This window comes from Patella vulgata, chromosome 6 (assembly GCF_932274485.2).
Source record: "Patella vulgata chromosome 6, xgPatVulg1.2, whole genome shotgun sequence".
Classification (NCBI taxonomy): Eukaryota; Metazoa; Mollusca; class Gastropoda; family Patellidae; genus Patella; species Patella vulgata.
The window spans coordinates 4,870,545-5,014,723 of record NC_065884.2 but is presented as its reverse complement, the minus strand read 5'-3'; the positions used below and the strand labels follow the sequence as shown (position 1 = coordinate 5,014,723).

At 36.4% G+C, this 144,179-nt stretch overlaps 3 protein-coding genes and 1 long non-coding RNA gene across 4 annotated transcripts; 3 read left to right on the top strand and 1 right to left on the bottom strand.

Annotated features, from left to right (window-relative positions):
* Positions 1-37,517: 37,517 nt before the first annotated feature.
* LOC126824189 (protein fem-1 homolog CG6966) lies at positions 37,518-48,904 on the bottom strand. Its single transcript, XM_056102019.1, has 6 exons — positions 48,791-48,904; positions 45,810-45,901; positions 41,774-42,085; positions 40,145-40,435; positions 38,864-38,932; positions 37,518-38,751 (listed from the first exon to the last, which is right to left on the bottom strand). The coding sequence occupies exons 2-6, from the start codon at positions 45,823-45,825 to the stop codon at positions 38,147-38,149; spliced, it is 1,293 nt and encodes a 430-aa protein (XP_055957994.1). The 5' UTR covers positions 45,826-45,901; positions 48,791-48,904; the 3' UTR covers positions 37,518-38,146.
* Positions 48,905-63,333: 14,429 nt separating this feature from the next.
* Positions 63,334-68,266, top strand: LOC130013230 (uncharacterized). The gene is made up of 5 exons (XR_008788603.1): positions 63,334-63,446; positions 66,340-66,490; positions 66,929-67,098; positions 67,552-67,693; positions 68,135-68,266. It is a non-coding gene; the product is annotated as an uncharacterized LOC130013230 (long non-coding RNA).
* Positions 68,267-68,740: 474 nt separating this feature from the next.
* Positions 68,741-99,834, top strand: LOC130013124 (von Willebrand factor D and EGF domain-containing protein-like). The gene is made up of 24 exons (XM_056101675.1): positions 68,741-68,760; positions 72,521-72,711; positions 74,518-74,659; positions 74,884-75,059; positions 75,200-75,344; positions 75,802-76,010; positions 76,891-77,032; positions 78,964-79,130; positions 79,747-80,006; positions 83,836-83,919; positions 84,371-84,727; positions 85,098-85,183; positions 86,209-86,272; positions 86,603-86,782; positions 87,711-87,952; positions 88,602-88,878; positions 93,128-93,286; positions 93,673-93,853; positions 94,066-94,256; positions 94,960-95,226; positions 96,158-96,275; positions 96,626-96,829; positions 97,510-97,677; positions 98,441-99,834. Exons 1-24 carry the CDS (start codon positions 68,741-68,743, stop codon positions 98,443-98,445), a joined length of 4,035 nt encoding a protein of 1,344 aa, XP_055957650.1. The 3' UTR covers positions 98,446-99,834.
* A 22,088-nt stretch (positions 99,835-121,922) lies between these two features.
* LOC126824681 (sodium-coupled neutral amino acid transporter 7) lies at positions 121,923-124,850 on the top strand. The gene is made up of 4 exons (XM_050554004.2): positions 121,923-121,974; positions 122,757-123,016; positions 123,357-123,556; positions 124,443-124,850. The coding sequence occupies exons 1-4, from the start codon at positions 121,930-121,932 to the stop codon at positions 124,649-124,651; spliced, it is 714 nt and encodes a 237-aa protein (XP_050409961.2). The 5' UTR covers positions 121,923-121,929; the 3' UTR covers positions 124,652-124,850.
* Positions 124,851-144,179: the final 19,329 nt, after the last annotated feature.

Genomic DNA, 144,179 nt, shown 5'->3' with positions numbered 1-144,179 from the left:
TAATATTTAAGAGTTTGATTTGGGCAAGGCCTGGAGCCAAATCTTTTGTATGTTCTATACCTAGAATCAATTTAAAGGCTTTGTTTTGTTGACGAATTAGTGTATTCAAAGCAGTAGAGTCACCCTGATCCCAAACTGGTGAACAATAATCTAGATAGGTTTGTATATATGCTTTGTAGAATAGAGACCGATATTGAAGTGGTAGTAGCTGCTTGATTTTGCGAAGTTGGAAAATCTTTTGATTCACAATTTTGATTACATATGTACATGGTCAGTGCACTGTAAATGGTGGTCTAAATAAAATCCCAAAAGTTTGAACCTGGGAACAATTTCGATGACTGAGTTATTGATTTTAATACTAAATTCAGACAATAAATGTTTACGCTTCTGTCTAGTTGTAATTAACATAGACCTGCCAATCGTGACTAAAATAGAATTACCTCCCCTCGTGCAATTTCCAGTATTAAGTTTAACGGCAAAAAACCAGAAATCAATTCATAAGATTTTTTATGAATCTTGCTACTCTTTTTTTTCAACCCATACATAGATAAACTACTTATGATTGGGGTGTAAATGTATCAAAACAACGTTTCGGTTTACATCTGACTTCGGACATGACAATGTGGACCCGAAAAAAATACGTCGAGTTTCGTTAAAAAGTGATGAGATTGTATAAGAAAGGGGAGTTGAAGAATAATGACATAATAGAATTGAGCACGAAAAAAATTTAGATTATGTAACTGAGCTTTTAATCTTTTGGGACTGGGCCTGAGGGGACTTTATCTCACGGGGGCGGGGTCTGGGGTAAGGTTTTGCAGAATTCTGATGGTCAGAAAATACTTACAACATGAGTAAAATACGTTTTAATTTCTACTGGGATTAAATATGAAACAAGTAAAAATTCTTAAGTTCAATATATCGCCTTAACATTTCATAATTTTTGCATATTTCTGAAACAAACTATGCTTCCGATAACTTCTTACCAACTGTTCGACTAATGTTATTCGTATGACAATCAATAATATAATTTAAGTTATCAAAATCTTCGTAACAAGCTCTCTCAATTTCTTAGACCAACCTATTCATAACAGGGAAATTTGTTTTTCAAACATGACAAGTTGACTGAGTTATTTTATACTTATCCGTTGCAATTTAGGTGCACGGATTCACACAAAAATTTTCACTTCTATTTTGGTATTGTTTACCTCATTAATTCATTTAGTCTATTCTGGCGATGCATAATTTTGAGACCGACTGCAGTGACTGCACTTATTTTGAGACCGACTACTTCTCCTCTCTGGAGGGAATTTTTTTCTTAGACCAATACACAACAGAATAAGGGTAAAAAACATTTTTTATTTTATACTAAAGTTTTTGGTGAGTAGCGTGACGTATGCAATTTGGATGCACGGATTCACGCAAACACATAAAATTTGGTATTTTTCCTTCTATTTTCGCATTGTTTGTTTAGCTCATTATTTTGAGATCGACTGCACTTACTTTGCGACCGACTGCATGTATTTTGCGACCGACTATTTTTTTTGCTGGGGGCACACACATTTACGCCCCTGACGACGATTGGTATATGATATAATAACTTTAAATTGTGATGATTGGTATATGGCATAATAACTTGTGACGATAGGTATATGACATAATATATTTGAAATAAATATCAACCTACCTTCCTCATTTACGGTAAGAGTTTTAATACATGTCTCCAACTCATCAATTCTCTTCCTTGCCAGAGCTTCTTTATCGTTAGTTTCTCTTTTGTATGTTTCTAGTTCATGTTCTCTCTTTTCGATTTCCCCCAACATCTGTATGGAATCTTTATCGTGCCTTGTTTTCAGCATTTCAATCTGTTTCTTCAGGTTCTCTGATTCCTGTTTAGTAGAGTAGAGTTTTATGTGTAAGTCTTCTAGCTGATATCTTGTCTTTTCTTGTTCTGTCATCAGATTGGTTTTATTTTTACCTGTATGATAAAATTACTTACAATTCAATACTATTACCTGTATGATATAATATAATACACAATTACACAAGACAAACCCACGGCCAGGAGGAAATATACATAGTCAAATGAAATGGGGTTTAACGTCTTACTGTTCTGCTCCGATTAGGCTAACGTCATACAGTGGGTTATGATGGAAATTTTGCTCGGGCAGCGGCTATACGGCCTACTCTTATATCGAATTCCAACTGCCAAGGGATCTTTTACGTGCATGCAAAATTAAACACGGCACCTGGGACCCTGCCAGGCTCTCCATCCTGCACCACTGACAAGGGACACATATGCAACAAATCTTTACGGCGATCGTCAGTTATGCAAGTTTACAGACTGTTGTGCGATGCATTACGAAAAGATTGTCCCTATTGAGTCCACGATCTGGTACGTATTCGGATATGTTTCGATACGATCAACACGATTGCTGCGACTGGTCACACTATATCATAAGACCTGATCATTCGGCAAACTTCGACAGATTCTACGCATCTAATCTCGGCTGTGTGACCATTTCCGCCATATTTGAACTATTTTAAAGGTTCCGAATGAAAAATGGCTGCCCCCATGGAGATTTCTGTGGAGAGTGTATTATATCAACAAACGTCACGTTTGGCATTGGTTTTGGGGAATTACCAGGGAATTTTATCAAACCAGCAGCCTTGAGACAATATCTCTGCTCATTTAGGTATATATACTCTACAAAAGACGCAATTTGGGACTTTTTTGTAAAAGCGACACGTTTTCCTGTTTAAAGTAAACCGGTAGCCGCATCGCAAATGTATGGGCGTAGGCACATATCACTTACTGTCATACAGCCGAGATTAGATGTAGGGTACCGGAATCTGTCGAGATTTGCCGAGTGAAGACCTGATAGGATCACACGATTACTCTACGATTAAAACCACGATATCAATCGTAGCGTGAATCGTGATAGTGGAACCCTAGCATTAAATAACGTTGCACGAAGGCGGGTAAGCGGGATAAGGTCTAAATATTAAGGTCACCAGCAGATTTCGTCAAGGTCACGAGATGTAACCCTAACCCTAACAACAATTTCGTCAACAATCATGTCCCCAAACTCTATTGGCGAAATTTGCAGGTGGCCTTAAAATAATAATTCGACCGGACCCACAAAGCGGTCATCTGCTTGGCGTCAACAGAGCTAACAATTATAAGGGAGATAATCCAGTTATAGTAAGATAAATAGTAGGCATATCGTTCATAGTATCAATCTTTCTTATTTTGCTATAATCACATACTGTATATTGTCTTGTTTTAAAGGCATCTGTTGTACATAGGCCTAATTAAGTAAAGATAAGAAAACCTATTGGGGATTAATGAGGTTAACACATAAAAAGGGAAGTATTTAACAAAGAAATAGAATTCATTTCTCGCAGTACAATAGTACATTTGTATTTCTATTTTTATAAGTTGTCAATGTTTATATATATATATATATATATATATATATATATATATATATTGTTCTTGTTTAAAATAGAAATAAACTTACCATTCGTGGTGTTTTCTAATATATTTACGATTTCTCTGTAACCTAGTTCTCGTAAACATTGGATGAATTTACCATAGGCATCACCACAGTTTAAGACATACATCAGTAGTTTGTCGACAGCTTCCGATCGACCCCTTTCAGTGTTCATGAACCTTCTCTGTATTTTGTGTATGTTGTCCTTTTGATCTGCGTTGAATACGTTTTTTTCAAATAATTTATTACAAAGTTTTATTGGTTCTTCGATGTGATCCACCAGATAGCAGAAATTGGCTCGTAATCTAGCGTAATCAGCACCCGGCATCCGCCCTAATTGAAATAATTTACTACACAGCTTTATAGCATTCTTGGTATTCTCATAGCTCATTAAAATAAAATGCCAATAACATTCCATGTTTTAATGTTGTATTTAAAAAATAAAATGTCGATTTTTTGTGCTGTTCTAAATTAACATCTGACATAACGGTGTTCAGATCACGTGAGCTTATTGACCAATCCAATTGGTAATCGGGCCTCCAATGATGCGAACGTCAGTCAACATTTGGACAGTTAACGAGAGAGAGAGAGAAATGGGGTTTAACGTCCACACGACACAAACTAGGTCATTTCGGGACTAACATAGGTTTAATTTTATTTCAATAATTCGCTTGCGCGTAGGTGTCTTTATCAGTGGAAGGAAACCGGAGGACCCGGAGAAAACCCACGAGGTTGGACAGGCGACCTACTCCTTGTCACGTACAACCGGGGTTTCGAAACCACGCCAGTTGACTCAATGACAGGCCGTATGATACACCGCGCACGTGCTGACCATTCGGCCATCCAGTCCCACCTAGACAGTTAAAGAACAAGGGTTACGACCTAAGCCATTTGGCCCGCCGAGAGAAAAATATTGTGTGGCATCATTTATATGTAGTAAAGATAAGAAAACTAATTGGGGAATAATCATTTATATATTTTTTTTAATGTAATTTTGATGAGGTTAAAACATATAAAAAGTGTAGTAATTAACGAAATAATAAAATTTGATTTCTCGCAAAAATAGGATTCTTATAATAAATCAGAACAGAATCGGTACGTTTGTATTTTTATAAGTTATCAATGACATTGAGTCGACTGGCGTGGTTTCGATTCCCCAGTTGTACGTGACAAAGAGTAGGGTAGCCTGTCCTACCTCGTGTAGCACCATGGGTCGTCTTTCAGACGTGGAAAGCGGCCCACAATATATATATAGTGTGTTGTTCTTGTTTAAAATCTTATTTAAAATAGAAATAAACTTACAATTCGTGGTGTTTAATGCATCTACTACTGCTATGTAACCCAGCTGTCGTAAACATGTGATAAATCTACCATAGACATCACCACAGTTTAAGACATACCTCACTAGCCTGTCAGCAGCTGCATAGCGACCCCTCTCAGCGTTCCCGCGAATTATCCTTATTTCCTCCATTTGATCGAGGTCGAATACGTTTCTTTCAAATAATGTATTAGCAAGTCGTACTGGGTCTGTGATATTATCCACCAGGTAGGTGTAATTAGCTTGCACTTTAATGTAATCAGCGTCCGGCATCCGTCCTATCTGTCTTACTGAAATAATTTATTACACAGCTTTATTGTATTCTTGATTGTCTCAAAGCTCATACAATTATAATGTCAAGAATACTAAAATAAGATGCCGATTGGGAATATAATGTTGTTATAAATTAGGTGGGACTGGATGACCGAATGGTTAGCACGTGCGCGGTGTATCATAAGGTCTGAAATTGAGTCGACTGGTGTGGTTTCGATAAACAATAGGGTCGCCTGTCCCACCTCGTGTAGCACCATGGGTCGTCTTTCAGACGTGGAAAGCGGCCCACTAATAATACCGGACACTACATCCTACTTATAACCCATATGAGCTTATTGACCAATCGAATTGTATTCGTATTGGTAATCGGGCCTGCATGGTGATGCAGACGTTAGTCAAAATTATGACAGTGAAAGAACAAGGGTTTTTCAAGAAGCCTTTTGGCGAGACAAATATTGAGGGGCATTACTAGAAATCGGAGAGTAAAGTAGGTATAGTATAAATATTATATCATTCCACTTACATGTACTTTGATTCCTTGCCATCTTGATACTGGACCTAGATAGGTATCTTACTTCACTTGGTATTTTATCTTTAAAACAAGAAATAAGACACATTAATAAAATGCAATTAAAATCAGATTTCAATTTCCTTCCGATTTTCTTTTTTTTTCTATAGACTGACCTGTGTGTTCCGGGATTAAGGAGGTGGAGACCTGGGTCCGTATATTCAAAGGTTGTCTTAAGGTTAAGTGAAAATACTTAATTTTTCCACTTAAATTTAAATGAAAATACTTAATTTTTCCACTTAAAGTTAAGTGAAAATACTTCTTTTTTCCACTTAAAGTTAAGGGAAATACTGAATATTTTGTGTAATAGAACATAAGTTTCAAACTTCAATCTTGGTACGAATCCCAGCTAGTTGTTTTTAAAGACCAACAGTCACTATATATAAAAGGCTATATATGAGTAATCATTAGCTGAAAGGCAATTAAGATACATTAGCTGATGCATTACCGGGGAAGAGTCTCTAAGAATAGGGGCCAGAACCCCAACAGCTCCAAATCGAATTTATTTTTCAAAATTGTCTTGATTCTACTTGTTTTTGTGTTTGTAATTTACCCCATAGCACACTTCGTAGCGTATTCATGAGCCAGATTGATAAAGAAAAGTAGTTTGCTTGATAAACAATGACGTAGTTTAATAAACCGTGGTGTGGGACGCACATTCTAAATATATCATAGGTAATGTGGTCATTCAACGGGTATAATTACAAACAGCGAGATTGTGTGGGTTGTAATAGCGAATATATTCAATTATTTCGGAAAACATTTCTACGGATTAGGGAGCCACGGTGGCTAGATGGTTAAGACGCTGGCTCGCTAGCCTGGAGGTCGGGTGTTCGATCCCTGCAGATTTTCCGACGTGGTTTCCCCTTGTAAGTGGTGCAGAACGGAGGGCCTGACAAGGACAGCTGTCTAGCCCCGTGTATATATTGGAATACACGAAAAAGATCCCCTGGCAGTTGGAATTCGATATAAGAGTAGGCGATAGTGCCGCTGCCCGGGCAAAGTTTCCCTCATAGCACACTGTATGGCGTATGCCCGTCTTCATTAGCCCAGTATAGGAGCAGAATTTCATTTCATTCCATTTCTACGGATTACAAAACATTTAATTAAGAAAACAAATTCAAAATATCAAGGGTAGATAAATTCCAGACTAGGAGGATTCAATCGGTTCACTCCACTCTAATCCTATACATGTATTTAGCTGAATGAGCAGAAATATTGTCTCAGACCTTATGATTTTATCAAATTCTCGGGTAATCCCCAAAACCTCACGACAAACTTGACGTTGTCTCCACCCGGACCCCTCTGTTAAAATTTCTGGACTATTAAACATATTATACAATATTATGAAGGCGGTCCTACTCAAGAAGCTTCTTGGTCCTTCTATTTAAACATATTCAATATTATGAAAGATTTCCTGCTTCATACAGATATAATATATTAAAGGAGTTATTATAAAATAGTTAATATTAATTAAAGATATTTATAGAGTTACTAGTTATTAATGGAGTTATCATAAAGATATATTATATTTATAGAGTTACTACCATATAAAGATATCAATTAACAATGGAGTTATTATGAAAGAGTTCCTAATATATAAAGATATAAAATATTAATAGAGTTATTATTAAATATTTCCCACTGTATAAAAATTTAAAATTTTAATAGAGTTATTACGAAAGAGTTCCTACTATAAAAACATACATTATGTAAAGATATGAAATAAATATATCAAATAATATCATATCTACCTGACTTGTTTAATTGTTCTTGTACTGGATGCAATCCTCAACTCTAGATGGGTAGTTGTTTAAGGTCTGCTATCTGGATAGTTTGTCGCTCGCCTCTTGGTCTTGCTCTAGATATATATATGCGTGTGTGTTTACTGTCACCCGTAGTAACATCTCAAACATTCATTTGAATAATAAAAAATAAGGCGTGATTTAAACGCTGTCCTGTATGATTGGTAGATAATTACTGGTACTTTTATAAATATCTTCACCATTTCGATCGTGTAAATGAAGTATAAATTGAGACATGGAACATGTTATTGGTTATTTGGTGCATTTATGTATAGTCCCTATCTACAGCCTACAGACCCACTGTCCTACAGCCTACAGGTCCATTTCCTACAGACTAGATGTCCTACGGTCCTAGAGTCTACATGTCCACGCTCATACAGCCTACAGAGCTTTACACATTTAGCGATGATATTTTTGTATAATTAATACGTGGAGAACATATTCTCCTGCACCTGGCCATGGATCTCTTCGTTAAACATTTGTCGGTGTTTCGTTTAAACTGTACATGTTCTCTAGTAATGTGTATCTAAATACCATATATACTATTCAAAAAAAGTAGGGGATATTTGATTTTTAAGTGTTATTAAAGTCACCTAATGAAACTGACGAAGAAACAAATGACAAAATGAAATGAAGTTCACATTCATCGATTTATTCCAAATGATCGTTAGACTAAGTAAGGCACAGACTGACCATTATAAGGGTAAAATGATACCCGGGGTCAAACAGCAAAGTTACCACAGCATCACAACCAAGTCAGTAACGGGTAAATCCTCCTCTGTTTGCCAAACAAGCATTGATCCGACGTGGCATACTCCTAATGAGACGTCTAAGGTCATTTTGGTCCAGATTGTCCCATTCCTGTTGCAACGCAGCAGCAAGTTCTTGGACATTGGCAGGACGTTGTTGACGTTGACGTAACCTCTGTCCAAGCATGTCCCAGACATGCTCGATGGGGGAGAGGTCGGGACTCAGTGCTGGCCAAGGTAATGTGGTGATGTTCTGTTGTTGGAGGTAACCTGTAACGATCCTGGCCCTGTGACATCTTGCGTTGTCATCCTGGAAGATGAAACGGCGGCCATGACGTCGTGCGAACAGCACAACATGGACTGCCAAGATGTTGTCCCGGTAGTACTGGCCTGTAACACGCCCTGCAACAACATGTAAAGCCGTTCTTCCAGCAACAGTGATGCCTCCCCACACCATAACAGAACCACCCCCAAATCGATCATGTCTGATGACGTTAACGTCTTGGAAGCGCTCGTTTCGACGACGCCACACCCTCCTACGTCTGTCCAATAAATCAACAGTGAACCTTGACTCATCTGAAAACATCACATTGCTCCAGCGTCGATTATCCCAGTGTTGACGATCCCTAAACCAACGACGTCTTGCCTGAATGTGATGATCTCTCAAACAAGGGATCACGCGAGGACGTCGGGCGCGAAGGTGACCCCTATGCAGTCGATTCCGAATCGTCTGGCCACTCACTCTCACACCAGTGTCTGTTTGAAGACGAGCGCTGATCTGATTTGCTGTGATGACACGATTTCTCAAGGCCAAGGTACGGATAAATCGATCCTGGGCTTGAGTTGTCGCCCTTGGTCGACCTGAGCGTGGTCTGTCCTGTACAGATTGTGTATCACGGTATCTGGACCATAGCCTGCTTATGACAGACTGAGAAACATTCATCGTCCGCGCCACAACCGCCTGTGTTGTGCCGATCTGTAGCATGCCAAGGGCACGTAACCTTTCATTTTGGGTAAGCCGACGCATATCAAAATTTGTTTTCTGGTCACTAAAACAATTAAACGGATGTTTCCACCCTGGAATTCAATGCCAACATGACTGTAACATTCAAAGTCAGAGTCGTGCAAATCTTGGGTTGGACCCCCATGATGATTCCAAGCATCACCTGCATTCCATGCGGTAGCTATTGGTGCGTTTGGGCGTCACATGTAACTGGAAATGTTTCTTCTGTTAGGTTCTATAGTGACTTTTTTCGTAGTCATTTGCATATTTTAGTATTATGCCCCCAAAATCAAATATCCCCTACTTTTTTTGAATAGTATATTATATCATCTGTTTAACTATACATGGTCTTTAGTAATGTGTATCTAATAATATATCATATGTACATGTCCTCTAGTAATGTGTATCTAAATACCATGTATCATCTGTTCTCTAGAAATGTATAACTAAATGTCATATATTCTTGTACCATCTCTTTAAATTCTACACTAATACTAGTATTCCTGGCAACGCTATCATATATTTCATAGGCTATTACTATTAAAGATTTAAACCCCTGTCACACACATACTCGATCGCTTCGGTGTTCCCAACTGCAACCTGACAAGCTTGAAACAAATCGCGTCTAGGTCTCTGAGAATGATTTGGTGAATCATTTGGTGAGTTGAAAGGTCAATATTATGTATATTATTTTATTGAGGTTTGACAAGATGTAGTACACTGATCCGCAGTGAATATTCGCTTGGCCGCTACAATCACTGATAAGGATGACATCGATGCGACTTAATGACTACAATTGCAAAATATTAACTTTTTTCTTTCGACAAATTAAATTCTGAAACATTTTTTTTTAGTATTAGAAAAATAAATAAAGGTGTTTGAAGTATATCTTGATAAAAAATATTCCATATTTAGTGTAAATAGGTACAGAAAATAGTACGCGGAGGCGTAAAATGGGTAAAACGATATAGGCCTAATTCTGCCCGTACCAGTTCATATTACTACGTTCGATGTAAACAACGCACGTGTGACCATCAATTTGACGTTTTTTTTCTGTTTGTTTAATCTGAATTCGTTCAGAAGTACATTTTTTACCGTCTAATCTGATTGACCTGCTCGTGTTTGTTTTAAAACAACAAAAACAAGCCACAGAAGTAAACATTTTTGGCGTTATCGACGCCATCTTGCTTTGTTGTAAACATTGTGATGTGACGTCACCCTTAGAACTATAGCGGTCTGACCTTTTAAAGGTCAGTCATCTTGGATAGAGATAAAAGACGGATGTCGCATTAGGTCTGTAAAAAAGACGGATGTCGCATTAGATCTGTAAAACAGATTGAAGATGTAGCTTAGTTAGTCTCGATTGGCAAGTCCCATACCTACGTTGATAATAAACAGCGTTTCGATTATTCATTTTCACGTTAAATTATGAAATGTCGATCATCCCACGGTGCATGGGGATGGTTATGGACTTGACATGTATAAATGTCTAAAATCATTTATATTTCAAGCCAGATTTAGCTCTTGTATTATGACTTGTCACGGACTTTAGTACGTCACCACGGTTAAGTAATACTGTTCCCCTGTACTTATTATTATAATAAACAAACATGTAATATTTACATTTAGGAAAACTAGTCCGGTTAATGTACCTGTATGATGTAATAATACCTGAATAAATAAACTACATATCTAGTTAAACAGAAAGGAACTGTAGAACAGTATGCGTGGTTCAGTCTACTAAGTGATTTATTATAATGAAATAAAGCCAGGAGTTACACAATCATTTACTAAAAACATTAGTAACATATAAATAAGATAGAATTAAACCGCATACCAAATATATATCATACCAAGACTAAAGAGTATCAACGTATGGGAGTGTCACCAGTGGCATGTTTGCATATAGCCCAGAGTGTACTTAAAGGGCGCATGGCTCTATTTTTTGGAACCTTGAATTAGACACAAATGGTAAAATACGTGAACAGTTCAAACTAAACGGTAGTTGTTTACGCCTGCTGCGTGCATTCTACACGTTTTTTTTTTAATTATTATTTTGTCGTTTGTGAATCAGCCTTTACTAATTACTTCCACATTGTGTTGTAGGATATGTTTTTTATTTGTTCATTACAAAATAGCACCTGAAACCATAGGGTACACGTCTTGTGTACTGATTATAAAATGTTAATTTTGTCTTTAATATGGGGGGGGGATGACCGAATGGTTAGCACGTGCGAGCTGTATCATAATGCCTGTCATTGAGTCAACTGGCGTTGTTTCGAATCCCCGGTGGTACGTGACAAGGATTAGGGTCGCCTGACTAACCTCGTGGGTTTTCTCCAGACCCCTACGCGCAAGCAAATTATTGAAATAAAATTAAACCATATGTTAGTCCCGAAATGACCTAGTTTGTGTCGAGTGGACGTTAAACCCATTTCTCTCTCTCTCTTGTCTTAAATATTGTGTATTACTATCCTATAGTTTCACGGCAAGATAACAACATCAATATTGATTGAAATTGACCAATATTAAATTGCAGTTCATGTTTTTAATTTCGAATATTATGGAAATTATTGAGTTATTCGTTTTCATCTCGTTATTCGGGATTCAAATTTAAAGTTGTTTCAGGTATCTTTAAATGGTGATATTTAAGGATTTACTAGACAAGAATAGAATGACGAATGGACACATATAATCAACTTTCAAGCTGTAATGGACCATGGACAGACAGATATATATCAACACTGATTCATGCTCTAATATCGTATTTTAATATGCCTATTATGTTATTTTCCGATGATTTCATTTATAAATATTATGATATATTATGATTTCAATTATAAATCTACCTTGTATAAGTTTCAGAGTTTCTTTCATACTAAGTTTTATCATAACATAATATGTGTACTATTAGTAATTACATAATTTGCCAATATTTTCCAATATTTTGTATTCCATTCTAAATGGGTTCACTGTTATTCCAAAGACTTTGAAATTAGTATAAAAATGTAAGATTAAGGAACTCAAAATGGAGTATAAATGTGTGGTTCCTTGGGAGATTTTGTAGCTATAAACTAGAGTTGTCAATGGGAAATATAACTGATGGAGCAAATTGTTTCATAAACTGTAAAGGGGGGTTGGATGGCCGAATGGTTAGCACGTGCATGCTGTATCATACGGCCTGTCATTGAGTCAACTGGCGTGGTTTCGAATCCCCGGTTGTACGTGACACGGAGTAGGGTCGCCTGTCCAATCTCGTGGGTTTTCTCCGGGTCTTCCGGTTTCCTCCCACTGATAAAGACCCCTACGCGCAAGCGAATTATTGAAATAAAATTAAACCATATGTAGTCCCGAAATGACCTAGTTTGTGTCGAGTGGACGTTAAACCCCGTTTCTCTCTCTCTCTCTCATAAACTCTTAAATGTTCTCGGGGTGGGGAGGTTCACCTTGGTTTAGCGAGTAAAGCGTCCTCATATAAATCTGGTTCGGATCCCTGACCGCCCGTGTAATCACCCCTCATATAAATCTGGTTCGGATCCCTGAACCCCCGTGTAATCGCCCCTCATACAGATCTGGTTCGGATCCCTGAACCCCCGTGTAATCGCCCCTCATATCAATCTGGTTCGGATCCCTGACCCCCCCCACCCCTATATAGTAATCGCCCCTAACATCAATCTTGATCCTTGACCCCTCGTGTAATCGCCCGTCATATCAATCTGGTTCGGATCCCTGACCGCCCGTGTAATCGCCCCTCATATGAATCTGGTTCGGATCCCTGACCCCCTAGTAATCGCCCCTCATATAAATCTGGATCCTTGACCCCTCGTGTAATCGCCCGTCATATCAATCTGGTTAGGATCCCTGACCCCCCGTGTAATCACCCCTCATATAAATCTGGTTCGGATCCCTGAACCCCCGTGTAATCGCCCCTCATACAGATCTGGTTCGGATCCCTGAACCCCCGTGTAATCGCCCCTCGTATCAATCTGGTCCGGATCCCTGACCCCCCGTGTAATCACCCCTCATATCAATCTGGTTCGGATCCCTGAACCCCCGTGTAATCGCCCCTCATAAAGATCTGGTTCGTATCCTTGACCCCTCGTGTAATCACCCCTCATATCAATCTGGTTCGGATCCCTGACCCCCCCCCCGTGTTATCGCCCCTGTGTGGTCCTCTCACGGGCGCATTCCTTAAACATTAGAAATGTTTCTTTAATATTGACCAAACGTTCATAACAGCACAATAAGCTAAACCCCAGACAAACTTGGGAATAGTAAAAATAGGTTTAAATTGTTGCTTATTGTCGTCATATTATGCATAGGATATACTAGGTCAATATTAAAGATGTTTGATCATGTACATGTCGTGATTAAACAGATTATCTGTATGTCCCTGTACCTTGCAGATCAATATCAGTTTGTTTTTAGTTTGTTTGTTCATAACATGAGCATGTACGGATTAAGAAACATATTTTTATTTTCCTATACCAAGCAGGTACTATATATTTACTTACAGATTAATATCAGTTTTTATAACACATTATCTGCATGCAGGGATTAAAAAGCATATTATTATTTTCATATACCACACAGATACTATCCATATACTTACAGATTAATATCACTATTGTCCTATACCAAGCAGGTATTATCTATTTACTTACATAAGTTTGTTTCTTCAAGCCGTTAATCTGGGTTACTCTTGAATTAGAGGAGGGGGATATCATTGACAAATCCTTGAATTCATAAACTCGGTAACTATTTGACTTTGCTGCTCGAGGCTGACGGCAAATATAAACTTGAATTGGTTACGACTTAGTGTCCACCATTTTACATACGTGATAGACTTTAAAAAGGGTTTGAAAATACAAAATGGGATGGGATTTAACGTCCTACTGTTCTGCTCCAGCTGGGCAAAAGAAGACTGCATACGCCATACAATGAGCTTAGAGAAAGTTTGGCCAGAGAGAGGCGCGACGGCCTACTCTTATATCGAAGTTCAAATGTCAAGGGATCTGTTACGTGCACGCCAATGTGTAAACAGGACCTCGGTGTTTCTTACCATCCGAACAACTATGCGTTGTCCCTGGAAGGAATTACCGAAAATTGTTGAAATAAACAAGGCTTCTTCGTCTCACTAATGTAAACAATATATACTGAGCGCCATTGAAAACGCATCACTTAGTTTTTTGTATAACAAAATGATTCTGTAAACATATCTTATTTATTTTGCTTCTTATTGTGAACAATAATCAAATGGGAACACATCAATAACAACACATTTGTACACTTATGGATGTTTAATCTGTAATCAAGGGTACAAAGTCAGAGGGGTCAAAACCAAAAGTACGACACAGATGTCAGTAGCGCGTGTGTCCTCCACGGGCCATCATCACGGTAGGCTACAGCATTAACGCGACCCTTGCAAATGTGTAGGGCGGTCCGGTGATACAATGTGAAGCCTCCCCACACCTTTACACTTCCCCCACCCCATCGATCCGTTTCGAAGACGCAGCAGTCTGCAAGACGTTCCCCAAGACGTCTCCACACACGTTGACGGCCATCAGCGTGATAAAGATGAAAGCGACTCTCATCACTGTAGAGCACACTTTGCCAGTCTACTCTTCTCCATGTCTGGTGTCCTTGGGCCCATATCAAACGCCGCTGACGGTGATGATCCCTGAGGATAGCTCCAACATAAGGTCGTCGTGCACTGAGTCCTACTTCTCTTAGACGACGTCTTACGGTGTTGGCACTTATTGGGCCTTGTTTTCCGACGACTGCTGCACCTGGGCGGAATCTGTCACGCAGATGAGTGAACCGGATGTAGCGGTCTTGAGTCTGGGTTGTAACGCGTTGTGGACCAGGACGTTGACGGTCACGTGTTGATCCAGTAACTCGAACACGTTCCACCAACCTTACAATAGTGGACTGATGACAATTGAAGTGTCTGGCAATAGCACATGTAGACATGCCAGCCCTGGAGATTCCCATGGCTTCATTCCGTTGATTTACAGTAAGTCGCGGCATCTCTAGCTCGATTCCTTCACACGTCCAACAACAAATTACGACAGATTGACGTTTCACAGTTGATGTACTGCACATTAAGTTTAAAACATGCTTTTAAAGGGCACAGACACAATGCTGCACGTGAATATTGGGGTTTTCATGTGCATCTCGTGCAATTTTTTTTTTTTGCACACGGCCGATATTTTATGTGTTTGGGAGCATTGTGTGAAACAATAGTTTATAGTATTGCATAATATTATACATACAAAACCACCTAGTAATAAAATATTTGGGAACAAAAAAAGTGATGCGTTTTCTATGGCGCTCAGTATATATATACATTTCTAGCTGATCAGATAATAAATGTGTTCATAAGAAATTGTGGGCGCATAAAAACAGACATTTGTTTGCCGCATTTTACATTTTATTTTTTTGTCAGGTTCTCCGCCCTGCAACACTGACAAGGGCAATCACGAGGAACTTTCTAGGCCAACACCAGGCGCGAACCCGAGACCTACTGATCAGCGAGTCAGCCCCATTCTAACTGAGTCATCGCGGCTCCTTGGCGAGTCGTAGACCTACATATTCACTCTTAGCAGACCAGTGGGTCTATTAGATCTATATCGTGAATGCAATATTATCAAAAAACGTGTATTTATAGGCCTGAACTATTACATCAGCAATGCAAAGAAAGGAACAAATAAAGTTGAAAGTCGTTGTTAAATTACAACACGTACAATGTAGTAGTATTTTAAGGAATTGGATAAATGAAGAATCTCAAACTAGAGATGATTGAATACAATATATCTGAATTAAACAAGAGATAATAAATATATGACGATTATTATTTTCATACACAAACTAAGCTAATATTTAATGAATTAAGTGAATAGAGGGCATGTCTTTAAATGGATTTAAAATAGATGTTTTCATTAAGGATTGATCAATCAAGTCCCACAAATCTTGATAACTGTACGGTGAAAATTCATACAAACCGTAGTACATATATATCAACACCTACATGTAGTTACCACCAAATTTCGTTTACATCTCTTATCAAATGTCAAAACACATATAAAGCCGCTGCCTTGGCAACCGATTTTGGTGGGTGAATAAGACTAATAACATGGTAGGAAATCTCAGGATTTGCTGAGAGAGCTGGGTATAAATGGACATCACGTAGTTCTCAATATAACAAGAGACTAAGAAGGCTTGTTTTGCCAAATATACAGAGATTAAATATTAGCAAATGATCCATTCTGGGCAATCAGATGATCCATTCAGAATTGCGACCTGTAGACGATAAGCACAAAATTGGGCGTGGCTCTGCCTTGGTGTGTGTGTGTGTGGGGGGGGGGGAGACATGGACATATATAAATGGGTACAACGATGTTATTGAAATGATTTATCATTCCGAATTTGAACAAAATCTGTCAATAATTGCAACCTGTCAGAATACTTACAGACAAAATAATTGTGCGTGGCTCTGCCCCTGGGGGTCGGTCATGCACCAGAATCAATAGTTGCCGTCCTTAGGGTATAATGAATAAATATGCCAAGTAGCAAGCGGGTCCATTTAGAATGTAGACGATAAATACAAAAACTGTGTGTGGCTCTGCCCCAGGAGGTTGGACATGGACAAATGGGTACAACGCTGTTATTGTAATTATTGGTCACGCCGAATTTAAACAAAATCTGTTAATAAGTGCGACAAGTAGATAATTTAAAGATGAAATATTTACAAAAAAAGTGGGCGTGGCATCGCCCCTTTGGTGGGGGAGGGGGCACGGTGGCTTAGTGAGTAAGACGGTGGATTGCTAGCTTGGAGGTCGTGGGTTGGCTCCCGGTGTTGCCCGAGAATGTTCGCCTAGTCGTTCGGATTTGACGAAAAACCGAGGTCCCTTATACACGTTAGCGTGCACGTAAAAGATCCCCTGGCAGTTGGAATTCGCAATGAGAGTTGGCGGTAGTGCCGCTGTTCGGGCAAAATATCATTCATAGCACACTATATGGTGAATGTCCGTCTTCATTAGACCAGTCGGATCAGACCTATAGGCCGTTAAACCCCATTTTATTCCATTCCACGACCCCTGGGTCTTGGGCATGCACCAAAATAAATCAAAAGTTGCTGTCCTTAGGCTATAAGGAATAAATTTACCAAGTTCCAAGACGACCTATTACAAATTGCGGCCTGTAGGTGACACAAAGGAAATTGAGCATGGCTCTGTCCCTGGGGTTTGGGCATGCACCAATGAATTGAAGTCTGTGGGCAAAACACAGACAAGGTTACGTGGACGTATAAAAATAAAGATGAGTTTTTGTAAACAGTATTATTCATTAAAAATAAATATATACAAATAAAATATTGAAGACATTTTAAATAAATTAAATAATAAAATAAACAATAAATATATACACAGTATTAGTCCTGTAGATAAAGTACAAATACGTCATCAGTAGTTTTAACTGTTGACTACAGACAGTGTAATACGTCATCAGTAGTTTTAACTGTTGACTAGAGACAGTGTAATGCGTCATCAGTAGTTTTAACTGTTGACTAGAGACAGTGTAATACGTCATCAGTAGTTTTAACTGTTGACTAGAGACAGTGTAATACGTCATCAGTAGTTTTAACTGTTGACTAGAGACAGTGTAATGCGTCATCAGTGGTTTCAACTGTTGACTAGACAGTGTACTACGTCATCAGCAGTTTTAAATGTTGACTAGAGACAGTATAATACGTCATCAGTAGTTCTATGTTGACTAGTTATTATAACTTGTTTATTTTATTTTAATTTCATTTGATATGTGATATATTTTATCTTTTCAATTGATTCAGAGAATGACCACCTACAATAATATAGAACTGTTTTACCATCTTTATCCTTAACATGTACATCTAGATGAAAACAATCAACTAGATATTGTACTGTTGATAAAGTACCATATAAAACATGCCATGTTTAAGATGGTTTCATTATTACTGTTTCTAGCGTTAATATCAGCCTGATGACTTACTAGATATTGTATTTTATCTACAGGACTTACACTTGATTGACAACAGTAAAATAACGGTGTCTGGTTGTAATAACCTGTTGTATTAACATTCATGTGTAAATCATCAACAAGATATTGTACTGTAGATAAAGTACCCCACCTACATGCCCAGTGTAAGATGGTATTATTATCACTGTCTCTAGCGTTAATATCAGCCTGATGACTGACCAGATATTTTATTTTATCTACAGGACTTACACTTGATTCACAACATTTAAATAACGGTGTACGGTCTATACTGTCTCTAGCGTTAACATCTATGTCCACCATCTTTTTTATGTCATACAAAGTAGGCCTACCATCTAGACAGGCATCAAATAATTGTTGTTGTTGTTGACGTGTATATCGTAATATATAACATGTTATACTATATTTACAGTTTATCGAGTGATATTTAATATTGTTTCATCTAAAGTAGGTAAGTCAGTCCTTGTTGGATATTATATTATATATTAGAATAACTGAAATAAATATCAACTTATATTACCAGATAAAGGACCATGTAATAATTGTGGCTGAATGGTATCTGTAATATATAAGTCATATTTAATATTTTTCATCTATTTAGAATAACTATAAAGTTTATTATACGTCTTTTGACTTCAATGACGATAGGTAAATGACGTAATAACTTGTGACGATGTGTGTATGACGTAATATATTGAAATAAATATCAACCTACCTTCCTTATTTAAAGTAAGAGTTTTAATACACATCTTCAAATCATCAAATCTCTTCTTTGTCAGAGCTTCTTTCTCTTCAGTTTGTTTTTTGTATGTTTCTAGTTTTTCGATTTTCTTCAACATCTGTTTGGAATCTTCATCTTGCCTTGTTTTCAGTGTTTCCATCTGTTTCTTCAGGTTCTCTAATTCATGTTTAGTAAGTTCGTGATCTTTATGTAAGTCTTCTAGCTGGAGACGGACATACGCCATAGATTGTGCTATGCGGGAAATTTTACCAGGACAGTGGCGTTTCTACTCTTATATCGAATTCCAACTGCAAGGGGATCTTTTACGTCCAGGGCAATGTGTACACGGGGCCCCGGTTTTATGTCGCATCCAAACGACTATACATTTCTCCTGCCAGGGGCCAGGGCCCATACCCTCAGCCCTACATCACTGACAAGGCAGTGATAAAACATTCGACCGCCAGGTTAACGAAACAGTGTCTTACTCACTGAGCCACCGTGGCTCCAGTATACATAGATATTTCAAAAAAAACAACAACCGGGAATTAGCGTCCAGTACGCTGTAGGCCTAGCCCGCGGCTTGTTTGTAGTGATATAGGGGTCTTCACTCAAAATGAAAACAAACTAAGAGTAAGAATAGTGGAAACAATCCAAGAAAAAGGGGGAATGTAGTCATGTATCGGAAATGTGTTACATGAAATCTCAATGTCAGCACATTAATCAAGAAACAGTACTGAATTAAAATACATGGAAGCCATCGAACATAAGCAACCAGTCTTGACGGCGGCCATCTGCTAAATGACATTACACAAAGGTGGTCGTCTGCCAATTGACGTCATAAGTTAGAATGTAAAAAGCTCCAACAATATTAAGGGAGATAATCCACTTTTAGTAAGATAATTATAGTATCGTTCATAGTATCAATCTTTCTTATTGTGCTATAATCACATACAGTATATTGCCATGTTAATTAAAGGCATCTGTTGTAGGCCTAATTTAGTAAATATAAGTACATATTAGGGATTTATCATTTACATTTTCTAAGATTTAATTTTCATGATGTTAAAACATCTAAAATGGGTAGGCGAGTAATTAACGATCTTTAATCATGGAAGTAATCAAATTCATTCTCACAAAAATCGGATTCATTTAGACAAATAAGAACGGAACCGATACGTTTATAGTTTTATAAGTTGTCAATGTTTATATAGTATATATATTGTTCTTGTTTAAAACCTATTTCCGCTCATGTCGTCATAATATTCCGATTCGAAGGATTTCATGAAATGTTTTTGATGAAATGTTATTGAAGAAATATTTTTGGAGAAATGTTTTGTAAGATTTATATTTGGAGATTTGTATTTAGAAATTTGTTGTTCCAGATTTGTTTTGCGTTGTATTTCTCTAATGAAATGTAAATGTAGGCTAATTTTTAATTTTCTAAAATAAAGTTCATCTTTATATTAAAATAAAATTAAAATACATTTTACAAATCTGATATGACAAATGTCTGAATTGTAAAACAAATGTTAATTTTAGTGTACAAATGTCGAAATACGACAACAAATGAAGAAATAAGATTTAAGGACTATGAATTAAGAAATAAGGTCTAAGAACACCGAATAAAGAGCTGTTTGGTCTTCCATACAAGATATTCTGTGCATTTACAAGAAATCTCAATGTTAGTACACCGAATAAACAGGGGAAGTAATCAATAGCGTTGCAGAAGGAGACAGACCACCATTAATTTCCGCATTGACTTCAATGTTAATTCTGACCTTTTTGCCCACTTCCAACTTTTCCCCAAATTGGCGTTGGACTGAATGCTTTTCACTACAGACAGAGGAACCAATGGTGATGTCTTTGTACTAAAATTTATATGAGGTTGACCACCAAAACTTTGAGATACACAAACTTGAAGAAGCATACTAAAAACATGTAACTAGTTGCCGTACATATCACAGTTGCCAACCCGATAACCCCGTCATCCTTCCGCCTCAAAATCATGAATATTTACCAAAAACTGACAAGAAATGTTAATTAAGACCCTCTTCGTCCATTCCAGACCAAAAAATCAACAAAAATGGGCATGCAAAGTGGGAGAAAAGAGACACAGAGAGAATTGCTATAAATAGACGAACTACAATTTGTGGGTACCGAGATGGTGAAATTTAATGGTGGTCTGCCTCCAGAACAAGAGTTATGACAATAGCGTGTTGGGATGGTGAGATGGCATCATTGTGAATCTGAGAGTAAAGTAGGTAGAGTATTAATATCATATCATTCCACTTACCTTGATTCCTTGCCATCTTAATAACAGAATTTTATTATTTTTATTCTGGACCTAGATAGGTATCTTACTTCACCTGATCTTTTATCTTAAAAACAAGAAACATTGAATAAAATGTTATTAAAATTAGATTCTGGTATTAACCAGATGTAGACCTAGGCCCGTATTCAAATTTAGCGAGCTTACATTGTTATTGAAATAAAGATTAGTTCCGATCATTTTCAGCATGTATTCATTTGACCGTTGACCCTGAATGTCTCGACAACGTCGCAACGGCAGATTGATTTCCACTCGGCATCGTATTGTACGCAAATTTTACTATAGAAAAGATGGATCTGGTTTTGTGCCCCTTTGGTGGACATGCCCTTTCCCCGCACCGAGCCCCGTATAAAAACAACAAAACGTCTACTTGACAAAAACTTGGTAATGTCGGGACTAACAATGTTTTAATTTTTTTTCAATAACTAGCTGGTGTCTAGGGTTTTTTAGTATTGGGGGGGGGGGGGGGGCAGAGGACCCAGCGAAAAATGTTAGTTGGAGTTACCATGGAAACCAGATATAGCAAAACGGAGTCTTGATACTCATTTCATAAATCCAGTCGGTACAGAAAAGTCTGGACGTAATTCGTACGTACGGACAACTAAAGTTATAATAACATTATTTTACCTGTACTTAGCTTCAGATGTTCATATAAAGGTATCGGCCTGGTGTCTTGTTCCAGGTTGAGTAGGTGTCGTCTTTTTTCAGGAAGAGTTGATGTCGTGTTTCAGGTATAGTAGATGTCTTGTTCCAGGTATAGCAGGAGTTGTGTACCGCCAGGTATAATAGATGTCTTGTTCAAGGTATCACACCTTATATATAAATATTTCAACCAATACCTGTTAATATCCATATATGGACAAATATTGAATGTGTTTTGATTGGTTGATATAGAGATATGTATATACGTCTGGATTATTATCAATAGATTATGTATCTTCAACCTTGAGACTTCCATGATATAATATATAAATACAACAATACTTTGATTACTTTGTCAACTGTTTTTTTAATGTTTTTATCATCAATAATGTTATAAGGTACGATATATGGACTGATGACTCTTCTAATTATCTTCTTTCCAGTAGCTTTCACTTTCAAAAGCGATGTCAAAAACACCGAATCAATGATGGGTACCGTGAACGATGCAGCGCGTGATACCCTTGCCACAATTTCTGATTTGAGGGGTTCACATCCATATATTCATACATAGCTCCCCTTCATTCATTCAGCACATTCGTGTCTTAGTCCTTGCGACTGTAGCCTCGAACGGCAACTCTCCAGATTTAGCCATAAGGGACCAAGGAATCCTATTAGGCAGTATTTTGTAACTACATTAACAAATTTCAAAGTCAGGCGTAGAACTGGTCGAAACCAATAAAAAACTGAAACAAGGCAGTGATTCCGTAACATGGATAGGGTAATAAATCCATCCACGATGAGTGAGCTGAATAGGGCTGGGTATCGATAGTGATTTTTACTATCGATAATCGGCAATGAAATGTCGGTCGATAATCGATAGTATCGAAAACAAACTTATTTTCACGGTCGCCATCAAGACTGGATACAGTGTAAGTTCAAAGTTCAAAACCATACGATGTTGCGAAAGATCGTTTGCTCCTGTCAAAGGAGATTTATTTGGAAAACATTAATAAAACTTGTTATATCACGTATATATACGTAAATTGATGTTGTTTATTATTAAAATAATGCAGCCGTGGTTCCGAATGAAGAAATATCGTAAATAATTATGTTAAGGGACCAAAATGAACTTGTTCCGATTCAAAACATTGCGTACGTGCGCGCGAAAATATCAATATGGCAGACGTATTTTGAAGCTTGCAAAGGGAAATAACTCTAACTTTATTTACACATCCGGGTATCTCCGATTTAGCGATATTCAACAATAATTTCTTCAAAACTAAAGTAACGTTTCAATGAGAGTGAATTTATGAAAACGGCTGTTCAATAAGCAGTCACAATTTTGTTATGTGTTACATTGATACTTGATAGTAATTAAAGTGAGCGGTGTATTATGATTAACTGAAAGAAAACATTGACATTTCAGACGCAAGAAAAATAGACGAAGAGCGATAATCGATAGTAACCCACCGCTATCGATAGTGCTTTTCTGGGCCGTCCAATCGATACTATCGATTTATATCGATATTTTACCCAGCCCTAGAGCTGAAGAACGTCAGTAAGTTGACCACTTGATGAGTAGATTGAAGAACAGTGACGGGTTGGTGAGCGAACTAAAGAACCATAGTAAGTTGAAGGGTTAATGAGGGAGCTGAAGAAGTCAGTAAGGTGACGGGTTGATGAGCGAGCTAATGAATGTCAGTACGATGACAGGTTGATGAAAGAGCTGACTAAGTTGACGGGTTGATAGGTAGATTGAAGAACGGTGACGGAAAATTAGATGAAGAGCTGACAGTTCTCACTATAATAGTTAAAAAGCCGAGAAAACCTTATTTTAAAGTCACTGTAGCCTCGATTGCCATTATTACTGCTTTCGCGACAATTAAGTATCGATTATCGGTTATTGCGGTTAATCATCAATGGGCGTTGAACAGCAGATCGGATTCAAATACAAAATACAATGAAAATCGGACATATAAGATGGCATGGAGATTATGGTCTGGACATTAAAATATCTTATTAATAATTTAGATAACATTCCAGGCCTAAAGAAAGACCTGCAATGGGTAGATTTAGCTATTGCATAATGTATAAAACTGTATCTCATATTTTATGTATATTTTCAACATTTTATATACGAATATATTTCATTCATTATGATCTTTATTAAGTTTAGAAACTTTGTCTGAGAATATCATGAGCGAAGCAATCGGGAAGAACATGTGTCCCATCTACCACTTCTCCGCTGGCACAATTTACGCTAGCTTATGTTGCCGTTGTACCTACAATTCACTAATTTATCCTTGGCATATTTGTCTCATTCTTGTATAATAAATACAATTGAAATTGTCGCTTTACCTTTGACGTAAAAGTGTGACACTACGCTGTTGTTTTTTTTTATCAGAAGATTGTGACATGTTGGGATATATGTGTTTATAACGGTTAAGAACAGGAACATATTGTTATAGGGCAAGAAATCTCATGGATTTAACATTGAAGTCAATGAGGAAAGGCTTATTAGTTTGAAAGCATATTGTCATAGTGTGTTGAAAGTAATCTGTGGAGGCAGACCACCATTAAATTTCACCATCTCGGTGAAATTGTAGTTCGTCTATTTATAGCAATTCTCTCTCTCTCTCTCTCTTTTCTCCTCTTTTGCATGCCCATTTTTGTTGATTTTTTGGACGAAGAGGGTTTGAATTAACATTTTCTGCCAGGTTTTGGTAAATATTCATGATTTTGAGGCGGAAGGATAACGGGGTTATCAGGTTGGCTACGGCGATATGTACGGCAACTAGTTACATGTTTTTAGTATGCTTCTTCACGCTTGTGTGTCTGAAAATTTTGGTGGTCAACCTCATACAAATTTTAGTGCAAAGACATGACCATTTGTTCCTCTGTCTGTAGTGAAAAGCATTCAGCCCAACGAAAATTTTGGGAAAAGTTGGAGGTAGGCAAAGAGGCCAGAATTAACATTTTGTTTTCTAACACTATTTATCAATAAATATTTACATAATATAAATATAATATATATAAATCTGGGATCTGAAAACAAGCCGGGGCTTATATAAATTCATCTCCCTATTTACAACAATATAAATACAGTGTTTGAAATTATAATCATAAATTATATAACGGTTTACATTTACAAAGAAAAATGTATATTCTCAATGTTACAATATTATATCGGACATATCGTAGTTTAAGTACAAAGGGGGGTAATATACAGAATGTAATGTAATGTAATGTAATGTAATGTAGTGTAATGTGGTGTAATGTGGTTAGCGAAGCAATTATTTGATGATGCTGATAGTAGTGGGGAGGTGTGCGAACCCAAAATTGTGGATGGGGGAGAGAGAGAGAAATTCTGAAGTCTAATATCTAAAACGAGAAATGAAAAGCATCCGAGGGTAACACCGCAATTTAAAAAAAAAACGAAAAAAAAAACCGAACATTAGTCAGTGGACGGTAGATAAAACCAAATGAAAACGATAAGTATTACCATTGAAAAGGCGGTAAGTAGAAGAACCAGCAGGGCATATTAATTGTCACCAATTAACAGTAATTGGATTTTGTGCTTGATTTGTAACCGAGCATTTTATTTGACACAAACAAATAGTTACATATAAGATTTCAAGGATTTCTAAGACTTTTTGTTTATGGCCTAACATGTAATCCTATGACATTTCTTCCAAATGAGTCCACAACCCAAAATGGATATGTTGTAGATGTGTTTTTTTTGCAGCTTAATGTTTTACATTTTGGATGTAATTCTATTATTTGTGGTGATCTTTTAAAATGTGGTACTTACAGGGCAATAAAATATTAATTAATAGCCTTTTCATACACCTTTTATGCTATGAATTATGTCAGAACTCCCTTTTTCCATCTCATTTTGTCAGGACATTGATGTAAAGATTAAAACAACTTGCTTCCACAAAATATTTACACTATGTAATTTCAAGGATACCTCTGGTTGTTAAAGTATTTTAAAAACTGAAATATTCCCATTTTTAAAAAAAAAATGCTTTGCGACTCTTTTATTAGAGTGACTGGTTGTCACCTAAATACAGCATTTATTTTACATTTATCAATCCATATTTTAATAAATAATTCATACTTCTTATAACTAACTGTGTTTATATGTATGTATATAAGCCAGGGATAGAAGAACATGGCTTTTAGCCATATTCCATCAAGAGTATTACTTATGTGGACACAAGTGGGATTTGTTACCACACCAACATTTTTAGAGGGTGGGCTTACAGGTTTCACTATAGTTCCTTACAGTTACCTTCATTGCAGCAAATTTGCAGCGTGTCTTCCTGTATACCGGCCAGGGTTTCTAGAAATAAATGCCTTTCATCTCAGACTTTCCCAGAAATAGGGAAATATTAGCATTTGAGGTATACAAAGTGTCAAAAATGGACCATTTTGTAGAAAAAGGTAAAAAGAAAGACAGTTTTTGAAAGATATTCCAATATTTTGAATATTTTTGATGTGACTTGTTTGAAACTCTTTAAATCTTTTCGCAGAACTCACATTTCGACAAAATTAAGAACGAATCTCCAATTCTAGAACAAAAGGCCCATGGACCTGAGCTGCAATCCGGTATACAAAACAGTACATAACTTTAAAGGGTCACCATTTCTGCAGTAATTATGTTTTTTTGATTCTGTATTATAATAATGTTGCAAAAATAAATGTGAAGCTATAAAGAAAATAATTTTGATGATATATGAACTTATAAAACCATATAGGATGCAGACCACCATTAAATTTCACCATCTCGGTACCCACGAATTGTAGTTCGTTAATTTATAGCAATTATCTCTCTCTCTTTTCTCCCCTTTTGAATGCCCATTTTTGTTGATTTTTTGGTCTAGAGGCCAGAATTAACATTGAAGTCAATGGGGAAATTAATGGTGGTCTGCATCCCTATATTTCTTGGTAAGAGTTACCTCCCATTATAACCGAACAACTCCTCACCTCTCCGCTTATACCTGGCATTTAATGAACAAATTATAAAATACTAGAAATAAGATACAGATAAGATACAATTGGTTTATTATTAAATCAAATATATTCCAATTGTATAAATTGACAAACAAACACACAAACAATATTTATTATTACAATCACATGAATATATTTTTATGATATAATATACATTTGATATTTATTGTTTGTGTGTGTTTGGGGGGGGGGGGGGCGTCTAACGCTTGTGTTTTAGAGCATAAAGTCTGTCACTGGGTCAAGTGTCGTAGTTTCGATTCCCAGCTTGTACGTGACTCACTGCTGTATATGTGAGCTTGTACGTGACATGGAGTAGGGGTTTCAGGTCAAAGTTTCAAATGACAGAAAAATTTTTTTAAAAAATATTTTTTTATTTCATCAAAATATTCTAATTAGATCCAAAGTTATGGAATTTTAAAATCCGAGATCGACGTCAATAGTGTAATCAAAATGCTCTATACCAGTCAATGCGTGGCGTGGCACCAAAATAAGTGCTTTTCAGTCATAAGCGGTATTTTTCCTTCAGAAATCCGCACGTTATTGTCAGCTAAAATTTATTAAAATCGTAATAATTTGAATGATAATATGTCAAATATTTATAATCTGGAAAGAAATTTTTTTATAATCCTTTAGTGGCATTTAGCAATTGGAAACATAACAAAACTATACAGTTATATGGGACAACAATCACTGGTTTATTATACACAAGCACGACGTTTCGATAAGTATTCTCTTATCGTTGTCAAGCACAATGACATTTAGTAAACTTGAGGGTCTATATATATGTACAGTGCGAAACCATTCTTATTACTAATCATTAGAAGAGTTCAACCAATTAACAGACATATTTAACATCAAAGACCTGAAAAGCACCGTGTGATGACAAGGATATAGTTGTACATGAACCTTAAAACCACCCTGATATTGAAAAAGAAAAATGATTAGGGGGAAACCATACATTAAACAAACAGTATATAACAGATAGAGCTTATAAACACACGGTCTTGTAAATAAAACCACATTCACAAAATGTTATGAAAACAAAGCATAATAGCGCTAAGATAACACAATAAACTGATCCAAGGGTTTGAAGGATCTAATATAGGCTAATAATAATATACTAAGTTAACATAGTAATCACGATTCAAGGTGTTAAAGTTCAGAGAATATATGTTATTAAAAGTTAATAACTGGGGGGGGGGAATCAAAAATATACATAATTAAAAGTGATAACTGGGGGGGGGGGGGGAGAAAAACCCATTAGACCACTTGTATGTAACTGATAAGGGCTTATAACACCGGATCTTGACTGAAAAGTAATTCAGCATAATATCACAATAACTTAAAAGGTTATTAAAACACAGCATAATAGCACTAGGATAACACAGAAATCGCGAGCTAAGGCGTTGTAGGTTGATAACGGGCTAAAACTGATTGGACTAGGTTAACATAGTGATGTGCGATTAACGTGTTGTAAGTTCAAAAATAATTGTTGAGAGTTAATGGTTACCCATTGTAGGCTAATTGACTGATTTGATAACTTCATCATATGCCCTCGGAATAAATAGTCCCAAATCTTTGTTTAATTCTGGAGAAAATCTTTTGATGTTAATGGCTTCTTTTAACTTCCTAATTTTCTTATTGTTTTGGTTAGCAGCCAGTATTTTGACCTTATCCCAGTCTATTTTGTGTCTTGGATGGTCTTTCAAGTGTTCGGCTATGGCTGATATGTTGGTTGGGGCTTTGGACTTGTTTTCTGAAATTCTTTTATCCACTGGTCTTTTGGTTTCCCCGATATAGGTCTTATCACATGAGCAGCTAATTTTGTAGATGGCCCCTTTTGGTTGCACAGGAGTGGTAGGTTGCAGTTTTCCACTGGCGTTTAAGATCTGTTTGAGGGATGTGGGGATCGAGAAGGACGTATCAATGTTGGATTTCTTTAGTAATCGGCTGATCTGGTAAGTGAGATTTCCATGGAATTGTAGGGTGATTCTGATAGGGGAATTTTCTTGTTTCTGTTGGTTGCTTATGCTGTTTTTTAGGGTGGCCTCAATCTGTCTATTAACTATGGTTGGGGGGTAATTATTTAGGTTGCAGAAAACGTTGCGTAAGTATTCTAATTCATGATCAAGATACTCTGGTTCACATATGTTGATAGATCTGCGCACTAAGGTGGATATCAGGGCTGTTTTAATATAGTGGGGATGGCTGGAATTATAATTAATGTACTGGTCTGTGTGATAACGATAAGAGAATACTTATCGAAACGTCGTGCTTGTGTATAATAATCCAGTGATTGTTGTCCCATATAACTGTATAGTAAAGTTTTTTATATTTAGTCGAAATTTGGCAATTTTCAGTCATCAAAACAGATAAATCCCATTTTCTACGGGTCTACTTGTCCGATCACGTGGTATCAACAACCATAATAACCACAAAAATGTTATCTATCGTTTGATTGGCTCTATATCAAAATCCCCCGGTAACTTAGGTGCGGATTCACCAATGAAGTGAGTCGTAGCAATGGAAAATCTCAGGCCGCGTGACGTCAGAGCGGTATTTTCCCGCGAGCGTCTCATGTAAACAAACGGTAATTTCGCTTACATTTCGTTAATTTTTTAGCCTGAATCTTTGCAGATATTGAGATTGATATTAAACTATTGCAATACAATTGCTAGTAATGCATTTACATAAAATAGTAATTCAGAATCGTAGATTGAAGTGGGCTATATTTCAGCCGCTGGCTATCCGATTTCACGCTAAAGTCACGTGACCTGAAACCCCTACATGGAGTAGAGTGACCTGTGTGTGAATTGGAAGTTTACTTGTTTCCTGCACCAACCGGTGAACATACGCTATGAGAGAATTTTTACCTTGACAGACAACTCTATTCCTATTTACAACTGTCTGGGGGATCTTGAACATTCGGCCATTAGTATACATCTATGGGGGGGGGGGAATGGTATACACGGGATCTTGCATCTCTGACAAGGGGAAGCCACGCTGAAAAATACTTGAGAACAATCTGCGTTTACACCGGGATCGAAACCTGGACTTCCTGGTTAGCGAGCCAGTGTCTTACTCACTGAGCCACCGCAGTTCCCCAAACTTTTAGAGACTTGTATTATGCTTACATTTCACAAAGATTCAAGTTTCCGAATATATTGTTTGGAAATGAGGAAGGAACAACAATTCATTCAGGATTGATCAATCAAGTCCCGCAAATCTTGATAACTGTACGGTGATAATGAAACTTGTTGTAGTGGTGGGCAATAACCATCTATTATCAAAGAATATAAATTAAACAAGATCAACTCTAACGCTGATACGTCAACATTCCTGTTTGATTGATAAGATAAGATGTTTATTGCATCAAGACGTCCATTAAGGACAGCATGCATACATATACACGTACATTTATACATAATCATATGCATTTGATAATACATTAAATAAAAAAACACATATATGTACACACAAGTAAATATATTCATACAAACAGTAGTACATGTATATCAACAGAGTTTCACTTACATGTAGTTACCACCCAAAATTTCATTTACATCTATTATCAGATGCCAAAATCACATGTAAAGCCGCTGCCTTGGCAACCGATTTTAGTGGGTCTAAGAGATTAATAAAATGGTTGGAAATCTCAGGATTTGCTGAGAAGGCTGCATGTAAATGGATTCGCGTAGCTCTCAATATGACAAAGACAAAAAAGGCTTGTTTTGTCAAATTTACAAAGATAAAATATTAGCAGAAATAAAACAAAGTGGGCGTGGCTCCGCTCCTGGGGATCTGGGCATTCAGATGATTCATTCCGAATTGCGGCCTGTAGACGATATCACCAAAATTGGGCCTGGACATAAATAAATATAAAGAGGGACAACGCTGCTATTGAAATGATTTGTGATTCCGAATTTCAACAAGATCTGTTAATAAAATATTACAGACAAAATATTAACACAAAATTGGGTGTGGTAACATTCTTGGGGATGGTCCATTCAGAATGGCGGTCTGTGGGTGAGAAACCCAAACATTGGGCGTGGCTGTACCCCTGGGGTCGGGCATGCTCCAGAATCTATAGTTGGAATTGGGCCTGTAGTCAATTTAGAATTAGGGTCTGTAGGCGATAAACAAAATAATTGGGCGTGGCTCAGCCAATGGGGTTCGGGGCATGCACAAAAAACAATAGTTGTCGTCATTAGGGTATAAGGAACAAGTATGCCAAGTACCAAGCTGATTCAGTTAGTATTGCGGTCTGTAGACGTAACTACAAAAATTGGGCGTGGCTCTGCGGCTGGGTGTTGGAAAGGGACTCATATAAATAGGTACAACGCTAGTGATTGGTCATGCCGAATATAAACAAAATCTGTTAATACTTGAGACCCGTAGAGAATTTACAGACAAAATATTTACAAAAAAGTGGGCGTGGCCCGGTGGCTTAGTGAGGTCGCGGGTTCGCTCCTTGTGTTGTCCGGGAAAGTTCGCCTAGTCGTTCGGATTTGACGAAAAACCTAGGCGTGCACGTAAAAGATCCCTTGGCAGTTGGAATTTGCTGTAAGAGTAGACCATAGCGCCGCTGTTCGGGCAAAATGTCACCCATAGCACACTGTATGGTGAATGGCCGTCTTCTTACCAGTCGTAGCAGACCTATAGGACGTTAAACCCAATCTCATTTCATTTCACCACACCTGGGGCTTGTGCATGCACCACAATAAATCACAAATTGCCGTCCCTAGGGTATAAGGAATAAATTTACCAAGTTCCAAGTCGACTTATTAAAAATTGCGGCCTGTAGAGGACACCAAGGAAATTGGGCATGGCTCTGTCCCTGGGGCTTGGGCTTGCACCAAAGAATTGAAGTCTGTGGGCAAAACATAGACACACGCGCACAGACAGGATTGGACGTATAAAAATAAACATGAGTTTTTGTAAACAGCATTATTCATTAAAAATAAAATATTGAAGACATTTTGAATAAATTAAACAATAAAATAAACAATAAATATATACACAGTATTAATCCTGTAGATAAAGTACAAATACGTCATCAGTAGTTTTAACTGTTGACTAGAGACAGTGTAATACGTCATCAGCAGTTTTAACTGTTGGCTAGAGACAGCGTAATACGTCATCAGTAGTTTTAACTGTTGACTACAGACAGTGTAATACGTCATCAGTAGTATTAACTGTTGACTACAGACAGTAGGGTAATACGTCATCTGTAGTTTTAACTGTTGACTACAGACAGTGTAATACGTCATCAGTAGTTGTAACTGTTGACTAGAGACTGTGTAATACGTCATCAGTAGATTTAATTGTTAACTAGAGACAGTGTAATACGTCATCAGTAGATTTAACTGTTGACTACAGACTGTGTAATACGTCATCAGTAGCTTTAACAGTTGACTAAAGACAATGTAATACGTCATCAGTAGTTTTAACTGTTGACTAGAGACACTAAAACTGTATGACTAGAGACAATAACATTATGTTGACTAGTTTATAAGAATTATTATAACTTGTTTATTTTATTTTAATTTCATTTGATCTGTGATATATTTGGTCTTTTCTTTTGATTCAATGTCTGATGACCTACAATAATTCAAAACTGTTTCATCATATTTATTCTTGACATGTACATCTAGATGTAAACAATCAACTAGATATTGTACTGTAGATATTGTACTGTAGATAAAGTACTATACCGACATGCCCAGTGTAATAGGATATTATTATCACTGTCTCTAGCGTTAATATCAGCCTGATGACTGACTAGATATTTTATTTTATCTACAGGACTTACACTTAATGAACAACATTTAAATAACGGTGTCTGGTCCCAACTGTCTCTGACGTTAATATCTATGTTCACCATGTTTTTTATATCATCCAAAGTACCATGTTCACAGGCCACAAATAATAGTTGTTGTTGTTGTTGAGGTGTATCTGTAATACACTTGATATAGAACAGGTAAATAACGGTGTACTGTTACCTACACCATTTGTATTAACATTCATGTGTAAATCATCAACAAGATGTTGTACTGTAGATAAAGTACCATACCAACATGCAACGTGTAAGATGGTATTATTATTACTCTCTCTAGCGTTTATATCAGCCTGCTGACTGACTAGATATTTTTACAGCAAACGCCCTTTGTCCAAGTTTCCACTTTGGTACCACTAGCTGATTGAGATTTTCTGAACGCAGCTGTCTTTTTAGGATAAACCGTTGAATTACTTTGCAGAGGTAATCAGGATCCTCTCCACTGACACACTGATATGTTAGGCAGATTACTTTAAAGTCTATCCGGGAACCGACTGGTAACCAAGGAAGGGTTTGGAGAACTAGGGTTATGTGACAATGATATGGAGATCTTGTGACCATTCTTGCTGTGAGATTTTGGATTCGCCGAAGACGATTTATTTGATTTTGGGGTAGGTCGGTGAGAAGACTATTACAATAGTCTAGTCGCGATAGAATTAATGATCGCGCTAGAGCTGAAGCCGAATCTTGTGTGAGAACATGGCGGATCGAACTGATGTTCTTCAGATGGCAGTAGCACTTTCTACACAGATCATCAACTTGTTTTATAAAGGTCAGACCACTATCCAATAATATTATATATTAGAATAACTTACCTTTCTCATCTGAGGTATCACTTGTATTACCAGACAAAGTACCATCTAAGGTACCACTTGTATTACCAGACAAAGTACCATGTAATAATTGTGGCTCAATGGTATCTGTAATATATAAGTCATATTTAATATATCTAACTAGAATAACTATAAGGTTTATTATACGTCTTCTAACTTCAATGACGACATGAATATGACGTAATAACTTGTAACGATAGGTGTATGACGTAATAACTTGTGGCGATGAGTGTATGACGTAATATATTTAAAATAAATATCAACCTACCTTCCTCATTTAAGGTAAGAGTTTTAATACATGTCTCCAACTCATCAATTCTCTTCTTTGTCAGAGCTTCTTTCTCTTCAGTTTGTTTTTTGTATGTTTCTAGTTCAAGTTCTCTCTTTTTCTTGTCCTTCAACATCTGTTTGGAATCTTCATCTTGCCTTGTTTTCAGTGTTTCCACCTGTTTCTTCAGGTTCTCTAATTCCTGCTTAGTAAGGTCGTGATCTTTATGCAAGTCTTCTAGCTGATGTCTTGTCTTGTCTTGTTCTGTCATCAAATTGGTTTTATTTTTACCTGTATGATAAAATTATATACAATTCAATACCATTACCTGTATGATATAATATAATACACAGTTACAAGTCCATGGACAGGACACAATATATATACATAGACAAATGAAATGAAATGGGGTTTAAAGTCCAACTGCTATGCTACGACTGGTAAGAAGACGGCCATTCACCATACAGTGTGCTATGGGTGACATTTTGCCCGAACCGCGGCGCTATGGTCTATCTACAGCAAATTCCAACTGCCAAGGGATCTTTTACGTGCACGCCTAGGTTTTTCGTCAAATCCGAACGACTAGGCGAACTTTCCCGGACAACACAATGAGCGAACCCGCGACAACTATTGTTTTTTGTGCATGCCCCGAACCCCATTGGCTGAGCCACGCCCAATTATTTTGTTTATCGCCTACAGACCCTAATTCTAAATTGACTACAGGCCCTAATTCCAACTATAGATTCTGGAGCATGCCCGACCCCCAGGGGTACAGCCACGCCCAATGTTTGGGTTTCTCACCCACAGGCCGCCATTCTGAATGACCCATCCCCAAGAATGTTACCACACCCAATTTTGTGTTAATATTTTGTCTGTAATATTTTATTAACAGATCTTGTTGAAATTCGGAATCACAAATCATTTCAATAGCAGCGTTGTCCCTCTTTATATTTATTTATGTCCAGGCCCAATTTTGGTGATATCGTCTACAGGCCGCAATTCGGAATGAATCATCTGAATGCCCAGATCCCCAGGAGCGGAGCCACGCCCACTTTGTTTTATTTCTGCTAATATTTTATCTTTGTAAATTTGACAAAACAAGCCTTTTTTGTCTTTGTCATATTGAGAGCTACGCGAATCCATTTACATGCAGCCTTCTCAGCAAATCCTGAGATTTCCAACCATTTTATTAATCTCTTTGACCCACCAAAATCGGTTGCCAAGGCAGCGGCTTTACATGTGATTTTGGCATCTGATAATAGATGTAAATGAAATTTTGGGTGGTAACTACATGTAAGTGAAACTCTGTTGATATAAATGTACTACTGTTTGTATGAATATATTTACTTGTGTGTACATATATGTGTTTTTTTATTTAATGTATTATCAAATGCATATGATTATGTATAAATGTACGTGTATATGTATGCATGCTGTCCTTAATGGACGTCTTGATGCAATAAACATCTTATCTTATCAATCAAACAGGAATGTTGGGGTTTAATGTCTTGTCCACATTATACGTAGGGTATTTTACCTGCAAACTATCACAGATACAAAGAATTGATTCTATTCGTAAGGTTATATGACAGATATTGCTGCACCCAAGATGTTATTGAAGACGGACATAGGCGATAGAATGCGGTATGAGGGGATGTATCCAAAATGTGGCGCTGCGGCACTAACAAGGGGGAAACAAAGTTTGAAAATTTGCCATTCTAATTGTCAAGGGGTCTTTTACGTGCACGTCAACGTGTACATTGTACCTCGGTTGTTAATACTATCCGGTAGATTAGACGCTACCCTTGTTATGCTACCCTTACCATGCCTTTTGTCCTGCACCAATAACAAAGTCAAACCACACTGGAAAATCTCTGAGAACTTTCTCGACCAAATTTGGCGATCGGCTCTTCCTCCGAATTCCAACTGTCAAGGGTTCTTTTACGTACACGTCTACGTATACAAGGACCTCAGTTATTCGTCTCACCCGATCCGAAACACTAGACCCTGTCCTTACCATACCCTCCGTCTTGCACCTCTGAGATGGGGAATCCACGCTGGAATATACATGCGAACTTTCTTGGTTAACACCGGGATCGAATCATGTACTCCCTGATTAGCGAGCCAGTGCCTTACTCACTGAGCCACCGCAGTTCCCCAATCTTTTAGAGACATGTATTATGCTTGAATTTCACAAAGATTCAAGTTTCCGAATATATTGGAGAGAGAGAGAGCGAGAGAGAGAGGGTGGGGTCTAACGTCCACTCGACACAAACTCGGTCATTTCGGGACTGGCACATGGTTCAATTTTATTTCAATAATTATCTTGCACGTAGGGGTATTTAGCAGTGGGAGGGAGGAAACCAGAGGACCCGGAGAAAACCCACGAGGTTGGACAGGCGACCCTACTCCTTGTCACGTACAACCGGGGAATCGAAACCACGCCAGTTGACTCAATGGCAGACCTTATGATAGAACGCACACGCGCTAAATATTGTTTTGAAATGAGGAAGGAACAATAATTTGTTAAGGATTGATATATTCATACAAACAGTAGTACATGTATATCAACAGAGTTTCACCTACATGTAGTTACCACCAAATTACATCTCTTATGAAATGTCAAAAACACATATAAAGCCGCTGCCTTGGCAACCGATTTTGGTGGGTCAAAAAGATTAATAAAATGGTAGGAAATCTCAGGATCTGCTGTGAAGGCTGGGTATAAATGGACTTCACCTAGTTCTCAATATGACAAGAGACAAAGAAGGTTTGTTTAGTAAAATTTACAGAGAAAATATTAGCAGAAATAAAAAAAGTTGGCGTGACCCCGCTTCTTGGGATCGGGGCAATCAGATGATCCATTCAGAATTGCCGCCTATAGACGATAAACACCAAAATGGGGCGTGGCTCTGCCTTGGTGGGGTGGGGGCGGGGTCGGGCATGCACCAAAATTAATATGACATGGACAAATATAAATAAGTACAACGCAACCTGTTATTGAAATGATTTAAACAAAATCTGTTAATAAGTGCGACCAGTAGAGAATTTACAGATAAAACATTTACAAAAAAGTGGGTGTGGCACCGACCCTTCTTTTCGGGGGTGGGGGGACACGGTGGCTTAGTTAGTAAGACGCTGGCTCGCTAGCCTAGAGGTCGAGGTTGGCTCCCGGTGTTGCTCGAGAAAGTTCGCCTATTCGTTCGGATTTGACGAAAAACCGAGGTACCTTATACACATTGGCGTGCACGTAAAAGATCCCTTGGCAGTTGGAATTCGATATAAGAGTAGGTAGTAGCACCGCTGTTCTGTCAAAATGTCTTTCATAACACACTATATCGTGAATGTCCATCTTCGTTAGACCAGTCGGAGCAGACCTATAGGACGTTAAACCCTATTTCATTTCATTTCACCACCCCTGGGGGTTGGACATGCATCAAAATAAATCAACAGTTGCCGTCCTTGGTGTATAAGGAATCAATTTACCAAGGCGACCTATTAAAAATTGCGGCCTGTAGACGACACAAAGAAAATTATGGCTCTGTCCGTTGGGCTTAGGCATGCAGCAAAGTAGACAAACGTGCAAAGACAAGATTGGGCGTATAAAAATAAAGATGAGTTTTTGGAAAAAGTTTTATAAAAATAAATATATATAATAAAATATTGAAGACAATAAAATAAACAATAAATATAAACACAGTATTAGTCCTGTAGATAAAGTACAAATACGTCATCAGTAGTTTTAACTGTTGACTACATACAGTGTAATACGTCATCAGTAGTTTTAACTGTTGACTAGAGACAGGGTAATACGTCATCAGTAGTTTTAAGTGTTTACTACAGACAGTGTGATACGTCATCAGTAGTTTTAACTGTTGGCTAGAGACAGTGTAATACGTCATCAGTAGTTTTAACAGTTGAATAGAGACAGTATAATACGTCATCAGTAATTTTAACTGTTGACTAGAGACAGTGTAATACGTCATCAGTAGTTTTAAGTGTTGACACAGACGGTATAATACGTCATCAGTAGTTTTAAGTGTTGACTACAGACAGTGTGATACGTCATCAGTAGTTTTAAGTGTGACTACAGCCAGTGTGATACGTCATCAGTAGTTTTAACTGTTGACTAGGGCCAGTATAATACGTCATCACTCGTTTTAACTGTTGACTAGAGACAATAAAACTGTAAATTGTATGACTAGAGACAATAACATTATGTTGACTAGTTTACATGAATTATTAAAATTTGTTTATTTTATTTTAATTTCATTTGATCTGTGATATATTTTATCTTTTTATCTTGTTCAATGTCTGATTCTCTACTATGATCTAGAACTGTTTCACCATATTTATTCTTGACATGTACATCTAGATGTAAACAATCAACTAGATATTGTACTGTAGATAAAGTACCGACTACACATGCCCAGTTTAAAATGGTATCATTATTCCAGTCTCTAACGTTAATATCAGCCTGATGACTGACTAGATATTGTATTTTATCTACAGGACTTACACTTGATATACAACAATAATATAACGGTGTAATTTTGTTATAACCTGTTGTATTAACATTCATGTGTAAATCATCAACAAGATATTGTACTGTAGATAAAGGTCCACTGTAACATGCCGCGTGTAAGATGGTATTATCAAACCAGTCTCTAGCGTTAATATCAGCCTGATGACTGACTAGATATTGTATTTTATCTACAGGACTTACAAATAATGAACAACATTTAAATAACGGTGTCTGGTCCCAACTGTCTCTGACGTTAATATCTATGTTCACCATGTTTTTTATATCATCCAAAGTACCATGTAGACAGGCTTTAAATAATTGTTGTTGTTGACGTGTATCTGTAATATATAACATGTTATACTATATTTACAGTTTATCAAGTCATATTTAATATTGTTTCAGGTAAGTCAGTCCTTGTTGGATATTATATTATATATTAGAATAACTTACCTTCTTCATCTGAGGTATCACTTGTATTACCAGACAAAGTACCACGTAATAATTGTGGTTGAATGGTATCTGTAATATATAAGTCATATTTAATATTTTTCATCTAACTAGAATAACTATAAAGTTTGTTATACGTGTTCTGACTTCAATGACGATAGGTGTATGACGTAATAATTTTAGAAAATAAAAATAAAATATATTTGTGATACGTTTCGGTAATCAATACCTTCTACAGTGATTAAATCCCACATCCCCACTCAGTCATAGATTTGCATGTTGTAGAGCCCGCTGAGTGATTTCTTACCAAGCCCATCCTGCTGTAAACCTACTATAAACCTACTATAAACAATAACACATAAATCACTTGGGAATTGCTTTTTACGATCTTCAAAGTTTTTGGGTATAGGTCAACGCTGCGAGAATATGCATTCACTTGATACGCTCACTCCGTTCGTTTGACACCACCCTCTCTATTCGGATAAGCTGGTGATTTGGCGACGAACAGTATCTGGTCAGCTCTATTTATCTCGACAACCAGTGTCTGAAATGCTGCCAGACTGCATTTCCGACAGTCAATTTTTCAAAATTTTCGGGGGCTTCGTTGAGGTTCGCAAGTCCGTTCATTTGACACTTTCCTCTCTGGGGTCGGATAGACTAGTGATCAGGCGACAAACTGTATCTGATTAGCTCTATTTATCTCTACAATCGGTGCCTGAATACTGTCAGACAGCATTTCCGACAGTCTATTTTTAAAATTTTCTTGGGGAGGTCCCTAATACCCCCACAAGGACTCGCTACTTTGGCGCTCACAGGGGGACTTCGTTGAGGTTCGCAAGTGATCAGGCGACGGACGGTATCAGGTCAGATCTACTTATCACGACGATCGGTGTCTGACTGAATACTGTCAGACAGCATTTCCCGCAGTCTATTTTTCAAAATTTTCTGTGGAAGTTCTCCCATTTGGCGCTCGTGATTGGGCGTTGTCGCGGTTCGCAAGTTCGTTAGTTTGACACTTTACCAGACAACCAGTGCATGAAATACTGCCAGGCTGCATTTCCGGCAGCCTGTTTTTCAAAATTGTCTGGAGGAGACCTCCCTACCCCTAGTTGAAGCTCGTGCCTTTGCCCCCTTAACCTTGGACTTTGCCCCAGCTTTGCCCCTCCAACCACCGACGGCTGGCGCCGCCACTGGACGTAATAACTTGTGACGATGAGTGTATGACGTAATAACTTGTGACGATAAGTGTGTCACGGAATATATTTGAAATAAATATCAACCTACCTTCCTCATTTAGGGTAAGTGTTTTAATACATGTCTCCAACTCATCAAATCTCTTCTTTGTCAGCGCTTCTTTCTCTTCAGTTTGTTTTTTATATGTTTCTAATTCATGTTCTTTCTTTTTCTTGTCCTTCAACATCTGTTTGGAATCTTCATCTTGCCTTGTTTTCAGTGTTTCCATCTGTTTCTTCAGGTTCTCTATTTCCTGATTAGTAAGGTCGCGATCTTTATGTATGTCTTCTAGCTGATGTCTTGTCTTGTCTTGTTCTGCCATCAGATTGGTTTTATTTTTACCTGTATGATAAAATTATATACAATTCAATACTATTACCTGTATGATATAATATAATAAACAATTACACAAGACAACCCACGGACAGGACACAATATACATAGACAAATGAAATGAAATGTGGTTTAACGTCCTACGTTTTTGCTCCGACTGGGCTAATGAAGACGGGCATACGCCATACAGTGTGCTATGGGGAAATTTTGCCCGGACAGCGGCATTATGTCCTTCACTTATATATCAAATTCCAACTACCAGGGGATCTTTCAAGTTTAGGCTAATGTGTACACGGGGCTTCGGTTTTTTCGTCCCATCCGAACGACTATACATTTTCCCTTGCCCACCGTCCTACATCACTGACACGCCTTAATATACCGACGAACTTTCCCGGCCAAGCCAGGGATAAAACCAGGCCCGTAGCTAGCGGGGGGCAAGGGGGGGGAGGGGTCCTGAAAGAAAATTTCCCGACCATAACTGTAAAATACCTACTGTAGACTGTGCCCCCTCCCCCCTAAAAACTTCACTGCCCCTCCGCAGCCAGCAAGCCGTGGCTCCAATATATACATAGACATTTCAAATTAACAAAAAAACGTGAATGGACCTGGGTGCGTGCTATAAGTGTCTATTACGCTGTAGGCCTACAGTCCTTGGCCTATAGTGACATAGGCTTCACCCAAATACAATCAAACTAAGAATAATGGAAACAATCCAAGTAAAACGGGGAATATTACAGAAACGTTGCACCACACTGGTGTCAGTCATGATCGGCCATGTGTTACATGAAATCTCAATGTCAGCATATTGAGCGAGAAACAGTACTGAATTAAAATACATTGAAGCCATCGAACATGCAACCAGTCTTGATGGCGGTCGTCTGCTAAATGACGTTACACAAAGGTGATCGTCTGCCAGTTTACCTCATAAGTTAGAATGTAGAAAGCACCAACAATAATAAGGGAGATAATCCAGTTATAGTAAGATAATTATAGTATCGCTCATGGTTTCAATCTTTCTTATTTTGCTATAATCACATACAGTATATTCTCATGTTATTAAAAGGCATCTGCTGTAGGCCTAATTTAGTAAAGATAAGAAAACGTATTAGGGATTCATCATTTATATTTTCTAGGATGTAATTTTCTATGATGTTAAAACACCTAAAATGGGTAGGTGAATAACTAACGAGCTTTAATCATGGAAGTAATAAAATTCAGTTCTCGCAAAAATCAGATTCATTTAAACAAATAAGAACAGAATCGGTTCGTTTGTATTTTTATATTTTTATAAGTTGTCAATGTTTATATATAGTGTGTTGTTCTGGTTTAAAATAGAAATAAATTTACCATTCGTGGTGTTTTCTAATAGCTTTACTACTTCTCGATAACCTAGTTCTCGTAAACATTGGATAAATTTACTATAGGCATCACCACAGTTTGATAAGACATACATCAGTAACTTGTCAGCAGCTACCCAGCGACCATTTTCAGACTTCTGGAAAATTTTCTGTATTTCTTCCTTTTGATCTTGGCCGAATACGTTTTTTTCAAATAATTTAGTGCTAAGTTTTACTGGTTCTTGGATATGATCACACAGGTAAGTGTAATTAACTTGTACCTTCGTATAATCGTCTTCAGGCATCTGACCTTTTTGTCTTCCTGAAATAAATACTTTATTATACAGCTTTATTGTATTTTTAATATTCGCAAATCTCATTAAAATAAAATGTCAATAACCTTTCATTCCTTAATGCTGTATTAAAATAAAATGTCTTGTTCTAAATCAACATCTAGGTCCGTATTCAAAGGTTATCTTAAGTCTAAGATAGTCACTTAACTACTAGATTGCACTGAATATATACGTAACTTCCTGTTAAGGGTAGGTATTTAACATTATACTTAAACATACATTATGTAAGAGCTAAATCTGCCTATTGCAGTTCTTTCTTTGGGCTTCAAATGTCACCTCAATTATTAATTGTTATTATCAATTATTTAATAACAAAACAAGACCATGATCAACTCTCAGTGGCATCGGATACTCGAGATTTAAACTAGATTAGAACGGTTCGCCATTTGAAAATTTGATTTAAAAAAAGGAAAGCGAGGCTAAGTCACGAATATACGTGCCCTTGTTACCTCAAAGCACACATCTTGTCAAAACTACAAACAGTGATAATTTGACTCAGAATGAAGAAATTTGAATGAAATTTTCAATATTCTCTTTTTTTATCATCTATTTTTAAATTATTTTTGAATGCCCAACTCTTTTTTTTAAATTCTTAACTAATGTATCTTTTAAAAGTATCAAAAAATTCCCTTAAAGTTAAGCTGCCTTAACCTTTAAGTGTTAGTGGTATTCAAAGGCCAGTTTAAGTGAGAAGAATCCACTTAACTGTAAGAGACATATGGGAGGTACCTTAAAGGCTAATCCCGATAATTTTTGGGAGAATAAAACTGCTTAATTTTGTGTTAAAATCGCTTAAAATCCTCTACCTAACGGCCGGGCAACTAACTCAATATTTGTGATGCGTTTTCAAACGACGTAAACCCGTCAGACTTCATCTGGAAATGGAGACCGGTGTCCCAAGCTGCATTATGCGGTGTCTTTATAAAATCCCCTTTTTTCAATAAAAATAATGTGTATTTGAAATTTACATTTCGTTATCAAGTACAGCACATGGGTCGCACTGTATAGAGCTCTCAAGGAACGGGAATCGATTATCAGGTCACTCAACGAAAAAATTGACCCGAAATCTTAAAATAGTTACGTCGTCCAAACGACTCCATATTTGGAGCTGAAACTTTGAGACAAGGTAAATACACCATTCCTCTATATTTTGGACCTGAAATTTCATACGTACACGGACTTTTATTTTGGAGACTCTGTTCAAATCGGGATAGTCCCTTTAAAGTTAAGTGAGGTTATAATGACTTCTTTTAACCAGAGTACACAATGTCGTAGAAGGCCCTTAATGGCTTGAGTTTGAGATTGAAACAAAGACAATATCGCCGACCTTTGATGTTGTATGGTTACTACGACCGAGATGGCGAAGGAGATTGTTTTGTCCGATCAATTATCATGTTCGTATTGCTTAATCATGATTTCCACGACTGTCATATAATAAAGTTTGATGCGTTAAAATTTGACATTGTGATGACATTTCATTGTAGATTTCAGAAAATATTTATACTACCGCGATCAGCAAGGCATGATTTATTTTTAAAAACTCATTTCTATATATACGTATTTGAAGTTTTCTAAGTCCAATGTCTTGTGGAACTCTTCTGGTGAAAAACACCACAGATCCAAAACACTGCATCAGAATTATTCTAAGTCCAAAATCTTGCGGATTGTGGTACCACACAGGCATATAAGGGGTCTAAGAAGAAATTTTGAAAAAAAGTCCAATATCCTGTGGAACTCTTGTGGGGAAAAACACCATAGAATAAAATTTTCTAGAATATATTTTCCCCACATCTTTCAGGATGATAGAATAATCTATTACTGTTCCAGCAAAATAAAAATAAAATGTTTCATAAATTTTTCATGGTCCACTTTTCCAAACGCCCTCAAACCTTGCCATATTTAAGAAACGAAACCCAGTCGAGCTCTCTGAAGCTCGAAATATGTATGTCAATTTTTTACGTTTTAATATAATAAATGACATTTTATATGATTGCCACTCAATTCAAGTCACATTTTTGGCTTTTCGCATAAGACGCTAAACAAACTTTGAAACCTGATGGACAAGAATGCTTGACACGAACAGAACAACGAGTTGGTTTAATTATAACTTCAAAATGATGTTTAATACGAATCATAATTACCAGTACAACTGAATTCAACTTTTTAGTCAAACTGAGGTCAAATAAAGGGTACGATTTAGATCGATCTCGATCGGGAGGCCATTTCTGAAAGGCCCTGGTTCGATGTGACTCCAATCGTTTTGACCTGAAATTCATTGTTCCACATAAAGTTTATACAATTTGCTACCAGGTGGCGCCATTAACTGAGTTTCATGGAAAAAGTGACTTAGATCGTCCTTCCCCTGGGCTATTCAGTTTAAAAAGGTCGAGACAATTTCTTAGAAATAATAATTACATTATTATCTTCCAAAATCGCCCATACCCGAAGACAACCAAGATAATACCACGGTTTGGGAAAGTGTTCTATTTATAGAGATGATGCAAAATGCAAAATCCAAAACAAGGAGTAGTAATCGATAGGGTTTAAAGGAACTATCCCGATTTGAACAGAGTCTCAAAAATAAAAGTCCGAGTACGCATGAAATTTAAGCGCCAAAATATAGAGGAATGATGTATTTACCCTTTCTTAAAATTTCAGCTCAAAATATTGAGTCAAAACTGCTTATGCGGACACGTAACCCTTTTAAGATTTCGGGTCAATTGTTTCGTTGGGTGACCTGATAATCGATTCCCGTTCCGTTAGAGGTCTATACAATGAACGACGCATGTGCTGTACTTGATAACAAAAGGTAAATTTCACCTACACCTTATTTTTATAAAATAAAAGTCTGGTTTTATCAAGACACAGCATAATACAGCTTGGGACACCGGTCTCCATTTCCATATGAGGAATGCCGGGTTTAAGTTGTTTGAAAACTTATCACATAATATATTGAGTTAGTTGCTATGCCCTACGGTAGAGGATTTTAAGGGATTTTAACACAAAAATAAGAAGTTTTATTCTCCAAAATATTATCGGGATTGGCCCTTTAATACTCCATAAGTGTATGAACAATATGACAGTAGCTATGGATGAATTAAATATAATGTTAGGGCGTGAGTCATTTTTCACAAAACAAAAACTATGAGTAAGAATAGGAAAGAATTATAATGCAAAAGAAGTAACCGGTCATGTTGAACCGACCAATTCCATTTAAAATTATCACTCAATCAACATGACTACCACATTTGGTTTATATCCAAAAAGATATTCAGGAGACCCTCTTGAAATTTGGGCAGGTAAAAATAGAGAGAGAAATGGGGTTTAACGTCCACTCGACACAAACCAGGTCATTTCGGGACTAACACATGGTTCAATTTTATTTCAATAATTCGCTTGCGCGTAGGGGTCTTTAGCTGTGGGAGGAAACCGGAGGACCCGGAGAAAACCCACGAGGTTGGACAGGCGACCCTACTCCACGTACAACCAGGGAATCGAAACCCCGCCAGTTGACTCAATGACAGACCGTATGATACAGCGCACGCGTGCTAACCATTCGGCCATCCAACCCCCCTTGGGCAGGTAAAGAACAAGTTTTATGATATAAGCCCTTTGTATCGACTAAAGACAATATTATGTGGCATCATTGTGAACCTGAGAGCAAAGAAGGTATATTATTAATCTTCCACTTACCCTGGTATCTCGACATCTTGATAATGGATTTTGTATAATTTCTATACTCGACCTAGATACATGTAGGTATCTCACTTCACCTAGTCTTTTATCTGAGAAAACAAGAATAAGTTAAAATTAGATTTTATTTCTTTCCGATTGTCTTTCTATAAAACTGACCTGTGTATTCCAGCTGGATTAAGGATGTGGAGAGCTGGCTGTATTATACATATGTTTGGTTATGTGAAACACCTAACTGCTCAATTATTTTATGGAATCCCAGCAATCGCCAAAAAGCATGAATTTAAAGTACTGTCACCCTAAAGGAAATGCAATGGGGTTTAAAGTCCTACTGCTCTGTTTCGACTGGGCTAATAAAGATGGCATACGCCATACACTATGGCGGGGTATCGGGTTCAAAATGCAATCTAGAGTAAAAAGCAGAAAGTCAGCAGTAAAAAGTAGAAAATCTAAAGTAAACGGGAAAATTCTTATCTAAAAGGGTATTTTTATGGTGAAGACCTATAAATTTATGTAGTTATTCTGGAGAAACATCAAGCTTTTCAACTTTCATGGACATATTTTCTACTTTCTACTATCAACTTTTGACTTTCGACTTTCCGCTTTCTACTTTCTACTGTCAACTTTTAATTCTCGACTTTCCACTTCAGATTTTCTACTCACGATTTTCTAACGCAGATTTTCTCCAATACTATGGTGGCTGATAGTGGCCATGTAATTTTTCGCCATTTTCATAACCCGTCAACAAGACATAACAACAGTATTAGTGAGAGCATACGTCAAAGTAGACTTGAATATTATAGACTTTTGGCAAGCGGAATCTTTCACATCCGTATCGCGTACGTATGAGTAGTTGAGCTTAGCTTAGTTCTCTTACAACATGACGACGGTTATCTACCAAAATCACCATCAGTGCTAGTCAAGTGCCTAGCCACCATAAAAATACCCTTTTAGATAAGAATTTTCCCGTTTACTTTAGATTTTCTACTTTTTACTGTTAACTTTCTGCTTTTTACTCTAGAATGCATTTTGAAACCGGTACCCCGCCATAATACACTGTGCTATGAGGGAGATTTGGCCTGGGCAGGGGCACTATGTCCTGCTCTTATATCGAATTCCAACTGCCAAGGGATCTTTTACGTGCACGCCAATGTGTACAAGGGACCCCGGTTTTTCGTCCCATCCGAACGACTACAAGCTGTTCTTGTTAGGCCCTCCCCCCTGCACCACTGACAAGGAGAAACCACGCCGAAAAATCCTGATGAACTTTCTTGACTAATGCGGGATCGAACACGCGACCTTTAGGCTAGCGAGTTCACGTATTTCACTGAACATATATACACTCATATTATACATAAATATGTGCATTTAGACCCATTTATGGTTCCAAAACATAGAGCCATGCACCCTTTAAAAGGGTGCATTACTCACAGGGGATACCTGATTTATGCTCAATCCCAAAAGTAGGCCGAGTGAAAATGGGGATTTCGGGCTACAACGCATACACCAACTACATATGAAAATACCCCAACCAACCATGATATCTGAAACACATTCGTTGTGTTTAATTACGTCACAATTCTACTAGCACCATCTGGGTTGTCCGGACTGACAGAAATGTGATTGCAATTCATTCGATTGCGATACTCGATTGCAATGCTCGGAATGTGGATCGTTCCCAATAGAACATCCCCTATTACAATCTTAGTTGTAACATCTGAAAGTATTGTGACTATAAATCATAGTACGCATCCTTGGGTACATATATTAAATATACAAATAAAGTAAATAAACTAAAATACAAATAAGACATACTTGAAACGTTGAAATAAACTTAAAATACTGGCGTAATGCATTTTTTCTACTTAAAATTAAGAATACCCTATGAGGTTTACTATTGTACAAAAATATGTAATATATAAAATACGGATGTCCCAGATTTTTTTCTTAGAATCGTTTAATGTTGTTCTTGATATCTTTTGTGCCCCTCCCCCAATCCCTCGCATTTTTGGATAGACCGAGAGATTCGATATTTAGGTTTAGAAAATATGAAGGTTACCCTCAAGTCGTGACGTTCCTATCATTACCAAAATTGAAGCTTGAAACTTATGCTCTAATTCACAAAATGTTTAATATTTCTATTTTATTCAACGTATGTAACTGGGCCGGAATATAACTCAGAATGCATCAAATCAAATCGAATCTATTTTTCAGAATTTTCCTAATCCTACGCTTTCCGTCACAACACACATCAAGGTGTATTCATGAGCCAGATTGAGATAGAAAAGTTGTTTGATAAACAATGCCGTAGTTAAAATACCGGTCATCTGGGACGCAAATTCTAAATATATTATAGGTAATGAAGTCATTCAACAGGAATAATTAAAAACAGCGTGATTTTGTCTGTGGTAATTGTAGGTATTCAATTAAACATATTCAAAGGTTTTGGATTTGTCATCTACATTTTGTTGAAATATATTTATACGTATTAATCCCAGATAGTTTTTTTTAAAAAAAATAATTTGAAAACAAAATCAAATATCAAGGGTAGATAATTTCCTGGCTAGGATTCAATCGAAGTACTCCAGTCTAATCCTACAGGCCAGGATTCAATCGGATTACTTCAATCTAATCCTATACAGAACAGGATTCAATCGGTTCACACCACTCTAATCCTATACCGGCCAGGAACCTAAATGAGCAGAAATATTGTCTCAGACCTTCTGATTTTATCAAAATCTCAGATAATCCCCAAAACCTCACGACAAACTTGACGTCTGCACCATCTGCTTAAATCCATGTACACGCCGATAAGAAGCTGAATATTAATAGAGTTATTACGAAAGAGTTCCGAATATATAAAAATATGAAGTATTTCCTACTACATAAAGATATGAAATATTAATAGATTTTTATTATGAAGGATTTTCTACTATATAATAAAAATATGAAATAAATATATTAAAAAATATCATATCTACCTGAATGTGTTTAATTTTTCTTGTATTTGAAGCAATCACCAACTCTAGATGGGTAGCTGTTTAACGTCTGCTGTCTGGATAGTTTCTGACGCTCGCCTTGGGGTATGCTGTTAGATATATGCGCGTTTGTTTAGTGACACCTCTAGTAAACTTTCAGACATTCATTGCGTGATTTAAACGTTGTCCTGTATGATTGGTAGATTATGACTAATGCTACTATATATATCTCCATCTTATATATTGTGTAACTATACAAACTTTTTGAAATTGAAACCTGTTATGTAAGGTATGTCTTTGTAGCTAAGGAAGGATTTATGGATGATTTTTTTTTTGCAAACTAAATAAGTTGCCTCATTAAAAAAGTTTTTATTATTATTATTATTTTTATTATTATTATTACTTCACCTTGAAAAAATGTCCATAACGACAACGACGTTGTATTAGACTTGTAGGTGGAAAAACAGTAGTACGTTAAACTACGTGTTATGTATTTTGTGTTATTTAATATTACTTGAATTATCTCACAAGATTTGTTTCTAGTGCTAGATGAAATATATTTTCCGGGGAAAGGACACACGCACGCAGTCAGCCAAAAAACTATAAATGACATAATTGAAAAAAACAGAGCAAAATTGTATCAGTTATTCTTGACAGAACATGTATACCCTGCATCGTGCACGATAAACCGGATTTGTGTTTATGTTATTGGGAATTTTCTAGAAATTCTTTAGTTGTTTTGTGGCTCATTTGACTTTGCTATCCATGAATATTTTATTTTCTTATTGTGTTCTTGTGTAAAAGAATCATGCGGTAATCACGTGTTACGCGTATTAAAGGGCGGGACTTTATTGAAATGTAAAAAAATTAGTCATGTATTCGGTGAAGTGTCATGTACAAATTACCATAAATGGAAGTTGTCAATTTTGTAGCTGTATAGATATCAGTTTAGCTTTAATATGTCATTAAAAGCAGAATTCATATCTATTTAAATGGTCGTTAGCCATAAATGGGGCAGGATTTTTTTCCCATTGACTGTTGACAAGCCCATGGTTTGCGTTGAATCATATGAATAATGAGACACAAAGAAAGCCTTTGGAAAAAATTATCTTTAACTTGGCTTTTTGGGGAATGACGTGTAAACAGCAGAAATTGAGAATCTTCATGCGCCTTCATTTAATATGTGACTATATTGTATTCACCCCTACCCTTCCGTAGATCCTTCCGCCCGACCACAATTCTTGTAAACATTTGACAGATAAAACTTTTTGAAAACTAATTTTTCAAACTAGCTGTGGTTGTTTAGCTAGTTCCAAGGGGCACCTGTTGAATTTCATACCTGTCCCAGGCTATCTCCTCTGTACAGGTTAGGTTTTTTTTGATGATACGCCATTAATATTAATCATCAAACAAACAGTTGGTAAATTACAGTAACGTTTTTTTATAACATATAAGTCGTCTACTCCAAAATACAGAAACCTTTCTTCATATCATATAACTCAATAAACCCCAAAATAGAAAATGTTTCTTTATATCATAACTCCTAATGTAACTTGAAGCTCTGCTAGATTAGGATATTTTCATTAATTAATAAATGAATTGAAATTGGGTTTAACGTCCTAATTTACTGCTTCACCCGGGCTATGAAGGAACCAATTCCAATTCCAACTATCAGGGGATTTGTGTACATGCACGAAAATAATTTGTAACCGGGACTGGGCTCTTACGTTTGAGTCGAACGACTAAACCCTTCTCCTTGTCACGAGCTCCTTTATCATACATTGTAAGAACAGGGGATTAGGCTTTCATAACTATCTGTACTTTTGTCCTTCAGATGTTAAATACAATACACTGTGAATTCTAAGAAAACAGTTTGTCGAGATTATGACTCACACGGGTGGAAAGAAATGGTTTATTGGGGATAAATTTGTATCTTATGTAAAGGGTAAAATTGACCCCAAAATTTCCTGCCAACAAAGCGCTAGCAATATATGACACTGCAGATATTAAATACACTACATTATGAATTCTAAAAATATATATATATCTAAAGTATGTACAGATTGTTTGTCAAGATTGTGGCTCATTGGGCCGGAAAGAAATTGTTTATTTGGGGTAAACTACATGTATCTTATATAATGTACATATACAGGGTTATCATGACCCTTACTTATTTCACATGCACGTATAACCTTATCGTATAACACAATCAATTTATTCAGTCCAAAAATTTAATTTCGTTCTCGTGATTCTTTTATGGCGTTGTTTACAGAGGTTTCAACTGTTCCCGGAAAATGAAATGAAATGAAATGGGGTTTAACGTCCTACTGTTCTGCTCCGAACTGGGCTTATGAAGACGGACATGTAGTGTGCTATGAGGGAAATTTTACCCGGACAGCGGCACTACGGCCTACTCTTATATCGAATTCCAACTGTCAATGGATCTTTCACGTGCACGCCGATGTGTACACGGGACCTCGGTTTTTCGTCCCATCCGAACGACTAGACAGCTATGCTTGTCAGGCCCTCCGTTCTGCATCAATGACAAGGGGGAACCACGCCGGAAAATCTGGATGAACTTTCGCGGCCAATGCAGGGATTGAACACCTGACCTCCAGGCTAGCGAGCCAGCGTCTTACTGACTTAGCCACGTGATCCCCGGAACAATATAATTAATTAGTATACAAAAGGTTCTTCAGGTCGATGAAAAAGATTGAACTGAATCTGAAGATTATTTGATATCATTTTAATTCAGGTTGAGTTCAGGGATATGGATGACCTCTAATTTTGCAGGAGAATCAAGGATCCATGAGGACACACACATTAATATTTATATTTCTGTGGACGTGGGGTTAGATTGTGTGAAAGATGGTAGATTTGATCACAGTCATATCTGAGTCACGCTGTATGTTTGGTTGTGTGAAAGGTTACTAGCTTATTTGAGTAACAGTATATTTTGGTCGTGAGAAAGATTATTAGAATAAGTTTGAAAATTATGAAGACGTGAAGATGTCGTTATCGTTGGTTTAGGATTTTACGCCCCATTGCCAATGGAAAACATCATGTACTGGGTGATTCTGAAAGATTAAGCATATCCTGCTTTGTACATGACACCATATATAACTTCTAGTTATGAGACCAATTTAGACCTTTATGAAAGTTCCTCTTGATTTTCCATTGCGGTTTCCCCCCTTTCAAAGGGGGGTGGGGCGAACCTGGCAAGGAACAACGTCTAATCGTTCGGTTTAGACGAAAAATGTTAGTTCCTTATATACACTAGCATTCACATTAACTTTACAGATGGAATTAAGAATTACAAGTAGGGCGTAGCACGGCTGTTCAGGCAAAATTAACCGCTTAGTACGCTGCGTGGCGCATGCTCGGTTTCATTAGCGTTGATGGAGCAGAAAAGTAGGACTTTAAACGCCATTTCATTTTATTTCATGTGAGAGATCCGGTTCCCACCAGACAAATATGTAAGACGATATGCAGCATCAGTGCATAAAATATATAACGTGATTCAACTGAAATGTGATAAGAGAAATCCTATTCAAGTTAAACCAACTGTATCTATTTATTTTAAGGTCTTACTTCGAGCTGAATAAACTATATGATTTATTGTAATTAAGGTGTCATAAGGTTGCACATACCTCTCAGGTAGCACAATGAGCTCTAAGAGGTAAGAGGATAACATAATGACGTTATACCTGCCAGGTTAAAATATTATTATGTATTCTGTAATTACAATATGCGGTAGAGGGGGTTATTGTATTCTGTAACATTGGGATTATAATCAAGACGATGAAGCCATAGCAAGAAATCTCTCCTATTGCGAACATTTTAATGTATCTAGAATTTTCTACACCACGTCTATTGCATCCAGATATTTAAAGCGCATTAACAATATATCCCTTTAAGAAAAACTATGTCATGTCGGGATCAACATATCATACAGTTCATATTCATTGGACGATCGACCTCCTATTTACAAAACTATGTTTTAAACCCTGAACAGTATAGAACCCGAACTACAGGGTAAACCCATATTCCTGAAAAAATGGTCCGAGAAATCCCTCTCTAGGATTAGGTCTAATCAAGGAAAACACTGGAAGGAGTATGGTTTAGAAACTACATCTGAACTACAGTGTAAACATGGTTTAGAGACTCTATTCGAACTATAGGGTACATCATGTTTTTGAGACTCCCCGGAACTAAGGGGTCCGTTATGGTTTAGAGACCCAATCCGAACTAAAGAGTACATCATGTTTTAGAGACTCCGCCTGAACTACAGGGTACATCATGGTTTAGCGACTCTACCAGAACTCCAGGTTACACCATGGTTTAGAGACTGAAGGATAAACCAAGATAACAGGGTACGCAAAGTGTGGAATACGCCCACGCAGCAGCTTTATCTAATACCTAGGTCCCACTGGGCATTTTTTGCCTCGGTGATGTACTACCAATGGAAATTGATGAGCCTGTTTTTCCGACAATGCAAGCTTTTTCGTAGTTCTCTTGAGGTCCGCCGATGGTTCCAAGTTGCTCGCGATGCCCCCAGACTTTCCCTTAGATGCTGTGGAAACCGTGCCCGACGCTCATCAATTTACATCGGTATTACGTACATCCTCGTGGTGAAAAATGTCCTGTGGGACCTTGGCATCACTTGCTGCTTATCCAAAAGGATGTTGAGCAAATTTGAAGAAATTTGAAGAAATCTATTCTATGGGATTCAACCTCTTATGACTCCATTGCTTCCAACCTAATTTGAAATATAAAACAATCGTTTAAAACCTCTAGCCTCTGGTCTATCACATAATTTTCAAGAAAGGGAAGGAAAGCTGCGGAATATGAATATGGATGTAGATCGATGATCTCAATGCGTCAAACCAAATATATGAAACATACATTAATACCTTTAACCTTTATCACGTTCATGTTTTTCTTCACACCAAATTTTACAAAATCTCTTAAAAACTATAACCTTTATCGTGTTTACAAGGGAGATGACTCCGAAACGGAAAGTCACAAAATGCTTAATATCGATATATCGGCTCTCGTGAACCCAATGCTTCCCAGCAACCCCTGTCTAAAACTATACCCTCTATTGTGTTCACAATGTTTTCAGTAAAGGCGGACAACGCCGTACTGATAATCAATAGGGTTCATACTCTCATAACCCCAATGCATCCCACCAAATTTGAAAAAAAAGTATGTTAAATACCACAGCCTCTATCCCGTTCACAATGTATTGTGGATAACTCTTCAATGTAAATTCACAAACTGCTGAATATCGATAGAGTTCGTCGTCTCATGGCCACAATGCTTTACGCCAAATTTGAAAAGAATAAAGAATCATCTTTGATTGGCATTTGGTAATTGAACATATTAACACAAGGTACAAGTTATGGATACACAATTAATGAGTTTAATACTAAGCGAAGTTTCGACAAGGATACTCTCGTCTTTATCAAGTAAATGATACAAGTATGTGAATAGTAGACAAATATATACCGCATATACATTATACATGTACAACAAAACTAGCAATCAAATACAATTAACTACACCATCACTACATCGTATCAAGAATGTAAAATAATATACTCTAATATACTTACCCCCTGATTTTACAACTGGATGTAATGCAATAGCCCAGGCTTTAGTGTACAGTCCGATTCTAATGTTAGAATCACCAAAAAATAAACATTATTATTATGTGTTGTCTTCATTTTTTAAGACAATTGTTTTTACATTTAAAGTGTAATTGAGTTTTTCAATTTGGACATCCTTGTAAAAAATCAGTTCTAAATTCAATGGTTTACATAGAATAAATATTTTTATGCTTGGATATTGAAATTGAAAGATTATCTCGGTTTTCTCCTGGTTCGTAGACATTATCTACTAGTCGTAAATTAATATCGTATAGCTAGACACTCACTATTATTGAAAGACATTATGTAAATTGTTTCGGAAGCCAACTGATGTCAAGCTTGACCTTGATACGATTATAATACGATACGGCCTAACAGGAACAGTGTCTAGTCCTTCAGATGGAACGGAAAGCCGTTGGCAGGGTTTCTAACAACATGGCACCAAGGTTAAGACCAAGATATAAATTGCTTGAAAATTATCACAGCTTGAATTAGGTCTTAATTTATATTGCAATTTGTTAATTTAACTATTAAAGGCCACATCAAGCTAAATTATAGTTCTTCGGGGCCAATTCTAAAATCTACCGTGAGTAGAGTCAGATAGATCCTAAATAATGAACAATTGATTTAGTCAGCGTTTTTTAGATTTTATGCAATCTTCACTGTCCTGCCCCTCACTGTTTTCTTGTGATCATGGAAGTCAATAATTGTCATTTTAAAATTTATAAGAATTCGAATTGGTTGTTAGTCAGAAAGGATTTAGGCGTACTACACTTTTTCCCTGACACCTTTTCATCCCTTTGAAATAAAATATTGTTTACACACAAAAAAAAAAAGGATTGATCAGAACTTATCCAAAGGACCTATCAAAAATGGTCTTGGAAAGACCCGAGGGATCACTCAGATTTGTTGGCTAAGAATCCTACATTTGTTTGGGTAATAAGCTGCATAATTTATATTTGAAATAATTAAAAATAAACAAATCGCATCCAATATTGGTATAATAACTATTATGCTTATTATTATAGTATTATTATTTGAAATATTGGTGTTTCCATGTCGTTATTTATTCCTATGGACACTTTATTTAATATCAGGTGAGGTCAGGTGCCAGTTTATGTAACTGTAATTAAGGTATGTATGTATATTACTTACTGATAAAACTAATCACATTTATTTATCTCCCTTTATTTTTGATTACTACAAAGGGACATAACTCTGCATCAAATATATGGATGCAGACCACCAATAATTTCTCCATTGACTTCAATGTTAATTCTGGTATCTTTGCCCACCTCCAACTTTGCACTAAAATTTTGTATGAGGTTGACCACCAAAATTTTGAGATACACAAACTTGAAGAAACATACTAAAAACATGTAACTAGTTGCCGTACATCTCGCCGTAGCCAACCTGATAACCCCGTTATCCTTCCGCCTCAAAATAATGAATATTTACCAAAACCTGGCAGAAAATGTTAATTCAATTCCTCTTCGTCCATTCTAGACCCCCAAAAAAATCAACAAAAATGCGAATGAAAAAGGGGAGAAAAGAGGGAGAGAGAGAGAATTGCTATAAATAGACGAACTACAATTCGTGGTACCGGGATGGTGAAATTTAATGGCGGTCTGCCTCCTATATGGTTTTATAATTTCATTCTTTATAGCTTCACATTTATTTTTGCAATATTATTATAATACAGAATCAAAAAAAAAAAAATATTTTGCAGAAATGGTGATCCTTTAAAGTTATGTACTGTTTTGTATACCGGATTGCAGCTCAGGTCCATGGGCCTTTTGTTTTAGAATTGAAGATTCTTTCTCAATTTTGTCGAAATGTGAGTTCTGCGAAAAGATTTAAAGTGTTTTAAACACGTCACATCAAAAATATTCAAAATATTGGAATGTTTTTCAAAAAAGGACTTTCTTTTACCCTTTTCTACAAAATGGTTCATTTTTGACACCTTGTATGCCTCCAAATGCTAATATTTCCTTATTTCTGGGAAAGTCTGAGATGAAAGGCATATATTTCTAGAAACCTTGGCCGGTATCCAAGAAGACAAGCTGCAAATTTGTTGCATTGAAGGTGACTGTAAGGAACTATATTGAAACCTGTAAGCCCACCCCCTAAAAATGTTGGTGTGGTAACAAATCCCACTTGTGTCTACATAAGTAATACTGTTGATGGAATATGGCTAAAAGCCATGTTTTTCTATCCCTGGCTTACATACATACATATAAACAAAGTTAGTTATAAGAAGTACGAATTATTTATTAAAATATGGATTGATAAATGTAAAGTAAATGCTGTATTTAGGTGACAACCAGCCACTCTAATAAAAGGGTCGCAAAGCACTATTTTTTTTAAAAATGGGAATATTTCAGTATTTAAAATACTTTAACAATCAGAGGTATCCTTGAAATTACATAGTGTAAATATTTTGTGGAAGCAAGTTGTTTTAATCTTTACATCAATTTCCTGACAAAATGAGATGGAAAAAAGAGTTATGACATAATTCATAGCATAAAAGGGGTATGAAAAGGCTATTAATTAATATTTTATTGCTCTGTAAGTGCCACATTTAAAAAGATCACCACAAATAATAGATTTACATCCAAAATGTAAAACATTAAGCTGCAAAAAACACATCTACAACATATCCATTTTTGGGTGTGGACTCATTTGGAAGAAATGTCATAGGATTACATGTTTGGCCATACACAAAAAATCTTAGAAATCCTTGAAATCTTATATGTAACTATTTGTTTGTGTCAAATAAAATGCTCGGTTACAATTCAAGCACAAAATCCAATTACTGCTAATTTGGAGTCAACAAATGTTCAATTGAATATCCAAATATCATGCTCAAGAAAAGGGGTGGTGTGGGGAGGATGAGCCAGTCTAAATGAAATGAAGACTGAGAAATTTCCCTGAAAACACATAGATTTTACTTTCTCGAGAAGGGAAATGCAACAATTTCAGGTTTTGAAAGATTAAAATTGTGTTAAGCCAGAGGAACACAGCAGCAAAATGCAGTTCACTCATGTTTTAATAATTCTAACATACCTAAGCAATACATAATTAGACTAAATTTCTTAATTTTTAAATTTTTGACAAACACATGAATACTTTTTCAATATCTGACAAACACATAGATCCTATCCAAGTTATTTAACAATGAAAATAAAGACATGCAAGACATTTTGGTTCATTTTACAACAGCTGAATAATTAAAATTTTGACAGCAAAATTGGGGTTAATCTGAAGAATTTCAGACAGTTTATCATGATTTCTAGGCAAAATTGAGTGAAATTATGATACTTTCTTCCCGTCTAACCTTTATGATGCAGAAAAAGTAAAAGTCATACATTAAAATATTTTCCACTAATTTTGAAAAGTAAATAAACACTGAAAATCACAAAATTTTGATTAAAATCAAAATTCCCCTCACAAATTTGTCAAATATTTTTTTAATTTTACTATTTCTATTTTTTTACTATCAAAATGTCATGTATCACATTTTCTGACTACTTCGAGATCATATCATCAAATTTAGGCCTTTCATCCACTGTCAGGTTGTTACCATACAGGAGGCAGACCACCATTAATTTCCCCAATGACTTCAATGTTAATTCTGGCCTCTTTGCCCACCTCCAACTTTCCTCCAAATTTTCGTTGGGCGGAATTCTTTTCACTACAGACAGAGGAACAAATGTTCATGTCTTTACACTAAAATTTGTATGAGGTTGACCACCAAAATTTTGAGATACACAAACTTGACGAAGCATACTAAAAACATGTAACTAGTACATATCGCCGTAGCCAACCTGATAACCCCGTTATCCTTCCGCCTCAAAGTCCTGAATATTTACCAAAACCTGGCAGAAAATGTCAATTCAAACTCTCTTCATCCATTCTAGACCAAAAATCAACAAAAATGGGAATGCAAAAGAGGAGAAAAGAGAGAGAGAGAGAGAGAGAGAGAATTGCTATGAATAGACGAACTACAATTCGTGGTACCGGGATAGTGAAATTTAATGGTGGTCTGCCTCCATATATTAAACAAGTGTTCAGTGCTGACTGCAGGGGTTTTAAAAGCTGAACTTATGTATATTTGTTCCAATGTATTATATAGACCAGGAGAGAAGATTATATAAACAGTAAATTTCTATAACATCACTGTAGACTAGCTATTTAACTTGGGAGATTATGTATTTTCAAACTTGTAAAATAAAATGTCACTTTGTATTTTCTCCATCTTCTTTATTTATCCGTCTCAAGTTGGCGTGCACGTAAAAGAGCCCTTGACACTTGGAATTTGAAATAAGAGGAGGCCGTAGCGCTGCTGTCCGAGCCAGATTTCCCTCATAAAATACTGCATGGCCATGTTCATTAGCATTTATGGAGCAGAAAAGTAGGATGTTAAGCCGCTTTCATTTTATTTAAATATCCTTCGGCGGGGGGGGGGGGCACGTGCGCGCTGCATTATAAAACACTGCATGGTCATCTTCATTGTCATATATGGAGCAGAAAAGTAGGATGTTGAGCCGCTTTCATTTTATTTAAATATCCTTGGGGGGGGGGGGGTAGCAAGTGCGCGCTTATCATAAGGTCTGTCATTGAGTCAACTGGCGTAGTCTCGATTCCTCGGTTGTACGTGACAAGGAGTGGGTTTTCTCCGGGACCCCGGCTTCTTCTCACTCTACGCGTAACCGAATTATTGAAATAAAATTGAACCATATGTTAGTCCCGAAATGAGATAAGTTTCCATCCCAGTACACATCATTAGTCTGGTTTGTTGAGAAAAGTAGGACGTTAAACCCCATTTTGTTGCTTTGTCCTTTAATATCCATTAACTGACTATCTTGTTCTGCTACAAGGACTGACGAATGGTCTGTTATAAATTAGTATGCAAGAAATGATTGCTTGGTAGTTTAAATTTTGTTGCAATTTAACCACAACTTTCGATATTGCCCGTTCGCTTCTTTCGGTTGCTGATGTAATGATTCAATAGTTTGTGGACTGTAGGGAGGCACTTGTTGTGCTTATCTTAGGTACTCTTTTTACATGGATTTTGGGTGAAGGCGGATCTCCCCCTTACCAAAGTAACCAATGCTCGAACACATATCAATTGTTAAAATAGGTGAAGGGTTGAAACGAAAACCATGGTAAGACAATCCAATTGCTGGATAAATGAATAAATTTGATGCAGTATTTACTAATTTCTATATAGACCCTTCATATTTAAATCTACCTGTAGTTCTTTCGTTAGTCCTTATTATCTAAACTAGACATTAATAAACGTATCAAGACCATAATCAACTCTCGATGTTAGTCCTTATTATCTAAACTAGACATTAATAAACGTATCAAGACCATAATCAACTCTCGATGTTAGTCCTTATTATCTAAACTAGACATTAATAAACGTATCAAGACCATAATCAACTCTCGATGTTAGTCCTTATTATCTAAACTAGACATTAATAAACGTATCAAGACCATAATCAACTCTCGATGTTAGTCCTTATTATCTAAACTAGACATTAATAAACGTATCAAGACCATAATCAACTCTCGATGTTAGTCCTTATTATCTAAACTAGACATTAATAAACGTATCAAGACCATAATCAACTCTCGATGTTAGTCCTTATTATCTAAACTAGACATTAATAAACGTATCAAGACCATAATCAACTCTCGATGTTAGTCCTTATTATCTAAACTAGACATTAATAAACGTATCAAGACCATAATCAACTCTCGATGCGATTATTTAAATCTACCTGTAGGTCTTTCGTTAGTCCTAAAATGGTTATCTAAATTAGACATTAATAAACTTATTAAGACCATAATCAACTCTCGATGCGATATTTAGTAGATTTGAATACATTTTGTGATGGATGATTTAACGTAAAATGGTAGTAATTGCGACCTAGGCTAGCCTTAAATTGAATCTTTAATATCTCGGTTGAAATTGATGTAATTTCACTGAAATATTCAGCATATTTTGTTTTCATCACCTTTTAAAAACTGTTATTGCGAGAACTGTCAGCTCTTCATCTAATCTTACCTGCCCCTTTAATCCAGATGATGTTTGGGATGGTACTCCATACAAAATGTCTAAAAGTAGTCCCTTGTATAAAGTTGAACATGATAACTCTAGATTCTAACTGATGGAGAGTGACGAAACTTAGGGTATAGTGCCACACCCAGTTACCTCAAAACCTTGATGAGTTCAATTTTCTGCTTAGACTAAGATTAGATAATCAGTTTGATTGCTCAATACTTTTCAAAAAGATAACTGTGCAGTTAATTCGTAAGTGTAATGAAGCATTCCCAATAAATAAATTTAACAATATCGATTGGACTAATGTGGATTTTAAAGATACGTTTCCAGGCAGCTAAGTCGCCCGGGAAGTCAACAAGGGTTGTGGCATTTTTTTTTTGTTAGTAATGAAAACATTAAAACAACACACTAAAATCTGATTACGAGTAAAAACCCATAGTTCTGCCTTATGCTCACGTTTAGTATACACAACATTTAATATGAAGGGCTAGTAATTATCGGAAATCATTGAAAATCAATAGGATTTATCGTTTCATGACCTTAAACACTCTAGAGCGCCACATTATTTTAAAAAATGATCTTGGGCAATAACCCTGGCAATTATAATCGGATATCGTTGAAAATCAATCAGCTACTTCAACTCAAGACTAATGTATAGAACTTTAAGTCAGTCGGATATTAACTGCGGCCTCCAGCGCGTGGACACGGACCGACGGGGGCGACGACAATTATACGACCACATTTCTATCTAAGTGTAGAAGACTTGAAATCAGCAAATAGGCTTAAAATATATTTAACCGTATACCAATGTTGTAGGGGGCCAGGTTGCGAATAAATTAACCACATAGGGGTTCAGTTTAACAGCGGTTTATTTATTACTAGACCGTAAAAACCTCAAGAAAGGTTTTTTTTTTAAATGACAGTAGTCAGTGACTGGAATGGGGTGAAGTACCTTATACGCTCTCTTTAAACTGTAAGGAACAAATCTGTAGACAATAATGCAACTATAAGTACTAATACACACGATTGAAGAAAATAACAATCGAATCGACAAGCTGAAACTCTAAATATAAAAATGATATCAAGGTTGGATGAAACATACAACCTTTCTCTACAAAATTATATTTAATAGTGACTAAGGAAATGAGAAATACAAATCCAAGAAACCTTCGGGTCAAAGGTGAAAATGAACCCCTGTGAGCAGAAGATGGCCTAAAACTCATTGGATAACTTAAACAAGAGAGTACAGAACAGGACAGTTTAAAGATGCAGTGATGTGTGCCATATTACTTAAGATTACATTAGCATTATGATCATATCAAAATACCAATAAAATAAATAAATTCACTCTACCACGCCAATTCATATTTCTTTAAACTGTTTTTAAAAAATAAAAAAAAAACCCTGACATTAGACATGATCTGATTTGAAGTAAACAATACGAAGTGGTATAGCGATTTGGGGGTGATTTAGACTCTGTGATAAAATTGCGTCTGAACCTATCCGCCCTTTTTCTTCCACTCATTCAACTTCTTTCGCTAACAAATATCGACCTCGGCGTCAAGATGGATAAACACCCGTGTTCGTGCTTTGCGGTCGCTGTGCACAACTTTGCACTAGCTCGAGTGTTCATCTAACTAAAATCCTTGTCGCATTCGATAACCCTTAACAACCCCTCTAGGACACAATACAATGCACTACGGGCCATACGTGATTATACATTCATTCAATCGCTACACTACGGTTAGACGACAATTGTTACATTCACGTCTATTAGGCAGTTAAGCAGTTGGGCACGTTTTAATTGAGTGCAAGCATCTCAATAAAATATGATTAAACGGTGTCAGTCGTTACAACATTTATTTGCAGAACCGGGTATTTTTTGTAAGACTTTTTTGTATGATCATTTCACTTTTTCATTTTAAAAAAAAAATATTTTTATGCATAGTTATATTTCTTTCTGAAGATGCCTTCCCCTGTACAAACTGGGTGATTTGATGATATAAAAACATATTCAAACTCATTGATTAAAATCTATCAAAAATTTGCTTCAAATTCCTCTCAAAACCTTGTATTTGCGAGGAAATACCCAAAGATATAAAAAAAACTAAGTAACTTGATTGAGGGAGGGCCCATTTCCAGAATTTATTTATGGTTACTTACTGTCCATTATACATATTGAGGCCTAAGTAAATTTTGGGATTATCTTCTGCCAACTTCCTTTAATTTCAGAGTCTGTTGTACTTTAAACCTCTCAATGTTCCCCAAACCGCTTAACCATTCGATCAAGAAATAAAAACCGCTCCCCAAGTCAAGCTGGCAGACTTAAGCCGTCGGGCTGACAGTTAGTGATACCCTGATATTTTTACCCAGTGCTTGTCGCATGGGTGTTTTTCAGGAAATCCAGTATTTTTCTAGTAAGATTGGTCGTCTCTACTTTCCATATATATCAAATTTGCCAACAATTAATTGGAAATAACTACCCTATAAAGACTTTAGTGAGCGTGTATCGTTAAATGAATAGGGTGAGTTAGTGCGCTCAACTTAGTGCACCCTTGCTTTATGAGCTTAACAATGGCGCATGTAAAAATGACGTAAAAAAGAGTGATGCAGATAAAAGCGTCAGTGTTATAAGCTATCAAACTATTTTTCAATATCATATCTTTTTCGCAAAAAAGCAAACTCAATTTTAATTCGTCAAAAGTTTTATTCATCAGAATTGATCGTGTGTTTTCCGGCCAATCAAATGCCTTCTCTCTATAGCTTAAGGCCACCCATTCTCTTATAAAAGTTTTGACAGAATACAAAGTTAGAAAGAATCAGGGTGTTTCTGTTCGCGGATTGTAGTGGATTGATTAGAGAAAAGAAGCAATAGTTATGGTTTGCTCACTCGTATTGATGATCTTTACTAGCTGTGTGGTAATACCAACAAAGGGTAAATATATATTCAGTATTTATCAATCCGACCCCGAGGGAAGCGAAATATTTTTTATATTTTCGCAAAGCTCGCCTATTTTCGAAAGAAAATCTTTTATGACAGAAATATCTAATAATATGTCATGAATACGAAATATTTAAACAAACTGTGCTCAAGTTGTATGCTAACGATAACGATGTGAGAGACTTGCTACTGCCATATTAAATTTAAAACAATTATTTTGAACAACACAAATATCTATACTATATCATATATATATATATATACATATATATTTATTAACGTTCTGTAAAGTGAAATAGGCTTATTTAATAATATGCATTTTGACCAATCATCAAATAGTTCCCGATATATGCTAAAATTCTACACTGTGTTTTCGTGTTCTGTTTCTTTTGCGATTGCGATTATTATTTAGTATACAATGCTAATATTCCGTAACCGTTAAATATATTGCAGTTACCGTCCGCGGAAATTCGATCTTCTAATACGACCAGGTGACAGTAAAGGAATGGGAGGGGAAGGGGGCTCGAAAAACTCATTATCACAGATACAGAGTGTCTATGGTCACGAGATGAAGATTTTTGATAATTACTTCTAGAGTTATGGGCCTTGGTCACTTTGATATATTTTTTGTTGACGCTTTAGGAGCTAAAGTTATCATCTGATTCGGAGAAACCGCCAAAAGCAGGAAAATATCAACTGAAATTACATACACGATTCGTCCAGGGAACCACGTTTAATAGTTACGGAACCGGGTAAGGAATCGGAAATGTTTTAGAACCACCGACTTATTAATGGTAGGTTTCTTGAGCATTTACCAAACCTAATGTAGAAAAAAAAAACAATGTTGAAAGGTTGCATAAATTGTTCACTTGTCGTGAGAGATTTTTTGATGGTCTTTCTCGAGTTAGGAACTGCTTTATGATGTCCAGCAACCACTCAGGTGACATTCTCGTAGTTCTCCTCCAGCATCGCCGATGTCAGGAAATCAGAACCCAGTTTTACTCGATGTTCCGCGCAATCATTTGTAAACAGTGAAGCGTGTCTCCATGATACTTGATACTCGGCCACTGGGCGTGTCTGTATATTCCTTGCATTAATCATAACGTTGTCCCAGGTTTAGTAGTTTAATTAAGTTCATATTTTCTGATTGTTGGTGGTTTTCCCCAGATTTCAAGTTCACGGTGGACCCCCGAGGTATTGTCCGATTAAGTTCAAACTTCGTATTTATTATTTACTCAACTAATGGAACAAGCCAACATTGTGCGAAGGCGGATATCCACCTCCGCAATCTCAAAATAAATAGATGACGCATATTAATTAATTGCACATTTCGTTTTGAGAAGTATCAAGCAATCGGACTGATTATCTATACTTAGTCTAAGCAGAAAATGTTCTCGATCGAACTCAGTCAAGGTTTTAATGTACTATACTACACTAAGTTTCATCACTATCTATCAGTTATCTTGTCCCAAAGCATCGACCAACTTAGCAATAGGGGAAATGGTAATCATTCATCTAATGAACATCTACATCAATTAAAAGCAAAGCTGTTCTGTTCCAAAGTCTTGACCAATCAGGTTTCTTATCGCTACATAGCATATGCAGAAAATTCTCATCAACGAACTTAGTCAAGTCATTAGATATAATGAATCTATGCTCACCTAACTAGAACCAAAGCCTTCGTGCTCCAAAGTTTCATTCGATCAAGTTGCTTATGCCAATACATTAACCAAATAAACCCCTACACCAAGTATGAACATTATATAATTGTGTTCCAAATTCTCGATTAATCAGATTGAAGTTTCTACTAAGCCTAAGCAGAAAATGCCCATCACCGAACTTAGCCACTAGTCTCACTCAATTAGAATCAAAGTTATCGAACTTGAATTGTCTCGACCAAGGTACTGATAATGAAACTATACACCAAACAAATTGACCTCCCTCTCTCTGTGTTTAGCCCAAGCAAATAATGCACATCTTTGAATTTCATCGAGTTATAGTCTTCCAAAGTACCAAACAATCAATTTGCTATCTCGCTGTTTAGCCTAAGCAGATAATGGTCATCTTTGAACTCTATCCAGGCATTCGCCTAATAAACAAGTTTGCACATTCTACCTCAATATTATTAGAAGGAGTGTTATTGTGTCCCAAAAAGTGTGACGGACATACAGACAGAAGGAAGGACGGACGGGGAGACCTATTTGAATAGTCTCCTGCTCACTTTAAACTTTAAAGTAGGGGCACAGAAGGGATCAGAATTCTATTAGGTTTTTTATTCACTCGATTAATCGAAGGCACGAAATATGAGGTGATCAATGGAAAAAGAATTTAAGGTAGTCATGTCTTTAACTCAGTATCATTCACAGTCTTCGACATTGCAAACACGACTTATTGGTCAATTTAAATCAACATTGATGTTGTTACCTTACCGTAAAAAGATGGGCTTCTGGCATCAAATATTTAGGACACGATGAAAATTATATACTTGGCACACGACTCGCGTGCCAGAATGCTTGCGAGCGCCGTTTGTAATGAGCGACTTGATGAACGAGGCTAAACATATCCCACATTGGAAGACTACCAGACACATAAGACTGCCATTCAATTTGCACTTTTTGCGTATTTCGCCGAACATGATTGATTAGAAATTAGAGTAAAAACAGAAACGATTGAGTGTAAATCCGATTATATACATTCATATTGCATTATTATTTGTCTCTTTTTCTAGATGCCAACGAATAGTGATTTAGCTCCTTTAAGCAATATTTAGAGAGCAAACTCATGGGCCCAAAACTGCAAATTTTGTCGGGGGTTCATCGCCACTGATTATCCAAAATTGGTTAAAATTGATGTGATAAGTTGATAATAACGTAAATTCTTTTATTAGTTTATAGCCAAAAACTACGTCTTGTTGGTGGCGAAGCACCATATCAAGGGAGAGTTGAAGTGCTCTACAATAATGCCTGGGGAACAGTTTGCGATTATGGCTGGGGTAGCCAGGAAGCTTCTGTAGTTTGCCGACGTCTACGATTCAGAGCGTAAGTATCACTATTTTTGTTGATTCAATGTATATTCATTATTTCATGTGTATTTGAAAAAAGGAACAAACACACATCCTTGGCTAACGTTTGCAATTCGTATAATCTTTCTTTGACATTTATTTAGGAACGGTGCAATTGATCATGGTGGGGCCTACTTTGGCCAAGGAATGGGATCAGTTTTGTTCAGCCCTATTTTTAGATGCAATGTATATTCTTAACTATATTAATGAGTTCTCCACATCCGTTCAAAGACGCCAATACAGCAGCATCTCACGGTTTCCAGGACCATCGGCACGAGCATCGTTATCAGTACCGGTTATCTAGCATATCTGCTGAGCTGCCTAGTTATTTTTTTTTAGCATAACATGCAAATTCGTAAACCTGTATGTAAACAATGTCTTAATTTGATTGTTGTATCAATTTCTATCTATTTAGGGACGGTGCGATTGTTAAAAATGGGGCCTATTTTGGGCAAGGAACAGGACCAGTTTTGTTCAGCGATGTTAAGTGTTCGGGAACAGAAAATTACCTACATGAGTGCGCTTACTCCTGTTCCCCTTCAGTTAACTGTGATCACAGTAGGGATGTTTCCCTTCTCTGCAAACGTAAGTTTATAACTTTATACATACCAATAACTTTATACATGTCAATAACTATGCGGAGTCCATTCACATCTAGACGAAAATAAACCAAGAAGGAACGTACGTGCAACGACAACTATGAGAACCAAACGAGGGAAACAAAACAAAATAGATTATATCCCAAATAGTATTTATTCAATTTATGGTCGAAACGGTTCGTGCATTCTTAATAGGCGTAAAATAACCCTGACCGTTGGAATTCGATTTAGAATGGACAGAAATTTGACTAGCACAATGCTTGTTATATGCCCGTCAATATACGGTTTTAACTATAAAATCATTAGAAACGTGATCATACAGATTAAATTTGCTGCGGGTTAACAATCAAACACATCTTAGTTAATCTACAATAAATACGTACATTATTTAACTACTGCAATATTGCATATTACACCCTTAATCAATATTTGTTTCCAGCGTATTATCGACTTGTTGGAGGATCAGCGCCATACGAAGGCAGGGTTGAAGTTCGCTTTGGCTATAACTGGGGAACTATCTGTGATACTGGATGGGGGAATGAGGAAGCAATGGTTGTTTGTAGAGATCTTGGTTTTGATACGTAAGTATAATCGGAGATTTTATATTTTAAAACATCTTTTGGTAATTCTATCTAACAAAACAAGAATGGAATAGTTATCCTAAAATGAATGGTACTATTTGCCTTATTCAACTAGCCTAACAAATACTTAACACTATTTTCTATATTTCGCTGTTTAAGACGTGTTATCCCTATGTATTTTCTATGGTCCATATTTTAAATATACTGATTGTGTGTAAACATGTTTGTTTTTTTTTTAATTTTCGTCATTGATTCTGTTTTACTGACCACCTACGATAAATACATGGTATTGTAGACGACTCCTCGGTATACGGTTTTGTAAGTGTTGTCCAACCCGTGTCCCGTTTACTTTAAAATTAAAAACAAAACATGTTTAAGTCAACTAGCATACAAACCGCCGTCATTCTGTTTTTGTAATACTTGGCATTTTCATCCCCTAAGAGATGGAGCTGTTTCCCTACCCAACTCACATTTCGGTAAAGGGACAGGAAGTATATTCTTAGATAATGTAGAATGTACTGGTACAGAAACATCTATAGAAAGATGTCGTCATAGTAACCATACAACTTGTACCCACAACAATGACGTTTCTGTTTCTTGTAAACGTAAGTATAACATTTCCAAACCAACTCTTTCTTACCGATGACTTGTCAATGTCTTTGCCGTGGTCTTATATATTAATGTTGCTTATAGGTATTATTAGTTTAAGTTGACACTATGTTGCCAAATCACTGATCGATTTATTAATGCGCTTCTCCACTAAGTTATACAGAAATGAATAAAGAATGTTATTAGAGTAGTTAGCTCTATTCTTGGTTTGCACAATATTTAGAAACTTAAAATATATCGCAATCATACGCCTAACTTTGAACATCGATGGAATTGAATAAAATTAATTCTTAACGAAGGTCTGTCTGGTATTGTTGATAACACTACATATACCGTAATACAGTGATTTCCAAAATGGGTGTGGGGGCAATTTGAAATAATAAGGGGGCAATTTGAATATTTAGGGGATGGCGGTGCAAAATAACGTGCGATGTTGAGATGGGGCATGGTACACAAAGGTTGGGAACATCTGCCTTAATATGTATTACCGAATTCTGGCATCTATACCATCAGCGCATGTACAGTAGAGAATCTGAATGTCCATTGAAATTCAAATAGGATCAAAGAGAGTATGACTAAGTGTGTGTGTGAGAGAGAGAGAGAGAGAGAGATAGACAGACAGACAGACAGAGAGGGGGGGGGGCAGGACAAGTCATTATTAGTTATTAGTCAAACTCCAACGGACGGAACGATCTTTTCACTTTGCAGCACATTTTCTGTGGAATTCTCCACCCCTAGAGATCAAAGAATCGAACAAAATTCTGTGTTGTACCTGCGTATATAATATGTATCTGTTTCTTCAGCGGTTATTCGACTTGTGGGTGGAGTTGGACCACAGGAAGGGAGAGTTGAAGTTCGTATTGGTAATACTTGGGGAACAGTTTGTGATAATCAATGGGGTACAACAGACTCAGGAGTTGTCTGTAAGGAACTTGGCTTTAAAGGGTAAAGTACTCAATAAATATAACTTAACAAACGGATAACTAATGATTCACAAACAGTCTGGAAAGATACGATTGATCGTCCGTCTTAGCTTAAAATATATTTTTAAACGCCTAATTGTTAACATGTCCGTCTTTCGGTATACGTAACCCATTGTGATCACTATACTGGCATGTTCTCGTCGCCCCCATCTGTCCGTCCACCATGCGTTCACAATATAGGCTACAATTATTAACCGATTGACTTAAAACTTCTATTGTTTATTGTAATTAATGAGACGGAGGCGACTTTTGATTTTCATCGCTTTCCGAAAATTCCAGATATCAATGTCTGCCAACTCGTGCTCATCCTACAGGCTACACTTATTTATGGATTCTTCAGATGGTTATGGTGAGAAGTATTGGATTTGGATAACTGTCAAGTTTCATCATTGTCCGTCTCCGTCCGTCAATAAGTTCGTCCTAATGCCGAAAAGCCTTGAGTTCTTTATGGAATTTCTTTTTCAAATTGTGTTTGAAACATTAAATTTGGACAAGGAGAATGTGACCTACAGATATCGATGCTCATCACTGTCCGTCACCGTTAATGTTGAGGAGGCTGGATTATTCTTAAAATTTGATTTGAAGCATTGGAACTATTGACAGGATGAACCCTATTAATTTTCATACTTGTCTGTGATCCGTCAGTTGGACTGTCTGCCCATCAAATATTTATATCATGGTCTGATGATTTCAAATTGTAGCTGCCATGTGGGCGTTTTTCAGCACATTACTGGATAATTGATATATCTATGGTTTCACTTTCTAAAGAACACCACGTTAATTATACTTAGATTAAAAGTTAAATGTCTAGAGTAGACAACGGATAGTAGTTACAGTAATAGGCGTCTGTTTACCAACTAATTACAATGTTCGTTGATTGTTGTTTGATAAATATAAGCTAATTAACACACTTCATATCACTTTTACTCTAATTTATACACGTCTTTTACAAAAACAGGATTTATGGATGTTTAACAAATATTTTGATACTCTAATAGTAAAAGCTTGGGGGAGGTGGGGGGGGGGGCGCACTACACACAAACAAACCCAATGAGACAAACTACAGATCAATTGGAAGCAATAAACAAAAATTATTATTTCAGTAACCTAAATCGAAGGCAACATACATTTATTTATATATAGTGTGTGACCATTCATTCTCAATTTTTGATTTAATACACTCTAAATATGTCACGATGAAAGACAGCCACCAAATGTGAATTACCACCTGTTAACAACATCAGCCTATTCAGAAATTTGGGATAATTCCGGAACGGAAAGTCGTGGAACGCTGGAAATCGATAGCCCTAATGCTCCCAACGAAACGGGAAAAACATCCCTTAAAAACTGCAGCCTGTATCGCGTTCACAAGGTTTTCGACAAAGGTTGCAGAATGCTGAATATTAATAGGGTTCGCCCTCCTATTACCACAATGCTTCACACTAAATTTGAAAACAATCCTTTTAAAATGTAGCCTATTTCGGGTTAACAAGGTTTTCGTTAATGGGGGGGGGGGGAGAGATACCCGTTAATCGAGAGTCAGGGAACGCTGAATATTGACAGGGATTCGTCCATCCATGAACCCAATTCATAAACCCAAATTTGAAACAAATCGATTAAAAACCTGTAGCCGCTATCGCGTTCACTATCGTTTCGGCAAAACGGGAATACCCCAAGAACGGAAAGTCACGGGATGCTGAAATTAAAAAAGGCTCATCCTTTTATGTTCTCATTGTTTCCCACTAAATTTAAAAAAAAAAGAAATTTAAGAACTGAAGGCCCTATCACGTTCACAAGATTTTTGGGTAGCCGGTTATAGCTCTTCTACTTAAGGTAGCTGAACGCTAAAAATCGATAGGGTTCATTCTCTCATGGCCCAAATGATTCCCCCCAAATTTGAGAAACATTAGCTAAAATCTACAGACTCGATGGCGTTTATAAGATTTCGGCAAAGGGGAGATAACACGGGAAAATAAAGTCGCAGAACGCTAACTAAAAATCGACGAAGGGTTCATCCTCTGATAACGCCAATGCTCAGCACTCAATTTGAACACTGATAATAGATAGTGGTCGTCCTCTTCGGGCAAAATTTCCCTCATAGCACACTGTATGGCGTATGCCCGTCTTCATTAGCCCAGGTTAGGAGCAGAACAGTAGGACGTTAAACCCCATTTCATTTCATTTCATTTCTTATGGCCCCAATGCTTTTTATCAACTTTGAAAAACACCTGTAAAAAACTGCAGCCGCTATCGCGTTCACAAAGTTTTCGGGATTAGCTTCGGAAAGCAAAGCCGTAACCAGGTGAAAATCGATAGGGTTCTTCCTCTCATGAATCCACCAAATTTAGAAAAACTCCCGGTAACAAGTGGTTCCCATGCAAGATACGCCTACATTTGGCAAACGATGAACGGGCAGCAGGGAAAGCTGATAAGACTGGTCCTCTCATTGCTCCAATGCCTCACATTGAAATTGAAAAAAAGATCTTTAAAATCAGGAGCCATAATCCAGGAAGTTATGGTCCGATATTTCCAATATCGAAAGGAACCGAGATCTTTCGAATATAAACACATGTTTTAAGTTTCATCAAAATAAGATAAAAATTGTGACCCGTAGAGGGTCCACAAAGAAAATGTGAACGGGCAAATGAACATATGGGCGTATAAAAACTACAGCTTCTATAGCGTTCACAAGATTTTCGAAAAAAAGTGTACATAACTGTGGTACGACAGTCGCGATACGCTGATACTCGATATTTGTTGCCATATCACGACCACAAAGCATCACAACAGCTTTGAAAAGAATTGATCGAAAATTGTAGCCTCTATCGCATTCACAAGCTAATTGTTTCCCACCAAATTTCAAAAACATCTATTGAACACTACAGACTCTATAGAGCTCACAAAACTTTCCTGAATAAGAGGCATAACTATGGTACGAAGGGTCGCGTAACGCTGACAATGTTTGTCCTCTTGTGACCACAAAACATCACACCAAATTTGAAACGAATCCTTCGAAAACTGTAGTTTAACAAGCCAATTCTTAGCGGACGGACGGTCGGACTGGGTGACGACATAATACACCCACACTTATATGTTGGTGTATCACCATCAAATCATGTCCTTCGTGTTAATATGCCATTTGCCATTCCTAACACCAAGATAAACTGAAAAACTTAACACCTAACCAAGACCAGACTTGTCCACACGCAATATATTAGTAATATATATTTTATAGGTATCGTGATACTTATGGTTCCCAATACTCCGAAGCCAGAAAAGCCGCAGCCTTTGGACCAGGAGCTGGGTCTATTTTGTTAAGTGATGTATACTGTAAAAGAGTAGACGTGCATCTGCGAGATTGTAAGCATTCGTGCTGGGGTCTGGGTGGTTGTAGTCATCAAAACGATGCTTCGGTGAAATGTAAAGGTATGTTAAATACTATACGAGTAAGCTACTTGATCGGCTAGGTCGCAGTGTTCTGATTTTGGTGAGCCTAATAGAGTTTTGCATAGTTTTCCTCGTGAAAAACCGGTAAGGAAAGACATGTTAATAGCATGGTATTATAGTAATCTCAAATTAATTTGATTACAACAATGAAATACGTATTGGTTACAAAACACATATTCCTATATTGACATTTTACAACTCGATTCAGCCTGGAGATATATATATATTGTAGTCGAAATCTCCAGGCTGAATCGAGTTGTAAAATGTCAATATAGGAATATGTGTTTTGTAACCAATACGTATTTGATTGTTGTAATCAAATTAATTTGAGATTACTATAATACCATGCTATTAACATGTCTTTCCTTACCAGTCTTTCATGAGGAAAACTATGCAAAACTAGCTCCCATTAAGTGTGTTCATACGAAGGCGTTGCCTTCAAAACCGATGTTAAGAAGAGCTATTAACTCACTTAAAAATAAATTTTGGAAAAAGAAACGTGTGTTATGTAAATTGCCATGAACATTTGAAGAAGCATACACACGTTTCTTTTTTGGGTCTGTATAGACTGAGGGCTGGCTGAAAAGTTCTGGGTCTATCTGTAAAAGACCTGTACAAAGTCAATAGTTTTCATTTATTTTTCTACATAGTCCCTATCGAGGTGTACACATTTTTGCCAACGATGTGCCAACCCTCTTATACGAGATACCCACAACACTGGCAATATGTCGAGTGGTAAATCGTCGACCAGCCATCACCATGTTATGCACCCGGGTAATGGTTTCTTGAATGGTTGCTGTTGATGGCCGCCTGGGGCGGGGATCATGGTGACCAAGTGGGTAAGGCGCTGGCTCGCTAGCCTGGAGGTCGGGTGTTCGATCCCTGCATTGGCCGAGAAAGTTCATCCAGATTTCCGGCGTGGTATCCCCTTGTCAGTGGTGCAGGACAGATGGCCCGACAAGGACAGCTGTCTAGTCGTTCGGATGGGACGAAAAACCGAGGTCCCGTGTACACATTGGCGTGCACGTAAAAGATCCCTTGGCAGTTGTAATTCGATATATGAGTAGGCCATAGTGCCGCTGCCAGGGCAAAATTTCCCTCGTAGCACACTGTATGGCGTATGCCCGTCTTCATTAGCCCAGTTTAGGAGCAGAACAGTAGGACGTTAAACCCCGTTTCAATTCATTTCCGTCGTTGGCGCAGGTCATCGTCAAGGCTATCTCCGGTACGTTTATATTCCGCAGCCTACTTCTTTACTGTGGAAAAGTAAGGGGCACCATTCCCTAAAGTGGAGACCATGTCGGCAAGTATTTGTGTTGGGGCTAGTTGAAGGTACTTGATGACTGCCCTATAGCCAGTTTTGTCTATTTCTGGTGATTTCAAAGCGTAGGTTTGCAAAAAATTATTGTATAAAGACACTAAATACACTACAGTTGCAGTTTTATGTCTATGATTGGTGGCAAAAGTTTTTTTTTCAACCCACTTGTTCTATCCTTTTCAGACTTAGTTCAGTCTGTTCTCGTACTTCATATGATAAATCATTGTACATTCTTTTTATATTATGTGATATTTACCAGATAGAGGTTTGGTGGTAGCAGGAAATGAAACACGAGGGGATGTATCGGTTATTGCTCGCTTAACATTGCTTCAATAATACGAATCATTTAGAGGGAAGATGACATTTTCACCATCCTTAAAGAAAAGTCCTTTACGAATCGTACTACATGACACAGTTAACGTGATTGTATTTTTAGTAAAGTATTGCTATCTGGCTTATTTTAACAGTTGATATTAGATTGGTTGATGGATCAGGACCACATGAAGGAAGGGTTGAAGTGTATTATAATGGTGTGTGGGGAACAGTTTGTGATAATGGCTGGGGACCAGAAGAAGCAGCAGCTGTTTGTCGAGGCCTTGGATTTGTTCCGTAAATATAATACATACATGTATTTGTCATAACTTTTCACAGCACACGGTAGCATTTCTGTCTACTTTGCCCAAAATGAGTTAAGTAGATTACGTTGTTAAAAAAGTAATCAACCCATTTTAAAAAGGCATTTTATGTAAATTCACGTGACATGCTGAAGACTAATAAACACGTTTCTTTCTATGACAAGTGATATGATGAAATGATTATTTAATATTTTACAGTGATTTAGCTACGGTTAGAAAAGGCGCTCATTTTGGACAAGGGTCGTCTAGTATGCCTGTATGGTTAGATGATGTTGATTGTAGTGGATCAGAGGATTCAATAACTGACTGCCGTATTGGGGGATTCGGCTTGTCTTCTTGTAGTCATAGCAACGACGTCTCTGTTGTTTGCCAAGGTAAGTTATTATAGCACGAATATTGCTTACTTACTTTCTACATTTTTCATTTGATTATCCCTAATGGTCTTCCGTAGATAATAAACACCACCCTGGGCGTAACCAATTTTAAGGCTATGAAATTAAAGACTATATTTCAGCTATTGGTTATCGACTGGTTGGTAGATCCGATCCACGTGAAGGAAGAGTTGAACTATTGGTAAATAATCAATGGGGAACGGTCTGTGATAATGGATGGGATAAATATGAAGCAACCATTGTTTGTAACAAGATTGGATATCCCACGTAAAGTAGATTTATACTTTTATTAAGCCTAACCCCACACCAAAAAGGCCATTGCAATTAGGGAGAAATTCATAAATTAAGTAATAATAATAATCGTCTCGTCTAATTATCGCACCGGAATTCCAATTAACAGTCTGCTCATATGGGCGCATATTAAAGTCAGCAACCATATAACATACGTTTAAAGGCCTGTGAATTTAACCTATGTTTTTACACTTTGTGGTAATGAGTGGCACAAGCGGAGGAAAACGTGTAATTTGAGGTTGTTAAGGCTATGGTTAGGAGGAGATATCATTATTAGTAGGCGATTATTAGATGATCTTGATTGACATAAAATACTGTGATTTATTAAAAGTAAGCAAAATCAAAACAGTTGTAATTTAATACAGATAATTTAAACACGCGTGTGTTAGTTAAATACATTCGGTAGTAATATTTGTTGTTTTTTCACTTTAAGAACTCGAGCTGAAGCATATGGTGGAGCATTTTTTGGAGAAGGGTCTGGTCCTATCTGGCTTGATAATCTCAACTGTCAGTATCGTTACACTCCAATTCATGCAAGTTCCCTTTACACGGTTTCACATACTACGTTATCGACATGTCAACATACTGGATGGGGTCAAACTACATGTAAACACAATGGTGATGTCTCTGTTAGTTGTCATCGTAAGTAACGTAAATAAAGTATAGACCTTTGTCTCTCTATGAAATTACCACCATAAACGCAACTATTAAAATTACCAAAAGCAGTAATTGATTTAACACAAGATAACATTAATTTGTGGACAAAAAGTAGACAATATGTATGTATATACAGAATACGTAACATCACTAACAATGAATCTAATTGTTACAGTATTGGGTCTTTAGATCTGGTTCTTGACGACAACACTGGTTTAAACTTCAAATAATACTTGTATTCTGCTTCTAACTATAATGTACAAACATCTTAATGTTAAAGATCTCATAATCAACTGTGTTGGGGGAGCCATGTCCTAGCTTGGCTTAGCACGAGTGTGCCAACTCCCGGGCGCTCTCCTGCGTCCCGTCTCGCCTGCTAATCTCGTGTGTGTGAAATAGCTTTATTTAACGTCCGCATCCACCGAGGTGATATCGCAGACAACCTCTGCAGATCTCGTTCCAATGGGTTTATAAACCCTTCTAGACAAAGGATCTCACAAGATTACACATCTGGTTATCGCCAGATTAAATCTTCAGTATTAATAGGAAACCATTAACAATAAACAATAACGAAAGGGGAATGTATGTGATTGGAGTCGGGATGTGTGGATAAGAAACAAGAGTAAACAATATAATGAATTAAGTTGAAGTTGTATTATGACATCCAATGAAAGGTAATATACCATTAAAAAGTAATGGTATATACACATCGTCTGTATATTATAAAAATACGTATACTTACCTTTATTTTGGTTTGGCATATTTTGCACGACTGGTCGAGTGAGTGGCTAACTAAAGATATAATGAGAACACATAGTGTCTATTTGAATTACTATAAAAACCGTTCTTCAATATTCATCCACAGCTTCAGTCCGTCTAGCTAGAGGTTCTAAACCTAATGAAGGCAGAGTTGAATTTTACCAAAGTAATCGATGGGGGACAATTTGTGACGATGGATGGGGACCAGAGGAAGCATCGGTCGTATGCTGGGAACTGGGATTTAAGAGGCAAGTTATATCTTTCTTTTTTAAATAAAATATGATCCTATAAGGTTTGTTCTATGTACCTAATAATTTTTAAGCACACACACTAAGAATACGGATGTTTTTAACACGGTGCTATATAACTATGTCCTGTCATTTCAATTAGGAACAGTGGTGACTCAGTGACTCGCGAATTTTCTGGCGCACTTTACCCTTGTCGATGATGCAAGACGGGGAGGGGGGGCTGACAAGACAGATTCTAGTCGTTCTGATGGAATGAAAACCGAAGTCCCGGGTACACATAGGTGTGCACGTAAAGTTTAAAGTTACAACTGTAGATACCATATCCATCGTGAATGTGGTTATAATATGCAAATCAAAAGGAAAAATGTTCAGAAGTGAATGCAGCTTACAGTATTGGTTTGTACAATTATCATAGATCCTCATTTGACAAAGAGTATTTGACACTGAATTAACCACTTACATGAACTAAAATATTTTTGGTCTGGAAATCTTAACTTTTTACCTTATGTCGTGCTTTCGAAAATCACTAGACCCCATTCTTGTAACATTTACAGGTGAAAAGGCATATATTATTGCTTCCTAAAGCAACTCGAATGTTAAAATCTTCTTCGAGTTCACTTTTTATTTTACATCGGCACCTGTATGTATTTCACGAAACAGTACTGTTTCTGTCACCACATAGCCATCAAATTAATACAGAGGAATATTAAACTTTTGAAAGGCCTACGAGCCGCCTGCCAATGTTCAGGGCAAACTATTGAACCGTACGGAAATTATCGCGACAAATTCCTTTATGGGGTTACGTAACCAGCATATAATGTAATCCAGAGACTATTTCCAGTTAAGAAAATTTTAGCTGTTCAAAATATAAACCTTTCTTTGAAAATGAATCATACATTTTCAGAAAGAATAAAACAGTTTTATTATTTCATGAACGGCTCCTCAAAGATGAATTATGCAAAAGCCAAATCTGCCCATTGCAAGTTTCTTTATTATTGGTTTCAAATAGAATATACATTATTATTTAGACATATATTCAATTAGCAACTCTTTGGTGAATGGATTAGACCAACTATGGCATATAACAGGTTAACGTTAAACTGGATGCCATGCAATAATAGGATTGACAATCGAGACTTCGTTTATTATACGTCCACATTATGCCGTCGCCCCTGTCTGTGTATGTGTGGGCGTGTATGTGTCGCCTACAGGCCATAATACTGAACAGATCCTTTTGAAACTTTGCATACCTACTCCTTATACCCCAAGGATGACAACTGCATGTCCTGACCCCCAGGGGCAGAGCCACGCCCATTTTTTGTGTTTATCGTTTACAGGCCTCAATTCTGAATGGATCAACTTGGTACTTGGTATATGTATGTATTCCTTATAGCCTAAGGGCGTCAACTATTGATTTTGGTGAATTCCCTGACCCCAAAGGGCGAATGCCAGAATACTGAATGGATTATCTTGGCGCTTGGTATACTTATTCCTTATACCCTAAGGACGGCAACCATTGATGTTGTCATTTCAATAACAGGATGGTGCCTATTTATATTGTTCCATATTCAACACCCAGGGGCAGAACCACACCCGATTTTTGTATTTATCATCTACAGGCTGCAATTCTGAATGAATCATCTTGGAACTTTGCATATTTATTCCTATTCAAACGCTCATATTTGGTCCCAGGATAAAGTAATTTGACTGAAGTGTTCAATATATTCATTTTCCATTATCTATTATGAAATTGTATAGCAAGAACTACCAGCCCTTGATCGAAATCCTACATAATGCAGCTTTAAACTTTATCATATATGCACAGTGTTTGGTAGTTTATTTTCATAAATAAATTACATAAAATAACTACAATACGAAGAAAATGGAATATAAATGGTAAATGTTTACATGACATATTTTTCTTAATTAAGGAGTGGAGCCATAGCTAAGAAAGGTGCTTATTTTGGTGAAGGAACAGGGTCGATACATCTTTCAAATGTTGTTTGCACGGGCCAAGAATCGTCTATTTATGGGAAGTGTACATATAGTCGTGCCTATGGGTGTACTCACAAACAAGATGCATCTGTTATATGTTTAAGTTAGTAAAATGATTTTTATTTAATTTTTTCACATAGTCAACGTTAGATAATAGGTACCCACCCCCCATCTCAATTTGACCTAGTTATCCGTGTTTTAGGTCGCACAAAAAAAAAACGGATTCTATTTCTGACACTTCCCACGTTAAAGGGTTATAAAGTTGTTCATATTTTTTAACTAGCAGCCTTTTATCAGTAAAATGATTCTTTTTACCTATATCAATTGGAACTTTTAGCCTAATTAAAATATTATTTCTTTAGTTTGAAGATATATATAATTATATATATTTTAATTTATTTGTAAAGATTTACTCTGTATTTAGGACTAAATATACACATATACTTCAAGATATCCTAATACATGACGTATGCTTCACCTTATATATGGATGCCTATATATTGTGTATCTTACTCTATACACCCAAAGACTACAGCTTCACTGTTATTCATTTATAGATCATTCTAATAGACCATAGAAAGTAAGTCCAACCCTACCACTCACGGAACTAGAGCTCGTGCTTAATACAAAAGAACAATATTTGTTGAAAGTTTAGTATTTTTGAAACATTGAAAAATGGAATCGTGATCAATAACAGACATCCTTTGTTTCTTTAATAGCCGAGTCTAATTTAGATGTCCTCCCTATTGTTAATATTACCACTGAATTAATGACTGGGGACGAAGAACCAAGAAAGATGTACCGGTTCTTCTGTGATTTTGATGGAGTAGATGAGACTGTTTTTTACTCTTCCGCGTGGTACGTGGATGATACTCTGGTATATACTAGTGCGGTAATCAGAGGTTCGTTAGATCTAGAAAGCTTTAAAAACAGACTCAGTTTAACAGAAGACAAGTTGAACAGAACAGTTGGTTATGATGTAAGTTCCATCGTAGATATACGTTATAGATATAATTATAATATAACAGTCATTTCCCCTTGACGTTTGTTTAAAATTCCCACTTTAAATAAATATATATATTCATTCCCACTAACCGAATTTTACATGTTTAGCAAATATCGATGCAGCTGAAAATTAAATGTAATTAAATTGGACATTCTACAACGTTATTAATTACAAAACAAACCTGAAGCGGTATCACTTGGCATTAACAGCTTCATCGGACAGGAAGTAACACGAAATGAGGTCAAGGGAATTCCATTTTGTTAGTAACAGTCTTTATCACCCAGTCCCTTCATTAATCTATCCGTTAGGAGAAATTTACCTAGGGACAGGGTGATCCAGACCTCACCAAAACACGTCCACGCGTGTTTAAGTAAAAAGGAAAAATGCCCCTGGTATTAACTCCAGAGCAAAGTCAGGCTTTTGAAGTTATAAAAACAGGCCAAAAATATTGCTGTAATGGGACGTCATCGTGTTGTTGCTGTCTGTCTATTTGTGCATACAAACAAAAAAATACGGACAAAACGCAGGGTGACGACTCTAGAGTGGCACTAAACACCGTTTTGTACAATGATTTGAAATATTTTAAATTCATTAGTCAATATTCAAAAAAAATAAGGGTTTCTGAAAAAATGATGAAACAAATAATGATCGAAGCCCGAAGAATCTGTTATAGCAGAACTCGGCCGAAACCTGTGACGTCTGATTTCTGACATAGGCATCGCAAGCAAACGAATGGGCTTGGAGTCTATGCCTTAGTCTGGAATCAGTATTCAGCAGAGGTGTAGGGGCTGAAGGGGACTCTATTCCGGGCACTTCATTTTGCTGACTAAAACGCAAAATATTTTTTCCCAATTATGTATTATGTTAATTTTTTGGTATGTTACATACCAATGAAAGTATTAAGCTGTCATTCTAAGATTCTTAATTCGTGGTCAGCTATGAAATTCATTTTTAGTTTTGGTAACACGCCTCGACCAATCAAAAATAAGGGGTTTCCCATTGACCTCATTTCGTGTTACTTCCGGTCCGACGAAGTTGATAATCGCCAAGTGATAGCGTTTCAAGTTTGATTTATAATTAATAACGCTGTAAATGACCAATTTATTTACATTACAAGCTGTATATTAACACTTTGTTGTTATTGTAGTAAGCAGGGGTAAGAAGTTTTATTTGAATCCCTTCAAGTGCCTATGGTGAAGGGTGTTTGTATAGAAAGTGTGTATAAATTATAATCAGGTTGAATTAAAAATTAGAACTGTGTAAAAGCTTTGTTTTGGTACGTGAAGTCACGGATTGTCACGTTAACAATCACGTTACACCATGATCTATTGAGTATAGTAGCATCCATTACCTAATTAAGTGGAAAAAAACTGTCATTTTGAAGTCTTAATAAAACCGGAAGTTCTACTTCAAGACCGAACCTTTTTATATTAGATGGCAATAGACATCAGGACCATCATATATGCAAATGTTAAGGGCCATTGAACAGTCAGGTTACCAGATAGTAGGTCAAAAGTTGAAAAAAATAAAAGTGAAACATGAAGTAAACGAAATCGAAATTAAAAAATCGGCTCTCTAAGAATTGTTGCGATTTGGAGAAAGTTAAAAAAAAAATGTTTCCAAAATCGGAATCAAAATGGCAGCTGAATATCATTTGAAGGTTTTTTTTGTAAAATCCAATATGGCGGCCAACGGTTGAATATTTTATTGAACAAGGTCTCGAAAATGAAATACAATATCTGGGGTTAACACCACCATATGTCATTTGTAGTCTATTTTTAAAATGGAAAGAGCTATTCATGTTCGGGACAAATCGGAAGACCTCGGTAATTACCAGAAGCCGTCACAAAAATTTTCAATATGCCATTTTGAAGGCATCAAAGTGTTCCCTATTCCTAACAGATACGCCATCTTGAATGTAGAAGAAATGCTGTAGAAATCTTTCGCAAATCTTTGATGTTAAAACTATGACAAGTTCTGAATTTCGAAATCCCCTATGGGATTTGTCCAAAGAATCCAAAAATGAAAACCCAACGAAGATCCGCTGAGAAATAACCATTGTGAACCTGATACCTGCTTTTGAGCAACAGGTTGCCAAATGTTGCAATGTTTTAGAGCCGGTCAAAGAGACGAGAAGTAACATTAAAGTCAGTGGGGGAAATTAATGGTTACCTGTGTCCATATAAGTGAATATGAAGTGATTTACTTACAATGAAAAATTGTATTGTTATTTTTATTCGTGAACAGTCCAAATATAACAACGAAAATCCTTGCCCTCTCTTGGTCAATTATACACCCTTTTAAAATTATTTTGTCGTTTGTGAATTAGTAATATTTAATTGGTTATGCATTGTTGTTTTGGTGTGTCTTGTTTGTTCATGATCAATGGCGCTCGAAAGCCGTGTGTCCATAGAGTATCCGACATCGTGTGCGGGTTTTGATATATTCATCGTGTCTTACATATTAGATATTATGATCCCATTTTTTTAGGTAAGGTAACAACATCACTATTGACTGAAATGTACTAATTTCGAATATTATTGATAATACTGGGTCAGAGGTTCGGCTCCTTTAATTCTAAAGCGTATATATCTACAAATACTTTATCTACGTTAATTAATCTGCTTCTTGGATTCTTCAGCAGGTCACGTCTTGTCACGCCTTGTCACGTCAACAAACAAGTTACGCCATGCATTATTGAGTATGGAAAGATCCAACACCTATTAAAGTGGAAAAACCTGTCATTTGGAACTGTTAATAAAACCGGACGTTGTACTTCAAGACCAAACATTTTGATATTAATTGTTAGTAGACATGCAGGTCATTATATATGAAAAGGGCAAGGGTCATAAAAAGGTTAGGTCATCAGGTAGAAGTTGAAAGGTCGAAGAAAATTTAAAGTGGAACCGGAAGTAAATGAAATTAAATTTAAAAAATCGACTCCCTAAGGATTGTTGTCATTTGGAGTAGGGTCAAAAGAAAAAAAAGTATTCGAAAATCGGAATTAAATTGGCGGCTGAATATCAATTTGAAGATTTTTATAAAATCCAATATGGCGGCCAAAAGGTTGAAAATATTATTGAACAAGGGCGCTGAAAATGAAAAATAATATCTGAGGCTAACTCCACCATATGCCATTTTTGGTCTATTTTTAAAATGGAGAGAACTATTCGTGTTCGGGAAAAATTGGAAGGCCTCGGTAATTTCCGGAAGTTTTCGGAAGCGGTTAAAAAAGTTTTGAATATGTCATTCGGACGGTATCGATGCGTTCCTTATTCCTACCAAGTTTCAACTTGATACCTCAAACAGTGACGGAGATACGCCATCTTGAATGTCGAAAAAATGAAGAAGAAGACTTTCGCAAATCTTTGATGCTAAATCTAATCCAGCGAACTTCCGAATTTCGAAACACCGTCAGCCACAGCCCATATGGGATTCGTCTTCAGAATCCAAAAATGAAAACTCGAAGAGAAATAACCGAGATATGGGCAATCTGAGATTATTTTTGGTCGCATCCGTAAAACAGTTGATCCACGGAGGCAAACCACATTTACGTTGGCAGAATGTTTGTACCATGTACAGTTTTGGCTTCACAATCTGACTAAATTAAACACAAAAAAAAATAAATAATAGCACTTACAGAAATAATACGTCGTAAAAACACTTACGAAAACAATCAGCGCCGACCTGTTGAATGATTGAACTGAAAAAAAAATACATATATAATCCTGATGTTGATAAATGACTGGTGGTTCAAGTTTGCTAGTTTGTATGAAACATTACATTGTCATCATTCTTGTAGATACGATGTGAAATATTTGCTAGTAGAAATGAAACATCACACCAGACTGTCTCTAAGAGTGAATCGAATTTCATTGGAATAAAGGTAGGTTTATCATTTTTTTATAATTTCCTAATGATGGTCAAAGTCCCTGTAAATAATCCCCAAATAGTTTTGTGTACAGAGGATTTTGATGTTTGAACAGGTGGAAAGTTCACTCCTAGAGGCCACCATTGTTCATATACCACACATAAAACCCATTTTAATGTCTTTTTTTGACTTTCGATTATAAATTGATTTTTGTTATTTTTGAATAACATGAAATGCTTTGCTACTATGGTTTCAAATATCACACGAATTAACTCACAGATTTATAAGACATTTATGCTTTAGACCCATAGACTTGTTCGTTAATACTAAATCCCCTGTTAGCATAGATACTAAAATAAAATCGAAATATAGCACTTCCTAACGTGATAAGATTCCGGATTATGTTGCAATTAATATAAACTATTAAGTACCCTTTATTCTCATTTTTCACTTTTTGTAACTGTAGGTATTAAATCCTATACTTAAAATACGGGAAGGCGAAACTGGTCAAATACGAATACGAGCAACTGCAGAGATAGGATGTGCGATACTGATACCAGGTGTCCTTTGTGAATATGCTGTAACAGTCTTGATACCAAATTCTGTTTCTAAATGTGGTGCCAGTCTAGGAGTAAATGATAAGTGTGGTGTAGACATCCTGAAACAGGGATGGGATAATGAATACATTATCAATGTAGCTACCGATACAATAAAGGAATATGGCCAATCTTTAACACAGTTTGAAGTAATATTAAGGTCATCTGTGACAGAGTACGGACACCATAAAACGTGGGGTGGCTACACAATACATCCCCGTGTACAAGTATGTATATATTTAACATCATAAGTTTCTTATTACATAATTCCACTATCAATTCTAACATTTACATGGAACTGTTGTACCAAATGTAATCGTTTGTTTATTGTTTGACTGAACTCGTTTATCCATGACTATGCAAGACGTTGTTCGTTCACACGACATGGGAATGGAAATTCTGTTTAAACTATCATGGGGTAAAATTTGAAATCGACGTATACTACTTCCTTAACTATGGCATATTCAGTTTAAAATTGAATATAATTATTTTTTAATATCAAATATGTAACATAGTCATTAATTTTTATTCAGTATTTCGTTGAGTTGGTAGTTGTAGTTACAGATTAATAATCATTTGTTATTTATATTTACACAGGTTATTGTAGTAAAAGACACTTTGCCGACACAGTCCTTACTATGCAAAGCCTACAGTGATCCCAGACTCCAAACATTTAAAGGACTGTACGTATAGAAAAAACCAAACAATGATATAAATCTAAAATTTGATTCACCCTTAGTTCATCATCATATTTACGACTAGAATATGTAATAAACACAATTTAGTCTACTTGAGATAATTGATTTGGCATTTCTGATTCGGTTTAATTAGGCATAGCGTTATTTAAAATTAATTTCGCCCTAATCAAATTTTAGAGGCAAACAAAATCATGTCAGATGGCCGGTCGCCGCCCAACTGTCTGTTCGTCTGTCCGTCATAGCTTTGGGGGACAATTCCAAACAGAAATTGACTGTCACTGGAAAAGAGAAAACGAAAGAATATAGAAAAAGTCCGTGCATTACCATGTTTTGATTAAGTATAGAATGAATAAAAACAAGTGAATACATGGACTATTTCTATTTGTCTCGTGTTCTCTTATCTAGTGACATTCAATTACTTTTTTGAATTGTCACCTATTCTCTCGCAGTCTCACATAACAACTTCTGGCCTTCGAATGAATTGTTAGAGAGCAGAAATTCGTCCGTTTAACTGTTATCACTCGTCACTTCAGTCAGCTATATAGAAGGACAACTCATGTTTTCCTTTTGTGTTCGTCGCTTCCTTATGTAGAAACCTTCAATACTCTTCTATCGTAGCAATGATCTCTGTGTTAAAATTATATTTGGAACGTGTTTAGCGAGTTACATCACATATGTGATAATTACTGACACCAACATTGTCCTTTAAATCATATCATAAGCAGTTTCTGCTTAGGCTAAGTACAGATAAACATTTTGATCGCTCGAGGCTTTACAAAAAATTCAATGTACAATTAATTTATATGTGCCATCTATCTATTTGCGATTGAAGCGGTGGGCATTAACCTCACTGTGTGTTTGTGAAATGTATTTATTTTTATCCAGAAAAGGCATTACTGTAATAACAAGATACATTAATGAGATAAACTTTTTGTTTTTAAATTATACATTTGAAATACATTTAAAAATTATCAAAGAGTAGCTGTGTGCATGTTCTCTTCATTTTACAGTTTGCTCAACTTACAATATCTAGGAACATATACATTGTATAAAGATGACGGAAACGACATAGAGGTTAGTTATATTATGTATACTTTGGGGGTCGGTGTAAAATGGCTTTCTGTTCCCCCATATCATATTACCCCAGAACTGCCTCCCTCCCACCCTCCCGTACAGGCACCCCCCCTACCACCACATATACCCCCCCCCCCCAACACCCACACACAGCGTTATCCAAGCTGTAGGTGGACCAATGAAATTCTAGAATTTCGACGGATGCATGAATTTGTGGGTCATTTAACTGTGTGAATTCAGCTGGTTTAGTAAATGATGGATTTGATGAAACCATTTCGACACAATCTAAAATATATTAAATACTAGCTTAAACGAATGTAATAACCACAGGTACAAATACAGACTGTTAGCTGTGGAGGTGCCGCTTTCTGTAATTGTGGTGTGATAGCTAGAGTTGGTGGAACAGCTTATATGATCAGTAAATGTAACTCACAAAACTGGATCATAGAATACGTAATGTGTGATGGTGGCGTTGATGTTCTAAAAGTAGAGAGAAATGGAGACTACAAGGTAACACAAACTAAAATCTGAAATGTCCAGCATATTTCATCCCACAGTAGATACTGTTTTGATATCCGAATATAATCTAATGACGATATAAGATGTAGTTTGTCGACAGCAGAGGGACTAAATACATAACGATTCATTGGCCAATATATTCAAACTACCCTGAAGAATGTGTCACTAAAATATTACATCTTGGGGGCCACTATGCAAATTTAATTATAACATATCGCAAATACAAGTACATTCATTATTAAGAAAAGATGTGTTCGTAGATCGTAGTTAAACGCTACATAATTTATTTTCCAACATACAGGTTGATATTAATTTTAATAATTTATTTCTTGATTTTTTTTGCATTGTAAGCTTACTTATAACTTCCTAATCTCTTAAGATTTGAATATTGTTTTTCTAAGCCGTACGAAATGTTATTCTTTTAGTTCGAATTGATAAACCAATTAATTTCGAGGGGACATAATCTGTAAAGGGTTGATTTTTTACTTTGCATCATTGAATATTGTATACATTGTTAATAAATATCCATCACAAATTATATTATACAGGTCACAATTCTATGGAATACAATTACTGCTTATAATTACTGAGCGACGTTTCGACTAGGATTCTCTAGTCATTATCAAGTACGTCGCTCAGTAATAAGCAGTAATTGTATTACATAGAATTGTGACCTGTGTACTCCAGTTCAATTACTAAATGCCGTTGAAACAATTTAACAAACTATTTTGTATTGAATCCCATCCTAATTAATTAGAAACACGTTTACTATAACACTTTATATTCATTATTTACTTTTACACTTTATATTCTTTATTTACTACAACACTTTATATTCTTTATTTACTACAACACTTTATATTCATTATTTACTTACTTGTCATATATGATTGTTCTAACTGGCCAATACCTTTTATAGATAACATTTCCCACTGGTGCCACAATGACAGCTCATTTACATAGAGGTAATCCTCCCCGGTATGTAGATGTGTATGTTAACCCATCATTCTTGGATCCAAACAAAGTGCTAGGTTTATGCGGTAAAATATCTAATGACAAAACACAACAACTTGTTCTAAGAAATGGTACGGTTACTGCAGACACCATAAACTACAACAACCGATCTTACCAGGAGGCCGAACTGTTCACCAGTTCGTGGAGGTATGTGTATTTTTATACTACTATCAACTTAATATACCATGGCCTTAATAATACATACATGATATTGAAAGTTACATTTATACCTACTTTCATTAAAGGAATCGACTTTACAGACAAAAAATGCTTTTCTTTAAATATATACACCAGTTATAAAAATATCAAAACATCAAAATGTATACGAATGCTAATATTAAAATGATCAAAATGAATAGTATAATCAAAATGATTACTATTATCAAAATGAACATCATTATCAAAATAATAATAATGAATTTATATAGCACCATTCATCTAGAACTGTTCTATATAGCGATGAGCTGCGCTGTCACGTTTGGGTTTGGTACTCTAATGTTCTGGCTTCCTTTAATTTTGCTGGGAGTTTATTCCATTGATCAAAATGCATATTAATGATAATATCAAATTGAATACTAGTATCAAAATGTATTATTTCTCGGAAGTCATCTGATGATATGAGTATATTTAAGAAACATTTGACAAAACATTTGTACAAAATCTTTTGGAAAATAACCTTTGGATAAGGTTAAAGGAGAAAAAGAATGGTCGTTGCAGTTTAGGTTCAGACAAACAGATTTCAATGAGAAAAAAAACCCCACACATTTTTTAATGAATTGTTTTACTATATCAACAGGGTTACACCAGATGAGAGTTTATTTAACCCCACTGTTCGTGATAATTTTAGACCTAACATCAAAACTCCAGTCATATGTGAGTGTAATCCTACTGACACACGTTCTCCGCACCAAACGATCGAATGTAATACGAAAAGTAACATTAAATCTTGTGCTAAAGATAATAGATATAAGGAAGTCAGTAAAAGATCATGCGCCACCCATACATTTTCCCGTAAAAGACGATCAGTGCCATTATTTTTACCAGAAACTGGTCCAATCAAAAGACTCAAACGGGTATGTATAAGTTTAGTCTATTATATATCTGTATTGTTATCCCGCGCTGCACGGAGTCCAGAGTCGGGATATTAAAATGAGCCCCTTCCGTCCTGATTTTGTTTCCGGAGTAATCTCAGGAACTATTCTATTCACACAAGTATCTCTCCGATACTCTGTGCACAAATACATCAGTATATAGTTGTACTCAATTTTGACTTCCTTTTCTACGATATACCGGAATTTCTAATTTCCCAAACTTGCAGTATTCATATATACAGGAATCGTCAAAGAGTGAGGTATTGTTCTCGTTGGACTTGGTTTGGTGATTAACTTTTATTCTTCTGAGCAAGGTAAAATTGATAATCACTATAACCTCGTCCTCGAGGACAACTAGTTCTAAAGTTAATGAAGTACACCAATCCTTAGGATGTCAATTCCTCCAGCTTCCAGAGTTATTAAGTATTGTGGAGCAATAATGCGATAGATCTGAATGCAAGGGGGGCAACAACTGAAGACCGTGGGTGGGATAGGGTGGGGAAATCGACTAAAAAGAGGTATATGCCTGTACATATCCCATGTTAACCCACACAACTGACTACCGCTCTGCCTGTCTAGTGAATAATGAATTGAATACTTCACACTACGTCATCATCGGAAATGTCACGTGGCGGTCGTACTGCTACAGCCGGAGTAAGTCCTGGTCTTTTATATTCCTGATATCTAGTGGACAAAGAATTGTCAAAATATGGACTACGTAAACGAGAAACGAAAACTGAGTCTATGGTTCCATGAACGGCCTTGGATCTAGATGGCATTTTAGTTACGGTATCAGTTGGTGACAGATACATCAAAGAACAAACTAATTGTGCAGATAGGTACTGGGATGTAGGCAATGTTTTTGAAGTTCGAAAATCGTCTTATGATTTAGATTTATTTAATTATAATAATTGTATGCAATATATGACTTACTCCGCAAATATAATTATTATGCCATTGATAATAATAGTCTGATTATTGACGATAATACAATTAACGATTCAACAATTTATTAAGAAAACATCGGTAGTCAATTTCTTGACTCTAATATAGTCCAAATGTTAATTTCTTCATTAGTTTTTTTCGGTAAAATTAATGAGCTACGAGGTTTCATATGGCAAAATTCTGAAGGTTTTAATGTTATGGACTTATAACATTTTTACAATCAGCAATTGACGATAAATTTATTGATATATTCGGCTATGATTTGATCAGGGAAGATAGATCGAACAAAAATAGCCTTATCCTATAAGTAAATACAAATTTAATAGATTATAAACATCAAAATGTCGAATCCATTATGATTGTACTTCATCCAGCAAATGGAACCCATTCTTTATTTTTTCTTGTATATAAACCCCCATCTTTCGAGATGGCAAGATTTGGGGGTCGTTTGGAAAAGGTGGACCATGAAATATTTCTTATTTTTTTTGCTGAAACATTACAAGGTTTTATTCCGCGCTCTTTTTCGCCACAAGAGTCAACAAGGTAGTGGACTTTCCTCTCAGATACCTTGTGTGTTAACACATTCTACAAGATTTTTGACTTTGGATAATTTTGATCGTTGTTTTGGTCTGTGGTATTTTTTACCACAAGAGATCCACAAGATATTGGGCGTGATAACAACCTTTCAATTGAATGCATTAATACCACAGAGGCATTAAATCATTTATTGATTTCAAATACATGTAGTAACAAAACCATTTGTGACCGGGTATGTCAAAATTAGTCGGAATGCGCATTGTCTGATTTTGAAATAGAGACAAAATAAGTGAAAATATTGATTTTGGTCGAAATTGAGATTTTCACAAAAATAAGTCTATCGACACAAACATGAAATTCGCAATAAAAGATTTTAGAACATCTTTATTTGGACGTTTTCTTAAATCTGTCCTATTTCTTAAAATTATCAGCAATATTAGTTATTTTTCTTCGCTCGCAGCGGGACGACTAAAAATGGTTCCGTCATTTTAGACGGTCCTACGGCCTTCGTTTGAGCAAGTTTTGTAGTCATTTGACTACAAAAAAGTTACCGGCCTATAACTCCCTTAATTTTCGATAACTCTATCCCCAAACTGTACTGTACATATCTTAACATATAATAAACTAATAAACGGTGAAAATTACCGAATAATTATTTGATTTGATTAAACCCAACTGCTATGCGAAATTTCTGTTCATTTTAAAATGGTGGCCGAACCAGAATCGAGTGGTGTCATGTGACTCGAAAATACAGTAAGACTGTTCGGTAAGATAAGATTATGATTTCAGTGTTCCAGTTCCACTCTCCACTAGTTGTAACATAATTACTGATTTCCATGCAAACGGTGATGATATGTGTTGAACATTTTGCAATTGAACCCAATTTTACTTGCTAAAAGCCACGAATAGTGTATCAATTTGTAGCCGTAGATACGAATTTTCACGGCTACAAATTGCAGCTACGATACAACTGTCAATTCCCTTTTCATAATAATTGGCGTCGTTGTAAGCGGAGAATCTTTAGTTTACAAATATGACCAAAATATCGCCGTTGAATTCATTTTGAACGGATACAATTGAGTTTTAAAACCACTAAAAATGTAAACAAACTCCGCTTGTTGCTATGCTGTCGACACAACTCGTTTGCTGATATATATTTGGTTTTAGCGATAATGTTTTTGGGAACCTACATGCGATTCACTCTGATAAGTGGCAGAAAAAAAAAATTATAGCAATTGCTTAAAGCAAATGGTAATGGTGCGATAGATGGTATAGTGTATCATTAATCCAGTAAGTCATTTGATGTCAATGATCACCCGCTTATTATCGAGAAACTACATCTTTATCGATTTTATAAAAAAATCACAAATTTTGTTTATATTTATTTAGTGTTTATCATCATGTGTTCATGATATTGTTGTAATTATAATTATTAATTACCCAAACTTCGCACTATAAACTACTATTGCATTTTATCGTATTTTGTTTATAAAAGTTTTTATTCTTCATTTATATTACATGTGTATATGTTTTGTACGATATTTTATTGTTTGTGATATGGTATCCGTGGACCAAAAATACAAGGATAATCAAACACCACGTTATTTCATAGATATTTAAGTTTAGCAGGCCAATTAGGTCAACAATTTAGCAAATCATTATTTATAACTGTAAATACATTTGTTATTAAAGTGTTTTGCATTTTATCGCAAAAAAGATTATATAACATTTAATTAGGAAAACACAACAAAATACCAACGGTAGATAACATCCGGCATAATTTCTCTCGGTTTAAAAACAGGGCCTTCAGTTAGATTCGAGATTTGCGAACAAGTTAAAGGGCTAATCCCGATAATATTTTGGAGAATAAAACTGCTTAATTTTGTGTTAAAACCCCTTACAATCCTCTATCTTAGGGCCTAGCAACTAACTCAATATATATAATACGTTTTCAAACAACTTAAATCTGTCTGTCTTCATCTGGGAATGGAGACCGGTGTCACAAGCAGTATTATTATACGGTGTCAGGATAAAACCAGACTTTTATTTTATAAAAATAACGTGTAGGTGAAATTTACCTTTCGTTATCAAGTACAGCACATAGGTCATTCACGGTTTAGACCTCTAAAGGAACGGGAATCGAATATCAGGTCACTAAAAGAAAAAAATGACCCGAAATCTTAAAAGGGTTACTTGTCCGGATAAGCAGTTTTGGCGTTCACGACCAAACGACTCAATATTTTGAGCTGAAATTTTGAGACACGGTAAATACACCACTCCTCTATATTATGGCGCTTAAATTTCATACATACTCGGACTTTTATTTTCGAGACTCGGTTCAAATCGGTATAATCCCTTTAAGATAGCGGTGGACGTGTTATAATACCATGACGTTATCAAGCAACTCAAAGAAGATTAGCTTATATACTATAATTTGCAAAATGGTGGAAAGTTTAACTTTGTAGAGATTTTGTCTACAGATTCTACCAAGAAAAAAAAACAGAAGTGAGAAGAGAGAACACAGAAAGAGTAAATTGTTTCAGCATAGATCTTTGGAATTTCGCTCTATCATATCTTTGTAAATATGGAACGGAATTGATTCAGTTTTTGGATATTGTTATTAGAAATTAACTTTTACATTGTATATCGCCCAAATCACGTCCATGAACTTTAATTAACACGTATTGTTGATTGTTTGTACTTTATATTATCAAACTTATATACAGGTTAATCATAATTTATATTTTAGCAAGCAACGTGGAACAATAACTGGTCGGAAGAGAACGCAACGCTATACTGTAACAGTTTGTTTGACAGTGATAGCCTGTTTAAACTATGCAGTAAAGAAATAGAATCTCTTCAACAGGAAATTCCAATAGCGCTTGAAACCTGCAAGGACGATATAAAAGTAAGTTATATAATCAAAATATCCGAAATGTGATTTTTGTTAGATGTTTTATTTGTTTATTTATAGCTTTGGTTTGGGGAGCTTTTCAGTGGTGGTGGTAGTTTTTGGCAGGGGGTGGGTGTGTTTGTTGGATGTTGCTCTCTAAACACCCTTTTAGTACATGGCTTTTAAATATAAATATACTTTTTATATTCGATATCTTCTAATTATATTGGCGATTCAACCAAATGTCGATACAGGGGGTGGGTGTGTTTGTTGGATGTTGCTCTCTAAACACCCTTTTAGTACATGGCTTTTAAATATAAATATACTTTTTATATTCGATATCTTCTAATTATATTGGCGATTCAACCAAATGTCGATACATATATATTGTTTTTCTACAGCTTACTAGTGCTACTGAATTTGCTATGTCAGCTGTTGGTAGTGTCAGGAGTCAGTGTCGACACGAAGTGGACCTAGATCCTAAATTACAAGAAGAAGAACCCGGCAAACCATCAATTTACAAACGAGTTGTTGAAATAGACTGCCTAAATAACTGTTCACAACATGGTGCATGTGATAATGGTGAGTCGTCGTAACGGTCACATATATTAAAGTGTTCAAAAAATATAACGTTTTATTACCATTAATATCCACAACGGCAGTGTACAGATATTGAAAGAATATAATATATTATAGACCCCCGTTAAGCTCTCAATCTCAGTAGAATATGGGTATGCAAGACGTTAGACTAACTACCTGAGGAATTTTAAACTATATCTATATCTATATTGTAGGAACATGTATCTGTGAGACTGGATATATTGCTGTTGATTGTTCTACTAGGGCAGCTGATCCTCCAGTTCTAACTGAATTAGAATATGAAGGACTGTGTGATGTGAAAAACCAAACATGTGATGATATGGCTGTCTTTGGTACAACATTTGTAGAAAACCCTGGTTCGAAATGTCGGCGTTATAGCATCAAGGTATATTATTGTAAACCAATGTAGATCCTTCGATAGACATTGACCCATAAAATTCGCTATGAAATTAAGTCGAAATGAAATGAAATGAAATGAAATGGGTTTTAACGTCCTACTGTTCGGCCCCTAACCTGGGCTAATGAAGACGGGCATACGCCTTACAGTGTGCTATGAAGGAGATTTTGCCCGAACAGCGGCGCTACGGCCTACTCTTATATCGAATTCCAACTGCCTAGGGATCTTTTACGTGCGCGCCAATGTGTACACGGGACCTCGGTTATTCGTCCCATCCGAACGACTAGACAGCTGTCCTTGTCAGGCCCTCCGTCCTGCATCACTGACAAGGGGAAACCACGCCGGAAAATCGGGATGAACTTTCAACGCCTATGCAGGAATCGATCACCCGACCCACTTAGAAACGTGATCCCCCTTAAGTGGAAATAAAACAACCACAATTGCACAGACGGCTTAACGCGAGTCTTCTTTCTTACATTATGTACGTATGTTTGGATAACAAAACTTGATCTTATATACGTTTAGTGTTTGCTGCTTTCAATGTTTGTGTGCTCCGTTTTGTCTGATGGACTTTTGCTTATATGGGCATCTCTGGGTAAATTTACTAAACTAGCAAAATAACAGTCATGATAAAAGTGTGCCCTGCAAATACTAGACAGTAAAAATTTATATACAATTATTATCTGTTAAGATGTCAGAAGCTGGTGCTGTGACGAATCTGGATTCCACCCCAACCATATTGGATGCAACAATAGACAGTATAAGTGAAGCAGTCTGTCCACTGGATGTGTATGATACACCAGATCCTATACCAGTCCAACAACAAACCTTCTCTGGTTATAAGCTATCTGTAGCTAATGATGGACAACATTACAGTAATCAACTAATAATGATCTACTACAACTCAGATTGTGTGACTTGTACCAATACTAATAATACAATCACTTGTCAAATATCCGTAAGTTTATTTTTGTACAAATAACTGATAAAATATTAATAAGAATGGCAGGATATGCTTACCGTCTATAGAACTCGTGACACCATTTCTCATTTAAGGGCTTTCTGTGGCTTACACATTGTTGTCCCTTTTTTTCCTTTAAAGAGGTCCTATCAGATTCATACGATCCAGGTGGTCCTAATCGTCAAAATATCCATAAAGAAATGGTAATAGGCATGAGATACTGATTAATCAAAATAATCCATCCACCCAGTAGTGGTTTTACTTATGTTTAACAAATATGTTTTATACGCAATTGAAACGCACATCCATTAAACATACATTATGCAAGAGCTAAATCTGCCTATTGCAGGTCTTTCTTTAGGCCTGAAATGTTATCTAAATTATTAATTAGACATTAATTAACTTATCCAGATCATAATCAACTTAATAATTAACTTATCCAGACTATAACCAACTCTCGATGCCATCGGATCGGCCTAATTGTAGGTAGATTATAACGGTTCGGCCATTTAATCATTTAATTTAGAAATGATGAAGCGAGACTAAGCCTCGAACTACATGTACGGTGGATACAATCAGAGCACACATCTTGTCAAACCTTCAAAGGCTAATATCTTCATTCAGAATAAAGTAATTTGAATGAAGTTTTTAATATATTAATTTTGTATTATCTATTTTTGAACTATCATATCAAGAATGGCTAGCTCTTTAAATGAATCTTACATAATAGTTCATTTGAATCCCACTCTCCTTTGTAGAATATCATTGAGTTTGATTTCGGGATATATCAGGGAGGTCGTACATCTTTGTACAAATAGACACTGAAGTTACGGGAACTAACAAGAAAGTGTAGCAATGGTTTATTGCCAGGAAATGCTCGTAACGTCTTCGGTAATATGGGTTCTAATGACATGTTTTGTGTTTTCAGAAAAATCACTGTTTGGTCAATGATCGATGTTACAGTCATGATGAAAGTTATGTTAGTAATGATAAATATATCTGTCAAGTTGATGAAAATGGCGGAAGATGGGAACTGAATGATACCTGTAATTATTTTAGAATAAATTATTAATGTTGAATTACAATAGAGATCATTATAATAATACTGATCACATGGGACCTCATTTTAATGATAATAATATAGTGCACCACAAGGGGGTTCTAACTTTAAGGCAAATACTTACAATTTAAATCGAACCACTTTGTTGTGAATTCCAATGTGTAAGCTTTGGTGGATGGAGAAGGGGGTTTCATGATTTTATATGAATTCGTTTATTCATATATCTGCCCTCGCCCTCTTACATGTCTGGTCGCTACTATAGGTGGATTCTCTCACACATCCGTTAAAGAATGTGCGAATGGAATTTGTGCGATTTTGTTTTACAATATTTTCCAGCTCTTGAAGGTCCATGTGGTAACTATACTTCGTTTACGTACCCTGCATCAAGATTAACTACCAACATGTTATCTGCTGGATCTGTGAGGATTAATGACAGGTATCTATCAGATGGATGGTATGGTAAACCAGGCAGAGCAATACCAAGTGTTACAGCTCCATTACAATATTACTGTGGTACAGTATTTCCAATTTATCTACAGAGTAAGTATGGCTGTTTAATTATACTTACATAAATTTATTACTAAATCAATGGGCATATGCTATGGTTCCGTGTACTTGTGTTGTAGTTCTGATTTCCGAAGGATCTTTCATGAATATTCATGTCAGTTAAAGGCTCGATGCGTCATTTAGCGCTATAATACAAAAGTGTGGAAGTTTACTCTCTAATACGAATATCAGTCTAAAAATGGTTCAGTTCTGTTCAGTAATCAAAACGTAGCGGAGAATCATGATGAGCCTAGTTTAAATCCGATCGAATCCCAGTCGGGAATTGGTATTTTGATTTTATTTTCTTAGTTAAATGTTAAATAATCAATCCGGGTACATATGTCGTGTGGATTAAGCCCTGAGAAATTTGATATTTATCAAAAATGCAAATAACGCATATAATTATGTTTTTTCGTGCTACGTGACAGCATAGTACTCACAACAATATATCTCCTGCTCTGCCCGATTTTTGGAATCGATGTTTTCTACTACATAGTTTATTCAACTTCTGAAACTCGGGTACACATTATAGCCCCGTTTAAGTATAAATGGTCTGTAATGTAGTAAAGACTTCATATTTGGGGAGTTCAGTCATAGCATTCATTGTATCTTGTTTATATGTCAAGATATATATGCATACTTAAACACTAAAATCCTAAAATGTTATGTTTTAGCTGCTCCTGTCACAACTGTAGATGGAATACAGAACATAAAAGCTTGTGTTCGACGATATAGTGTATTATGTAAATATACTATTGATGTAAAAGTTCAATATTGTGGAAACAATTTCTTTGTTTATTATCTGGTTAATTCACCATTAGAATCGTCTGGTTATTGCCTAGGTAAGGCTATTTACATATTTTTTCTTAAATATATATTTAAATACTAACTCGGAGCACTAAGTGAAATAGAGATGCGAAATACAAATTGGCAAAACAGTCGAACACGTCGTCTCTGGTACAAATTTATAACATACCCATCTATAGCCAATGTATAGATACTGACCAGGCCATCCTGGCGGTCTGTCCATTGGTTACCCTGAATCAATTTATTTTAGGTCACAATTTATGTACTGCGGCATACTATTGTGAACGAAACGGAGGCTTATCAAGTTAGTTATATTGTCTTTGTCCCACAGGGTGTAAGTTTATTATTAAAATACGTTAGTATGTTACGTCCTGGTGATCTAGACTAGAACCGTCGACTAAAGATACACGTTAAATGTCTAGCTGACCTGAAACTCCTTGCCGGGCTTAACTATATTACAAGACACCCCAAACAGAAACAAAAATGACAAATATACAATTGTGTGTATGATATTTACCGCCAGAAAATGACGCGATAGATGTCAAATAATCACAAAAATCGTCATCGGTGACCATGTTTGCTTCAGAAACGACCAGTCCCCAAATTTCGTTGTGCTTGTGACACCTCTAGTTAAATCCCATGTTATTGATATTCAAATGACAAACAGATATAAACAATCCAGGAAACAACATGGTATTAATATTGTCTATCAATTGGATATGTATAATAATGGATAATTATAAAAACATTTCCAGTTGACAATATATTATTCATTATACGGTTTATCCTTTTTTTCAGAGTAATACATAATGAATTTTGATGAGATCCGGTTTTTGGAGGAAAAAAATGTTTTAATATCTTACTGTTCTTTCTTTGCTTAATTATGTTATATTTTGCTTAAACATACATTATGTAAGAGCGAAAGCTGCCTATTGCAGGTCTTTCTTTAGGCCTGGAATGTTATCTAAATTATTTTAGTTAATTAATATCCAATTAAAATTAGACATTGATTAACTTATCCAGACTATAATCAACTCTAGATGTCATCGCTAGCCTGCGATATTTACTGGAATATTATCCGATTTGCTGCATAACTTTCATTCGTGATTAAATCATGAAATGGATAATCGAGACTATGTTTTTATGGTACCGACTTTAGTAATGATGATCGAGGCTAGGCCGAAAATTCAACCGCTAAGTGGATCAATTTGACTGAAATTTTCAGCATATTCCCTTTACATTAACTAGTTTTTAACTATTGAAGTTAACTATGATAGTAACAACCACGATAATAGTTATACTGAAGCTGCCCGTTTTGAAATTTGTACTCATTCAAAATTAAACTTAAAGACAGGGTGAGAAGACACGTTTTTAAAAGTTTTTCACATATAATTAATTTAGTTGTATTCACCAAATACACCTGAGGCTGCTCCTTTAAATAGCTTTTATTTGCATGATATCATTACCTGTTGAAAATAGTTCAATGTTTTATATTAAATTGCGCGATTACTTTTTGGCTATATTAAAAACATTAGAACTGATATTTGTATACAGATAATTTTCTACGAGAAATTGTGTACCTCTTAGCGGTTTGCAGGCTCTAAATTACATTTTTATCAAATAATATATTGTTCATGATTGATAATAAATACTATGAAGAATTGTTATAGATGTTATTTTACTCATTTACGACTCTTTATGAAAAAACAATTTCGGTTTTATAAACTACGTTTCGACGATGACACTCTCGTCTTTATCAAGCATTTTATATTACTCTATAGTTAAAATGTACATTAATAGCTTATAATAAATACTATATATTTTACTAGTAATGTACCATTAATAATTGATAATAAATACTATGATTTGTACTAGTAATGTACCATTAATAATTGATAATAAATACTATAATTATAGTAATGTACCATTAATACATGATAATACATATTATAATTTGTACGAGTAATGTACCATTAATATCATTGATAAATGATAATAAATACTATAATTTGCACGAGTAATATACCATTAATAACTGATAATAAATATTATAATTTGCAGGAGTAATAAATGATACTACACATATTATAAATTGCAGAAGTAATGTATCACTAATAACTGATAATAGATATTATATGTTTTACCAGTAATGTACCATTGATCATTGACAATAAATACTATTAGTTTTGGCATATATTTGTGTTTAGACAGGGTTCTAACTCTCTCGTGATTCCCCCTCGCGTTATGTTTAATGCCCTTAACCAGCCCTTAGCCTTTCAGACCACATGTAATATTGGCAGTAGATATAGCGGAATATGATATAAATTAAAATAAAATCGGGTTTAGCATCCTACTTTTCTGCACTTACTGGACAGAATAGTGTACTATACGCCATAGTTTGCTATGAGGGACATTTTGCTAAAACAGCTACACCACGACCTACACTTATAACGAATTCCAACTGTCAAGGGTTCTTATACGTACACCCTAATGTGTTACGGGACCTCTGGTTTCAAGACATGCACCACTGACAAGGGAAACAACGCCGTAAATACTTGTTATGGAATATGATACAGGCACGTGTCAAAGCAAATTTCTCCCTGGAAGACGGCATGGTCTAACTCTTGAGCTTTAGATAATAAGGTCTGTGATTCAAACAAGTGGCAGGGTTTCTACAAGAAGCCTCGTCGAATGTCTAACCTCCTGCTCCCATCGCCCCGCCCCTACATCACTGCTGCAAACACCCACAGGCAGGTGAATTGTTAATATAAGATTGAACCATGTCAGTGAGTGGATGTTGAACACACCCTCTCCCTCTCGGTTTTCTACCCCACCCACACTTCTTCTTGTCTGAGATAAGTTTTAATGTAACTGACCGTGTACGATTGAATACAGAGTTATCGCCCTTTTCTAGACGTACCGAATGAAACCGATACAAACATTGACGAAAACAGCAATTCTTGTTTTAACATTGCAAATAAATTTAACCATACCATGCTCTTTAAAGTTATTGGAAAACCGAATATCACCTCTGTGTTGTGATATATGAATTTTAATGGAATAAAACAAAGCCAATTTCACGAAGAATATGTGAAGTCGTATAACACAAACTAGTCTTCTATATCGTTATACGCCAATTGCTAACCAGATAAAGTTGTTATGAAATCATGTTACAGGATTAAATAATTCAATAGGAGAGAGAGAGGGAGAGAGAGAAATGGGGTTTAACGTCCACTCGACACAAACTAGGTCATTTCGGGACTAACATATGGTTTAATTTTATTTCAATAATTCGCTTGCGCGTTGGGGTCTTTAGCAGTGGGAGGAAACCGGAGGACCCGGAGAAAACCCACGAGGTTGGACAGGCGACCCTACTCCTTGCCACGTACAACCGGGGATTCGAAACCACGCCAGTCGACTCAATGACAGACTTTATGGTACAGCGCGCGCACGCTAACCATTCAGCCATCCACCCCCCCCCCCCTAATTCAATAGGAGAGACTATGATATAGCCATACTTCTAGAATGACATCATGATACATTTATGTGTATGTGAATAATGTAGTTGTTAAACATGTCGTTAAATAATTTAAATGAAAATATACAAATAATCATACATTTTATTGAGACAAATGGAGTCATTTTAAAATAAAGGATCAAAAACTATTTTGAATGGATATTGACATCTATTACATTCGGAACTCACAGAAAATATGACAAAAGAAATATATGTTTAGGTATTTTCTTGGCAGTTTTACTGGGTGTTGGAATAACAATAGGATTAGCTGTCTACTTTAAACACAACGAGAACGGTCTATGTAAGTACAGTAGTTTTACTGAGATCTGATTCAGAACGAAAGATGACAGAAACGTATTCTTTTGTCAAAGGTTTTAATAAAACGAGTTACTGTAAGGTTGAATACATTAAATGCACACTATATTAAACATACATTATGCAAGCGCTAAATCTGCCTTTTGCAGGTCTTTCGGTAGGCCTGAAATGTTATTTAAATTATTAATCTGACATTAATCAACTCTCGATAGCATCCGATATTAAGTAGATTTTAAAAAGGTTTGCGGTTAATGCGGATAATCGAGACTATTTATTATCGTAACAACGGTAGCCGTTTTCATCATATATTTTTAAACTATTATAGCGAAACCTGTCAGTTCTTTATCTAATTTTACCTAATACCACTTTCGCAGAACATCTTGACATCTAAAGTCTTTCAGCGTCTTTTGAAGGACTTGTTATCACTATAGAATTGGTTTTCTCAATATTTACAAAGATGTGACGAATTGAAAATTAATCAACTTTCGGATATAAAAGTAACATGGTTAAACGGAACATTTTGATCTTGATTTTTTTAAAACTAAATGTTAAATAATCAATTTGAATACATTTTAAGACAAATTCTTTTAAAATTAAATATTATTAGTAACATGCAATTGACGATCATCAGCTTTAATTGACTAAATAGTAGACTAGTACAACTTGAATAAATCACTTTTGTTTTCAGATCCCGAGAAGCCAAACCACTGCCAAGTCCTCCTTATAATAATCCTGAACGTCATAATGGTACTGAAAACGAGTGCATTATTAGGTACGAGAACGTAAATAAAAACGTTGAGATATACTGATGTGCTTGTTTTTAGCTACGATTGGATGCCTTTAGTTCCAAGTGGCAAACTCAATTTCTTTATTAATGTATGTACCATCGTAAAAATAAGTTAATTTTATACTATTAGTACTTATTACACATACGCAATCCAATCTACTGAAACAACATTCATCTATCAGCAAATATGGACAATAAAGTAATTAAAGCGTTGTTTTTATCAAAATCGATTCTGACATTGATAATTACGGTGCATGTGTAAGTTACACATAGTGTTCATAATAGCTTAACTTTATGGATTTACTTATTCTTATTCTATTACATGAAACGAGTTAATACTCTAACTTCATCAACACGTGTTGAATTCCGAATAAACACCAGGTGTATTTGTCATAGCTTGTAGTGTATGAAACAACAGACAAAGTAGTCTAGATGCCCGCATCCCCTTCAACACACACACACGCACACACACACGTGTTGATTGATGGATTGATGGTCCTTTTCGAAGACATTGGTAGATATATGACTGGTAAAATATGAAATACCATTAATATTAACAATGATCATAAATTTCTATTATTAAACATCTGTGAATGGACCTCGATTGATAGGTTTAAGTCTATGTGAACACACACACGCATTAGATGTCGTCCCCCCATTATCGAGAATTTTCCAACGTGGTGCAGGAAGGAAGGCATGACAAGGACAGCTGTCTAACCCTGGTCCCGTGTATACTTTGGCGTGCACGTAAAAGATTCATTGGCAGTTGAAATTTGATATAAGAGTAGGGCATAGTGCCGCTGCCCGGGCAAAATTTCACCCATAGCACACTGTATGGCGTATGCCCAGTCGGAGCAGAACAGAAGGACGTTAAACCCCATTCATTTTATTCCATTATCGAGAACCTTTTTAATTTAGGTACGTAATTTAAAACCAATGATTTATGTTCTACCTTCTACAACTAAAACAGAAATGGTTCTTAATGACAATAAGAAACACCCTGTATCAATCACTTAATGATAATAAGAAACATCCTATATCAATCACTTAATGACAATAAGAAACACCCTGTATCAATCACTTAATGACAATAAGAAACATCCTATATCAATCACTTAATGACAATAAGAAACACCCTGTATCAATCACTTAATAACAATAAGAAACACCCTGTTTTCAATCACTTCATGACAATAAGAAACACCCTGTATCAATCACTTAATGACAATAAGAAACACCCTGTATCAATCACTTAGAATGGAATGTGGCATATAATTTACATTAAATGTTCTCGATTATTGGGATTGACATTTGATGCAAGTGTGTATGACCATATAATCAATAACCCAGGAATCGAGGACTTGAACACGCGTCTAATAATAGATTGTATTTTGGACACGTGAAGTTATCTAAAATATCTATTGTTGACTGTAAGATAAGAACAATAAGAACGGCATGTATATCTTACTGACAGTAAAACACAATACATATTGGCTGTGAGACACAAGGCGTACACGAATCATCTTTTCTTAATGTTATTGTGTCTAAAACACACTCCCTTCTTCCTCTAGTCGTTATGGCCAGGGCAGAGTTGGGGGGGGGGGGTTCTCACAAGAGGAATAGCCTAGGGTCCTCTCTTCATCTAAATCCGATATAGATATATCACCAGTTGTAGCATCAGGAATCTTTTGTCAGACGTGGAGAGCGGGCGTGGGAAAACCGGTCGCCACATCCTACGTACGACCCATGCATCTTTTCTTACTACATATCTTAGTAGCCTTGTGATCGTCTAGACTTTGTCTCTAGCTGTCTTTGCGTCTGCTTCACGTTGTGTATTTACCTCTTACTGTTTTCTTAAGACGTTTGTCTTACCAGGAATAACAATACAACAGTTCGTTTTTACATGTTATATATCATAGCTGATTACATATAGTACAATGCATAGTAGAATAAAGACATTCTCTCTAACCCGCTCTCATGCGGCGAGTCTGATGATGGAAATTCCTACATCCTCTCCCTACGAGAACCACATGGCTGTCTACCCTAGAACACGCATTCTATTAATTATATATTCTGAGATTAACACCCATTAATTATTCTATTGGCTAATTATGATGTAATTAATCATGTGATTGATCAAACTAAACCAAATGAAGCAATAGGTAAATTTCCAGTCACATGTTTTTTTGACACAATCTATCCTTGAACTTAAACCCTCTTTCCTGTTATTCTCACGCTATTTCATAAACAATTAATTTGCGTTTTAAATAAACTCATACCACAGCTAATATACTGACAATAGAGAATAATTTGTAAAGATAAAATATTTTTTAAACCATCTTATATCTCTATTCCTTGTCTATAAATTTAAAAACAATGTCGCAACAACGATATTACTACAATTCCCCCCCCCCCCTTAAGAATATATATAAAATATAGATATTCTAACTAATTCATGCAACATGCAAATATAAATGATTACTATACCATAAAACAAAGCTATGAAAGAAAAAACACAAATAATCAAAAGTAAGCTCTCCATAAAGTTCATCACTGTACTTCAAAGTCCTATGAAAATTCACGAAAATCTTCATGTGTCCTAATTTCAAAACACTATAACCCATCACGTAATATTTATAAAGTTCAGGTTTCACTTTAAATTCTGTCTCAGGATATCTCAATTTGGTAAACTGGTAAACCATTTTTTCTTCTTGGATTTCTATTGGTCTGTTTCAGCTACCATAGTATCAAATTGAAACTTTCTTTTTCGTCTAAGTATCATTGGTTTGAGACAAAATACAAATTGTATCCGTCAATCAAACCTGCCATTGCCATCAGACTAAGAACTAACTATTCATAATGTTATTATTAAGTCTTACTTTTAATTAAAATTAAACTACATTTAATTATTAATAAACTTTGATGTGTTCCTTTAATTATAAATCCGCAAACTAACTTTGATCTCTTAACCTTATCGTAGTAATCTGCAATTTTATAATTTCCCTTTTCGTTTTAGAATTCCTACATTGTTATTATATATTTCACCGTCAGTAATGTGACCTTTTTGACCTAATCATTTACAATTTTGTATTTCGTTTTTTATAAACGCTATCCACTATTACATAAGCCTTTCCTTTATTATTACATTAGCCAGGATGACACACAGATATGGCCACTATCTGAATGACATCCCATTTTCTCCTACAGTAGGACGTTAAACCCCATTTTATTTAATTTATCTAGAATAGAACTTTGTTGAAGGAAATGGTTGCGCACCTATCCCCCCAAACACCAGTCGATATTTATATAAACATGACAATCAGAATATACCTAGCTTTTAATTACACATAATTTCATTCAACTTGCCACTGAAGTCACGTGACTTTTACAACCTCAACTTTAACATGGGTTATAGCAGACATAAAAAGTATAATGTAACATGTCAAATTACAGATTACTAACCTGCACCGCGCGTGAACAATTTAAAGCAAAATTTAATTAATGACAAAATAGCATTTAGCAAATATATATTTAACGTTTATATTACGTGTCTAAAGCAAAAATTAAATACATAAAATTATATACGTATAACCCACTTTTCTAAAAAGTGTCCTATTCTTATCTTAACCTCTTATTAAACTCGTATTAATGACTTTGTGATAGTCTCACAATTTAACGAGCCGTTAATTTGAGTTTTCCCAGGAAAAAATATACCTAAATCCCCAAATTAAACCACATGGGATTTTTAACACAACCCAACTTTTTATTCAAAAGTTAAATTGGCCAATCACGCTATTTTACCGACATTTCGCCTAATAGTTTGGATGCAGCTATGGCGGGTATGGCGACAGACAGGGTAAGCTTACTCTTCCAGACACCTGTTACAACTGTTTGTTGTGTATTTTGTACACGAGGAGCAGTCCATTTGCTGATTACACTATTTAGCTTGAATAAACTATTTTGCCTATAACGTTTTTTAGGACTTCGAATTCTGTCTTATGGTTTGGATTGTTCCTACTTGGTTTTATTTTATTTATACCATAGCTTTACATATCAGAACACATGGACGACACAAAAACACGAATACTAGCAATCTAACCTTTTATTCAAAAGCCAAATTACCCAATTTAAACCACAATTCTGAAACTTAGACTAGAGTCTCAAAACACATTACGAACCACACAAAAATACACATTTTAACGATCTATAAAAGAAATAACAATCTTGAATCATGGCAGTAATAAAGTTAATTTCTTGCAAAAATCAGATTCATTTAAACAAATAAGAACAGAACCGGTACGTTTGTATTTATATGTTTTTATAAGTTGTCAATGCTGCACTACTTTGTTTCACGGTAAACGATGAAAAGATAAAAGGTATGCCGAGAGAGAGGGAGAGAGATATGGGGTTTAACGTCCACTCGATACAGACTAGGTCATTTCGGGACTAACATATGGTTTAATTTTATTTCAATAATTCGCTTGCGCGTAGGGGTCTTTAGTAGTGTGAAGAAACCGGAGGACCCGGAGAAAACCCACGAGGTTGGAAGGCAACCCTACTCCTTGTCACGTACAACCGGGGATTCGAAACCACGCCAGTTGACTCAATGACAGCCTTATGATACAGCGCACGCACGTGCTAACCATTCGGCTAACCATACCCCCCAGGTATGCCGAGACAAACTGATTAATATATATATATTATATAGTGTGTTGTTCATGTTTAAAATAGAAATAAACTTACCATTCTTGATGCTTTCTAATATATTTACGTTTTTATTGTAACCCAGTTCGTGTAAACAGGATGAATTTACCATAGGGATCATCGAAGTTTAAGACAAACGTCACTAGCTTGTTAGCAGCTGCCCTGTGACCCATTTCAGCATCAATGTGAATTTTCTGTCTGTATTTCGTCCCTTTCATTTTGAATATATAAAATGTTCTACGGTTTAATCCCAAATTGTTTACAAACAAATATCAACGGTAGGATTCAATCAGTTCATTTCACTTTCATCCTATACATGTATGAACCTTACTGGAGTAGAAATATATAACCCTGAACAAGCAGTTCATTATGACGGATATTCTACTATTTAAAAATATACAATCTTAAGAAGGGTATCCATTAAATATAAATATAAAGATATAAAATAAATATATGAAAGCTTGTCTGCTATATAAAATAATATCAGTTCTACCTGACTGTGTTTGTTTCTGTATTTGAAGCAAACTTCAACTGTAGATGGATAGTTGTTTAATGGCTGCTTTTTAAATAGCTTCTACTGTCTGTTGGTCCAGCTCTAGGTGTATATTGATCACTATGGAAGCGAGAAGTCGAGGGCGAGAACACGAGGGGCGAGAAGTCGAGGACGGGAGGGCCAAAGTGCGAGAACACGAGGAAATAGGGCGAATATGCGGGGATCTCGCCCCGAGAACACGAGATTATTTTCACCTCGACTTCTCGCTCCCTCGTCCCGCGAATTCTCGTTTTGAAAATCCTCTTGTCCTCGTTCCCTCGTCCTCGACTTCTCGCCCCCTCGTGTTCTCGCCTTTGTACCAGGGGGCAACTGTAACAAAAATGCAAACAGCAACTGGGGGGTGGGATGGGTCTGTCAGCCGAAAAAAGTGCATGAAAAAGTGCATTTCCGCGTAAGAAAATTGGGTGTCTAACTGAGTTCTGAAAGAAAAAAAGCATTTCTGGGTAAGAAAATTGGGTGGTCTAATGGGTCCCTGCAAGAAAATTGCATGAAACGGGATACGAAGTGTTTCAGTTCATATCAATAACAACTCCATCAAAATATAATCGTATTTCCGTTTTTACCGAGGTGTGTCGAATTAGTGGTCGAATCCAAGCGAAGATAAATTCAATTTTAAAATGCTTGATGAGTCTTGGGTCGCTGGTAAATAAATTATGAAGAAAATGCTATTCGAATATTTCAAATAAAATATTTTTAACGTCTGAAGATTTTTAAAAAGATTAGTAAATTAGCCTTAGTGTGGCCTTTTTGACCGGTAGTGCCAGTCGTGAATGAATTAGTTACGGCCTGTTAACCGAGACTACACAGGGGTAACTCTTGGCAACAACCGGCGACAATGATGGACACAGCTCACCAAATATTTCTACGCCGTCATCCACGAATGTAGGGCGAAAGTTATTTTTAGTCTTTCTCTCCCTTTCCCTTTTTCCCCCTTTTGCATGGCGATTTTTGTTGACATTTTGGTGCATTCATTATTCCATCAGGGATTTCGATTTTGATACAGTTACGATGGCTGAATATTACTATAGGCCTATTGCACACGCAAAACATAAATCAAAGGAAAATTGGCAATACATTGTCCGATACTAAATTCACCAAAAATAAAATCTATAAAAAAATATAAAAGGGATACAGATAAACCAGACAACCAAACACATAAATGGCGAATGACACAACTCTTTTTCTTTGATCTAAGGAAGAGATATCCTTAGCATTGAATGAAATAGAAATATTTTGATCATATTTAGGATCAAAACTAAATCGAAATAAAACAGAAGGTGACTGGATAGGTAAACTAAACTTCTGACATTACATCAAAACTCCGCCATGAGCGGCCATTCACTCCCGCCAACTGGTCACCCACTTCCCGTCTACCGCACCTTCTCAGCCGAGTAACTCATAGACATGAATGATTCACATTACATAGACACAGATAAATATCAGCAGGGCGTGGCTCTGTCCCAGGGCATTGGGCATGCACCAAATATAAAAGAGTTCATCCTTAGGGTATAAGGAAGGAGTATGAAAAGTTATAAAGACAATCCATCAAGAATTGTTACAATTCGGCAGCAGACAAACACACAAAGAAAAAATGGGGTCCTTAGGGTACAAGAAATAAGTATGGGGAGTTTCAGGTGGGTCTGTTAAGAAATACAACAAATACCAAAAATGGGCGTGGCTCTGTCCCTGGGGTCGGGCATGTACTACAAATCAAAGGGGATCATCCTTACGGTATAAGGAATAAGTATGTAAGTTTTCAAGACGATCCATTAAGAACTATTGCATGTAGGCGATACACAGACACACAGAGAGTAAATGACGAGGCTCTGTCCCTGGGGGGGGGGGGCATGCACCAAAAACATTAATGATGATCCCTAGGGTACAACAAATAAGTATGAAAAGTTTCTGGTTGATCCGTTAAGAAATGCGGCCTGTAGACGACGAACAAATACGAAAATGGGCGTGGTCCTGCTCTTAGGGGTCGGGCATACACCAAAAACTATAGGGATCATCCTTAGGGTATAAGGAATAAGTTTGTAAAGTTTCAAGACGATCTGTTAAGAACTGCAGTCTGTAGGCGACACACAGTAACAGCCACACACATACCGGCATCTAAGTGTTTCTCGAATTCTTGATATGAACCACGCTTTTAGGGACTGTACTTTTTTCCTAAAATGTTTTACTAGTCGGTCTACAGTATCAACCAGTATCTACAATATGACACAAAATATCTTTAATATTAAACATCTTGTTAAAGGGCTCTTATAGAGACGTGCCGACAAAGACGTTTAGTTATAATTATTATAAACACACCCAGGATTTAATGAACTGCTTGGATGTCCTGATAATTACTTCTATTTAATTTTACACACTTTACAAACCTATTAGGACATGCGTATTACGAAGTACATAATGGTTGTCCTGATAAAGACGTAATAAACTGTTGGTACGGAAGGTGGCCTTATAACGATTTATATAACTAATTCACACACACTGTTGGAACTGTGCACGTCCAAGTTAAATTAAGTCTAAAGTGTGACAGGGTTACATTTAGCCTACATTACAGGCACACTAAGATTGTTCTCCCCTTTGACCACGAATCAATATAAATTGGTTTTGACCAAACATCTGGACACACCCTCAGTTATTGTATCACTACTAGGACCAATTCGACGAAAATGTGAAGGAACGATTCTGTTAATAAGAATTCTAAAATTACTGGTGACTCCTCCATTATTACAATCTTTACAGTACAGTTAACCTTCATAGGGTTCAAATTCTGATGGACCATGCAGGGTATCACAAGGTGAAATAGAGATTAAAACACAAGGCAATGAGCGAAAGAACTCAATCATTTCGCGGATTAACCTACAAATGTATATACATTTCAGTAAGTAGGACTACAGCCGAAATGAAATCAAATGGGTTTATGTCCACTTAGCACCAACCGTGTCATTTTGGGATATTTCTATGGTACCTATATTTTATTAAATTCTGGGCAGGTGATCGACCTACAAGAAATCAAAGCGTTACACATTAAACTACTAGACCCGAAACCCTTCGGACAAAGACAGATAAATTATCGACAGTAAATATTACTAGTAAGTAAGCATGTAAATCAATAAACACAACAAGGAAACATAGTTGTCTGTGTGACAAACTGACAGATGGTTTACGGCTGTGTTTTGGATTGTGATTTGTTTGACCTCTCCTTTAAATTTGTGAAACTGTAGAACACTGGTCCATATGTAATATTGGATGTTCTACAGTCGGGGGTTCCCATTTTCGAAATGCATTAAAAACTGATTTGGGGTAAAACAAAATGTTTGTAATTACTTTTGTTATTATTTATGATTTTAACACAAAAGCAATGTCACTGGAATCTAACAACTTCCACAGTCCGGGGGGGGGGGGGGGGTGTCCCATTTTCAAAATGCAGTAAAATCTGGTTTGGGGTAAAACAAAATGCTTGTAATCCTTTTTTTATTCTTTATGATTTGAACACGAAAGCAATTTCACTGGAGTCATAACAACTTGGCGTAAATAAATTATTTTGGAATCTTTAAAACTTTTTAGTCAGGTTACAATTTCTAAAATTACATGCAGATGTCCATTACTCTATTCACATGGGTCCTGTTCCGTGAACTTAAAACAGTATAGTTTCTGATGCACATTTCATATTCGTGCTGTCCTCATACTGCGTCCGACCATGTTTTCATATTCACCGTCCACGCGACACAAACCAGGTCATTCCGGAACATGATAGTTCAATTTTATATCAATGATTCACTTGCGCGAAGGATTCTTTAGAGGTGAAAGGAAGCCGGGAATAAAGTTGGAGGAATTGTCGTGTAACTACCTCACATTAGCGAGAGTTGTCTTGTTATTTCGTAATATTACAGGATATGATTTGAGATATTTTATCTACAATACGGAACTTAATTTTAGAAAAACTTGTGTCGTGAAATAAATCCCTGTTAGTTTTATACAAGATAATTTCTTTTTATCTTGAAATAAAAAAGTATTTGGTGTTTATCGTCCTAATTTAGAAAATTAAATAATAATTGCAATTGTGTATGGAAAATTCCACTAGTATGATTCAACGTGGACGTAAACAGAATCAAACTACATGGGTTGGTAACAAACTACATGGGTTGGGTTGTGTTAATTTAACAAAATACATGAAAATACGTGTAAAACTTTATGTTAAATTCAGTTTGATATTTTCAAATAATCAATACGTTTATAGGGCAATATTGATTGCATTTGTCTCAGGTATCTGGTCCAGGTTCGAATTTTCCTTTCTGGTGTCGACAAGACGTTTTACCCTAGTCCTGTTTCGTTATTCGTAATTTGTTATTGAAGCCCGAAAAGCCCATGAATCGATTTAATGCATAGGCACAAACAGGTAGTTGTATGCTACCAATACATCCTTCTAATAAGTCAATTAGTGGCCACGGTGGCTCCGGGAAAAAGACGTTAGCTCCGTAACCAGGGGATCCCTTGTTGGCCAAGAGTGTGCATTGAGACTTTAGGGCGCGGTTCCCCCTTGTCAGTGGTGCGGGTCGGGGGCCTGACAATGAGCAACGTATAGTCATTCGGAAGGGACGAAAATATGACGTACATAAAATAACCTTGGCACCTGGATTCGAAATAAGACTAAGTTGCTGTGCCGCTGTTTGGACAAACTATCCCTTATCATGGCGTATGCCTGCGTTCAATAGCCTAGACGGTGCAGAACACTAGACCGTTAAACCCCATTTCATTTCCTTGCATTAAATACATAACATAGTTTACTTGAGAAAATGACAACGATGATATTGAATTTATAAGAGAGAGTAATAATATTGTTTCATTCCAAAATCACGAAACACATTCTGTCTCGTTATTCGTGAGACAACATTTGATTCCGAATGGGAACGCAGTCTTGCATCGAAGTAGGCGATGTTGATCAGCGTGGCATAGTGACTATATGGTTCTCGAGCATGTCATTTCTACAGGTAAATCCGACATTGTTTACCTTAGAATTATTGCAGATATGGATGAATACATCTGGTAAATTAGCCGATATGTTCAGAATTGTCTTAGATTCTGAAAGCTGCGTTAAGTTGATGTTGCAATATTGTTATATCTGCAACTTGGTCGTAGTGTTTTGGTTCTCTGATGTATAATTTAATATTAAATTATATATTATACTAGAGGATGACCGCTGGTGCAAGGGTTGAAAGAAGTATAACTCCAACACCAGAAGGGGTAGTGCAACGTCACCTAGTTCACGTTACTCCCCGATACGAGTTACCCTTACACACCACATATCAGCTGCGGAACAGCTTTAGTGTAGCTGTCAAAGCTGACAAACAGAAAAAACACGGTCACAGATGTTAATATTAGTATGTGAACAACTAGTTTGTTTAGACGTTTTAGTAGTATGACAATTAACCTCAAACATACGCTTGGTGGTTTGAATCTCACATTTAGGTGAATTTTTAATTTTTCTTTGGATTATTTTACTTTGAGAGCAATGGATTTATTTTGTCAAGATCATTTCATTGAGTACGCCGATAATCCAATGGAAGCTCGTGGAGTATTTTATTTAAGGCAATGTCTACTCATGTGTAATGGATATACGTACTGAGCACGCCAATAATCTAATGGAAACTCTTTGACAATTGCGGAAGCCAATTCTCGTCAGTGCCAGTGAAATATGGACGACTACAGGATTCTTAAAGTATTTCTTTCAAGACTTTTTGCTGAAACAGATACTAATGTATTTTAGATCTGGTAGTTAATACCTTATGTATGAAAAGATAAATAGAAAGTTATTTTTTTTTTATTTAATACCATTAATTGTCTCCAGGAATTTGGGTTAATTTCATGGGTTACTGTTTCCTTTACCCAATTGTTTTTATATTTGGTTGCTTGTTTACGAGAGCATATATTTTCTGAACCATCCCCACGATAAAAGTAGCTATAGGGCGTCAAACTTTGGGCAACGAAGAATGAGGAATTTTGTGGTAGCAGCACTAGGTCATTTACAAACTGAGTGAGTTTGGTGTTTTTGCTGCGTATAGTAAAGGTGCGAGGACTTGTCAACTAGAGTAATGTTTAAGAACAGACGGATTTTGGCAATTTGAACATAATATTATGAATAATTGTTTTTTTCTGATTTTCTCAGTCAGGAATTGAAAGATCTATCTGATATTGCACACTAATGTGTTTTGGAACTATCCCAACTTAAAAACAAAATTTGGTCAAATCTTTATTAATTGCGTTTTGATTTACATATCGATATTTATTTCAGCTTACTGTGAAATAGGTCATAAACAAACATATTCAATGTCCTCAAACAAAAGTTCGTTTTTGCCATCCGGTAGATTTTAAAGACACAGCAAACATTATGCTCTCCACTAGCGATTGACTGTAAGTTTATGATTATCAAAATGGGCGTTTTGTGGATGATTACCTTGATCGTTGTTATGGCTTTCACTTTGCCAAGATGTGCCGAATGCTCCACTGGACTCAATCCAGGCAAGTATTACTATTTCGTAGCTAAATGTGTTGGGTGCATTCAATTTCTTTCAGATTATATTTATAGTTTGCAATAAATTAAAATTGTGACATCAAATGCACTGCATTTATTTGGATATACAACTTTGCTATTGGTTTGGGTTTTTTTCCATTTTTTGTTCAATGTTATTTACAATATCGACCATGTTTTAATACATACTACCAAGCAGTTGATTTTTTTTGGCAGACATTTGGATTTTACCCTGTAAGTCTGATACTCTGTTGGAAAGTTCTACCACAAATGTCTGTGTGAAGTTAGACACAACACAATTGCATAATATAGAATAGATAAAACACTCTGTCGTTTGAGCACAGAAATAATGTCGCTATCAGACAAAATCCTAAAAATATACTACTTTATATGGTCGGATTAGCCATACCACGCACGTGATTTCACTACTGTCACGATCATCCAGCGACTTTTCTTATTGTATGCTTGTTTGATTCCCCATTATTGCATGATGACTTATTGTATGCCAGGTGGTGTCGATTCACCACTAGCGTCCCCTGTCCTCATAATGTTCAGGTTAGATGAATTTGGAGAAATGTTTTTTGACTAATGTTTTGCATACGGTTACATAAGATACAAGTATAGATGACAATAAAGTCATTCCCTCAATCCCAATCCACCCAGACTCGCTTGGAGTCTGCTGATAGAAATTGCTACATCTTTTCCCTCTGGAATCTAGCCGCTGCCCGTCGAATGCCCAGGGATATGATGGCTTTGGGTTTGGACTTTAAATTATCTAATTGGTCAAATATGGTTACTTAAACCAAATGATGCAATCTTAATCTTGCAATCACGTTTTTAGCTTGTGAACACTGTAGAGGTCACAATTTTTATCAGGTTTGGTTTAAACTTGAAATGTAAGCTTATAACCCAAAGATCTCGGTTTCTGTCGATATTCGCGCATATCGGACCGTAACTTCCTGAATTATGCCCCCCCTGATTGTACGAAAAATCCCGTTTTTAGCTTGTGGACCCTATACAGGTCATAATTTTTTATCCGATTTAAAAAAAAAACGTATTATTATATCACCGTTAAACCCCCCTAAGGACGGCTGAGTTCGAATTTCGTGAAAATCGGCCCAAAACTGTCAGACAAAATGGCCGCCGTTCGTTCTCAAATAGCGTAAAAATATGGTATATCAAGGTTGTGGACCCTATAGAGGTCACACTTTTTATCCGATTTTGTTGAAACTTGAAATGAAAGTTTATAACCCAAAGATCTCGGTTCCTTTTGATATTCGCGCATATCGGACCGTTACTTCCTGAATTATGGCCCCTGATTGTACGAAGAATCGCGTTTTAGCCTGTGGACCCTATAGAGGTCATAATTTATATCTGATTTAAAAAAAACGTATTATTATATCAATGTTAAACCCGAAGGACGGTTAAGTTCGAATTTCGTGAAAATCGGCCCAAAACTGACAGACAAAATGGCCGCCCCTCGTTCTCAAATAGGGTAAAAATATGGTATATCAAGGTTGTGGACCTTATAGAGGTTACAATTTTTATCCGATTTTGTTGAAACTTGAAATATAAGTTCATAACCCAAAGATCTCGGTTTCTGTCGATATTGGACAGTTAAAATGGCCGCCCCTCGTTCTCAAATAGCGTAAAAATATGGTATATCAAGATTGTGGACCCTATAGAGGTCACAGTTTTTATCCGATTTTGTTGAAACTTGAAATGTAAGTTTATAACCCAAAGGTCTCTGTTCATGTCGATATTTGCGCTTATCGAATTGTAATTTCCTGAATTATGGCTCTTGATTGTAGGAAAAATCACTTTCTTTTTAGCTTGTTTTCTATCCATTTCTCGAAAATGTGGGCGTATCCTGCTTGGCAGCCGCTGGTTATTTTACAACTCGTTCTATGTGTAAATCCGTCACACATTATTTGAGTGCAAGAGATCTGACTTCTATAGAATGTGTGAACCAAATAATTAATTAAAGATATACTATAATGCTATCATTAATTTAAAGAGCCAAAAGTCTATCAATCTTTTCTATGATTCGGTTCTTGTTTAGTTTGATAGTTAACCACCATTATCTATTATTTAAAATTTCCCACCAATTTAGGTTCATCATGGTTCAGTTCGTCGTTTCTGATAGTAAATGACGCTCTTGGTGCTGGGTTGTTCAATTTTCCAGCTGCTTATGATCAGGCTGGAGGTGTAGTGGCTGCCATAAGCATACAATTAGTAAGTTCATAACTGTTATAATAAAAAAAATATTTTGCTCAGGTGGAAATGAAATGGGGTTTAACGTCCTACTGTTCTGCTCATTGCTCAGGCGGAATGAGATATACAAGAGCAAGTCTCTTCTCCTAGTACCATGTTGCAGTTGGTTATGATCAGGCTAGAGACGTGGCTGTTGCCGTAAGCTTACGATCAGTCATCCTCGGTTTCCCCATAGTGGATATCGTTCCTGTCTACTCCACTAAACCCATGGTCATTCACGGAGTATTCACGAATTCAAATTATCTGTACGTGATTCCATTGGCTACGTAGGTTGTTTCTACGAACCAATAAAACAGATTACATACTAGTCTTAGCATCATTGTTAATGTTCACCACAATACAGGATCTTGTGCGTTCATTTATGAAAAACTTGGCAAGAAATTGAATATACAAGTTACTTTACTTCGCCCACTCACTTTATATTTATGGACTTTTTTGATTGGTTGATAAATATAGCTTGACTATGTGAATGGACCCAGGGGTTAGTGGAGTAGAGCTGAACGATATCAGTAGGTTTAAATCAATTGTGCTCATGAGGAATGATATGTACAGGAGTAGACGTTAAACCACCAAGTTTATCCTTCTCCTAGTACAGAGAGAGAGAGAGAGAGAGAAATGTTTTTCTTTTAGCCATTAATTTCTAAAAAAAAAAAAAAAAGCATTTGATAGCGTAAGCCATAAATATTTGCTTATTGTTATAGATTCTTTTGGTTTTAAACGCAATTATTTAAGATATATACAAACTTCCTATTTTAAAGTGACAAAAGGGAGTATGTCAAGTGATTCTAACAGCACAAATATTTTTAACCTTGTTATTTAAATACCTTGTTATTTAAATAAAGTGACCAAAGGGAGTACGTCAAGTGATTCTAACAGCACAAATATTTTTAACCTTGTTATTTAAATACCTTTTTATTTAAATAAAGTGACCAAGAGAGAGGGGGGTGGGAGCGGGGTTTAACGTCCACTCTATACACACTCGGTCATTTCGGGACTAAAATATGGTTTAATTTAATTTCAATAATTCGCTTGTGAGGAAACCGGGGGACCCGGTGAAAACCCACGAGGTTGGACAGGCGACCCTACTCCTTGTCACGTACAACCGGGGAATCGAAACCTCGCCAGTTGACTCAATGACAGACTTTATGTTACAGCGCGCACGTGCTAACCATTCAGCCACCCCCACTTTCTCCTAGTACATGTCCGCGATATCGCTATTGTGGAAGAAGGCGTTAAACCACGAGCTACGGCGACAAGAGATGAGATGGCAGTCAGGATATGGGGTTTTCTTATTCAACTCTTCTAGTTCTTTGGTAGCACTTTCCTATCTACTCGTAATACATTTACATCCTCTAAACTCAACCATTCTCGAGATATTGGAGTTTTTAAGTTTCTCTGGCCGGATTTATGCTAAGATTTGGCCGTATGACGGCATGGCTTCACAGGAACGTCTTTTAGCTATGATTTTCTGAGTCATCTGTACCACTTTCCTATCTACCCGTAATACATTTACACCCTCCAAACTCAACCATTCCCGAGATATTGGAGTTTTAAGGCGCCAATGGCGGCCATATTGGATTTATGCTAATTTCTCGAAAACCTATATTTTTATTTTGGGCGATTTTTGTTTGGGAGACCTTCAGGGACCCCTCTGCCAGATTCCGTCGAGAAAAATTCTGTTGTAGTTTGTTTTAGGTTATTTATTATTTTTACCGGACTAGAGGGTAATATCGCAGACACGTTGTCTTATTTTACTATGGTCGGTGCGCAGGCAGTGGTGTCTCAAGTAGGAGAAAAGTAACCACAACCGCAAGCCAGAGGTGAAACGTTAGACCACTAGGCCATTCCAACCCTTTATTTGTACCAAAATGACTGTGCTGTGTTGACAAGAAATTATATAAAACCTGTTTTATTTTTTTTAATATTATTTTCAGATATTGCTTGTGTTCATCGTGGCGGCCATCATGATATTGGCCTACTGTTCTGATTTAAAACAAGAGGCAACGTATCAAGATGTAGTTTTATCATTTTGTGGAAAGACAGCTCAGTCATGGGCGGCCATTTGTCTTTTTACTTGTTGTTTCGGGGCGTGTATAACCCTTCTAATTATTATTGGTGACCAATGGGAGGAATGTAAGTTATTGTAAATATTACATTTGACATTATTATTTACAGTTGACGTTAAAAATAAATAGGACTGGTCATGCCTCGTTATATAATATGTTCAATATAAACAAGATCGATAAATCCTTCCCGACAAGTTTTAGGCTCGGTCACCCAGAACCCCCTAGTCTTCAACGTACGGAAGGTCTGCGACAGGGAGTTTGGTTTTTAATGTGGTTGATTATCCAGTATCTCCTGGCCATGTCAATAAATCCCAATAAATCCCATAATTCTTGGATTAATATGAACAAACATTAATCGTGACGACGAATTAGGATTAATTTATAAAACATAGATATGGCCTATGAAGAGAGAAATTTTACATAAATAAAAAGTGTTGGATATTGAACTGGCATGCAATCAAATGGATTTTTTGAAATGGTATTCTTGAATTAATTTCATGGGCGACAACATCTCGTTTAGGACTAGTTACCTCCCTTAAACTTTGTTTATTATAAGGTAAAAAACCGGATATTCTAGCCAATGTCCTATTATTGTCAAATGTTGACAACTCATCCAGACTAATATTCGTAGAATATTTTTCTGGATGATAGAGACAAGCAAGTTTTAAAAAGTTCCATGCAAAGTGTGTTTATGAGATTATTATTCTGATTAGGGGATCAACACTGAATCCTTCGGCAATTTCCTTCACACGGGTGACTTGCTCTCCAGTTGTTAGACTGGTTCGGTGGTTGAGCGTTGTTAGACACTTTTTTCGTTTTAGTCTCATGTAAGATGTAATCATTTGAGACATCAGATAACATGTCATCGTCACAAACTTATAATTTGTTTAGTCGAAATGGGGATAGTCCAAATGAGATGTTATCCAAATGGGGGTGAATCAAGTATGCACGCTCTCTTAAATAAGGTTGCAATGTCCTTTCCATACAGATAAGGTTGCAATGTCCTTACAAATAAGATTGCAATCTCCTTTCCATACAAATAAGGTTGCAATGTCCTTTCCATACAAATAAGATTGCAATGTCCTTCCCATACAAATAAGATTACAATGCCCTTTCCATAGTAGTTGAATTAAAACTAATTAAATATTAGGAAATGTATTTGTAAAAACGATACTGCGTAGTCCTACACATTTTCACCCAAATTAGCATACATGTGTATTCACAAATTAAACCATACTGGTAACAGCAAACTGATTTTGTACACATTCCATGTCTATTTGAATTTATACTTAATCGGTGGTGAACACTTGCGTTCTACAAATTAAATTAAATCTATTTCCACCATTTGTGTTCATGATTTCATTTCATTTTTGTTTTAAATTTTGATATTACAAGAGAGAGAGAGAAATGGAGTTTAACGTCTACTCGACACAAAATAGGTCATTTCGGGACTAACATGTGGTTCAATTTTATTTCATTAATTTACTTTAACATGTGGTTTTTACCTGTGGGAGGAAACCGGAGGGCCCGGAGAAAACCCACGAGGTTGGCCAGGCGACCCTACTCCTTGTCACGTACAACCGGGGAATCGAACCACGCCACTTGACTCAATGACAGACCTTATAATATAAGTCACACGGGTTGGACCATTCGGCCCCAGCCCCGCTCACTATTTATAAATAATCGTATGATGATTTAATATCTGTAGTGAATTGATTTATTTCAGTTTTTTTGTTTGTAAGTAAAGAAACTTATTGTCATGACAAACCACTTTATATGGATAGACGTTTTACCATAGTGGTGACTTCCCTCTTATTTATTTTACCACTCTGTTTTTCTAAAAGGATAGATTGTTTAAAATATGCCAGGTAATTATTGTGTTATATCTAGTTTTTAAACGGATTTAGATTGATTATGTAAGATGCATTATGTAAGATATAAAGCTGCTATAATTATGTAAGATTATGTAAGATATAAAGCTGCCCGTTCTTGCTATAATAGTTCAAAAATAGATCATGAACGTATTAAAAATTTCTGAGCGAAGTGTTTTGATATGATATTTTTGATATGATAATAAAAACATTTTTGGTCATCTATTTTATTATTATTAATTGACGAGAATGTTCTAATCTAATCATTATCTAAGCCATCCAGTGGTCTAGGGAGTTGATTAATTTTTTTTTAAACTAGTAAATAAATGTTTTGTTAATAATTTATATAACATTTATAGGCCAAAATAAAAGATATGTAAATTTAAATCTTACATAATAAATGTGTAACATGGATTTAAAAAATACTCAACAAAAGATTTTGCTAAACTTATAGTTGTCGCTGACAACGTGGTTAATAGACAAAACGTGCTTAACCTGAAACGGCAAAACATTTTGCCTTATAGTTAAAACGTCAATAAATTGACCATGACGGTCATAAAAATCTGTTTTATTAATATTCTATTTATATTCTATTCTATTCTATTTATATTCTTTTTATATCCATATTCTATTTATATTCTATTTATATCTATATTCTATTTATATCCATATTCTATTTATATTCTATTTATATCTATATTCCATTTATATCCATATTCTATTTATTTTCTATTTATATTTATATTCTATTTATATTCTATTTATAATTTCTGTATTATATTTATATTCTATTTATATTTATATTCTATTTATATTTATACTCTATTTATATCCATATTCTATTTATCTCCATATTCTATTTATATTTATTTCCTATTTATACTTATTTTCTATTTATATTTATATTCTATCTATAATTTCTGTATTCTATTTATATTCTATTTATATTTATATTCTATTTATATTTATATTCTATTTATATCTATACTCTATTTATATCCATATTCTATTTATATTTATTTCCTATTTATATTTATTTCCTATTTATATTCATATTCTATTTATATCCATATCCTATTTATATTAAACATCCTGTGTGGATAGGACGGTAAATGTTGCTAAATATTCAATTCGCCTTTGTTTTAAATTGTCGTCCTATACTTGTTTCAGTTTTGTGGGCGTGGCGGCTATTTTATATGTAATGGGTATGGTTGCTGTCAAATATTTTATACAAGATACCAGTGATAAACCGACTTATGTTAAAACAAAGTAAGATATGTTATACAAGATCCAACTGATAAACCAAGGGCAACAGCCAATGTATTCAATAGACTCGTGTCCTGTGTATTTCTATTTCGGCAGTTGGGTGCCCGAATGGTTAACCCACACTCACAGATCATAAGGTCTGTCACTGAATCATTTGGTGTGGATTCGATTATCTGCTGGTACGTGACAAGAAGTAGGGTTGTCTTTCCAACCTTGTGGGGTTTTGTCCGGATCCTTCGGTCGCCCCCACCATATGTTGGTTCCGAAATGACCTAGTTTGTGTCGAGTGGACGTTAAACACCATTTCTCTCTCTCACTATTTCCATTTCAATTACTAAATGTCATCGAAACAATTTAAAGAATCGTAGATAATTTATTTTCAGACCAGATTCTTGGATGGATATATTTCTAGTAATTCCAGAGATATGTTTTGCTTATCAGGTTGGTTCAAGCAAATAATTCCCTGTTTTCTACCTATTTTAGCTACGAGGTCCTAGGTTCGGTTCCGAGATAGTTACACAATTTTCCAGAATTGTTTTCTCTTGTCAGTTGTTTATCGTCAGGGTCCTGACAGAGAACAATGGCTGGTTGTTCTTATCGGAATGGTTAACGAGTGCACGCTGTATCATAAGGTCTGTCATTTAGTCAACTCACGTGATTTCGTTTTCTCGGTTGTACGTGACAAGGAGTAGGATCGCCTGTCCAACCTCGTGGGTTTTCTCCGTGCCCTCCGGTTTCCCCCCACTGCTAACGGCCCCTACGCACAAGCGAATTATTGAAATAAAATTGAACCATATGCCCAAAATGACCTGGTTTGTGTCGAGTCGACGTTAAACTCCATATCTCTCTCCCTATATCCAGTAACACAGAACAAAAGCGTGTACTTTATTCAAAGATGCATTATGTGGTCAAAGGAAAGTGATTGTTGTTATTATCTCTGAATTAATTTTGATGTTTTGATTGTTATATTTTGCTCATGAATTTAAATGGATGGTTGGGTTTATTTCCGATCATTTTTTGATAAAACCAGAAGTAGTAAATCCATTAAGTTGTGTTATTAGGAATAAAACAGATGTTCAATAACTTGGCTTTTGATGAGAAATTAAGAAGTAAAAACTAATACTTTATACTTGTTTGAATAACAGTGCAAAGTGAGCATTATTTTTTTTATTTATTCCTGAATGGACAAAAATAAATTTAAAACCCTTTTGTTTGAATTTCAGTGCCATATGAGCATTATTCCTATTTATTCCTGTATGGAAAACAGAAATTTAAAAGAGTTTTCTAAAACTGTGTCTCTAGCGATGGTTTTGTGCGTATTATGCTATACCATGACAGCTACTCTGGGATATTTGCAGTTCGGACACGGAATAACTAACGATATTATATTATCCTTTGATCCCGATGTCACAGTAATTATAGCCGTAGTATTAATAGCAGTAAAAACATATACAGCATATCCAATATATCTTTTTTGTGGGAGGTGAGTTGAACCTATACAGCATATCCAATATTATTATTTTCTGGGAGGTGATTTTAAACTTATACAACATATCAGATATTACTATTTTGTGGGAGGCGGGTTTAAACCTATACAGCATATCCAATATTACTATTTTCTGGGAGGTAAGTTAAACATATAGGACATATACGATGTTATTATTTTGTGGGAGGTGAGTTTAAACATATACAACATATCTGATAGTATTATTTTGTGGCAGGTAAATTAAAACATATACGACATATCTGATATTATTATTTTCTGGAATGTTATACCGCTTTCATCTCATTTCACATCGTTAATAAATGTTCCATTTTTTCAGGGCTGCTTTTGATTCCGTGTGGAATAGCGCTTTAAGATTATCACCAGAGGTTATTGAACAACGAGAAAGAAAGATGCGGATTGTTGTAACGTTAATATGGTTTACGATCACCGTGGTTTTGGCAATATTTATACCAAATATAGGCGTAGTCATTGAGTTTCTTGGAGCCCTTTCTGCCTTATTAATCTTTCTATTTCCAGGTCAGTGAGTCTTACATTAAGTGGGCATGCAGTTATAAAAATATATTCTGGGTATCAGATGATCCAGCGCCATTTAAAAAGGGTCGCAAGACCTGTTTTTTTATTTTTAAAAATAAAACATAAAAACAATTTTATTAATAACCTTACTTTAATGTTTACCCCGGTTTACAAGAACTATCCCTATTAAACATTTGAATGAAACCAGAAAATCGACCATTTCTTTATACTGTATATTAATACATTCCTATAAACAACATGAAAAAAATGTAGTGACATGAAATAGGATGTTTATGAGAAGTTATTTAGCCTATCAGTGATCATTGACAAAATAAAAACACAGAAATACCACTCACCCCTACCGTGAATACCTAATGCTGACTAAGGCCATACAGCAAAAGAAAGGTACAGGTACAGTTATTATAGAGATACAGATCTATGTACTATAGAGGTACAGGTCTATGTATTATTATAGAGGTACAGGTCTATATATTATAGAGGTACAGCTCTATGTATTATAGAGGTACAGCTCTATGTATTATAGAGGTAGAGGTCTATGTATTATAGAGGTAGAGGTCTATGTATTATAGAGGTACAGGTCTATGTATTTATACAGGTCTATATATTATAGAGGTACAGCTCTATGTATTATACAGCTACAGGTCCATGTATTATTATAGAAATACAGGTCTATGTATTATACAGCTACAGGTCTATGTATTATTGAATAACTGGCATTGAATCTGATAAGAAAAAAAATATAACTCTTGTTGAAATCCTTTTTCTCAACAAAACCCCCCCCCCCAAAAAAATTGAATAATCATTTATTCAACACTAATGATATTCGTCAAAATATTTAATAAAATTTTATTTTTGTTTATATTTTAAGGTATGTGTTTGATGAAATCGATGTTGGATAAAAAAGATAAAGGTCCGGAAGTCAATCCGAACTCAAATCGTACCACGTTTTTGATATTTGTTGGGTGTGCGTTTATAACATTAGGTGTTTTTATATTTGGTTTGACTTTATGTCAAGCTATACAGAAAGATATACATGGAACCAAAGCCGACACTTCAAAATATACTTGTTCGAATTAACAATGGATCTCGAGAACTGTTCGTTGATCAAGATGCCAGAGAACTAAAAGTATATGGGATGGGATGGGTCTTGGGATATTTGGTTATGGAGCGAGGGGGAGGGGGCCTGGGATATTTGGTTATGCAGGGAATATTGGGGTCTAGGGATACTTGGTTATGGGGGAAGCGGAGGTGGTCTAGGGATAATTGGTTATGTGGGTTGGGGGTCTGATATTTAGTTATGGAGGACGGAGGGGGTCTAGGGATATTTGGTTATGAAGGGAGGAGTGGGGTCTAGGGATATTTGGTTATGGAGGGAGGAGTGGGGTCTAGGGATATTTGGTTATGGGGGAGGGGGAGATGGTCTAGGGATAATTGGTTATGTGGGTTGTTGGGGGTCTGATATTTAGTTATGGAAGAGAGGATGGGGGGCGGTCTGGGGATATTTGGTTATGTAGCGGGGAAGGTGGTATAAGGATATTTAGTTATGGAGGAGAGAGGGGGTCTAGGGAAATTTAGTTATGGGTAAGGGACAAGGGGGTCTATGGATATTTGGTTATGAAGGGGGATGGGTGGGGGTAGGGATATTTAGTTATGCAGGAAAGGGGTCTAGAGATATTTGGTTATGGATGGGACGAGGAAGGGTCTGGGGATATAAGGTTATGGAAAGGGAGGGGCATGTCTGTGGATTTTTGGTTATTGAGTCTGGATGGCGGTATAGGGATATTTAATTATGGAGGAGGGGGGGGGGATCTAGGGATATTTGATTATGTGGGGGGGGGGGGGAGGTCTAGGGATATTTGGTTATGATTGGCGGGCTAGGGATATTTAGTTATGGAAGAAGGTGTTCTAGGGATATTGTTAACAGCGCTCCTGCCTACTTTTCATCAAATTTCAACTATCAAGGGATCTTTTACGTGTACACCAACATGTACGTGGGACCTCGGTTTTTCATCCAATGCTAACAATTAGCCATTGCTCTTTGCCATGTCCGTTTTCCTTTTATAGGGAAACTTTCTCTGCGAATTCTGGGATCGAAACAGGAACCTTTGGTTGGCCTTACTATTAGGTAACACATTAATTTTCATAGGCACCCTATAAAAAGACCTCCACATAAAATTTGTAAATAAACGCCCCGACATTTTCGTTTTTATAGATATATTATACTTTTAATCATTTTGTTTTCTTATTAACCACATAAATTGTCTTTGTGCCAAGCGCATTTGTTTCAAATTACTTATCCATAATAAATATCCAACTAATTGCATTTGTAAATATTTCAATAGATCGAGATCGCATGATGGAATTTAAACTTGCCCCCCTCCCCAACCCCCAACCCACGCTACACTGTTATTCTCTGTGGGTCAATGGCGGTGGATCATATACGCTAGGGGGAGACAATTCAGCCAATATCTAGATAGACAAACTCCCAATCCCCCACCTGCAGATTCACTTTATTTTTTGGTATGACGATGACTAGTAGTACGTTACTCCGATGCAAAGTTATTTTTTCTACTACTATACATTTCCTGCAGCTCATAAACTGACATATTGTGATATCTTTACTAGCCAATCATAAGGCCTGTTCTCTAGTACTTGTCAGTTAGCTTGTAACGAACGACCCTCCTTAAGCTCAAATACCTACACTAGATGTAATACTGGGGGTTGGGATGACTAAATCTGTTTCACAGAGGATTACGAAAGTCTTCTTATATGACTACCTTTAACACGTGACGTTCCCTCACGCGGCGTCAATCATTGGCTCAATGGCGTGTGCATTGTTTACCTAAGACGTGACTGGTTCGGAGAGAATGCTGTCTTTTACTCATTTTAATACACATTTACCCTAATAGGAAATAATTTTTACCTGCAAATACGTCAAACGTCTTTATTTATTTTTCTAATACATAAAAAAATGGTTTAGAATTTAATTTGTCGGAGGAAAAAACTTCATTTTTGTGACTCATTAAATCGCTCTAGCTGAATGGTCATCACTGACTTGATGTTGCGGTTTCGATCCCTGGTGTGAACGTATGTGGTTTGCACATAGGAGCGCCGAGTATAGTATGATTAGATATGTCTGCGATATCACCCTCGGTGGAATCGGACGATAAGCATCAATAGAAGAAGAATTATGTGTAATACACAATACACAATCTTCAGACTGCGACATATTGTTAATGGCTCTGTAAGCTGTAGTTCACTCTGGGGCGGTTAAATATGTATGTTCCAGCCAGTCCTTTATGGCGAGTTATGGTGGCTCATTCACCTCAGGTACTTTCAGTTTTCAGCGTGGTTTCCGCATATCAGTGGTGCTGGACGGAAAGCCTGGCACGGAATGGTATCTAGGCAATAGGATGGAGGGTCCAAAATTTTTTGCACTCTTTTGCACTCTTTGCGTACAAGGAGCCGCCATTTCTCGGGCAATTTCGGTTTGAAATTCGAATAAACCAAAATGTGATTTTTCGTACTATCAGTGGTCATAATCCGTGAAGTTACAGTCCGATATCAAATATCAAAAATAACCGAGATCGTCTGGATATAAACATATATTTTAAGTTTCATCAATATCGGAATAACAATTATGACCTCTAGAGGGACCACGCCCTTGGTATTATATACTTCTACACTATGTGGGTCCGATGAGTGGCTATGTTGTGCAACGGTGATATATTTAAACGATTTTTAAAATTTGATAAACATTGTGACCTCTTGATGGACCACCAGCTACAATTTTTCGTACAATCACGGGCGTGGTTTCCCGATATCAGTGGTGCTGGACGGAAAGCTTGGCACGGAATGGTGTCTAGGCAATAGGATGGAGGGTCCAAAGTTTTTTGCACTCTTTTGCACTTTTTGCGTACAAGGAGCGGCCATTTCTCGGGCAATTTCGATTCGAAATTCGAATAAACCAAAATGTGATTTTTCGTACTATCAGTGGTCATAATCCGTGAAGTTACAGTCCGATATCAAATATCGAAAATAACCGAGATCGTCTGGATATAAACATATATTTTAAGTTTCATCAATATCGGAATAACAATTATGGCCTCTAGAGGGACCACGACCTTGGTATTATATACTTCTACACTATGTGGGTCCGAGGAGTGGCTATGTTGTGCAACGGTGATATATTTAAACGATTTTTAAAATTGATAAACATTGTGACCTCTTGATGGGCCACCAGCTACAATTTTTCGTACAATCACGGGCCATAATCCAGGACGTTAAAGTCCAAAACGCGCAAATATCGACAGGAACCGAGATCTTTGGTTTGTCAACATACATTTCAAGTTTCATCAAAATTTAACAATAAATTGTTACTTCTAAATTGTCCACAAGCTAAAAACATGATTTTTTGAACAATCAGGGGTCATAATCCATGAAGTTACGGTCCGATACATGCCAATATTGAAAGGAACCGAGTCCTTCGGGATATGAACATATATAAAGATTGTGACCTATTGAGTGTCCATTAACAAATTGTGAACGGACGTTCAGACAGGCAGTTGGACAGGGGCAACGACAATGTAGGCGTATAAAAATCGTGTAGGACACTGGAAAGTTGTAGCAGTATTCCGTGACCCCCGTAGGCTTCGGGTTTCAACTATCACCGTAAGTGGCGACAACAAACATCAATCGAACGGCGCTCTAAGACAGATATTTCGAACTTGCATTGTAGCAGGTATTGAAGTTGTATGAATTCACCTCGCATTATATTTCAGTCAACCATTGTCATGTCACACGACGATGGCTGCTTTATTAAAGATACATTAGTTATGAGCTAAATATGTCTATTGCAAGTCTTTCTGCAGACTTCAAATGTTATAGAAATTATTAATTAGACCTATAGGCCTTCGGATGGCTTGGACACAGCTTAATTAAGTCATCAAATGGCTGACCAATCTAACATTTACCGTTAATCACTGACGTCACTACCGGAGACTACCGATGAAAGGACTAATAATCGAAGGTACCGTAGGCATTGAGAAGGTTACTTGATAATTGTGAATATGTGGGCGGAGTAACTCTCATTCTAATTGAACCAGAATTTCGCAGTGTGAAGTTAGCTCGATTTTCGTTTTTCCTTTTTCGATATTAGAGATGTTCCGCAACCAGTACGAACTACGAATTTTTTTTGTGCTGACGTCATCACTTCATGTGTTCTCATTGACATAAGCGACCTTCGGTTTGTCATTTTTCTACGAAGATTTCTGGAAAAGGTTCGGCGTTAAAAAACGAGGTACGAAATCGTGACTTTCTCGCTGATTTGTGTATGAAATTCGTAATTTTACGGTATTATAGAAAGCATGAACATTTACAGTTCAGTATATGGTTGATAAGCGTCAAAGTGATCGGCAATTGTTTTGATTTTTGACAAATTTTCAGGCTGTGAAATTTGTTTTTTTTTTACACTAGGCCACGAGGTCAAATCATCTCGAATTTGATAAGAACACATTGCAATGGACTTCCCCGAGACTAAAATTTAAATTAATTTGATATTTTTTATTAAACCAGTACGAAGTACGAAGCCCTGTTCGTAGTTCGTAGTTAGTACTGTTTGAGGAACCTGTCAAAAACGAAGTACGAAGTACGAAACCGTGTTCGTACTTCGTAGTTCGTACTTCGTACTGGTTGCGGAACCTCTCTATTGGCGAATAACGAAAAAAAACTAGCTCGTTTTTCGATATTGGCGAATGTCGAAAAACCAGCTATTCGATTTTCGATATTCAAACTTGAATCTCAAAAATACAGATTTTAATCATGTATATCTACAGAATGTCCCAAAAGCACTTTTGATATAATCAGTTTTGTAAAATGAACTAAAGATATCATAAATGAGGATGCCTGAGCAGTGGATTCACATAAAAACTGCACTTTCTTCTTGTTTTTTGATATTGGCAACTCGTTTTTCGATATTCAAACTTGAATCTCAAAAATACAGATTTTAATCCTGTATATCTACAGAATGTCTCCAAAACACATTTGATTAAATCAGTTTTGTAAAATGAACTAAAGATGTCATAGATGAGGATGCCTGAGCAGTGGATTCGCATAAAACTGATATCTCTCCTTGTATTTTGATATTGGCGAATCTCAAAAAACGAGCTACTCGTTTTTCGATATTCAAACTTGAATCTCCAAAAAGAACATTTAATGGATGTACATCGACAGAATGTCTCCAATACACATTTGATTAAATCAGTTTTGTAAAACGAACTAAATATATCGTAATAGAGGATGCCTGAGCCGTGGATTCATATAAAAACTGGTCTTTCTCCTTGTTTTTTTATATTGGCGAATGTCGAAAAACGAGCTACTCGATTTTCGATATTCAAACTTGAATCTCAAAAGTACAGATTTTAATCACGTATATCTACAGAATGTCTCCAAAACACATTTGATTAAATCAGTTTTGTAAAAAAAACCTAAAGATATCATAGATGAGGATGCCTGAGCAGTGGATTCACATATAAACTGCTCTTTCTCCTTGTTTTTTTATATTGGCGAATCTCGAAAATCGATATTCAGGCTTGGATCTGTAAAATACAGATTTTAATCATGTATATCTACAGAATGTCTCCAAAACACATTTGATTAAATCAGTTTTGTAAAATGAACTAAAGATATCATAAATGAGGATGCCTGAGCAGTTTTTCGATATTCAGGCTTGAATCTCAAAAATACAGATTTTAATCATGTATATCTTCAAAATGTCCCCAAAACACTTTTGATAAAGTCACTTTTGTAAAATGAACTAAAGATATCATAAATGAGGATGCCTGAGCTACTCGTTTTTCGATATTCAAACTTGAATCTCAAAAAAGTAGATTTTGTAACGTTTCCTTGAAGGGAAAACCACGTTTGGGGTATGGAGAGCTTGGTATCTCTGCCACCAGTGATCAATTCCTGGCTGATCACGAGCCACCGGTAAACGGAACTTTGGAAGGGTGTGTAAGGACCAGCTAAAAGTGGTCAGTAATAAACTTCACCGTAGGAATAAGACAGACTCGTTCAGTTTTCAAACCTTTATGTAACATAAACTTTCAAAATATATTTATATCAGTATTTACAGCTTAAATACGTTTATTTCTGTTAAATGTCCTTTTTCGGTGAACAGCGTTCATCGCACTCTGTAAGGGGTCTTTACTTTTTCGGGCTAATAGCATTCGCCGTACTAGTTCTTGAAACTGCCAATATCTTTACTTTTTCGGGCGAATAGCATTCGCCGTACATGTTCTTGAATCTGCTAGTGTCTTTCCTTTTTCGGGCGAATAGCATTCGCCGTACTTTTCTTCAATCTGCAACTTGTCTTTTTGGGGCAATTCTAGATTGCCGTACTCTCTGAAACGGAAAGAAGCTTTAAAGGAGCTACTGTGCCATCGGAACGTAGCTCGTCAATATCAGCGAGTTCATCACTGATCTTCGACCGCAGTCCCAGAGCCTAGCCTACCGTGCACATTCCAGACATCTAAACGCATCTATAAGAGGCATTTATTCCTACTGGCGGTTCACAAATATTGCATGAAGAAATTCAAATCATAATAAACAGTATCAAATTGATTAGAAAAGTACAATGTATATATTGGTTACACTATATATGTCACAAAACATCAATCATTAGATAATAATAATTATTTACTAATTATATAAATCATAATAAGAGGTAGGAGTTATCCATTGTTTAATTTAACAGTTATATAATTACCCTGGTTAGAAAGGTACGAACAATTAAGGTATTTAAACAAATGATTACGAAAGAACATAAGACTATAGACTTCTATGATAAGACATATAATACATGTTTAATATATATAAATGACAATGTCCTACGCTAACAAATAATGAAATATGATAGTATCAGTAAATATCTTGACTGCTTCACTACCCACGCCTTCGTAACGTCTCACTCGTCCTCGATGTATAAATCAAGCCTTAATTCCATCATCTGGCTAACTTGAACACCTACAGTTCTTGAAGATCTGTTTGTAGCACGGGTGGTTGTTGCTGATTCTGTGGGTGTATTTGGGACCCTAACAAACTCTCCGGTTGTTTCGTTTAATATATACATTTCTTCTCGACTGTCATTAAGTTGACTGACAGTTTGTGAAGTTTCAGACATTAATTCAATTTCGGGGTCCTCTCCAATATCATTTCTTGTCAAAGTACTTTCTGCAAGACGTTGGGTGGGAGTAGATACAACCTGAATTGTGCTTCTGATGCGAGGCTGTTCTGACTGGCGTGGAACTGAAAGTTGCGGTCTTGTCGGGTGTCGGATTGCTACCATTCCCATTTGATGTTTAGAGAACATGTTTAACTTAGAGGTATATGATCTACCACAAACTCGACATCTCGTTATTCTCTGTTGACAAAATTTTTCGTGACTCTTTCTGTCTTCCACTTTTTTTACCGCAATGTCTGCAAAATTCAGCCATTTCAATACAGGACGTATTCTTTAAACCCCGAAGGTAACTTCGTTTGTCGATTATATTTTGACCGAAAATAACTAGGGTTGTCTTCTTGATTTTGACGAGTAGTTTCTGTTTCGATTTCTCCTTGACTATGGTCAAAATTCTGAAAATCACTGGTACCGGAAGTTTATGGAATTTTGGCGGAATGCATTTTTTATGCACTTGGGAATGGACATAAACCGTGTCTCCTGTTTGGAATTTTCTAGAAAACGACTTTTAATCGTAATATTTCTTCTGTCTAGCAGCCGAATTTTTCAGGTGGTCTCTGGTAAACGCAAAGGTATCCAGAAATTTTTCTCGGATATTAGCAGCAAAGCTATCGATATTTTCTTCTACGTCTGGTGGAAGTCCATAGTGGAGTTCGAGAGGGGTGTAAACATCCCGACCAAACATTAAGATGTTCGGTGAACACCCAGAACTTTCTTGCAAAGTGCATCGATATGCAAACATTACATACGGTAGATAGTCATCCCAGTCATCTTCCTTCGTGCGGACGTAAGCAGCTAACATGTTCTGTAATGTCCGATTTAATCGTTCTACCTGTCCATCAGATTGGGGATGATAAGCGGTTGTCCGAGTCTTAGTTATACCAAGTAATTTACAAATTTCTGCAAAAAGTTTACTCTCCAACTGGCTTGCCTGGTCACTATGGATCTGAAATGGTAGCCCAATCCGTAGGAACACCTCTTCAACTAAAATCTTTGCGATTGTTATTGTCTCCATATTAGCCATTGGAAAAGCTTCCATCCATTTTGTAAAATAATCGGAGATTACTAGTATATAGCAATTGCCTGACGACGTTGGTGGTTCTATCTTACCCATAATATCAATGGCTATTCTTTCCAATGGTGCGCCCCTAAAAATGAGCTAAGTTTACCCCTTTTCTTGTTTCCTTTTCTTCTGTTACAGACATCGCAGCCCTTTACATAATCTCGTACAGATTTCTTGATTCCTGGCCAGTAGTAGGTTGTTTTAAGTCTGGCCAGAGTCTTGGTTACCCCCAAGTGTCTCCCAGTTAGTAAATCGTGCGCCAGACTAATAACAGCCTTCCCGTGTTCCTTCGGTACTAGTTTCTGGAATCTTTCTTGTTTGGCAGGAGATTTAACTTTTCTGCTAAGAATCCCATTTACCAACTCAATATATTGCCACTGGTTGTACAGCCTTTTAATACATTCTGATTCTGGGGAAACGTCTTCTAGACTGGGCTGTACACCTGTCTTTTTCCATTTCCTAAAGAGCTTAAGATCAGCATCCATTTCCTGCAATTCTTCGAACTGAGTTGGATCTGCGCCAATTACATTTATTACCCGTTTTTTGGATTTCCCTTCGTTCCGACCCCACTGCTTGCAGGGAAGTCTTGACAGGCCATCGGCATTTTTGTGAACCAAACCAGGTTGATAAGTTATCTTAAAATCATAAGAGGATACGACTTCTAGCCACCTGGCTAGTTGTCCCTCTAGATTTTTGAAATTCAAGAGCCATGTCAAGGCTCCATGGTCGGTTCTGACAACGAACTTCTTTCCATATAAGTACGGTTTAAAGCATTTCATAAAATGTACTATTGCTAACAGCTCCTTCCTGGTAACACAATGACACTTTTCCGCTTTTGTCACCGTTCGGCTACCATAGGCAATTACTCTTTCTCTACCATCTATCTTCTGCGAGAGCACTGCACCGATTCCGTATCCACTGGGGTCTGTATCTAAAATGAAGTCTTTACTCGGATCTGGAAATGCTAGGATCGGTGATGTAGTTAGCCTTTCTTTCAACGTACTAAAAGCATCTTCCTGCTCTTGATTCCAAATAAACGGTACTTTCTTTTTGAGTAAGTTTATGCAAGGGAGCAGCAATATGCGAAAACCTTTCAATAAAGCGGCGATAGTACGAACAAAGTCCAAGAAAACTTCTCAGTTCTTTTAGAGTTTTTGGCTTTGGAGAGTTCTTCACGGCTTGGATTTTCTCTGGGTCAGTCAAAATACCATTTTCTGATACAATATGTCCTAAGTAACTTACTTTTTTCTGAAGGAGGAAACATTTATTTGGTTTCAACTTCAGCCCAGCATTTTGTAACCGATGAAATACTTCTGTTAATCTGGCTAGATGGTCTTTAAATGATCTTGAAAATACAATTATATCATCAAGATAAACCAGACAAGTTTCCCATTAAAGACCTGCTAAGACCGATTCCATTAACCGCTCAAAAGTTGAAGGGGCATTACAAAGGCCAAAGGGCATTACCCGGAATTGAAACAGACCTTTTAATGTGGTGAATGCTGTTTTGTCTTTATCATCTTCCGACATTTCTACCTACCAATATCCAGAGGCAAGATCCAATCTTAAAAAAAACATTTAACCCCGGTTAGTGAATCGAGCGTGTGGTCTATCCTAGGTAGTGGATAAGCATCCTTCTCTGTAACATTGTTTAGCTTCCTATAGTCTACACAGAAGCGAGTACTTCCGTCTTTCTTGTTTACCATAACTATAGGTGACGACCAAGGACTATTGGACGTTTCTACCACCTTTTGTTTTAACATCTTTTCCAGGGTTTTTTCAACCTCCTGTTTCTGAAGTAACGGTATTCGTCTGAGCTTCTGCCTGATAGGAAGACTACTAGTCAACTTAATGTTGGGTTTTACGGCCGACGTTCTTCCAAGATCGTACTCATCTTTTGCAAAAAGTGTTTGGTATTTCCTTAATAATTCTACCAGCTCATTTTTCTGCTGACTATCTAAGTGAGTGCTCGATCTTTCCCGTAAATCTTCTAAATGATGCGGAAAACTTGTAAATAGCGATTCCTTTAGATCTACTGTACATATGGACGAACAACTTATGGGGCTGAATCTACCAATGGTGCTGCATTTATAGACATTAACTGTATTTGGAGAAGCATTCATTAATCTCACTGGAACGAGAGCAGTGTCATCAGAAACATTTGCTAGAACTCTGGCAGTTATGCCACCATACTTCTCATACATATTTTCCACAGATTCCACAAGACCAGTCGTTTTACTCAATTCTTGTTCAGTAGCTGGCTTTACCTTTCCCATTACAATTTGTTCCTGGTAAGCAGAAATCTGTATGTGTTTTGTCGCCGTAATTCTACATATACCCAATTCCCCTTCCATCTTTAGAGGTAGTTCTTTTTCGTGAATGTCCAGTGTGTTGTCTTTGACATTTATTTTAGAGTTATGTTCTTTGAGGAAATCAAGTCCAAATATACAGTGTGAACCAATGTCAGCTATGACTACTTCCTGAGAACAATCTATACCACCAATTTTAAGATTTATTCGACAAGCTCCCTTGGCATTCATTCTTCTACCATCTGCTAATGTTAAAGAATGGGACAATGGTCGCTGTGTTGGCCTATCTTTCATAAAGTTAAAACTTCTGGTGGACACTATGCTCAAACATGCACCAGTATCAATTAGTCCGTGAGTTTGAACATTCTCAATCATCATGAGAACATGCAACCCTGCCTCGGTTGGTTCATTCGAAAACTTCCGCCTTCTGTGATTACGGCGATTGTTTACGGGTCTAATGTTGGACCTATCAGTCTCTTTCTTAGCATATTTGATGCTTCAATCCGGGCAATGGATAGATAGATGTCCCGGCTTCCTACAATTATTACAAACGATCGTGTTTGGTGTTCGTTTGTCTCTTTCTTCAAAGTTACTCTTTAGTTGCTCAACCATTTTAGTCAGAGAGTGAATCTGTTCTTTCATTTCCTTCACATCATCCGGTTTAGTGTTACCCTGCACACCTCTGGTATACTTTTCCTTAGGAAGTTTAGCTTCATGTGAAGCTCTGAAAGATTCGAGCTCGATAGCCACTTGAATACTTTGCTCAATGTTGCATGGTCTAGTTTGTTGTACTTTCCATACCATATCACTGAAGTGCGTCCAGAAAAGCATCTCTCGCAAGAATGTGTTGTAAACCTTGCTCCGCCATTGGATATGCCATGTGCACAAGTCGTTTTATTGACAGGCCTAACTCTGTCAGTTTTTCTCGTGGATGTCTTCGACGGGACTTCAACTCTGTACGGTACAGTTCTGTCTGATTCCTTGGCTGGAATTGCCGTACTCTCTGAAACGGAAAGAAGCTTTAAAGGAGCTTATGTGCCATTGGAACGTAGCTTGTCCATATCAGCGAGTTCATCGCTGACCTTCGACCGCAGTCCCAGAGGCTAGCCTACCGTGCAAATTCCAGCCATCTAAACGTATTTATAAGAGGCATTTATTCCTACTGGCGGTTCACAAATATTGCATAAAGAAATTCAAATCATAAGAACATAAACACGACTAATAAACAGTATCATATTGATTATAAAAGTACAATGCATATATTGGTTACACTATATGTCACAAAACATCAATCATTAGATAATAATAATTATTTACTAATTATATAAATCATTTTAAGAGGTAGGAGTTATCCATTGTTTAATTTAACAGTATACGCGTTATCGTGTAATGTGTGACAGGAAAGTAATTTTTTTATCCCTCTTTCAATATATTACTTATTCTCTGGCACATTCATGAATACATGATTTAGAAGAGATAAAACACTCTTTCGTTTGAGCAAAGAAGGGGGTTGGATGGCCGAATGATGAGCGCTGTGACATAAGGGGTGGCATTGAGTCAACCGGCGTGGTTTCGATTCCCCAGTTGTACTTGACAAGGAGTAGGGTCGCCTGTCCAGCCTCGTGGGTGTTCTCCGAGTCCTCCGGTTTACTCCCACTGCAAAAGACCCCTACGTGGAAACGAATTATTGAAATAAAATTGAACCATATGTTAGTCCCGAAATGACCTAGTTGTGTCGAGTGGACGTAAAACCCCATTTCCCTCTTTCTTTGAGCAAAGAAATATCTCAGTATCAGACAAAACCTAATTTCGGAAAATAGACTACTTTCAATATATTTTCTTTATCGAAGGCCCGGTCCGATTAGCCATACTACGCATGCGGTTTAACTAGGGTCGCCATCATCGACCGATTTTTCTTATGGCACAATATGCTTATACTCGATTGCCCATTATCTCTGTCACCTCTCTTCAATCAATGCGAAATAATAAGTCAAAGTTGGTGAATTTTCCATATTGTAATCTCTCATTCTCTATGAAATGGCCAACTACTTTCATTCAGGGTAAGCCAGCTTTCGCCGTTTCTTCACCAAATTATTCGCCAGCGCTCGCAGGTAGCAGCTTAAAACTCACTCGAACAAAACTAGTATTGCAGTTGCAATACCCATAGCTGCAAATGATGTAGTAGCAGTAGATTGATGATGGATGTAAGCAGCACTACCAGTAGCTGCAGATGATGTAGCAGTGGGAGAGATGTCACCAGTTCCAAAAGTAACTTGAAAGAACCAAACCATATAAAATAATTTACTAAACTTATTTTTTAATGTACTATTTTCAGGGGGCAACATTTGTAAAATTTTCTGAAACTGATCCCAGTCAATCCATCATCCAGAGACTCGATACAAGAGATTTTTCAATTGCCCATATACGTTGGGGTTGATATTAAGAATATTTTCAATCTGATTAAAACACAGATCCTATTTCGTTTCGTTTTTTATAGTTCAAAATTTCGTTTTACTTGTCTTTACTACACTAGGATCTGAAAGAGTTGTTATCATTGACGTGTTCTGAATTCTGTGAGGTATTAGCCAATGAAACGGTCTGTTTCGGCGAGCTTTAGACATGTTTTGCACGGAACTGTGGGTAAGCCCCTAGAAGCACTAATGCTGATTGGTTAATCAAATGTCCGACGTCATAGGCTCAACTGTCGCTCGTATGACCTCTGACGTGACCTATCGCAACAACCAGTCAGATCTTCATGTAGTGTAGATCATCGAAAGTATAAAAAAAAACGAAACGAAATATAAATCTGTATTTTAATCAGATTGGAATATGTTGAGAGGTGGCCCCTGATAGAAATATCCATCGTGTACAAATTCAGTTTTAAAAGGCCCAGCAAGATCCATTTTGGGCTCCGAAAATGATCATATGATGAAGTTGAATTTTTGACCCTATGCCATATTTTTTTATTTGAGGAACTACCCGGAGGCAGTGTAGGAACTTGGTTCTCTTGAAAGCCCATTTCCTCATTATGGGCAGCATAATATTTCCTGCATACATATAAAATAGAAGAAAAAATTCTACAATTAATAAGAATGTTTTAATGCTGCCAAAGTTAAAAACAAAAAGCAGAGAGCTGGCCTTTAGTAAAGGTATTACAGCTATATCAGACTCAATGCAACTGGTTTGAGGACTTCTGAAGCCCACCGCTTAACTTAATCAACTGGAGTATCACCGCACAACTGTTTCCTGCTAATTTGATTGTGGTCGAGCACACACACAGGGTTTCCATCGATATTTCAAAGACACAATTTCTTCCCTCTTTTTTTTTCAATAGTATTTTATTTCATTTAGCCGTTCCAATAGGTATAAGTTGATTCCAAGTGACACAACGCGGTCTTTGTATGGCTTCACCTTAGATGTGGCAGCATGCATCCGTTTGGAATATTCAATTTAATGCAGCTTCGTCAAGAAATCAGCTCCCATTCGGTTCTCACATCACTTATTGATAAGTGATGTGCTAAAAGGTGGGCCTTAATGTCCTTAGTACATTTTTTCAATCATATGAAGTGATTCTCTTGGTCATATCTGGGATATATACCACATTTAATGGCCAAATATGAGGAAAAACCGCAATTTTGCGCGCTTTCGGACACGGCCATCTTGGATTGGATATCAAGCCTCATCAAAGAGACTAGTTTTGCTCGAGGGGGTTTCAAGCTGCTACCAGTGAGCGCGGGCGAATGATTTGGTGAAGAGACTAGTTCGAGGGGGTTTCAAGCTGCTACCAGTGAGCGCGGGCGATGATTTGGTGAAGAAACCGAGATAGCTGGCTTACCCTGAATGGAAGTAGTTGGCCATTTCATAGAGAATGAGAGATTTACAATAGGGAAAATTCACCAACTTTGACTTATGCTTTCTCTTTGATTGAAGAGAGGTGACAGAGATTTTATTTCTTATAGTATAGCGTTAGAGGGAGTCGATCTGTGCATAAAACCATTTCGATATTTTCACCTACTCCCGCATCATAGAAAATTGAGCTAATCTTCGCAGGTGTATATTTTCTGTTTTATTCACCATATCTTACAATTTTGCTGATCATTGCTCCCAGAGAATAGATGCGACTTCATGGTCTTCACACTGGGGCACAGGAAGACCCCCACTAACATCACCAGTCACCACCATTTTCATCCAAACCCTAGACTCGCCACAATAGGTGGCTGAAAATTGACCAAAAATGACCTGAAAAATGGCAAAATTGGCCAAAAATCAACCAGAGGCTGTTTCTCAATAACGGTGAAATTTTGACATCGGCCCTTCCGGCTGTGAAGTAGTCAGGGGGAGTCCATAAAATCCTCCGGAGATGAACTCGATCTACCGACCCCCCTATCTTTCCGATTCTGCACGATTTTGCATGGTTTTCTCATGGAATGACTCTTAAGAACACTGAATAAAGAGCTGTTTGGTCTTCCATATGGGACATGTGTTTAGATGTAATATGGACTATAACTATATATGTCAAATATGTTCTAGGCAAGATCAATATAATATATCTTTATATAAACTAAATACTTGACACTATTAGTCATGATACAAACCATTCAGATGTTGGTGGAGGCTTTACTTGATTATTGCTTACGCCTATAGCTACACTCCGCATGTCCCTATCACCAACAAATTACCCACAAGTAAGTGTAATAATTTCAGGATGCTTCGGTAATGTTTCAAATAATTATTGTATACGCTTCTCTTTCGTGGCACTCCGCGTGTCCCCAACAAATTGATAGCCAAATAAGAGAAATAATTTCAGCAGGCTTTGGTAATGTTCCAAATGATTAGTGTTTCGGTGTTTCGCTTCACTCGGCATTTAGCCAGCATCAAAAGACACATTCCTTGCCAAGTAACATATTCACTAAGTATGCCTTAAGAATTTTCAGAAGTATTTATTCTACAATCCATTTGATATTTTAATGAAATTGAAAATTGAATCTTTGTGTGAATGAAAAGATGTAAAGCGGATTAAATCCGAATTACAAAATGCTGTACTCATTTTTGAACAGGACAGTCATTCGGGGCTGAGATCTATTCTCAACGTAAACAATTCCCTGTATGCAGACTGGTATACAAGTTAAAGTAGCTATTAAAGCCTTTAACTCAGTATCTATGGAAGACCAAACAGATAAAGATAATTTTTGGAGAAATGTATTTGGAGAAATGTTTTTAGAAAAATGTTTTGCAAGATTTCTATTTGGAGATTTGTATTTAGAAATTTGTTGTTCGAGATTTGTTTTTCGTCGTATTTCTCTGATGAAATGTAGGCTAATTTTTTGATTTTCTAAAAAAAAAATATCTTTATATAACGATGCAATTAAATTAAACAAAAATTTGTAATAGATTGACTGGATGAACGAGGCTAAATATTCCACACAAGGGAAGACTACTGGGGTAGACGGAAATAACCAGAAATTACAGTAAAAACAGAAACGATTGAATGTAAATCACTTTATATACATTCATATTAAATTATCATATCCATCGCGAACCATTTCTGTTCATTTCTAGGTGCCAAAGAATAGCGATTTAGCTCCTTTAAATTATGACTCACAGCTCTCATCGACAGCTGTTTCAATCTAATAAAACAGACAATATCAGTTGCAATAGAGCCATGCAAACGTACAGTAAGTGGGTTATCGATTTGTATGTTACAATCAATAGACAGTTTATTTTAAAATCTATCGCATGATGTAAGATATAAACGATAGATTGTAACAAATAATCTATTTAAATGTCAGGATGATAGACTGACTTGATGTTCAGTGAACGGTACATCGTAAATAATTCATAATATAAATAGGTCGTCGCTGTTTAGTCTTGTTTAAAGGAAAAATCGCACCACTGCACATTTTAGTATAGATTAATCATTGCATAGCATACTTTTAAACATACACAAAGCTTGTGCAATGAAATGCGCAAGATACGCAAAGACGGTATGAGGCTTTTAATATATACAAATATATATAGACATTCAATGTAACCAATCGACATTTCCTCGATAAATTTATACTGGAACATCAAAAAAGATGGGATAGATTATCTTTTACCAATATCTAGTATTATAAAAGATTTAACAATGTACGAAGCGAGGGATATAACATCTACAAAAGCTGTTATTGCCCTTTAAGTATGTAATTCAAACATCATTATAAAAAATAGGAAATGTTGCCCAGACATTGGTGCTACTACCTCTTGTATTTAGAATTCCAACTGTTTACGTTCAGGCCAACCCTTGCACGTTGCACCACTGACACGGGGTTGGGGGGAGGGGGCACATTATTTGATTTCGTTTCATATTCAATTCCATAAACCTGGGGTAAAATATCGTAATGTTTATGATATATTAATTACACTTACTTCATCCTGTAATCGCTGTAATCGGCCAGACAAACCGTTCAATAACTCACCCACGACGGACGTGATAACGACCGGACAAACCGTTCACTAACGCATCCACGCCGGACGTGATATCTTGTGACAACTAGTATGCAAATAACAGAACGATATAATCCAGGTATGACAAAACTGAATGCAGCAACATTTGTTAATGTTTTTAGTAAATACAAATCGATAACCCACTTACTGTACGTTTGCATGTCTCTATTGCAACTGATATTGTCTGTTTTATTAGATTGAAACAGCTGTCGATGAGAGCTGTGAGTCATAATTTAAAGGAGCTAAATCGCTATTCTTTGGCACCTAGAAATGAACAGAAATGGTTCGCGATGCATATAATAATTAAATATGAATGTATATAAAGTGATTTACATTCAATCGTTTCTGTTTTTACTGTGATTTCTGGTTATTTCCGTCTACCCCAGTAGTCTTCCCTTGTGTGGAATATTTAGCCTCGTTCATCCAGTCAATCTATTACAAATTTTTGTTTAATTTAATTGCATCGATTTAGAAAATCAAAAAATTAGCCTACATTTCATCAGAGAAATACGACGAAAAACAAATCTCGAACAACAAATTTCTAAATACAAATCTCCAAATAGAAATCTTGCAAAACATTTTTCTAAAAACATTTCTCCAAATACATTTCTCCAAAAATTATCTTTATCTGTTTGGTCTTCCATAGATACTGAGTTAAAGGCTTTAATAGATACTTTAACTTGTATACCAGTCTGCATACAGGGAATTGTTTACGTTGAGAATAGATCTCAGCCCCGAATGACTGTCCTGTTCAAAAATGAGTACAGCATTTTGTAATTCGGATTTAATCCGCTTAACATCTTTTCATTCACACAAAGATTCAATTTTCAATTTCATTAAAATATCAAATGGATTGTAGAATAAATACTTCTGAAAATTCTTAAGGCATACTTAGTGAATATATTACTTGGCAAGGAATGTGTCTTTTGGTGCTGGCTAAATGCCGAGTGAAGCGAAACACCGAAACACTAATCATTTGGAACATTACCAAAGCCTGCTGAAATTATTTCTCTTATTTGGCTATCAATTTGTTGGGGACACGCGGAGTGCCACGAAAGAGAAGCGTATACAATAATTATTTGAAACATTACCGAAGCATCCTGAAATTATTACACTTACTTGTGGGTAATTTGTTGGTGATAGGGACATGCGGAGTGTAGCTATAGGCGTAAGCAATAATCAAGTAAAGCCTCCACCAACATCTGAATGGTTTGTGTCATGACTAATAGTGTCAAGTATTTAGTTTATATAAAGATATATTATATTGATCGTGCCTAGAACATATTTTGACATATATAGTTATAGTCCATATTACATCTAAACACATGTCCCATATGGAAGACCAAACAGCTCTTTATTCAGTGTTCTTAAGAGTCATTCCATAAGAAAACCATGCAAAATCGGGAAGAATCGGGAAGATGGGGGGTCGGTAGATCGAGTTCATCTCCGGAGGATTTTATGGACCCCCCCTGACTACTTCACAGCCAGAAGGGCCGATGTCAAAATTTCACCGTTATTGAGAAACAGCCTCTGGGTGATTTTCGGCCAATTTTGCCATTTTTCAGGTCATTTTTGGTCAATTTTCAGCCACCTATTGTGGCGAGTCTAGGGTTTGGATGAAAATGGTGGTGACTGGTGATGTTAGTGGGGGTCTTCCTGTGCCCCAGTGTGAAGACCATGAAGTCGCATCTATTCCCTGGGAGCAATGATCAGCAAAATTGTCAGATTTGGTGAATAAAACAGAAAATATACACCTGCGAAGATTAGCTCATTTTTCTATGATGCGGGAGTAGGTGAAAATATCGAAATGGCTTTATGCACAGATCGACTCCCTCTACTAACGCTATAAGAAATAAAATCTCTGTCACCTCTCTTCAATCAAAAAGAAAGCATAAGTCAAAGTTGGTGAATTTTCCCTATTGTAAATCTCTCATTCTCTATGAAATGGCCAACTACTTCCATTCAGGGTAAGCCAGCTATCTCGGTTTCTTCACCAAATCATTCGCCCGCGCTCACTGGTAGCAGCTTGAAACCCCCTCGAGCAAAACTAGTCTCTTCACCAAATCATTCGCCCGCGCTCACTGGTAGCAGCTTGAAACCCCCTCGAGCAAAACTAGTCTCTTTGATGATGCTTGATATCCAATCCAAGATGGCCGTGTCCGAAAGCGCGCAAAATTGCGATTTTTGCTCATGTTTGGCCATTAAATGTGGTATATATCCCAGATATGACCAAGAGAATCACTTCATATGATTGAAAAAATGTACTAAGGACATTAAGGCCCACATTTTAGCACATCACTTATCAATAAGTGATGTGAGAACCGAATGGGAGCTGATTTCTTGACGAAGCTGCATTAAATTGAATATTCCAAACGGATGCATGCTGCCACATCTAAGGTGAAGCCATACAAAGACCGCGTTGTGTCACTTGGAATCAACTTATACCTATTGGAACGGCTAAATGAAATAAAATACTATTGAAAAAAAAGAGGGAAGAAATTGTGTCTTTGA

What these genes read in the sequence shown, in the direction of transcription:
- LOC126824681 (XM_050554004.2), top strand. Translation starts at nt 121,930, where the DNA reads ATGGATATATTTCTAGTAATTCCAGAGATATGTTTTGCTTATCAG. An exon ending in AGATATGTTTTGCTTATCAG is followed by an intron (nt 121,975 to 122,756) that starts GTTGGTTCAAGC and finishes TTTGAATTTCAG; the next exon opens with TGCCATATGAGCATTATTCC. An exon ending in ATATATCTTTTTTGTGGGAG is followed by an intron (nt 123,017 to 123,356) that starts GTGAGTTGAACC and finishes CCATTTTTTCAG; the next exon opens with GGCTGCTTTTGATTCCGTGT.
- LOC130013124 (XM_056101675.1), top strand. Translation starts at nt 68,741, where the DNA reads ATGGGGCATGGTACACAAAG. An exon ending in CTCCAAACATTTAAAGGACT is followed by an intron (nt 85,184 to 86,208) that starts GTACGTATAGAA and finishes TTCATTTTACAG; the next exon opens with TTTGCTCAACTTACAATATC. An exon ending in CTGTTCACCAGTTCGTGGAG is followed by an intron (nt 87,953 to 88,601) that starts GTATGTGTATTT and finishes CTATATCAACAG; the next exon opens with GGTTACACCAGATGAGAGTT.
- LOC126824189 (XM_056102019.1), bottom strand. An exon ending in ATTAGAAAACACCACGAATG is followed by an intron (nt 40,436 to 41,773) that starts GTAAATTTATTT and finishes TTTATCATACAG; the next exon opens with GTAAAAATAAAACCAATCTG. An exon ending in ACTTACCCTAAATGAGGAAG is followed by an intron (nt 38,933 to 40,144) that starts GTAGGTTGATAT and finishes TATATATTACAG; the next exon opens with ATACCATTCAACCACAATTA.